This window comes from Sminthopsis crassicaudata, chromosome 3 (assembly GCF_048593235.1).
Source record: "Sminthopsis crassicaudata isolate SCR6 chromosome 3, ASM4859323v1, whole genome shotgun sequence".
Classification (NCBI taxonomy): Eukaryota; Metazoa; Chordata; class Mammalia; order Dasyuromorphia; family Dasyuridae; genus Sminthopsis; species Sminthopsis crassicaudata.
The window spans coordinates 594199666-594343021 of record NC_133619.1 but is presented as its reverse complement, the minus strand read 5'-3'; the positions used below and the strand labels follow the sequence as shown (position 1 = coordinate 594343021).

Below are 143356 nucleotides of genomic sequence, written 5' to 3'. Positions count from 1 at the left end.
CTTTCTACTAGTGCCATGGCAAAGTTGAGGGGGTTAGGAATGAAGAAAGGAGTAAACAGAGAGAGCAGTGGTTTGACCCCAAAGAGAAAGGTCCCCTTTCTTCCTTCTTGCCCTGCTCTCACAGTAGGATGCCACTTGCATGAAAGTCATTGGAAGAAAGTGATCCTTTCTGCTCTCTTCAGGCAGAATCCTTGGATGGGAATCTTTGCTTGGGAAGCTCCAAAAGGAGCTAGGACCTTGTGCTGGAGAAATAGTTGGACATCAGGGCCCAGATGGGATCTCTTTCTGCCACTATCGTCTCCTCCTGGGGATCACTCTCTCTTGGGGCTCAGGACCCCAAACTGACATCCACAAGAAAGGGGTGAGATGGGAAGCAGAAACAGGGGAGGGGATGTGATTGAGGGTGGGTTGATCCACAGAGTGTTTGCCTTTTTTGAAATAGAGGTAAGACTCCAGTATGAAAACGCATGTTCAATACTTCAATCAATAAGCAACTGTTTATTGTCTATTATGGACCAAGCATTGTATTAGGTTCAGAGGATTTATTATTCGGTTGTTTTTTAGCCGTATTTGACTCTTTATGATTATGATCCTATTTGGGGTTTTCTTCGCAAAGATGCTGGAGTTGCCATTTCCTTCTCCAGCTCCTCTTATAGATAAGGAAACTGAGGCAAATGGGATTAAGTGACTTGCCCAGAATCACACAGCTAATAAGTGTGTGACTAGATTTGAACTCCTGATCCCAGGCCCAGCACTCCTTGTACCTGGCTGCCCTGGTGCAGGAAGTACAAAGATAAAAACGGAAATAATCCCTGCTCTCAGGGATCCTATATTCCATGAGGAAAAAACTACATGTCCAGATAAATCCTTGCTTTTACCCCCTTCCTTCAATCCTCTCTGCCCATATTCTGGTACTCTCTCCTTTGAGGGACTAGGACTTGATACCCTGCTTATGAAATTAGCATTATGCAATTAATTATTACTGGGTCCTTATCTTTTCTCCCTCCTAGACTGAGAGCTTCCTGAGGTCAGAGTGCAAAGATCATAGGACTTGGGGGGTGTGGAGAACCAGAGCTAAATCTCTGCTATTATTACCTGTGTGACCTTCATCTCTCCAAGCCTTAGATTCCTCCCCTGAAAAATGAGAATATAATACCTGTTCTTCTCACCTGAAGGATTGTTGTGATAGTCAAATGGGAAAATGTTCACATTATTTCCTACAACCCAAAGTGCATTAAAAAATAGGAGCGATTGCTCCATTGTAGAAACTCTACAGCTGGGTTTGTCATCGGTGCTGCTCGTGTTTGGATCTGTTCCTATTCTTCTCCTTGAACACTCCTATCCCAAACTAGGGCTCTGACCCAATTTAGGGTATCTCTTGGCTAGAGAGTTGAAACTATATCCAGGATTATCTAGGTCAAGACAGGGGCTTGAATCTTGGAGGGATCCTAGAGTGATCCCAACCTGGAATGAATGGGTTGCTCAGGGAGATAGTGAGTTCTTCATTTCTGGAGGACTTTTCTAAAGGATGATGGAGACTATGAGAGGAAGTATCATAAAGCTTTGCCTGAGGCAGAGTGAAGTGTCTTCAATCATTGGGCCACATCAACTTGAAGTCACTTGAGGCCAGGTGAACCACTACAATGACAAAATGGTCATTTACATAGCCTCCAAGGTCTGCAAAGTGCTTTACACATACTATCCTTCCAATGACCCTGTTGATGGCATGATTCAAACCAGTTCCATGTGTTCAGTGATCAAGAGAGCCATCTACACCCAGAGAGAGAACCATAGGAACAGAGTGTGGGACCACAACATAGCATTCTCATCTCTCTGTTGTTGTTTGCTTGCATTTTGTTTTCCTTCTCAGTTTTTTTCTTCCTTCTCGATCTGATTTTTTCTTGCTCAGCAAGATAACTATATAAATATGTATACATATGTTGGATTTAACATATATTTTAACATATTGAACATGTATTGGACTATCTGCCAGCTAGGGGAGAGGGTGGGGGGAAGGAGGGGAAATTTGTAACAGAAAGTTTTGCAGGAGTCAGTGATGAAAAATTACCCATGCATATGTTCTGTAAATAAAAAAAAATGTTTTTTCTCCTTTTTCTGAGGCTGGGGTTAAGTGACTTGCCCAGGGTCACACAGCCAGGAAGTGTTAAGTGTCTGAGACCAGATTTGAACTCGGGTTCTCCTAAATTCAAGGCTGGTGCTCTATCCACTGCGCCACCTAGCTGCCCCCTAAATAAAAAGCTTTAATAAAAAATACTATTTGCAAAAAAAAAAAATCCTAATTATATTCTAAAAAAACTTCAACAATAACCCTGTTGTTATCATCCCTGTTTCATAGATGAAGAAATTGAGTTACAATGAAGTAAAGTGACTTGCCCAGGGTCCCAAAGCTAGTGTCTGAGGCTAAATTTGAGCTCTGATCTTTTTGAATCCAAATCAGGCGCTAGATATATGACAACACATTCTTACTGGGTTGTAGTGAGGGAGTGGGAGCAGGACGAAGACCAGCCTGACATCTGATAACTTCCTAAGCACTAAACTCGGAAGCACTGAGGAGGCTGGATCGGTCAGAGGATCTTGTATCAACTCCCAGCCATGGTTTGGAGTCCAGGTCTATAAGTGTGTGACCTTGATAGAACATGTACTTTAAAAACACTCACTAACCTCTCTGTGCCAGTTTCCTGTCTTGGAAAATGAGAAGGTTAGACTTGATGACTTCTAACGTTCCTAGTTCCACCCCTAAATCTATGACTGGAAATGCTGTCAGCACCCCCCTATTTTAGCACTTTGGATCAAAACTCCAATTGCCCTGCCTTAGTTATAGGTCTGGTTTTCAAGTAGAGTCTGGTCAATCAATTGAGAGTGTTGTAGAAAGTATTCTTGCTCGAGGAGGGGTTCAACTAGATGATTTTTGAGGTTTTTTCCAATCTGATTTAATGAGGCAATTACTGCCCCAGCTGGTGAAAGGCCAGAAGAGGAGGGCTCCTGTTCTAAGTAAGGTTTCCTCTTTCTCCACGCGCCATACTACCTTACAGGCGAATCACAACTTGGCCTAACAAACCTGAAAGGGTTTAGAGATCATTTTATCTAAGAACTGATACTCCATTTGATAATTGGATAAACTGAGGCACAGGGAAGGGCTGTGACTTTTCCTTGGTCATACAGTGGTTGGTGTAGCAGCCAAGTAGAGGATCAGAAAAGGGGTACCAAGGTCAGCAGAGAACCAAGGTGCCAGCTTCCTGTAATGAGCCCTAGAGTTTAGTCCTGAAATGTCTATGGGCTTTCTATGGAAGGAGAGACTTTCACTCTTTCCCCAAAATTTGCTTTCTCCTTTCGTGGACTCAGGACACGATCTAAGAGAGATACAGTTTCTCTGAATATCATCAGCCTAATAACAAGTTGATAGGAGTCTGGAAATATTGAGAATTACTTCTTTCCCATAATTAACATGAGCAGGTGAGAGAAGGGAGCTTGCCCCCTGCCCCTTACTGAGAACTCGCAGACTCCACTTGGTCCTGGCCCTGCCTCCATCTAGCCTAGCCTAGCCTATCCATCAATCAATATTTACAGAGTTGGTGCTAATTGGTGCTGAGTGACAGGCAGAATGTAGAGTATTAGAATCAGAAGGGAACCTTAGAAAATGGAGTGGCCTATGTTTAACCTATATCAGATGGCTTGCTGTCTAGGGAAAGGGAGAGGGAGGGAGGGAGAAAGATTTGGAACACAAGGTTTTGCAAGGATGAATATTGAAAACTATCTTTGCATGTATTTTGAAAAATAAGAAGCTATTTTTTAAAAAAGGAAAAAGATGGAGTTGCAGAATAGCACAGTGGATAAAATCAGCCTTTCAGCCAAGAAGACCTGAGTTGCATCCTGGCTGAGAGACATTAGTTAGGCAAGTCACCGAACCTTTTAGTGACCTGGGAAATTTCCTCTTTGGAAATTCTACCAATGAAACGACTCCTTGCTTTTCTGCCTCCAAGTTTCCCTGGCTTTCTTCAAGTCTCAGTTTAAATCCCACCTTCTATAGGAGCCCTTTCCTGGTCCCCCTAGTTGCTAATGCATCCCCTTTTCAGATCATCCCTATCTACTCATACATATCTTGTAGGTACGCAGTTATTGTTGCTGCTGTCCAGTTATTTGTCAGTTGTGTCTGACTTCATAACCCATTTGAGGTTTTCTTGCACATGCATTGGAAATGTTTGCCATTTTCTTCTCTAGCTTGCTCAAGAAACTGAGGCAAATAGGATAAAGTGACTTTGTCCAGGGTCAAACAGGTAGTAAGTGTCTGAGGTGGGATTTGAACTCAGGAAGATGAGCCTTCCTGACTCCAGCTGCAGCACTCTGCTCTATGCCATCACCTACTGGATCCGATAAGGGCCAATATTTATATGTACTGGGTATGTGCTAAGCACTTTGCAATTATTATCTTATTTGATCCTCACAACAAGCCTGAGAGGTAAGTGCTATTATTACCACAGCCCCATTTTACAGAGGAGGAAACTGAGGCAAACAGAGATAAGTGACTTGCCCAGGTTCACACAGCTAATACTTGTTTGAGGTTGGATTTGAACTCAGGAAGATGACTTCTAATGTTCCCAGCAGTCTGTGCATTTTAAAACCTAGCTGCCCAAGAATGTATTTAACATTATATTATCTCTCTGATTAGAAAGTATGCTCCTTGTGGACAGGACCTATATTATTTCCTTTATTTGTATATCCCAGAAATTAGCACACATAGTAAAACCTCAATAAACGCTTGTTGATTAACCAAAAAATGTGTCAAACACTGTACTAGGGGCCAGGGAGACATATACAAAAATGATCGTTTCTGCCCTCCAGGAACTTACATTTTGCAGGGGAGAAATACAACGTGCTCACAGATAATCAATCAACAAACATCTATTAAGTGCCTGCTATGTGCCAGGCATCTTGCTAAGATACCATAAGAGGCAAGGAGCTTACAATCTGGTGCAAAGAAATACATACAAAGCAAGCCATATATAGATAAATAAAGACAGTATATATTCCAGGGTTTAACCCAAGGCCTAGCATATAGCAAACATTTAATTGATCACTGACATAGACAGAGAAAAAAAAAAATAGACAAAGTCATTGAGAAGGGGAAAGTTAACAAGTGGAGGAATCAGGAAAAACTTCCTGTAGGAGGGGGTACTTAGGCTGAGTCTGGAAAGGAGCCCAGGATTCTAAGAGGAGTGAGAAAACTGCAGGCGTGAGGCACAGCCTGGGCAAAGGTGCACAGGCAGGAGATTGCATATGGTGCAAGAGAAAACAACAAATAAGCCTGTTTGGCTGTGTAGGGAGTGCATGCATGAGGGGCAACTTGGAAAAACAGGGTGAAACCATGTTGTGTTTTTAATATAATAATTAACAATAAATAATAACTAGCATTTATATGCCAAGTGAAAGTCAGGACGACCCAAGTTCAAAGCCAGCCTCAGATACTTACTAGTTGTGTGACCCTGGATAATTCACTGTAAAATGGGGACACTAATTTCACCTAATTCCCAAGGTTACTGTGAGGATCAAAGAAAATAATCGTGTTTGGCAAATAGTAAGCTATTACATAGTTGTAAACCTAGGCTATGGAGCTCCCTTAACAGAACATTAAGCTCCTGAGGGCAGACTGGGCTGCATGTTTTTGTCTACATCCTCAGCTCCCAGCACAAAATGTAACAGCATCTGCTGAGTGCTGAGTGAATGCTGAAAACTATCTTTACATGTATTTGGGGAAATAAAATACTATTGAGAGACAGCACATAGAGCAATAAATAGAACTTACAGAAACTTGCAGTCAGGAAAATGGCAGGTTCAAATCTCGTTATCAGACAGTTCATTCAATCTCATGAATTTCAGTCTTCAGTCTTCAGAATTCAGATTAAGATCTGTTAAATGGGAATGATGACATCAAAAGCTTGTTCATCTGAATTCTAGAAGGGACCCCTAGAGGCACCTATTCCAGATCTCCTCATGTGACAGAAGAGGATCCAAGAAAATTCAAGGATTGCTCAGGTCCCGTGACAAGCGGCCTCTGAACTCAGCTTCTCCAAATGCTTTTTCCACTGCCTGCTATAATACTTTCCTCACTGAGGTGCAAAGCTCAAATGATAGAATGTATGAGATAATGTATGTAAAACACTTTATAAGCTTGATTAGGGCAGTTAGGTGTCCAAGAGAAGTGTTTTGGCTCTTAAGTCAAAAAGAACTCAGTATAAACTTAGTCTTAAATATTTACTAGTGGTGTGAACCTGAGTAAGTCGCTTAACCTGTCTGCCTCAGTTTCCTCCTTTGTAAAGTGAGCTGCAGAAGGAAATGTCAAACCGCTCCATATCTCCGCCAAGAGAAGCCCAAATGGAGAGTCAGATACAATTGAAAAATGACTTTGTTTAGTCAATATTAATGTTATCCTTTAAAATAGTAGAATCTCAAGGCTTAAAGAGACATTTATGCCGAAGTAGTCATCTTTTCTACAATATTCCCAACAAGTGGTCACCCAAGACCATGAAGAGCTTCAGTGATGGGAGACCCAAGACACTGGGCCCATTCATTCTACTTTTGGAATGGGCTATTGTGAATTGCTGTATCATATTATATACATATATATATATATATATATATACACACATATGTGTTGCTTATATATACTTAACAGTAAATATTACACATGCATAATATATATGCAACATGTTATACATGTATTATAGATTTTATAATATACACATATTATTTTATATGACAGGTATGTAATATGTATGTACATGTATGTACACAGTTATATAATATGCACATATTATATATTTGTTACTGTATTATTATGATGTTAAATATAAATCGATATTAGGATTTCCCCCTTCTGTTGAAATGAAATCTTCCTCTATGGATTCCTCTTTGCTCAATCACCTTGACTCTTGTTTGCCCTCTGAAGCTAAGTAAAATAAGTCTTATCACTCAAATACTTGAAGGCAATTATCATGGTCCCTCCTAAATCTTGTCTTTTCCAGGCTTAACCCCTTTCCAATCTCTGCAAGGCTTGTTTTCCAGCCCTCTCTCATCACAGTCTCCTTCTCTCAACTATCAATGATCTCATTCATGCCCTTCCTAAAATATCCAGAACTGAACATGACACTCCAGGTGTGAGGACAGTGAGATGATGATAGCCTCCCCAACTTTGACCAGTGGGCCATACTAATAAAACCCAGGCTGCCATGGAGGATTGGCCAACTGGTGGTGTGTTCTGGATGTTAGAAGCGCTCAGTAAAGTACCAAGAAGGCATAGAGGGCCCAGAATCTACCTCTGTGGAGGAAACAGCCCGGATCAGTGAAATCTTTGATGCTTGAGGAATGGGGGCTGGTTAGTCTTCTGGAAGGCCGCTTGACTCATATTGAGCTCCTTGCTGACTCTCAGGTTCTGCCTCGATTAAAAATGAACATTAGAAACACACAATGTAGTAGTGTGCTGGTTGTGTGTCAGCCAAAAACAACAATAATTCCCAAACCAGTTTGATTTTAGATCATGGTAAAAACTACTGAGTCCAAAATCTGAGAGGTGAGAGCCCCACTGTGCTCAGTCCAGATCCCATCTAGAGCCACGTTCACTTCTGAGGATCTAATTTTAGGGAGGACATTGATAAGGAGGAGAATGGTTTCCATTCTTTTCAAATATCTGCTCCATCTTTCTCTTCATGCCTTTTTTTAAATAAGTAATTTCCTAAGTCCCAGCTTTTTAAATTGTGAATTTAACTGAATGTAGTAACTGAATGTAGGGGGGAGTCACAAAATTATGATTTATTATCAGTAAATGTTTGATTTGTATATCTATTTTATATATCTACATAGCCAAGATCATATAAAAATTTCTTGGGAGAAAAAGGGTCTTGAATGGAAAAAGTTTAAGTCTTTCTCTAAGCCTTAAACATACTAGGCAAGCAGTGTAGTGCAATGGAAAGAGCCCTACTCTAGAGTCATAGGTTCAAATCCTGACTCTGACACTAAGTAACAAGTCACAGTTTTCATGGGCCTGCTTCCTCATTGGTTAGACTTACATGGCGTCTGAGGTCCTCCCAGCCCAAAATCTATGATCCTATAATCCCTCCTCACCTCCTCACAGAATCCTTAGTTTCCTTCAAAAGCCAGCTCAGGTGCTGCCTCCTACAGAAAGACTTTTCTGATTGATTTCTTTTCCTTAATTCCCTTTGTCAATAAGCTTTTTATTTTTAATTTTAATTTTATTTTTTTTAACCGAGGAAACTGGGATCAAGTGACTTGCCCAGGGTCATACAACTAGGAAGAGTTAAGTGTCTGAGACCAGATTTGAACTGACTTTATGGCTAGTGCTCTATCCACTGCGCCACCTGGCTGCCCCAATATGCTTTTTATTTACTTATTACTGTTCATGTTTAATCCCCCCACCCCTACCCCAGCAGAAAGATAAGGACTTAAGGCAGAGGCTGTTCCCCCTCTAGCACCTAGCACAGTTCCTGGCACAGAGCAGGTCTTTTAATAATTGTTTATTAAATTGGATCATACAAGAATGGTGAAGAATTTGGCAATAACAACACCCTGTATAAAGATGACCTTAAAGAACTATGAATGTTTAGCCAGGAGAATAAAAGCCTTGATAACTGTCTTCCAGTTCTTGAAGGGCTGTCATATGGAAGAGGGATTAGGTCTGTTCTGTTTGGCCCCAGAGGAGAGAATTAGGAATAATGTGGGGCAAGAGGCAAATTTAGCCTCAGTATCAGGAAAAAGCAACTTCCTAATGATTAGAGGCATTCCAAAGTTGAATGAGCTGCCTTGGGAGGCAGTGAGCTTCCCCTCACTGGAGGTCTTCCTGAAGGCAGGAGCTGTGTGGCCCAAGTGCAAGACCAGAGGGGCTGCTTGCTCTGAAAAGGGGACATCTCTGACGATCTGGGACCGTTGGGAGGCTGCAGTTTCTGCCATATCTCTGTGCCTCAGCTAACAAGCCTAAGAAGGCATAAGGAGGCCCCAGCCCTGGCTTTTTCTCCAGCCCTGATCTATGGTGTTGTTATTATGTCTGTGAACTTGGGGAGATCGATCTGAACGTAATGGATAGAGTGCAGGCCGTTGGTTCAAATCTCAGCTCTGCCACTTAATACCTCTGTGACCCTGGTAAGCAATTCCCCCTCTTTGAATCTCTATAAAAAAGCAGGGGTTAGACTGCCTGAATGGGCTCTAAGGTGCCTCCCAGGCCTCAGGAACCATCAGTTTATGGTGAGAAAAGTGGCCTGAGTCCTACAGAAAGGTTTCCATTGCTCCTGGGCTGGGAGAGGGAGTCTAATTTCTTTTACCTGACATTCAAGGTCCTATCCCAATTAGTCCCAGACTCTCACCCTTATTTCCCATAATTTCCCCTCAGAAGCCATCCATTTACTCCAGTTAGTGTATTCCCTGTCCTGCTTTCCCTTTTCCTTTCTGCATTCCAGTCTTATTTACTCTGTTCTTCCTCTTTCTTCAAAGCTCACTTCCTTCGCTAGCTTTTTTTTTTTAACTCTCCAAAGCAAAAGATATTTAATCAACCATAGCAAATTAAATGACAAAAAACTTTCTCTCTTGGGTTACCATACCACCTGGCCAGAGAACGGGTAGAATATAGTCTCAGAGATTATGTACGAGCAGAGAACACATTCACTGAAGAGGGATATGTACACCAGAGGACCTCTCTGTGGGCCCAGGTCCTGCCTCTGTCCTAAGCACTCAACTGGCATCTTATTCTGATGACTGTGGAAACCTTTCTTTCCCTGCTTATCCTAGGGTCACAGTCTTTTTTCAACTATATTTTTATTTTCAGTTTCAGAGTGTATCTGAAACTCTCCATCCCATTGGCCCTTGAAGTCTGGACCACACCAAAGCCTGTTTCCTCTGCCCCCTCCAAGCGAGGATCTCTCTACTGGCATCTGGACAAATGAGGTCTGTAAGATGGACTCGTTGGTTCTGGATCACAGACATCCTGAAGGACCATGCAGAGCTTTGGCCCAAACTCCAAGAGTGATGGAATTAAAGCTCTGTACACAGACTCTCCTAGGGACTTTTTGAAGGGGCCCCATGGTGGGCCTGGGCCACTGGGTTGGGGAAGTTGATTTCTGTGCCAATGGAGATGTATTTATTGCTTCCAAATTAAGCACCAATTTACCCGTGTAATTGTCTGCTAATTGACACAAAATCCTAATGCAATTAGCAGGGACCCTTATCTCCCTTGGAGCTAGAAGAGAGGAAGAGTTATAAGAAGGGTATTCAGCTCTGGGAGGGAGGGTGAAAGACAGAGGAAATTCATTCCCTGCCCTCAGAGAGTTCCTGATTTGAGGAAAGAAGCCCATGAGTTGTGGAGGGTGGGGATACAATCAGGTAGTGGTCTCCTCCAACTAGATGGAGTCTCTGTCCATGTATTGATCTGACCCAATTTGCCTTCCTTTTCTGCTTGAAACTCAGGTCCCTGATCTCATTAGCCTCCTGTCAAGCCTTGCCCCCTTATCTTCTGCCATTCTGAGGGCCTTGAGAACATCCTGCTACAAATATATCTAGTGTCACCTCAGTAAGAACATCATGGTTGGACACCTCCTGGAATTATGCATTAAAACCTAGAATTTCAACCCACCAAGGAGGAGGACAGCAGAATTTGGAGTTAAGGAAACTAGGTTCAAGACTGGATTAATCCACTTGCAATCTACGTGACCTCAGGAAATTCATGTATCTTCTATAAAATCATGTTGTGCTAGCTGCCAAAGTACAAAGAGTGCCAGCTCTGGAGTCAGAGGACCTGAATTCAAATCCAGCTTCAGATTCTAGCTGTGTGATCCTGGCCAAGTCATTCAACTCTGGTTGCCTCAATTTCCTCATCTGTAAAATGGAGAGAAGGAAATGGCCAACTGCTCCAATATCTTTGACAAGAAAACCCCAGATAGGGTCATGGAGAATCAGACTTAAAGTACAGAAGAGCAACAAGTAGTAATAGTAATAGTAGTAGTAAGTAGTAGCCCCAGCAGCTGCAGTAGCAATTAACATTATACAGCGCCTTCTAAGTGCCAGGCACTAGGATAAATGGTTTACAATTATTATTTTATTTGATCTCACAACATCTCTGCAAGGTAAGTACTATTATTTTCCCCATTTCGGAAAAAATTGAGGCAACTTTACAATTATTATTTTATTTGATTTCACAACATCTCTAAAAGATAGGTGCTATTATTATCTCCAGTTTATAGAAAATTGGGGCAGACAGAGGTTGAGTGTCACACATTAAGCCCCATTTGAACTCAGATCTTCCTCACTTCAGACCTGATGCTCTATCTACTATACCATGTAGCTGCCCCATCTCTGAGGTCCCTCTAGATCTAAAACTCTGATCTTCCTCAAACCTCTGACTAGCTCCTGCTTCGGTTGCTCTCATTCTCAACTCTGATTTGGCTGCTCGCTCTCTCTCTTTTCCCCCAGGGTTTCTAAGGAAGAAGGCTTCTCTATTTTGATTCCCCTGTCTCTTTCAGAGCTCCCTTCTCTCTTCAATCTTTTCCATCACTTTCTTTCTGAACATGCTCAGGTCGCCTTTCAGCCCTCTCATTCCCTTAAGCTGTCTTTCCTTCTATAACAAAACACTTAAACAGAGTTACTACCTCCACCTACTGCCCCCACTTTCTTATCCCAGGTTTACTTCTTCTGCTCCAATCACTCTGCTCTCTCCAAGATCACCAATGACCTCTAATCCACAAATCCATTGTCTTCCTTTTGGCTCTGGGATCATAGAAACATAAGTATAGAAACTAAAAGGACCTCCATTTTTATGGGTCCATTCCCCTCATTTTATAGTTCATTAGGTAGATTTAGAATTAGAAAGGACCTTAGAGGGGATTAAGCCCAACTCTAAAATTTGACAGATGAGGAAACTGAGGCAGACAGTGCTGAATGACTTGTCCAGGGTCACACTCAAGTGACTAAGTGTCAAATTTAGGTCTCCTGACTCCGGGCCCACTCTAACCACTGTGCACATGACTTTAAACTGGCTCTTCCTCCCAATTTTCTTAGTTCTGTTCATGGTCCTCTCATCTTCCCAAGCACCCCAGCTTAAAACCTTGGAGTCATCTCTGATTCTTCCCCTCCTCCCCTCCTATTTCCAGTGAGATGCCATTATATTGTTGATTCTCCTTCCTCAAGGTCTCCAGCATCCTCTCCCCTCCCACTCCCACAGGCCCTCCCACAGCCTCCCACAGCCACTACCCTGACATAAGCCTTCCTCCCCACCCTCGGAGACAATTGTAACTGCACCTTCATGGTTCTTCTCACCTTTTTTTCTTTTCCCCTTCCAATCCATCCTTCACAGGCTGCTGGAATAAGCTTTCTTAAGTAGCTGTGGCCGTGACACTCTGCTGCTCAGAAATGTTCATTGTCCCCCTCCGGAGCCTCAGGCTTAAGTTCGAACTTTGGACGGATGGCAGCACCACAAAGCTCACGTCGCCTCTCAGTTTCATCTCAAGAAATCCTTCACCACACTCTCTTGTCCTTCAAGTCACTTCAATCGTATCTGCCTCTTTTTTACCCTTTTTGGGGTTTTCTGGGCAGATGCTGCAGTAGTTGGCCGTTTCCCTCTCCTGCTCATTTTACAGATGGGAAAACTGGGGTTTATGGACACAGCTAGTGAGTGTCTGAGGCCATTTAAATTCAGGAAGATTAGTCTTCTATCCCCTCTCTCCCCTGGGTCACTTAGCTGCCCACCACATACTCTTTGTATCAACCAAATTGGATTATTCTTTCCTAGCATACAGAAAGTGCTTGTTGATTGATTTCCCACTTCTTCCTCCCTTCTACCTTGCCCCTGAAATGGCCCTTTTATTTATGTGAATGTGCCCAGTGGGTTCAGCAGATCCTGAGCCCCTTTTTCAGGACATCAAAGGTCTTCTGACCTCCTGAGGCAGGGAAATGATTAAGCTGCTCTACCAGCCTGGGACCGGTGTCCGTAGTCCCAGATCTCTTTCTTGGAGGTGAGGTTCAAGGAGGGGATGCCCAGTGGTGGATATTACCCATCAACCCTTCCCTGCTCTTTCAACTGTTCCTCAAACCCACTCTCCCTGCCCCTGGTTATGGGCATACTCCAGGGATACTTCTCCTGTTAGCGCTTCCTGCTTAGGCCCTGGTCAGAAAGTGGCCTGGAAAGAGCCTCAGCCCAGGACTGTGGAGACCTGATAGCGCCTGTGGCCAGCTCTGCCATTTACTCATTGCTGGACCCTTTCCATCTCACTTTCCGCATCTCTACAATAAGGCAGTTAGATGGTGGGCAAGTGAGAAGGCTGCGTCTGGAATCAGGAAATTTCACCCCAAATCCTTACTAGTTCTGTAACTTTGGGCAAATTATTTAATTTCCTTTTGCCTCAGTTGCCTGAATTATAAAAAGGAGGTGATAGATAGGCATGGATCCTCTCCCCACTCCTTTCTAGGCCTGTTGTGAGAATCAAATGAGATAATATTTGTAAAGTGCTTAGCACAGTGCCTAGGACATAGTAGGTGCTATATAAATGCTAGCTGTTATTATTAGACAGGATGATTCTTTCTAGCTCCAACATTCTAATTTTATGTTGGAGCATTCCATGTGTTAAGATCCCTCAGATCTGACAGTTTATGTTTCTAAACCCCTTCTCATGCTGATATCCTGTGTTTGAAGGCTCCTCCAGCTCTGACATTCTGTATTCTAATGACTGTCTCAGCCCTGACATTGTATTCTAAAGATCACCCCAGCTCTGACATCCTATGTTTTAAGAGCCTTCTCAGCTCTGACATCCCGGGTTCTAAGGGCCCTCCCAGCTCTGAACTCCTGGGTTCTAAGGGCCCTCCCATCTCTGGCATCCTATGTTCTCAGAACCCCCTGGCTCGGCCATGCTATGATATAAAATCTCTCCTGTTCTGACAGTCACAGATTGAGAACTGGAATAAAATGCAGATTTGATCTTGTCCATCTCTCCCTTTAGCTCTGAGGCCATATAGTCCATGGAAGCCCAGTGTCTGCCCAAGTTCAGATGCTAAGAGGCAGAGCTGTCCCCCCCTGGACCACACTGTTCCCTGAGCTCTAACATGACCGCTGTTTCTGCCCCTGGGCCTCTTGCTTAGCCGGTGGGAATCCCCCGTGGGAAGTCCTTCCTGGGCTCTAGCCTGTGTCCCCAATGGTTTCTGCTGTGAGAAAGCATCCTGTGAGAGCCCCATTATAGAAGACGGATGACTCCCCGCCTCCTCCCCCCAGGAGACCCTGGGAGCGTGAAATGGGTTGTGCCCGATGGAGGGTGGCAGCTCCCTGCCTAACAGCCCATCCTCTCCGGCTGTTGGCTCCCCGAGTGCCCATTCGGGAGGGCAGGGAGGGGAGCGGGTGCAGCCGAGCGGAACCAGCCCTCACTTCTCAGCTTCCATGCCGGGTTTGACCTGGACACCTAGAGCCATCCCCTACTTCGCTTCTCTTGCCCAGATTCCAGACAGTCAGCCCCAAATCTCCCGCCATAGAGAAAAGAAGGGGCAGGGTGGGGCAGGGGTTAGTGCCAGGGTGGGGCTGGATCAGAGCCCGGGAACCTATAGATTAAGTCCCTCGCTTTCTACAGCCCTAAGGTCTGTCCATGGACCCCTAAGTCTAAGGGGAGAAAAACTCTCCCCTTCTTGACTCCCTCTGTCTCCCCGGGCCCCGGACCAGAGGATGGGCCCCACTTTTAGCCCAACAAGCTTGGGCAGGGCAGGGAGAGCTCCCGGCGGACCAGGCTGCTTTCCCATAGCCTTGGTGGGCCGCCGGGGGTGGGGGATGGGGAGACCGAGCTGTTCTTCCCCAAACACGCCACAGCTGCCTTTGAAATTCAAATTCTCCCTTTGCTCGCTGGGCCCGGTCCGCCTGCCTCGGCTCCCCAGCTGCTGGAGCCGGAATCACCACGTTTCATCCTGCCTAATTACCGCAGGCTGCCCAGATCGGAAATTAAAATTCATTCCAGGGGCGCCCTCTGGAAAGCAGCTCGGGAGGAGGGGCCCCCCCCGGAGGGCTGGCAGCCCCTGGGGTCCGCGGCCAGCTGTGGCCACGTGAGTCTGCCTGGGACCGCGGTCGGGCTCGAACCGGTCCTGGGCCCCGCGTGGCCGCGTCGGTGTCAGGCTCTGGGCGCGAGCCCTCACGCCTGCTGTCCGGTGCCACAGGTCCGGAAGGGCGCGCAACCCCAAGCCCGGGGTCTCTCCCGCTGCGTGACCTCGTGTCCCTCTCTGAAGGGGGGGGTCGGGAGCGGGGAGAATGGGAGAGCTGAGGTGGGGTTGGAGTGGGAGTGTGTGGGGGGAGGGAGGAGAGTTAGGAGTGAGTTTGGGAACAAAAGGGCAGGGACTCTATTCAATGACTCCCGGGAGAGGGAGACTGGGAGGGGAAGGAGGAGGGGGTCCTAGGATTAGGGGGGTGGAAGCCCTGGCTCTGCAGACGCACGTAGCCCCTCGGCAGGAACGTCGGGCAGAACCGGAGCATCAGACACGCAGATCAATCTGCCACAAACACTGTGAGCACACACACACACACACACACACACACACACACACACATACACACACACACACACACACACTGACGCACACACCCACACACTCTTGCCGGTGAGTTCAGTGCTCACCGCCCCCACGGCACAAGCGGGGAGCATGCTCCAGGTGCCCCAGACCGGGGGGCCCAGCCCCCTCACACTCCCTCCTGTCATCGCTGCACAGGCAGATCCCAGAGAGAGACCCTCCTCTGAACCCCTCCCTTTCGGGGACCCTTCGGGAAGGTTTGTGACTCTCCCCGCCCCCACTCTCGATCGCCCCATCTTTTGCAGACTATCTGCTCTGGCGGGCTGAGTTGGGGCATTCTATTCCAGGTGTCTGGGCTGCAGAGGTTGCTGGCTAGGACATTCCCACAACCGTCCAAACCCAAAGGCAGGCTCTTGGCCCCCCTTTTTTGGTGGAGGGTGGGGGTGGGTCCTGCCACCCTTGGAGCACTCATACCCATCCATGGTCAAACCCCTCCTCCATGATCATGTGTGTGTAGCGGGGACAAGATGGGTATTTTTCATTCTCTGCTTTGGAGAGGGAGCAGGAAAAAGCTGGAACCCTTTCTGAGGCAGAGGGAGAAATCTAAGGAGAAAAGGGAAAGCCTTTCAAGGTCTTCCTTAAGCTTTGTGGGGTTCGCCTGATTCAGCTCTCTAGGACCTGCTCTGGACCTGAAACATTTCTATCCTGTCCTTCCAGAACATTCATCCTCTCCCCCCCTGTGCTCCCCATCCTGTCCCCTGAACCCTCTCCTTCTTCCCCCAATTCCCTTATCTTCCCCTCAAATATCCCGACCCTCCAATCTCCCATTGGTACCCTACCTTATCAGCACCATCCCCTCTCCACTCTGCCCTAAGGCTTTAGACAAACGCTAAGAAGACCATTTTTAAGGGGATTAGGCCCCGGGGAAGAATGTGTAGGGGCAAGAAGCAGGTGTCTAGGGGAAGATTATCAGTAATCAGGAAAATAAATTGTTTTCTGCCGCTTCAGTGCAGACCCAGACCCTAGGGGGAGAGGGGGTGCTGGAGGAAGACAAGCTGGTAGGGGAGAGGATTGGGAAAGAGATGAAGAGAGGGGGGATCTAGGGGATGGGACCAGAGGAAGAATTGGGGAGGGGAAATGGGGAGATGGGTGAGCCTCCTCAGAGAGAGAAAACCTGGGGATCAAGGTTCAAAGTGGGAATTGGGGGATAGATGGAAATTATCAGGAGATGGAGATGTCCTAAAATTCTTCCCCCTTCCAATAGTATTTTATTTTTCCAAATGTTCCAAACATAAAAATAGTTTCCAACATTCATTTTTGCAAGCTTTTGGGTTCAATTTTTTCCTCTCTCTTATCTGAACCCTCCCTAAGACAGCAAGGAATCTGATATAGATTAAACATGTAAAATCCTTTTAAACATATTTCCATATTTGTCATGTTGTGCAAGAAAAATCAGACCAAAAGGGGAAAATCCATGAGAAAGAAAAAGCAAGAAAACAAACAAAAAAGGTGAAAATACTATGCTTCAATCCATGTTCAATCTTCATAATTCTCTTTTTAGATGTGGATGGAATTTTCCATCCCAAATCTTGGAATTGTTTTGGATCACTACGTTGCTGAGAAGAACCAAATCCATCACATCTTGTTGTTGTGTACAATATTCTCTTGGTTCTGCTCACTTCACTCAGCATCAGTTTATGTAAGTTTTCCCAGGTTTTTCTGAATTCTGCATGCTCATCATTTCTTATTCCATAACTTATTCAGCCATTCCCTAGCTGATGGGCATCCATCCCAATTTCCAATTCCTTGCCAGAACAAAAAGGGCTGCCGCAAACATTTTTGCACATGAGGGTCCTTTCCCCTTTTTTTATGATCTCTTTGGGATACAATGAGACTCTTGGATCAGAGGGTACACAGTTTGATAGTCCTTTGGACATAGTTCCAAATTGCTCTTCAGAATGGTTAGATCAGTTCACAACTCCACCAACTATGTATTAGCATCCCGGGTTTCCCGCATTCCCTTCTTAGGGTTTTTTTTGGTGGAGTCTCAGACACTGAAGGAATTCCTAGAATCTGAAGCAGTGATTCCAAAAGTTGGAGGAATGGAAATTTCAATTGACTAGCTGGAGAAGGTGTGTGTGGGCTTATTGGGGGGCTAGATCATTTAAGGCCGGGGATTGACTGAGAAGACCTGCCTTGAGTGGTGGAGGGAAGCAGGAATGGGTTTTCCTGATATCTTGGAGTCTGGTGGTGGCCAGAGCAGTAAAATGGATATGATGAAGTTTGGCTGGCTGGACCTATTCCTATATCGTCCTTCACTCAACCCTGAATGTCTACTTTCAGCTTCCACAGAATCTCAGAACCTCACATTTGGAAGGGAACTCAGAAACAATCCCTTCCAACCAATTCCTTAGTGTGGATCTCTGGGTACAACATCCCTAAGGAATGAATGAATAAAAGAAAGAACATTAACTCATTTATTATGAATCAGACTCTATGCTAAATGACTGGAAATATAAAGATTAAAAAGGGAGATGGTCTCTGCCCTCAAGGAGCTTACATTCTAATAAGGGCAGAAAACATGTAAGAGAGAAGGGAACCAGAGAAGGGAGCTTTGTTCTGGGGAGATGAAGGAAGAAGGGATATGGATCCAAATGGACGCCAGAGTGACAGGCAGATGATGAATGGGCGTGGGTGCCATGTGGGGGTGGGGCACAAAGTTGAAGCATTATAGGGTTAAGTCCGAGGATGGGAGTTCCCAAAATGGGTGGATGCACTTTCCCAAGCACTGGATCAAGACCCGGTGCCGAGGTGCAGGTATCAGTTTCTGTGTACAGTAAGTATGCTGGGGATCTCACTGCCTTCTAGAGATTATTCCACGTTTGGCCGAAGCGTGGCTTGGAACTCACTGTTGTGCAGCAGAGATCTCTCCCCTTGTCACTTGGTAGCTCCTAGGCTGCCTTCTGAGGCCAAGCAGAGCAAATCTAATCCCTTTTTCACATGGCAGTTTTTCAAGTGCTTTAAGACAGCTGTCATTTTCTCTTTCCCTTTTCTTTTCTCCTGGCTAAATATTGATAATATCTTTTATTTCCATTTTCTCTCTTCCCCTCTTCATACCTGCCTGTTCTCCCTCAACCCTCAATCTAGGGAATAAAGATCCCCCATTGCAGCTCCAGCTTGGCTGGCTGGCTGCCTGCCTGGGGAGGGATCCAGGTGGCCCAGAGCCCAGGGGAGGCAGCCTCACTGCCCGCTAAGCCCCAGCTCCCCCGAGGGATTCCCCTTCAGCCGGCATTGGCTACTCAGCTGGAAGGTAGGACTCCAGGGTCCTGCTCTCCCCAGCTGCCTCCTCCCCCCGCTTCCCCAACAAGAGAGGATCCAGATAGGGAGGGACACAAGGGTCTTGTGTCTGTTAGCCCGAGTGTCATGTTCCTGAATTGGTTTGTGGGACTCTGCGTGTTATGTGTCAATGTCTCTGTGTGTATTTGTTTCATACAAACAGTGAGAGAAGAGGAGCAATATACACAGAGACAGAGACAGACAGAGAGAAAGAGAAACAGAGAAAGAGAGGGAAAGAAGAGAGAGAGAGAGAGAGAGAGAACACGTTGAAGATGAGCCAGAAACAGGGAAATAGATCCAAATTCAATTTCTCTGCACGGAGACACACAGATGCACAAATACAAGCACAGGGACACACACACACACACACACACACAAACACACACACACACACACACACACACACACACACACACACACACACACCTAGATCTTACATGTAAACCCCAGTATCCTCCAAGGGTCTTCCTAGTCACTCTCCTGCCTCCCTCAGCCCTGTCTGGGGTGGGGGGAGGGGTGTCTCAGGTTTTGGAGCCCAGAGGGACTTCCCCAGATGCCCCTCATCCCCTAAGCCCAACACAGGGAATAGGGGAGATAGGTAAAGTAGATTTTGTCAGACATCTTCTCTTCTCCAGTGACCAAGCGTCTCACACACTCTACGAGTGCCCTTCACGCCCTCCCCTGCAATAGGAGAAACTGAGGGTAAACTAAGGGAAAGACTTTCTATCTGACAAGGTCTGCAAGGAACGTTTTCCAGAAAAATTCCAAGGGAAGGCAGCATCCCCGCAGGGGGATGGATGAAATGACCCTGGTCAGGGAGAGGGTGAGGAGGTGGGTTGCAGACAACAGGGAGCTGGACAAGACAAAGACAAGGAGCTTGGCTGAAGGTAAGCTCTTTCATTTACCCCCTCCTGCCAACCCAGGTCCCGGTGGAAGGAATCTGCCTAGGCCCTAGGCCCAATAAATAATGGGAAAGAAAATGAGAGTACTTTCTAATCTGTTTAAAGGGCAATGAAGCATGATAGAGACCTCCTCCACAGGGAAGGCGGCCAGCCTAGGCCAGGTCAGGGGCTTCAGGGAAGGAGCTTAGCAGAGGGTAAAAGGAAGGGAGGGTCCAGGAAAGCCAGCTTCTGGGCCTTCAGTCCTTGGGGGCAAATTCACTCCTTTCCTTTCCTAGCCTTCTTCCATGACTTATTGATTCATTCTCTCCTTTTTCTCCCTTTTCTCCCTTTCTCTTCTGCCCACCTATGTAACACACATTTGTGTCAGGCAAAAGCCAGTGGGAACCAATGGCTCTCCCTTACCCCAATTGGGGTTAGGTAGTAAGAAACTAGGGAAATTGTTCCTTGGGCATCTTCTTTGGTGCCCTTTTACCTATGGGGCCAGAGAGCTGGGGCCAACTCATTTAGTACCCAGGGAGCCAAAAACTTTGGGATAAAGACCTACTAGCAGAGCCCTCCTCCCTCCCATTCTGTTCTAGGTCCAGGGTTCCTGGTCCCCATTTGGATGTCCTTCCTTCGGCCCTAATTCTGCATCCCCTTCTCTCTTCTCTCCCTCCATTCTTTCTCCTCCCCCATGGGCCATTAGAAAAGTCAATTTGGCCTCAATCAGCTGCGTTTGAATATGGAAATGATTTTTAATTACTTCGAGTCATCCAGGGTGGTTTTATCATCCAAATGGCTTTGAAGATTCCCCGGGGAGGGGACTTGAGAAGAGGTGGTGGGGGTTGCAGGAGAACTTCCCTCCTAAGAAAGGCCCTCCTGAGGTCTGATCAAAGCTCTTCAAGATGCTTGCCAGGAGCTCCTAAGATCCTTCCCACCCCTCAGACCTCAAGATAACTGCCCCTCTCCCCAAAAGAGAGTCTTGAGATAGCTAGATGCCCAGGCAAGAGCAAGAGTGTCTGTTCAGGAAGAGCATTTCCCCTGGGGAGGGGCCTGAGAATGATCAGTCAGGCCTGGGGATTAGGGGGAGTATGGGTGGGGCAACAGGGGAAGAAGAGGGAAAAATGAGAGAGTACAGATAAGCCAGCTCCCTCCACCTGTAGCAGATTTTCTTGAGGGAAGAAATGGGTCAGGAGCCAGCTGTGGTGCATCTGGAGTATGGTACTTCTCCCTGTCCCAGTTTCTGGCTTTCACCAGTCATTCACTCATTCATTTACTTATTTATTCATTCAACCATTTATTCAGCATCTAGTGGGTCCAAGGCCTTGGAGTCTGCTTTGTTACCATTGTTTATTCTTTATTCTCTAAGACAAAATGACATTAGGGAAGTGATGCAAGTGAATGGGATTTCAGGGAGGGAGGAAGGGCTGTACAAAATCACCTGCCTCACTTTCTCCTCTGGAACCATCTGGCAGATATAGATCAGGAAGACTAAAGTTGGCCGTGGGTACAGTGGGAGACCTTGGCATTTGTAAGTGAAGGTCTTTAACAGATCTCAGTTAGATTTTGGCAACAGCCCATTCTGTGATTAAGGTTAGGTTACAGTTGAAGCAAAGAAAGGTCCTGTTTTACCTAATCAAAAAAAGAAAAAGAAAAAAAGAAAGAAAGAAAACGAAATCTGGGAGGGGAAGACCCTCAGGGTTTTTGGTTAAAACAGAAATGATTGCTATTTACATTCACTGGCAGGCAATCAGAGCCCAAACAATGATTAAATGGGACTTGGTTTAGGACCTCTGGTTGGCCAATCCCAGAGGGGCAGAGTGTTTTGGATTTAAATCAGGGTCTTTAAGAAAGAAATCTATCCTGAGAACCCCAAGGTATTTTGAAAGATTTCAGTGATCAAAATTTATATTCCTTTGGGCAAAGCACCTGAAGGAAGGGAAAGAAAAGGAAGGAAAGAGGGAAGGAAAGAGAGAAAGGGAGGAAAGGGGAAAAAAGGTAGGAGGGGGAGAGAGAGGGAGTGAGGGAGGAAGGAAGGAAGGAGGGAAGAAAGGAGGGAGGGAGGGAAGAAAGGGAGAAGGGGAGAAAGAAGGGAAGGAAGGAAAGAAGGGAGGGAAGGAGGGAGGAAGGGAGGGAAGGAGGGAGAAAAGGAAGAAGGGAGAGAGGGAGGGAAGGGGGAGGAAAGGAAGAAAAGGAGAGGGGGAGGAAGGAGGGAAGAAAGGAAGAAAAAAAAAAAAGTGTTGCCCAGTCCTCTCTGGGACAGCTTCTACTACAGAGGTTGTTATCTGTCCTTTGTTCTGGAAGACAACCATGACAATAGGGAGGTGACACTACAACATGCAAATGAATTGGATTGAAGTGAGGGAAAACTGTGCAAAGACACCAGCCTCACTTTCTCCTCCAGAGCCTTCTGGGTCCAGTGGCCAGATACAGATCAGGGTTACTGGAGATAGCTCTGGATGCAATGGGAGATTTTTTTTCCCCCCTGGGTTCTGCCATTGTGTAGAGGAAGACACCACAAGCTCTGATCTCAGGAAGCTTATTTTGGTGGGAGAAGGAGATAGGGGTAAGGAGGGAGGATCTCTTCCAGAATTTCTCTGGTCAGAGTGCTTCATTTGTTTATTTATTCAGTTCATTCAACTACCATTTAATAAACACTGTCTGTGTGCTGAGTCCTTTGTTCAGTCTGAAGGGAGACACCAAGCTATATAAAACAGCATCCCAGTGACTCAGAGCTGGGAATTTAGGGGAGATAGGGATAGACCCCAGCCTCTGAGTATATCCTCATCTGTAGGTCTCTCCTTATCCCAGGGTATCTCTCGGTAAAAACCTGATAGGGTCTCTCTTAGTCTCTTCCTATCTTCATGTTTATTAATCTTTATGAATATTTATGAAGAGTTGATGGCCTCCCTCTGGTAGCTACTGGCCCCATTTTTATTCTATGTATAAAAATACACACATACATATTGGGAGGGGGAGGTAGGAGTTGTCAGTACCTGTGTATGTGGAAGGGCAGATGCAGAGATCACTTTCAGGGCCCTCCCCAGTAGAAATGTTGTATGGGAGGGATATACGCTGGGAGTATCTTGGCTCTGGATGTGTAAGGTAAACAAGAGTTGGTCTGCCCTCCTTCCTCAGCCTTCAAACTAGCCTTCAGGGCTTGCTTACACATTGTCTTGAGGGCAGAACTTTGGCCAAGATTCCTACTTTCTGTTTCCTCTAGGAGTTCCTAAAGTGAGGAGGGGGGAGATTAAAAGGTCAGAATCGAAGGGTGGGAGCAGAGGTAATCAGGACTCAAGCTCCAATGACAGATGGAGGCAGGATAAGGATGCTTCCATTCTTTGTCCATCTTGGACGGGGAAGATTCTCTTCTCTCTGTCTGATCCCCTCATTGGCTGGCTTTCTGATCCCACCCACTGTGTCCAGAAAAGAGGATCTTCAGAAACTTGCCCTCCCAGGATGCTACAGAGGTATAGAATGTCAGAGACAGAAGGACCCTCAGAACTAATCTCATTCCTTAATTTTAGCCTAGGGAAGGGATTGCCCAGGGATTTTGCAATAGAGTTGGGATTCTACTCTTGGTTTCCTGACTCTCCATCTAGACTGGACTATTTGGGACAGGCAGAGGGAAGTATAATCTGAGAATTAATCAGTTTACTCCCCCCCCCCAGCCTTCTCTTTGTAGACCCCAAAGTGCCTCATTGACTTCCTGCAAAACCAGGAGGGAGTGGGATTGGGAGAGTTCAGAAAACAGATCTCAAGATCTCCCACAATACCTTTCAGACACAAGATGTGAGTGGAAAGGAATCTTGGGCTACCTATTTCCCAAGATCAAGTGTGGGACACAAAGTTCTGTTGGGCACCTGCCTGGGCAAAGAAGTTGGGTCTCCCCTCCCCCTCACTCAGCTTCATAATTTTTTTTTTGTTTGTTTTGTTTTGTTTTTTTTCCTGAGGCTGGGGTTAAGTGACTTGCCCAGGGTCACACAGCTAGGAAGTGTTAAGTGTCTGAGATCTGATTTGAACTCGGGGCCTCCTGAATTCAGGGCTGGTGCTCTATCCACTGCGCCACCTAGCTGCCACCTAACTCTGCCCCCTATAATTTTTTAAAGGTGATAGATGAGGGTCCTTTTCTATTAAGGTTGATATCTCTTCCTATCTCAAAGAACACATTTCACCCTCAAGGGACAGTGCCGAGAGAAAAAGGGGGAGGGTCTCCTGAGAAAGTGGTTGTCTCTGCTGTTCTAGGGAAGACCCAGGCTTGGGAGTTCAGGTCCCCTGGAGTTGGGAGATGGCCCAGGGACTATTGTAGGGAAATTGTCATTTCCTGTCCTAGGAATGGGAGAACCTCCCGGTGGCTCACTGGCTCTCCCTTCCCCCGGGCTGGTTCTTTTCTCTGGATCGGGATTGAAGAGGTAGAGCTGAAGGGTCCTCTCCCTGCTCCGGGGCTGATGGGAGTAGAGGCCAGTGGGTTCCAATGTGTGGGGGATGGAGGAGCACCATCCAAACGAGACCTCGCAGGGGGGGGTGGCAGAGGCACATCGGGGAGATTTTTGCTCCCGCGGGAAGACTTCCCTCCGCTCTGGGTCAGTGGTCGCCTCTTCACAGCCTCACCCCAAACCACTGTGCTGCAGCCATCACTCCCACGGGGACAGTGATGCCCAAAGCCTTCCCACTTCCCAGACCACAGCTTCCTCCGCTCACATCCATCTGATTAACCTACTTGTCTCTGGCCCCGCTGGCTGGCCTGGCCGCAGCGGTGAGCCCCCCCCCCCCCCCTCAGGCCGGCCTCCCCTGGCCCACTGCCTGCTGCCCACACCACAAACCGCCAGGATGGCAGCCACTGAGTGATGGTCCCCCTGGGGGTGGGGGCTGGGCTTTGAGCGGCTCTCGGAGCATCAGCCTTTCCGGCTCCGGACGGAGCACCTTGGCACTGCCCCCCTCCCCCATGGAAGCATGATGCCCACGGTGTTTCCTGTTCTCTAGGGACTCCAACTTCTTCCCGCAACGGGGCACACCCGTGCAAACACGCCCGCCTGAGCACCCGCATGGAGCCCGCACGCTCCCGGGGAGCGGAGTGGGGAGACCACCCAGAGGACCATCCCTCGGACGTATGACACATGCCAACACATGCTTAGTGTTGGGGGCGAGGAGGGCGTACCCCCGAGGCTATTGATCACACTCTTGGAAGAGCACCCCAGGGTCACCTTAAACCTTGCGGTGCAGGGGCGTGATGTGGAGGGGAGGGGGGAGACAGAGAGCCTCCCGGGGCAGTGCGCCCCCACCCCCCAGTAGAGGGGGGCCCGCAGGCGGGTGCGCGCGCCCCAGAGGCCTGCTTCCCCCTTAAGAGGAGGCGGTGCGCGCCTCCCAGCCCCCTCCCCTCCCCCTTCCCAGCGGAGCCGAGCGCCCGCGAAGCCGCTGGCCCCCTCCTGCCCGAGTGTCGCGCAGAGCTGTCACTCAGGCGGGGCACGCACCGCCCCTGCCCCCTCTCCTAAGGCTTCCCCCCTCCCATCCCCCCCAGTTCCCAGCCCCTCCATCTTCTCCTCCCCCGTCTCCGGGTCTCGCGCAGCCGCGTGGTCCCGCCCCGCGCTGTCACTCAGCCCCGGCGCGCGCTGCGGGCAGCGGAGCCCGGGCACAGGCAGCGGCGGCGGCAGCGGCGGCCACCCCCGGCTCTAGGGCCCGGGCGCAAGGAGGAGGAAGAGAAGAAGAAGGCGGCGGAGGATGAGACGGAGGCTCCGTGGACCCCGCGCGGCCGCCAGCGGATGAGGCGCGGGGCCGGGGGCGCGGGCAGGGGGCCGAGTCATGCCAGCGCGCGGCGGGCGGGCGGGCTCCGAGCTCGGGGCTCCGGGCGGTGGCGGCGGCGGCGGCGGCGGCGGCAGCAGGAGGAGGGGGCAGGAGGCGGCGGCGGCGGTGCCCGCAGCCTGCCCGGCACTAGTTGCTCTCGCCCGCGGCGGCAGCTGCTCCTCCGGCTGCTCCCGGGCCCGGCTGCACCTCCCGAGCTTTTAAACCCGGGGCGAGGTTGCGCTTCTTTTTGCCTTTGACGAGCTTTGCATCTTTTCTTTAATCAAAAAGAACATTTTACGTTTGCTTTCGGCGTCACCTCCTGCCCCCGAGCGGGCGCCCCGGCCACCCCCGGGACCGGCCCCGCGCCTCCCCAGCCTCAGCCTCCCCGGCCTGATGGCAAAGTTGCGCCGTGGGGCCGCCCCCGACTCCTACTGACGGCGACCAGGTGAGTGCCTGCGGGCTGGGCCTCGCGGCTCAGATCCCCGGCCGGAGTTCTCCCCTCCCCTCCCCTTTCCCGGGGCTCCGGGGCTGCCCCTCCCCCAGGGATCCCTTCCTCTCCCTCTCCATCCAGGACTGGAGAGGGGACCACAGCACCCCTCCCCCCAACCTGCTGGCCTCTGCCCCGCAGGCAGCGCTTTCTGCTGCCCGGGGCCGCGGCCGGGGCTCCAGGGACTGGGGGTGGGGGATGTGGCGGGGGATCCGGGGCCCGGGTCCGGGGATGCCGGGCCGAGTGGTCCAGGGATGCTCAGCCAGCAGCGGGGCGGGGGCGCTCTCCGCAGTTCTCCGCGCTGTGCATGGAGCTGGGGGGGGGGGGGGTTGGTGGCGGCGGGGGATGCCTGTCAAAGCCTCCTTTGAGCGCGGCACCCAGACGGGGTGGGCCTGGGGTTCGGGGGCTGGGTGCTGGCCTAGCCTGGTTCCCCACGGGGGCCGGCTGGGAACTTTGGCCGGGGAGCCGGGAGAGAACAAGTGCTGAGAGCTCCCGAGGCCGCCCCGGGTCTCGGCGGGGGCTGCTCTCTGGTGTCCCCTACCGGTGGCCCGAGCGGCGGTGGTCCCGGTCCCCAGCGCCGCCAGGGCCCCCTCCCTCCTTGTCCCTTTCCTTTCGGGAGCCCCGGGGCTCCTTCCTCGAACTCGACCCTGGCACGGGAGTGAGGATCAGGTTTGGCACTGAGCGTGCCCGCAGAGGCTCCTGGCCTACTGTGAGAGCCTGTGGGCATCAGCGGGTGGAGGGGCCCACGTGGGCCGAGGGCAGCAATCGTCCTTCTCCCCCCATCCGGGAGGGACTCGGAGGTGTCACAGTGGGCACAGGCTCCCGAGTGCCAAGGCCTAACTCGAATGGGCCTCAGGCGGGGGAAGGGACAGCCTTGGTGCGGAATGAGCTGCCAGGACCTTCGAGAGGGGCTCTCAGGTGGGGGGAAGCTCCCAGCCCCTCCCAGGCCTCCCCTGTCTGGGTAGGGATGGAACCACCTGCAGTGTGGGTCTAATTGGCACAGTGTCTTCCCATGCTCCCCCTAGGCACTTTTAGGCCAGTGGGCAGAAATGCCCTCCAGAGAGTAGCTACATCTGATGCCAGCAAGAGGTGGGGAGAGTTCCTGAGGCATTAGGAATGAACTTGGGGGTCTGGGAGACATTCAGGTAGGTCCTGCCAGACTGGGGAGAGTGAGGCAGTGCACCCCAAGGCCAGCCCCCTCCTCTCCAAGCCAGAGACAGAGTGTTCCTGGCAGGAAGGGGAAGGGGGGAGGGGTGGCCCTGGGGAGGGAGCCAGCCATTGGCAGGGCCTTTTCCTCATTCATCATTGCCCAGCCCTGGAAGGGGGGAAGGGAAACGAGGCTCAGGGGGAGAGAGTCAGGGACCCTTCACTAGATTTCCTGTCCTTTCCTCCCCCGGTCTTTTAGGTGGGGGAGGGTTTGGAAGGAGAAGCGTGAGGTTGACGACAGGGGAGGTGATATACCAGCTGGGCATTCCCCCTAAAGAGGGCCTTGTCTGGTGTCTGGAATCTTGTCTGTCTAGTCTGGTTTTACAGCAGAGACAAGACCCCCTTGCTGCCTTTGAGAGCCGTCTCAGAACTCGTCCCCATTCTCAGAGCATTTATCCTACCTTTTTTGATAGTTCTAGGTTAAGCTTTGGGTGGGGCTGGTGGGGGGGCAGTGAGGAGCCCCTTCGAGGGGCAGCCCTTTCTCCCCACCCAGGTGCATCTGGGAGCTCTGAGACCCTTTCTTGCTCCTGGTAGGAATGGTCCCACAACCTTGAACTTGATCTGTTCGTAGCCTCTGGATGTGATGTGATGGGGAGGGATGGCAATTTGGGCTGAGTGCTTGGAGCTCTTATGATCAAAGTTGCGATAAGAGAACTCTTTCCCGAGGCATTCCTCTCTTTAAGTATGTGGCTGGTCATTGCGGAGCTGCTGGGGGTGGGGATGGGGGGGACCCGAGCCTTGGATGGTGTGTCAGTGGCTGGGATCCGTGTTGCTCCAGTGATCACTCTGCCTGGAGGGGGGGGAGGGGGACTGCCACCAGAAGAAGCTGATGCCCAGGAGGGACTCCTAAAGAACCTGGCAGGGGTGGAGAGGACGCCTGCTGTTTTGGAATAGCGATGACTGATGGGAGCCGAGCAGCAGGAGCCATGAATGGCCGGCTGAGGGTGGGTGGAAATGCCCACATGGCTTCCTGGGGATCGAGGATGGGAGGAGGAGGACGAACGAACCTGAGAACTCACCGGAAGGGACAGGTGTTGGAACAACCCAACTGGTGTCAGAGACTACTGTAGAATAGTGCAGAATTTGAACCCTTGCCAACCCTCTGAGGACTCTGGGGAATGACTGTCCCTGCTAGGCCCAGGGCAAGAATGGGGGCTGTTGTGTCCTCCCAACCGGGCCCCGAGGGGGGTAGAGGTCTGGATCAGGTGACTGAGGCCTTGCGGCCTCTAGCCTGAGGGGGGCCCTGCTAACCGCCTTGGCCGGAGGGAAGCTGGACTACGAGAGTGGGCTGGGGGGTGTGGGGATCCAAGCTAAGGAAGCCAGTTTTTTAGCCCCTCCCACCCCCCAAGGCTAGAGGAACAAAAGGTTTCTTCTCATTTGTTCAGTAGCAACAACGGCTGTTGCAAAGTTCTGGGGAGATGGGTGGGCTGGGCTGAGTCACCGCCCCCCTTCCCCTGCCTCCTCCAGGCTGGCTCAGTACTCAGGCACCACCTGGTGCCCCTGATGATGCGCTGGTCCCTGGATGAGAATCCCTTTCTCCCTTTTCCTCCTTCTGTTCCTCGGGCTTGCATGTATGTGGGGAAGATAAAAGCCAGATTCTTCTCCCTCTTCTTCTTTCTCTGCCAGGCACCAGAGGTAGGAGGAGAGCTTGTGAGCCTCCCCCACCCCCAAACACATACCCAGGATGCTGGAGGAGGGGGGAGGAAGGCAGAAGTGCTTCCGGCTAGGGCAGTGCCCAAATCACAGATGGGTTAATCTTGTGCCTCACAATGGCACTGCCCTGGGTCTGTGTGGGCCGGTTCCCACAGAGACTGGTTGGGGGGTTCACAAAGGAGTCCAAAGAGAGCTGAGGGGGGACTGGGGAGGGTGTCCTTGTGCCTGGGCCCTGCCCCAGAGGAGAGGCGGTCTGCTCCTGTCTTCTACCTGAGAACGACCACTTTATTCCCTGGTTCCTGGGCAGTTGTATAAGAAGGGGTTTTTAAGATCCCTTAGCCCCCTCATTTTATACACGGGGAACCTGAGACCTAGAGAGGGCGAGGCCATACAACGTGTCAAGGCAGAACCCAGGAACAGGTCCAGGGCCTTGTGACTCCAGAACATTTTCCCCATACCACCTGGTTCCCTGTCTCTAAGAATATAGTCCGATGGGAAGCTGCTAACAGAGAACAGGAAGAGAGATTGGACTCCCAAAATGAACTGGTCATTCAGAGCTGTTTGGGGGAAGGGAAAGGGCCGTGTTCTTGGCTTCCTTCCAGGCTCCAAACCCTCTGGGGCTGGGGGGCTGTCAGGGGGTGTGGGTAGGGCAGGGGGCTGCTGCAGGGCTCCCTGGGGGCTGTGGGCAGTAAAAAGCTGGCAATGGGGCAGGCCCAGGTCCCAGCCCACCAGGCACACCCAGGCCCAGCCAGGTGGGAAGCCCCTCCTTTTAATGGACTGTTTGGGAGGCCGAGCTTGAGTGACGGCTGGGCAAATTAGAACTGCCAGGTTGGTAAACGGTGTGGACGTTCTTCCCGCTGCGTCTCCCTTCATATCCTCCGTCAGGCCCTGGCAGAGCCTTCTCGGCCCACCCAGCACTTTATCCACACTCCCATCCCCTCCAGTCCAGGCATGCAGGAAGGGCTACCCGCTTAGCCAGCCCCACGGGGGATCTGGGGCACACTGCCCTTTCTGCCCTCACCCAGCCCAAATGGTCAGGAACCACCCTGCTTCCTTTGCTCACAGGCCCCAGCATCTCCTATTCCTTGCAGAGATCTAGCACGATTGCCTTTCATTTCCAGTTTGCTACTGGGGTTCAAGAAAATAGAGTTCTAAGGGTGGAATTCCAGGGCAGCCTCTGAGGCCTTGGCCATGGGGGGAGAAGGAGAAGCTGGTTGTTGTGGGGATGAGGAGGGGGCCCTGGCTAATGGTTCCTGGCCCTCTGGGGCTGCTTGTGACATGGCAGGGGGCTTTAGGGATGGCGCAATCTGCTCCCCTCTTTTTACAGGGAGGGCACATCTCCAGTGTCTAGCACAAGAAGACCATAGCTGGAAGAAAATTGAGGCTCAGAAGGATTAGAACAGGGAGACAACATGCTTTTTACCTCCTCTCTTTAACTGGGAGGCTGAGGGAGCGGGGTGGGGGGGGATTAGGGCCCCTCAGGAGAGGGGGTGATTCTGTGTGTGTGTGTGTGTGTGTGTGTGTGTGTGTGTGTGTGTATATGTGTGAGACAGTTTTTGACCATGGTAGTGTTTGACTGCCAGGTTTTGACTACTGAGATAGGGGCCCTCACTGAGACCTACAAGCTGTGTTTCAGGGAGCCCAACATGGCTCCCTATTGGCCTTGGGCATAAAATACACCTTCCTCAGTTTGACATTTTAAACCTTTCACAATCAGACCTCAGTCTATCTTTCTAGCTTATTTCCTGCCAGTCCTTTCAGCTGCTCTATATTCCAGCTTCATCTGGCTGCCTGTTCCTCCCCAAACTCATCATGGTTTTTCCTAGGTGCCTGTGAGGGAGTCCTTCCTTCTTCACCTTTATCTCCTAAATTCCTTGGCTCCATTCAATGCTCAATCCAAGTTTCTACTGCAGTAAACTTTCCCCAATTTTACTCATTAAAAAAATTTATATTGTTCATTTTTTTTACATCACCATCATTTCAAAAAAGTATCTCTTTCTTTCCCCTCCCCAGGCAGCCATCCTTTATAACAAAGAATAAAAAGGAAACAAATTAGCCCAGCAAAACTAATGTGGCTCTCCACCAAGTCTGCTAGAACTCACGGTATTCCACAATGATCGCCTCCTACTAACTTTTCAAAGAAGGAAGAGCCTTTTTTGTAAATCTTCTCTTCCTGCCCAATAGAATGTACCTTTCTCAAGGGCAGATTTTTTTCCTTTCATCTTTGTACTCTGTCTCAACACAGTGCCTGGCCAAGAGCAGAAGCTTCAGTGCTCCTTAGATGGGCCTGCACCCTCTCCAGAAGGGAGGGACTCATGTTCCACCTGCCCAACAGCACTACCTTGAACACTTTCATTGAGGCTCAAAACAGTAGGGACGCCCACAGTGAAACCACACAGTGGTTCACTGTGTGAGCTCACACAGTGAGCATGTAAGGTGGGCGACCCATGACCCGGCTGGGAGAGGATGCGATCACCATCATCTCCTCTTAGACCTCCCCCTCTGCCAAAGTACTCTGATGGGAATCCCCAGCCTCCTGGCTGTTCCATGAACAATACACTCCGTCCTTCAGCTCCAGCTCTGGCCATTCTCTCTGGCTGTCCCCAGTGCCCGGAAAGCTCTTTCTTTTCTTCTCTACCTACTGACCTCCCTTATTTCCTTTAACTACCAACTACAATTCAGTCTTCTCCAGGAAGCCTTCTCCAGCCTCTCTTAATTCTAGTACCTTCCTGCTTATCCTCTGGTGACTTGTCCGTTACCAGGAGCTTCTTGAGGACAGGGACTGGCTTTTGCCTTGATTTTATCCCTAGTGTCTGGGACATAGTGGGCAATTTAATCGGTATTTGTTGCCTGGACAATGCCCCCATGCTGGGACCATTCTGACCTTTGTACAAAGCCTGTGGTCTCATCTGAGAAGCTTGCTCTATACCCACTTCCAAGCTGGGACATTCCCTGTCTCATTACAGTGGAGAGAATTCTGGGCTTCTTGTCAGGAGACCCAGGATTTCAGACCCAGCTCTGCCAGTACCAGCGATGTAAGCTTGGGAAATTTCCTTCTCTGCTTCAGCCTCAATTTCCCCTTCTGTAGAATGAGAGAACAAGGCAAAATGATCTTGGAAGTCTTTCTGCATCTATTGACATAATCATATGATTTCTGACAGTTTGGTCATTGATATGGTCAATTATGCTGATAGTTTTCTTGCTATTGAACCAGTTCTGCATTCCTAATATAAATCCTACTTGGTCATAGTGTATTATCCTGATGATCTTCGAAGTCTTTCTCATACTTCTAGAGTGCTTGAGGGTTTATAATTATTCTCTGCCACCCATGAGCCGGTAAATTTTGGTAATGCAGTTAAATGTCTCCATTTTATAGAGGGAGGACTGAGGATTAGAAGGGATAGGTAGATTCTTCTTTGTAGTGTGATGGGTACATTATACCTGGAGAGGCTTTTAGGGAAGTGATGGCCTTGGGGGAGGGAGTCAGGGAGACTGAAGTGGATTTGGAGAGTGTATAGCAGAGAAGAATGGAGAAATGGGCAGGGGGAGCAGAGGAGGAAAAGATGGAGGTGGAGATTTGAACAGATAGGGGATTCAGAGGTCAGCCTCTGAAGAGAGCCAGGAGAGCAGAGCACCAGGGCAAGCAGCTTCTGATGGCCAGTCCAGGGGCCACCCTCCAGTCTTGGAGGGTAGAGAGACCTGCATGTTGGTGGGAAGTTACTGGGGGTAACTAGCTGCCTCTTGGCTAGGGGAGTGATATTCTAGCAATTGCAAGGGCACTCACAAACCTTAATGTTCCAGCCCCTTTCATTTTACAGACGAAGAAACAGATCCATACCAGTTCAGCAAGGTCCCAGATAGCAGGGGTTTGAAGGTAGCTCAAATCAGTGTTCTTTCCATCAGGAACCTGGTTCCTGCTAAGAACTGATGGTGCACCCTAGGGTGAAGGGCATTGAAGGAGACTGACTGGCATGTTTGTCTGGCCCTCCTCACACCAGCCTGCCCAGGATGATCTGTGGGGGCCAAGGTCCATAGTGGGGATGGACACATTCTCCAACAGGGCTGATAGCAGGGAATCTTGTCCTCAGGTTGGGGATTGATTTCTCAAAGGTATCAGAATTCCCACCCCGGCTGCCTCATAGTTACCTACCTCTTTTGGAGGGCATTCCATCACAAAGAAGCACGTCATGCTTATTAATGCTGTTGATGACCTCTGGCCTGGACCTCTTTTCTCTCTTTGTTCACCTCCGGTAGGTTTAGTTGTCATTTCCATCAAGATGACTCTAGGATGGACATATACAGGCCTAGTTGCCCTCCTGGACTCTAGCCCTGCAGTCCTCATTACCTCTTAGACATTTCCAAATGGATGTCTCATTGGTAACCCAAACTCAGGGTGCCCGAACCAGAACTCAGTGATTCTTCCGAGCATCCTTATTTCTGTCAAGTGTACCATCAGCCTCCCGGTCCCCTGGGTTCTCAGCCCCCTTTGTGTCCTTGGTGCCTCACTTTTGCTACCCCCCCCTCCATTGCAAGACAATCACCAGAGCTCAGTACCTATGGTGTCTTATGCATCTTTTTCCAGTTCAGGTGCTCATCACCTGGACCATCTCCTGATTAGTCTCTCTTCACTTCAACCCATTTTCCCAATCAGGCATCAGAATGATTTTCCTAAAGTACAGTTCTGCTAATGTCACCTAACCCTACCCTCACCTCGGTTGACTCCAGTGGCTCTTCCCTATGTCCAGAATAAAATTTAAATAACTTTTTAAAGCCTTTTAAAACCTGAACCTGTTATAAATTACGCAGCTAGGTAGTATTGTGGATAGAACACTTAACTTGGAGTCAGGAAGACCTGAATTCAAATCCTAACCCAAGCACTCCCTCTAGCTCTGTGACTACAAGTCACTTAACCTGTTTGCCTCAGTTTCCTCAACTGTAAAATGGGGGAAATAATAGCACCCACTTTTGGTTTGCCTCAGTTTTCTCAACTATAAGATGGGAACAATAACAGGATTGTTATGAGGATCAAGTTCAACATTGTATCTTATTTCTACATATACATGCACATGCTGTCTCTCTTTAGAGTGTAAGCCACCTGAAGGAGGGACTACTTTTGCTTTTTCTTTGTGTCGATTGATCTTACTGAAGGTCCTAGCCCTGCTCCCTAGCAAGGACTCAGTGAAACGAAATGGGTTTATGCTATAGTAAGAGGAATTGAGGCTAGATGCCAGGAAGAACTCACATAGAGGTGTGGGTCTCACCTATCTGGCCAGAGCAGAATTATGAGTAGAATCAAATTTAAGTCTTTTCTGCCCCAGGCTTTAAAAATCTGGAAGCTCCTGAAGGCACTTTGTTCAGTTAGTCTCTCGTTTAAAAGGGGGGGGGTGAGCAAGGGTGGGAATAGAGAAACTTCTCCCCTTCCCCCTCCAATAGGTTGACTGGCTGGTTGTGGGGGCTGCCTGATGCGCCGGGAACCTCCTGCGGCCCACAAGAAAAAGCATGGCTAATGAGAGCTTGCAGGGCTGATCAATTATCCATCATTGGCCCATGCCCTCCCTAGCTCAGCTCCGGCTGCCTGCCCCCCATAGGAGCACATGGGAGGGAGAAATGAATCTGATTCAGGGCCCCAAACCTCTCCTGCCTGCTCAGTTTCTACTCGGCATCCCCCAGAAGCCTGAAGGGAGCCCGTGTGTGGATAAGGATATCTGCGTCTGTAGGCACCAGGCACATATGCATGTACATGTGTGAGTTGGGGAGTTAGGAGATGGGGTGGGGGAAGCTTCTCCTGCTTCTCAGTGGGGGGTGGGGAGATCCTGTCATAATGCTGCCTCCCCCAGTCTTCCCTCCCTCCTTCCCTTCCGCCCTCCCTTTCTCCCTCTCTCTCTCCTTCCCTCCTTTCCTCCCCCCTTCTCTGTCTCTCTTTTCCTCTGCTGAGCCTGGAAGCCGCAGCCTGAATTTTGCAACCTGCTTAAAAATAATTGGGGGCAGTGGGGGGATCGGACGTCACTCATCAGCTATTTACCCAGTGCCTGACTGCAAGCCTGGCACCTCGGGAGGGCTGGGCTAGGCTGGGGCTGGAGAAACTTAGGAGTTGGGGAGGGCGCAAGGGAGCAGGTCCAGGCCCCTCCCTGGCGACTGAGCCCGGCTCTCAATATGAAAAGCATTGCGAGAGTCATCAATATGAGGGGACCGGCCCTCCTCTTTCTCTGTGTCGATGAGGGGCTTTGCAGAATCACTAGGTTTCCTTTGCCCAAGGGCACAAGTTGGTGAGCCGGCTGGGCTGGAAGGGTGCCATATGGCAGACTTACCTTTCCACAGAACTGAGATTGGATTTAGAGATTAGACGGGATCTGGGGTTTGGGGGACGATCAATGAGAGCCCAGGGGGTGGTAGTGGAGGAGTGCATCCGTGGCTGGGTTATGGCTGGCTTTGGGTGCAGGGCATGGTATAGTCCGTGGGTAAAGTGGCAAGAATGGGAATTCTCTTAGGTGGAAAGGACCTCCGAGTCTCCACCCATCAAATGTAAAATGGGTAATCTAGTAAAAGGTAGGATTGGGAGTATAATTTGGAGGCAGAGGTTCAGAGTGTGGGGGTTAGGGTATAGTTTGTGGGATTGGCTTACGCAGGGATATGGGAATTTCTATTCCAAATGGATTTGGGATTGGGGGATTTGGAGTTTGGGGTGAAGTATGGGACTAAGAGAATATTTTGGGGTTTGGGAGTTAAGGATCCAGCCTGTGAGTTTAGGAGAAATCTGTGACTCTGGGTCAGAGGGCACTTCATTTTTGATACTATGGGGGATCCCTCCCCGGCCTAGTGCCTGCAGGCCTTGGCTCTTTGATCAGCCCGAGCCAAATATATGGAAAAAGTGGGCATCTCGGACAGAAACTCTGGAGAAAAGAACAATTAGCTGGTACCTCAACCACCCTTCTATTTACACTTCAATTTCCGAAGCTAATTGTCAGTTTGCTTAAGGCTGGTATCCTGCAGGGATCCAAGGTGTGAGCACATCTGCCTGTAGTCTTTAGCCAAGCTGCAAATGGGAGGCTTGAGAAATCCAGACCTACTGAGTAGCCAAACACAGATTCATTTATTAATGAGAGTGGCTTATAGTTAAGCCCCCCAGCCACAAGCTTATGTGGGTGCTGTGGGAAGAGTTGGGGCTTATGAATTCAAATCATTATAGACGTTTAGAGCTGGAAGGGGCTTTAAGGATAATTGAGTCCAAACCCCCCTCATTTTACTGACAGAGAAACGGGGACTCAGGAAGAAGTCCCAGAGCTAATAAAGAGCAGGATCAATAAAAGCTCATCTCTTGGCTCCCCGAGTCTCATGCTCTCTTTTTGGACCAAACTATGACATTGCCCCTTAGAATATTTTTCCCTGCTTTGGGCATTGTCCCACGAGGACACTATAGAGTGTGGTAAAAAGGGTCTTGGCGGTCCAGGAAGTTTTCAGGGCTCTTAACAATCTCAGGAGTCCTGGATGAGCCAAAGTTTCAGACTAGTTGGAGCTTGACTTCCCCCTCCATGGAGGTTTTCAGGTGGTCTGTAAGGGTGTCAGGATGTAAGGTATCAGGATGGCTCCTGAGCTCTCTTCCAACTGAGAAATTCAGTGATTCCGTGGCCTGGGTTCAAGCCATGCTTCAGATGCTTGGCCTTGGACAAATGGCTTAATGTCCTTGCTCCTCCTGGATCATCTGTAAAATCTGTAATCCAGAGTCTGAGCCAGAACCTGAGGCCTAGGGGAGGCACCTGTCCTCAGTCACTCAGCCCAGACGGCAGGGGGCCTCCCCTGGCTTCCCACTGAGCCCACTGGGAGGACAGAGAGGTGGGGAGCCACCTGGGAAGGGAGCCTGCCCCAGCCTGACCTGCTTTCCTTCCGGATCTCGGCCTCCTGAAGCTATTCTTTGTTCTTCTCCAGCTTCAGGTTTTCTGTTCTTTTGCCATTCAAAGTTGGATGTGGGTACCAATCAGCTCTGCCCTCCCAGCCAGAGACTGCCGGTAATCAATCGATTGATGGGTGCTTGAGTACCTACTATGCGAGTAACTGGGTGCTCGATACTTCAGGGCTACAGAAACAGAGGACATGGTCCCTGGTCTCACGATCTATTTGGGGAGAGGAGACTCACGCATAAAGCAATTACAGAGTAGTACAAGACAGTCTATAATTAAGTGGTAAATTGTGTGGTGCAGGCTACAAATGCTGTAGGGATCAGCTGGGGGTGGAAGGGGCAACCAGGGAAGGTTGTTGATGTCAGGAACAGCTTCCCCGGGGAGGCTGGACCTGTGCTGGGCCTGGAAGGATGGATATTCTTGGATGGACAGAGGCTGTTTCTAGGCCAGAGGAGGATGGGGGGCGGGGGAAATAGTGAGGCCTTGTGACTGCTGAAAAAATGCTGGATTTGGAGTGAGGAGAGATTTGAGTTGGAATCCTAATTTGCATGCCTCCTAGCAAATCAAATTCTTTGAGCCTCCTTTGTTCCTTCATCTGTAAAATGGGGACCCTGCCTACCTTCTGGGTTATTGTGAATCTCTAATAACATAATGCACATAATAGAAAAATAATATCTAAAACTTATGTAAGGTTTGCAAAGAGCTATTTCATTGAGATAAGTGGCTTTTATTACCCCCATTTTACAGAGGAGGAAACTGAGGCAGATGGCTATTAAGTGATTTGTTTTCTCCTGCCTACAGGCCCAGCACTCTAGCTAGTTAGCTACCTGCAGTAAAGTTCAAAAGCAGAGGAAGGATTCTGTTCCACCAATTTTTCATAAAGTCACAGGGCCATGTACAGAGCCTGGTCTCCGGGGAGGTCTGGGGTTAAAGAAGACATCATCCCCGCCTTCACGGTACTCACAGTGCAATAGTGAAACGAGACTGCAGCCCCAGTGCCACAATACTCCCTGATACAGAACCTGAAAGGGTCAAGCAGAGAGCCAAGGGCAGGGGGGGAGAAGGTTGTTCCTGATAGGGAGGATCAAAGCAGAAAGCTTCTCTGAGAAAGTGTCAGCGAAGGGGCCTTTTCAGGGATGCAGAGAGATGAAGGATGACATCAAAGCAATTTAGGAGTAGAAAAAGGAAATGGGTTGGCTGCGTGATGAGGGTGAGGGCTGATTGGTGGGCAGACCGTGGGCCGCCTGGCTCTCCCCTTAATGTCAAGACGAGTCAAGGAACCCTTTCTGCTTCTGCAGCCTTCTGAGAATCCCATGGGATAGGCAGCCATGCACACACACATAATGCACATATTTGTATACACACTTATGTAATCTGTATGGAGGGATACCCACCGACATGAGAACACTAGACCATCCTAGCTCAGTCTATTTTATTTAGTTACCTGCTCACAGGTTGTTTTCTCCTTCTAGTAATAATGCTAGCTTTTATGTAGCACTTATGTGCCAGGCATTGTGCTAAGAGCTTCACCATTATTTCATGGGGTGCTCACAATAGTCCAATCCAACAAGCACTTATTAAGTGCCTGCTGCGTACCAAGCACTGTACTTAGTGCTTTACAAATATCATATTTGGTCTTCACAGTAATCCAATCCCATAAACACTTATTAGTGTCTACTATGCACTAGGTACTGTGCTAAAACTCTTTACAGTTATCTCATTTGATTGTCTAAACAGCCCTGGAGATAATAAGAAGTTTTATTATTATCTCTATTTTACAAATGAGGAAAGGACTGCATAGCTAAGTCTCTGAAGCAAAATCTGAACTAAGGCACTTTACTGGGCCACGTAACTATAAGTCCCTTGAGGGCAAGAACCCTTTTTTATTTTTATATTTCCAGTTCCTAGAACTATGCCTGGCACATAGACTTAGAGCTAGACAGCCCCTAAGAGGGGGGTCTGACAGGGTGACCAAGGCCAGATGCCTTCTCCTTCCCAGGGATTAATTCTGATTTATACAATAGGGATAAACATTGGTTCTCAGTATCATAAAAAGGAAGCTGGAAGGGACCTTTGAAGTTTGTCCCTTTTATTCTACAGATGAAGCAACTGAGGACTGGGAAGGTCAGCCCACCCTCCAATCCCCACGTTTTATAGGCAGAGGTTAAGTGATTTTTCTTAATTTAAGGAACAAAGGGGCAGGACCAGGATTCCCACTCAGATCCTGGAATTGCCTCCCTAATAATGGATCGCACCTCGTGAGGTTTTTATAATGTCCTTTACTCCCAACAGACCTGTGAGGTAGACAGTGCAGTATTATTATTACCCTGATTTACAGATATAGAAAAAGTGAGGTTTGAGAAGGAAATTGCTTTAGCTACAGCCGTTTGATTCTGAAGTGCTAAAGCTTTGGTGATTAATAAATGCTTGTTGATGTAAATTGAAGGACTCTCCACTCTGCAAGGAATTCTGAGCAAAGACCAGCGAGCAGTCAGGTTTGTTGAGAACGGGGGACACGCACAAGGAGGAGCATGACAACGATCAGGCAGAGGCTTTGCACAGTAGGGAGCCACTGAGGATTTTTGAGGGGAGACGTGGCGTGACCACTTCTGAGAAAGACTTTTGGCAGCTGGGTGGGTGTTGTGGGCTTGCTCTGGCCTAGGCCCTGTGCTGACCTGTACCCCCCCAGCTGCCAAAATATAACATGTATTGGATTGCTTGCCATCTGGGAAGGGGGTGGGAAAGGAGGGGAAAATTTGGAGCATGAGGTTTTGCAGGGGCCAGTGTTGAAAAATTATCTGTGCATATGTTTTGAAAATAAAAAGCTTTAATAAAAAAATTATATATGTGTATAAAAGGAAATGATGCTGACCCTCTAACCTCCACTCTCTTGCAGGGCAAGTGACATAGGATGACCCCGGCCTGTCCCCTCTTACTGTCTGCGATTCTGTCCCTGCGCCTGACCGCGGCCTTCGACCCTGCCCCCAGCGCCTGCTCGGCCCTGGCCTCGGGAGTCCTGTACGGGGCCTTCTCACTTCAGGACCTCTTCCCCACCATCGCCTCGGGCTGCTCCTGGACCCTGGAGAACCCGGACCCCACCAAGTACTCCCTCTACTTGCGCTTCAACCGCCAGGACCAGGTGTGTGCCCACTTCTCGCCCAGGCTGCTGCCCCTGGACCACTACCTGGCCAACTTCACCTGCCTCCGCCAGGCGCCGGAGCAGGAGCCGGAGCCGGAGCCGGAGCCACAGCGGGAGCAGGAGCAGGAGCAGGCGGCGCCCGCGGCCCAGGCCGGACTGCGGCAGGAGGAGGAGGAGGTGGGGGGCGGCCTGGAGCTGTGCCAGGGCTCCAACCCCTACACCTTCCTTCACTTTGACAAGAATTTTGTGCAGCTCTGCCTGACGGCCGAGCCCTGGGAGGCGCCCCGCCTGCTGGCCCCCTCGGCCCTGGAGTTCCGCTTCGTGGAGGTGCTGCTTATCAATAACAACAATTCGAGCCAGTTCACCTGTGGGGTGCTGTGCCGCTGGGGCCAGGAGTGCGGGCGGGCCGCGGGCCGGGCCTGTGGCATCTCCCAGCCGGGCTGCAGCTGCCAGGGGGAGGAGGCTGTGCCCCCAGGCCCCCCCGCCACTGCCGCCACCCCGCCTCTGAGTCAGACCCTCTCCAATGCCCTGGTGCCGGGGAGCCCGCCGGGGGAGGCTGACCTGCACGTGGGCAGCAGCAATGACCTCTTCCCGCCCGAGATAAGATATGGTAAGTGGGCCTCCAGCCCCTGGCCGAGGGCATGGGCTGGCAGCTGTGCCAGGCTCCAAGTGGGTGGGCACTGGGGTCAGGCGGACCCTCCCTGCTGGCCTTAGAGTAACAGGTAACCCTGCTGACTCCTGCCTGGGGTGACAAGGAAGGTGAAACCAGAGAAGGAATTAGAGAGAAACTGAGGCAGGTAAAGAGAAGGGCATGCGGAGGGGCTGAGGGAGGAGAAATTGGCACTCAGAGAAGGTCAGAGGAGACTGGGGAGGGAAAATGGAGACCAGGGCAGAGGCAGAGAAGAAGGGGTAGACTAGGACAAAGAGGAGCAGAAAGACCGAGGAGGAAGAGAGGAGCAGGAGAATAATGGGACATGAGGAGAAGGAGGCCTGAGAGCAGAGGAAGAGAGCTGGACAGACACAGGGGAAACTGAGGCAGAGCTGGAGGAAGGAGGCGGGGAGCGTCAAGCCACAGGAAGGAGAGAAATCCCTGAAGCCTGATTAGTGAAGGGGGAGGCAGTGGGACAGGGTGAGAAACACAGAGGGGAAAGGACTGGAGAGAACTGAAGAGAGGGAAGGAGAAAGAGAAAGAGAGAGATAGACAGAGAAAGATAGAGTCAGAGACAGACAGACAGGGAGACAGAAAAAGACAGAGACAGATGCAGATGCAGAGAGAGGCAAGAGATGAGGGGGAGAGAAAGAGATAGAAATAAAGACGGGCAGAAAGATACAGAAACAGAGAGACAGACAGACAGAAACACAGAAACAGAGACACCACCCCTCCGAAGGTCAGAGACAAGGGCAGCAGAGACAATGGGCCGGAGTCCTGGGTCCCAGCTGGGCCCTGGGGAGTGGAGCTGAGTGCAGGCCCGTGAGTCCCAGGCCATCAGCGCTGTGGTTCTGGCTGGGTTGGGGTGCGGGGCAGGCCCCTCTCTGCTTTTTGCTGACTGGCAGCAGCACCTCCGGCCCTCAGTGTCCTGCTCCCTGCCCCCAGAGGTTTCTGCTGACTCCTTTATTCCGAGCTTCCCAAACTCCTCAGCCGGGACTGAGAACAGAGCCCTCGGCTGGTGAGGGTCCTGGCCTGGGGAGTCAGTCACACTGTCACCCCACCCGCAGGCCTGTCTCTGGGCTGACATTGGAGGGATGGGAGGAGGAGGAGGCAAGCTCAGCATTCCCGGGTACGTGATTCCCATTCTGAGAGCCCCGGGAGCTGCCCAGGACCTCCCCAAGTCCCAGTCTCAGTCCTCTTCCCCAGCCCCAGCTCTGGGGCTGCTGTACCCCTGGGGACCCCCTCACCTCCATGGGCACGGGGCATCCTGCTCTCACAGGGCCCGTAGCAGCCGCCCCCTCTGCCTTGCTGAGTCAGGCTTTCGCTGCAGGCACCCCCTCTCCTCCCCTCCCTTCCCTTTCTTTCTCTGCTCCTGTGAATTGTTCCCAGTCCCCGAGTCAGCCTTGACTAAGCCTTTTAGGAGGGCTAAGCAGGAAGCGAAGGGAGGAGAGCAGAAGCCGTTGGTGTGCAGAGCATGTTCCTGTCTCTGTTTCCTGCCCAAGACCCTGGGCTCCCCCCAAACCTTTGTGAACCGGTGCTCTCTCCTCCTCCCTCCCAGGACCCTCGGGTCCAGGCGGGCCGGGAGACGCCTTCCTGCACCTTCTCCCCTGTATCCTGGCGGAGAGAGCCTGGGCGCGGCCCCCAGTCCTGTTCACAGGACCTTCGGCACTTCCCATGTTTTCTGGTCTTAAGTGTGGGGGGGATTAGACAATGGCCTTTGTGATCCCATCCAAAGCCCAGACTGTACGAACCTCACTCCCCCCTCTGTCTAAGTGAGAAAATACCAGTGCTCGGGAGCACATCCATGAAACTTATATGTGAGAATGCCCCGGCATGGCAGGGGGCAGAGGGATTGTGGCGAAAACCACCTTCTCCAACCCAGGCCTGGGAGGGCTTCCGGGGTTTCCAGTTCTGTCTCCCTGTCACAGAGGAAGTTTGGGGGCCCCTTATTGTTCTCAGGTTCTGGGTCATGGGATCCCCCAGATGGGGACAGGGCTTGGTGAAGCCGGACCCTAGAATTACTGATAAAGCCTTCCAGTGCCAGGTCCTCTGGGTCCTGATCTGGGAGGCGGGGGCAGCACCAGGCAGGTTATGGATGCTTCCTGTGAGCAGGAACCCTGGGGGGGAGGGGGTTGGGAGCTCAGATTTAGGGCCTTCAAGAGAAAATTGAATTTTGTTTCTTTGTTGAACATAGCCGAGGAGAGTGGGGCCATATATCCAGTGGTTTTATTATTCTCTCTGTTCTCCTCCAGGGCACATAGCAAGGTGCACTTGGCTTTGGGGAAAGCAGCACAGAGCTGGGTGGGCAGAAACCCCCCTCCTCAGTTTCCCTTCCACTTGAAGGGAAAGATATTCCTGTCTGGCTTTCCCCTCAGTCTGCAGAGTGGTCAGAGAGGGAGGCTCTGCCCACACAGGCGGGCACCATCCAGGCACTGTGCCATCCAGGGCACCGTGCCAGGGGATGGCGGGTTGTTGTGAAGCCGGAAGCAGGATTTGGTCCGTCGCCCTGGTGACTTTGAGAGCCAGGAAACACTGGGGGCTGGGCTGGGGTGGTCTGGTGAGGGAACGGAGCACCCTGGAAATCCCGGCTCCAGAGAGCCAAAGGTGGTCGGCTTGGGGGCTTTGAGGGCTGGGTACGTGGAGGCTACAGCTTCAAGGCCAGGACCCCAGGCCAGGCGAGGAGACCTGATGCTAATAGGATCTTTCACCTGCCAATCATCTCTGACAGTTAAAATCATGAGGCTGTATATCTTGTGGCACGGTGGGGATAATCCTCCCTGCCCTTGGCATCTCCTACCCCGGGCCTGCTACAAATCATTCCTCATCCGCTGGCACTTCTGAGAGACTGGTGCCTGGGAAGGCGAGCCTCCGGGACAAGTGCAGGTGGCTGTTATCGTAAGCGGGCACAGGGAGAGGGGCGGGCAGCCTTGTGCTCCAGGAGGGCATGCCAGGCGCTGTCACACACCGAGGCCCGCGGGCGCAGGGGAGGCGGCCTTCCCTTCTGCTGCCTCCGGCGCTGCCCAGGCCCATCATTGGACAGATTAGTGCCAATTAGCAGCGAGAACGGGCGCTCGGTGCAGTTTGTTCTCCAAGGTGGGAGTCTCTCTGGGGCCGGGGCCACTGCCAGGGCCCAGAGGGGCCCGTGCTGACATGGCATTGCCATTTGTGCCAAGTGTTTGGCCTCCCCCACCCCTTCCCCCACCCCTGTGCCAGGCCAGCTGGATGGCTGTATCGGCAGCAGGGAGATGGGCTGGCATTCTGCAGCGGACAGATTGCGATCAGGAATACGCGGGGATGGGAGAGAAGGCGGGCGGGGAGCGGAGAGCCAACTTCAATTTCCTATGCTTGGCCCGCGAGCTGGGAGGACGCGGGAGGAGAGAGAGACCCTGACCCTTTCCCCTGACCTCCAGCACTCTGCTGTTCCCCCTGGGTCACCTGGGCTCTGGGGTAGGGAACAAGACCCTCCCTGCCAGGAGAGATGGAAGGGAGGAGGGAAAAGGAAGAGCAGGACTTTCCGGACCCCCAGAACTCAGGATGGGGGCTGGGAGTCAGTGGCACATGGGAGATCCTTACTGTGATACCTGAGTCGTGTGTGTGTGTGTGTGTGTGTGTGTGTGTGTGTGTGTGTGTGAGATGGACCACACTTATTCCAGTACCGACTGTCTGGGAACCAGCTTCCTGGCAACGGCTCCATCTCCTGATGCTCTGGCCGGTGGATGCCTGGTAAGGGCAGCTGGGAGTCTGGTCACAGGGACTGGAGGAGCTGGAGCTGGAAAACGGACCGTAAAGATTCATTCCCCAGCCCTGCCCCCCCGGATGACACATGTCCCTTTTGGAAACTGAGGCTCAGAGGGTCCGAGTTACTTCCCGATGTCAGTCACAGGGCTGCCTGTGGGCAGAGGTCTTGTGGATTCAGTGGTCCTTGTTACCCTAACCCAGAGCTGCCCCCTGAACTGGCCAGTGGTGGCAGGCTAGAGTTCATCCCAACTGCCCCTCCTGGCAGAGCTTTGGCATCTCCCAGCCGGCCTGATGTCATCCTGGGAATCCGTGGGCCCCCCCTGGCCCCCAATCACCCTGCCAAGCATCCCGAGGCTGCACTGAATGGTCTGCACTTGGGCAGGCAGGGACGAGGCTGGAGGGAGGAGCCGGGAAGCCAGAGGGAAGGGAGGAGAGAACTGCCAGGGAGAAGAGAAATGGCATGGAAAGCAGTGGCAGGAGAGGGGGGCAGGGCGGGGGACTTGAGGTCGGGGGAGAGGGATGGGAAGCTGGTGGGGGAGAGGGGCATCAGTGCCTGGGCCCGCCTCAGCGCTGAGCCCGAGCTTGACAAGAGGGTCTGGGCGCCTGTTAATTTCACGCAAACTGCTTTTGATAGATCTCTTGTTATTTTTGGTGAGTTGAGCTATAAATTTGTACCATCTTGCTGCTGCAATCTGTTAAGTGGGGGGGGGGTACAGGGTGAGGAGGGAACGGGAAGGAGGAGGGGGCGGAGGCAGCATCCTGTGCAGGCTTGGGCGCTCTGGGTGGGGCGTTTTCTTGGGCCCCAGGACAGCCGGAGGGGGCGTGTGGGGAGGCAAGTCCAGCCCTGACAGCGGCAGCAGGAAGCCGGCAGCCCCAGCTGGGGACCCATTGCCTGGTAGGGAGCGGAGCCCATAGTTCTTGTCTTCCGACCTTTAGTTACTGGGAATTGGCTCCTGGTGCCAGCTGTGAAGAGCCTGAGAAGGTGGCACGCCGGTGCCTGGGGCAGGAGAGCGCTGCCTCCCCCTCCTCGTTCACAATTCCCTTTCCCCATCTCCCCTCCCTCCGTGTTTCTTACTGGCACTGGCAGCCGGGGGAGGGAAAGGGGGAAGACCCCGTGTGGACCACTTTGAGGAAAGAAGATAGGAAAGGGCTTTGTGGACAAGGATGGAGAGCATCTGCATGGCTGAATGAGAAGGGAGAGCATTCTAGGAATGGGAGAATGAAGGCATGGCGGTGGGGGAGAGCAGGCCAAATTTGGGGAGCTGTGAGTCATTCGGTTTGGCTGGAGCAGCAGGTACAGGAAGGAGAGAGTAACACCTTCCCCGCACCCGTCCTCTGCGAAGGGTGCTGCAAACTGATTTCCATCTTATAAATGAGAACAGCGATTTAAGTTAGTGACTTACCTACCCTCCAGCAGCAAATGATGTCAGAACTGGCACGATGGGACAGGGCGACCGTTCCCTCCTTTGCTTGCCTAGACTTAGACTTCTACTAATATAGTCCAAGATCATGTTATATATATTTTAAATTTAGCAACTGCACCACACTGTTGTTCCATATGGAGCTGGTGGGTCAGCTGAGACCTTTTTTCAGATGTCCTTGGATCCTCTTCCCAACTTGTGCAATAGATTTTTTGAACCTAAATGTAGTTACTTTACCTTTGCAATTGATTTTTTGAACCTAAATGTGGTTACTTTACCTTTGCAATTGATTTTTTGAACCTAAATGTGGTTACTTTACCTTTGCAATTGATTTTTTGAACCTAAATGTGGTTACTTTACCTTTGCTCATCCTCTCTCCCAGAATTTTCTGGGAGTTACTTCTTTTGTTTTTCTGCCAAAGGAATAGGAACCAAAGCTTATATTTCTCTTCATGGTTGTATCAGATTCTTTGAGATTCTTGTGTGATTCTGGGCAACTCACTTAATCCTGATCACTTCCCAAAAAAACAATAAAAAAATCCCAACAACCACCAAAGATTCTCTGAATTCTGGGGAGGAATCTAGCAGCTTTGTTATGTAGGAAAAGTGGGAAAAGGAACGAGCATTTATTATCAGCTCGGTTCTAGGTACTGTATTATATGCTTTATAAATATTATCTCTTTTAATACAGTCTTCTTGCTGTGCCTTGAACCCTGTTCTCCTGAATTTCAACACTGATGCTCTTTCTCCTATAGCAGCAGGCAGAAGATTCCTGAAAATGAAACTAGAACTAGTCAAAACTAAACTAGTCTAGAAGCTGAAATCTTAACCATTTCTGCCACTGGCCCTTTGAACTTGAGCAGACACCTTCCCCTCTCCCAACCCTTCTGTAAAATGGGGATAATATTGGTCTGCCTCCCCTAGCAGGGATCTTATGAGAGAAGACATGTAAGAATAATGACATGGGAAAAGCTTTGGAAAAGCCGGCACTTATCAGCCTGAGATCCTGATATGGATTTGAGGCTTTGCTTATGTAGGTTAGTTCCTCTGGAATTCCAGCTCTTTTCTGCCATTGACCCAGAGACTCTTGTCTTTGACTCCTGGTCTTTTATCTTTCCTTACTTTTAAATTAATTTTTTTCAATTAACAAAAACTCATTTTTTTCTTCTAATCTCCTTTTCTCCTTGAACAAAAGAAAGAAAATCATCATAATAATTATGCATAGTAAAGTAAAATAGATTTTAATACTGACCATGTCCAAAAAATGTATGTGTCACTTTTGACCTTAAGTCCATTGCTTCAGTGACAGGAGGTAGGTGATGTAACTCAACTTTGATTATTTTGAAATTATGATTTGTCACTGCATTGATCAGGGTTCTCTTGCCTTTCAAAGATATTTTTCTTTATGATGATGTTATCATATAAATTGCTCTCTTAATTCTGCTCACTTCACTCCGCATCAGTTCATGCAGGTCTTCCTAGTTTTTTCAAAAATTATCCATTTCATCATTTCTAATGGTGCATTCAGTAGCATTCCATTATGTCCATGTACCATAATTTGTTTCACTATTTCCCAAAAGATGGGCACTCTTGGTCTCCAATTTTTTATTACCAAAAGAGTTGCTATAAATAATAGCATGGTGAGGAGTAACCCTGGGTCAAAGGGTATGCATAATTTAGTGTTTTTAACTTTAATTTGGAGGGGGATAGTTCCAAATTGGATAAAATGAAATAAAATATTTAAAAAGTGCATTACAAATCTTAAAGCATTATATAAATACTATTATTGTTTTTTTTATTAACTGCTTTCCAGAAGTTCAACATCAGCTCTACCACCAATGTATCAATGTTCCTTTTTCTTACAGTTTGTCTACTGTTATTTTCATTTTCGTCATCTTTGTCAGTCAGAGAGGTAGAAGGTGGAAATTCAGAGTTGATTTAATTTGCATTTCTTTCATTATTAATGAGTTGACCATTCCCTTCTTTCAAAGGCTGCTCAGACCTCTTCCTGACTTTCCTTTCCCCTGAGACCTCTTAGCTCCTAATCTCAGAGACCTTCCTGGAGCCAATCCCTAATTACCCAGCTCTCCTTTCTGCTGCTGACATTACCATAAAGGAATCTCAGAATGCTCTTCCATGAGGTTCCTCTTTATATTCTTCTTACTATCTTTGCATGCATTTTCTATGGTCTATTTACAGGGAGAAAAAAAAACCTGCACATTCAGAAAGAATATATTTTAAAGGAATTAAATTATATCAGTCCCAAACTGTAGAATACAGAACTTGAAGGCAGAAGGTGTATCTTCAGTGCTTGGCACATAGTGGACACTTGTTGAGATGAATTTATTCAAATCTCCAATTTAATAAAGAACATAAAAGTCAGAAATAAAAACAAAACAAAAACAAATCTGTGAAACGAGGGGAGAGGACCAGATGTTCTTCTATGTCCTTCCATGTTCTGATATTCTACGATTCCCTGGGAAAGCTCCTTAAAGTGCCAGTGTTGCCCTTGGTAGCCCTTCTCATAGCACATTGCATCTGGGGTCCCTGGGTCTTCTGGTTTAAGCACCAAGAACAAAAACCTTTCATCCCCTAAGGAAAGGCAGCTGGGTTAATTTTTTTAAATGGCTTTTCTGGGGAATTCAAAGCAAGATAAGAACCCAGCTTATGGCAGTCACGTTTGCAAATGTGGAGAGACATTCTCTCATTTACCCCTCTGTGATCTTGTCCCACTGGGACTAGAGGAAGACAGGATTTCATTTCTCACTAAGGCCAGGAGAGGCATGGGGGATTTGGGGAGCTCAGGAGTCTGGGAAGGGGTGGCAGAGAGCACAGACAGCAATGGGCCATCAGTTTAGCAAAGAGGAAAACCTTCCAGAAAGGATTCGAAGGATCCAGGCTAGGACTTTAAGCCTCATTAAACTGGGTCAACTTCCCCCTGTTTTAGCTCCTCCTTGGAGTTGTTCCAAGAGAACTTTGACTTCAGAGCTTTCAATTCTCCCGACTTTCTAAGCCTGCTGGGAGCCCCCTGAGCTCGCTTGGTCCCTGGACTTGGAGCACTGCCACCCCGATCCCTAATTAACTTCTTTCTTCTCTGGCCCCTGTCATCCTCACTGGATACCTGAGTCTGGCCTTTACTCTTGCTGTCCCTTCAGTCCTCATCTTTAGTTATGACCGATGACTACAGCCGATTTTCTAGGGTTTGTCTTTGAGGGCAATAAAAATACACTAATTCAGAAATAAAACGCCAAGGTGAGGTCATTAGAAGTATAAATAAGTCCCAGTCTAGATGTCTCTAAATTTCTAGTCTAATCCAGTCTATTGACCTCAGAACTCAGGCTTAGTCCAGAAGGAAGGGAGGAAAGAAGAAAGGAATAGTAACAATACTAATTAGTGTTTATAAAGCACCTACTATGTGCTAGGCACTTTTTATCAATATTATTAATATTATATATTTTAATAATGTTTTATAATATTATCAATCTGATTCTCACAAAATTCATTACATGATTTAGGAAACTGAGGCAGACAGCAGTTAAGTGACTTGCCCAGGATTAAACCCCAATAACTAGTAAAGATCTGAGGTGGGAGTCTGCCTACAGTCTATCATGTTCCTGTATAGGTATGTACAGAAGATAAGCAAAAGGTACAGCCTGAGCTGAATTTTTAATTCAGTTCAATTAAATTTTTCTAGATCTAAACAGGAGGCACCTCAGAGGCCCTTTAGTGTCCCTTCTCTATTTTATAGATGAGGAAGAGGAGGCCAGTGCTCCTCCCATCTCAAGCAGGAAAATGCCAGATTGTATATGAAAGTGGGGCCCCAGACCCTAAAGCCTGGACCACACTACTCCCCTTGCTCCACAGGCTGCCCTCGGAGCGAAGGGCAAGCGTTGGTCCCTCTTCCATAGAAACTTGAAGACATCAATTATGGAAAGGATGATGGCTTTGCTTTCAGAGGACCCAGGTGAAAATTCCCTCTCTATTAGTCATCTGTGTGACTTTAAGCAAATTACTTCCCTTCTTCCAGCCTTATTTTCCTCATCTATAAAACAAGAAGATTCGAACAGATGATTTCTGAGATCCTAATTTCTCCACTGAGCTTTCTCTCCTCCAGCTTAAACATTCCCAGTTCATTCATTTGGTCTTTGCTGAGTGAATCAAGCACCTTGAGGGCAGAAACTGGTTTTGCCTTTCTTCACATCACATGCTTAGCATACAGTAGAGATTTAATAAATACTTGTTGACTGATGGACCCATCCTGCTTTCAGCTGCCATAATGATCTTCCTAAAGCCCAGCTCCAACTACATCACACTCCTGTTCAATCAGTAATCATTTATTAATTATTGACTATCATTTTTTATTATCCAATCAATTCCAATGGCTTCTTATAACCTCCAAGCTTAAATATAAAATTCTCTAGTTGACTTTTTTTGTTTTGTTTTGTTTTGGAGGGAGGCAATTGGGGTTAAGGGACATACTCAGGGTCTCACCGCTAGTATGTATTAAGTGTCTGAGACCAGATTTGAATCCAGGTCCTCCTGACTTCAGGGCTGGCGTTCTAATCACTGTGTTATTTAGCTGCTTCTCTCTGGTTGACTTTTAAAGCCCTTCATAATAAATTGTCCCTTCCTGCTTTTCCAGTCTTTTTTTTAACTTTAATTTAATTTTAAAAATACACATTGCTTTATGACTCATGTTGGGAGGGAAAAATCATAACAAAAAGGAAAAACCACAGGAGAGAAAAAACAAAAAACAAAAAAAGTGAACATAGCATGTGTTGATTTACATTCAATCTCCATAGCTTTTTTTTTTTTTTTTTCTGGATGGAGATGGCATTTTCTATCAAAAGTTTGTTAGGATTGCCTTGGACTTTCCAATCTTTTTACATCTTATTCCCACTTTTGTACTCTAAGGTCCATTGATATGGGCCTCCCTGCTGTAGCTAGACCCCGATGTTCCATCACCCATCTCCAGGTTCTGACTCTCCCCTCCATGCCTGGGATCTCCCTTCTCATTTCCTCTCTCCTAGCTTCTTTGGTTTCCTCTTAGTCCCAACCTCCTATAAAAAGCCTTTCCCAGTCCTCCTTAACTTATTGTCTTTGTAATATCCAGTTTATCCTGTTTATATCATGTTTGTACATAGCTATTGGGCAGGCAGGTGGTATAATGGATAGAGTAGAGTGCTAAGAATTTGGAAGATATTGTCATGAATTCAAATCCAGCCCCAGACACTTATTGGCTGTGTGACCCTGGGCAAGGCACTTAATTAACGCTGTCTGCCATAGTTTCCTCATCTGTAAAAATGAGCTGACAAAGGAAATGGCAAACCACTGCAGTATCTTTGCTAAGAAAACCCTAAATAGGGTCAAGAAGAATGAAAATGACTGAAAAACATCTGAACAATATAGTTGTTTTCCTCTTATCTTTCTCTTAATACTGTGATCTCCTTGAGAGCAGGGACAGGGTTTTTTTTTTTTAAACTTTCCTTTGTATCTTTAGCACATAGTAGGTATTAATAAACGCTTTTTGACTTGCTTAACAATGGGATCCTCACCTTCCCTGATGCAGCTCTTATGCTTGTGTGAACAGCCCAAGGTCACACTTGCATTTCTGTCTGCTGCTTCATGCTGTTGACTCACACTGTTTGCCACGTGGCAGGACCTTGCAGGAGGGCCTGGGAAATGGGTTTCTAGGCAGGTTTGGTAAGTGAGCGAGCTCTCCTGCTATTGCATTGGGCAGATTATTTCATCACACTCTGAGTAGGCTTGTCCCTTGTTATAGCTGTAAATTATAACTTTATTCTTCTCTTGTAAATAAAGTCCTTCCTACGCAGGCGCTCTGTTAGGTTGGAAGGAGGAAAAGAAGGAGGAGGAGGAGGAGGAAGAAGAAGAATAAGGGGGTCTGGAAGGGGAAGGAGCAGCTTGCAGTTCTGGATTAGGGATGAGAGTATGAGAGGTGTTTTGGTGACATATGGCTCAGAGAGTTTGGCCTGGGGCTAGGTTATAGATCTAGGAAACAGGCTGGTCCAGCCAGGTTGTGGAAACCCAGAGAGATTGAGTCATCATAATGGTTTCTCTGGCTTTTCATGCCCAAAGGATTGATAGACTGAATGACCAGTGAAAACCAGTGTTGCATGCAGTGGGAGCCCCTCGGGTAGCCCATTTAACTGATAAAGGAATGGGGGGAATGGGGGGAGTAGGGGTGAGCCCAGGATCAGACCAGAGATGGGATTGTCTTTAGAGAATGTAGGGCTTTGGGGCTTTGGGGCCATCCATAAGAGGTCTGGGGGTCCTAGAGCCCACACTGGACTGTGAGAGAAATAGAGTGTTGTCCCCAGAATGCACAGGGGTTTGAGCTGATTTTGGAAAGAAGAGGTTGTCAGATAAATTGTGTCTTTCTCGTTTCCGCCCCAGTGAGTTTATCCAGTTGATTTCAACCTTCAAAGGGAAAGGATATGGGATAACCTGGCTGCCAACACAGAAGAGCTGCTCTTCCTGTCCCTGGCACTTGCTTTGTTTTATCAGTGCCCAGGGCTGGGCAGATAATGGGCTGATGGCACGAATCTCCTCCAGCATTGTAACATCCACCAGCAGAACCCAGTGACCCTGGCTACTTCCCATCACTGCCCTCTTATGAACACTTCCCCACCCCCGACTCCTGTATAGAATGGAAGCTTTTGCACAGCTGCGTGTGTGCCTCTGTTAAAATGTAAGCTCCTTGAGGCCAGGAGCTGTTTTTGCTTTTCCTTATATCCTCAGCTCTTAAAAAAAGCCTGGCCTATAGTAGGGACTTAATAAGTGCTTGTTTTTTATTTATTATATATTATAGAAAATTATATTTTCTGTGTAATGTTTATCTATCCCTGTTTTAACATGATGTCTTGTACATAATCAGAATTTACTGTAGTAGAAAGAATGACTGAATGAACTCAGCATGAGATTCCTGGCTTTCTCCATTACGCACAGAAGGCAACACAGGCCAGGGAACAGCTTGACCTATTGTTTTAGGATGGGTAGCTGTTGTTCAGGCATTTTTCAGTCATATCTGATCCCATATGGGTCTTTCTTGGCAAAGATATTGGAGCAGTTTTCCACTTCCTTCTCCAGAGCATTGTACAGATGAGGAAACTGAAGTAGAGGGGGTTAGGTGACTTATCCAGGGTCACACTGATAGTTAGTGTCCAAAGCTGGATTTGAATTCAGGTTTCTCTGACACCCGGTCTGGCATTCTATCCACTTAGCCAACTCGCTGCCCTGTGAGTAAAGTGATACAAGCCCGCTAAGGAGAGCAAGCTGAACTATTCTACTCACATTTTGTTTCTGTTTTCCCAACAAGGAGAACAGCTTTCAGATGGAAAAGGGGAGAACAAACATCATTCAGAGGGAACTGCAGCCTGAGATTCGTGATGAGATAGGAAGGGAGCATTTAACTGTTCTAAATGAGTTCGCGCCTCCAGACCCAGACAAATTATGTCCCAGGGTGCTGAAGGAATTTGCTGATGTGATCTCACACCCACTATCTGTGATCTCAGGGAAACAGTGGAAAACAGCAAGGGTGGCAGAAGACGAGACGGATAAATGTCGTCCTTCTCATTGAAGAGAGAAAAGGGGGCTCTCCAGAAAATTGAGCCAAATAAACTCAGTCTTTAGCAAAACGATGAGATCCAGTCCTCGAACAGGTGGTTATGGACATTTAGGAAAGAACACGGTGATCCTCACAAACTAATGTTTATTCACCAGGAACAAATCATGTCCAGACGCCCTTATTTATTTGGGGAGATGGAAATAATAGGTAAGCCCTTCAAGGAAATGTCATAGACTTAGTCTATCTTGACTGCATTAAGCATTTGACAAAGTTGCCCAGAATGTGGGTGATGATCCTATTAGGTGGATTCTCAGCTGGCTGCATAATTGTGCCCAATTTAGCTTTAGAGAAGCAGTGTGATGCATTAGATTCTTAACAGGAGATCCCTGGGCCCTGAAACTCCAGGAATCCAAACAACTGGGTTCCTTTATCTAGGGTTTTTCATCTGTAAATTGGGATTATAATCCCTGCCTTGCCTCCCTCACAAAGTTGTTGTCAGTGAAATAACATTTATTAAATGATTTCTGGGTGTCAGACACTGTGCTAGTGCTGAGGATACAAAGAAAGAAAACCAGCAGGTTCTGCCCTTCAAGAGCTTATAGTCTAATGGGAGAACTATGTGCAAACTGGATATAAACAAGATAAATTGGGAATCATCTCAGAAGGAAGGCACTCAAATTAAGGGGGATTGGGCCAGGCTTCTTTTAGAAGGTGGGGAAGCTAGGAAGCTCCTTGGGCATGGGGAGAATCTGTGAGAACCCTCAGTCAAGAGATGGGATAGTGTGTGCAAGGAAAAGCAAGGAAGGCCCTCTCACTGCCCCACAGAATGCATGGTTAGAAGGGAGCTGCAAAGACAGGAAGAGACTGGGTTATAAAGGACTTTAAAAAGCCAAACAGAGGATTTTCTATTTGATCCCGGAGGTGAGAGGAAGCCACTGGAGTTTATTGAATTTGGGGATGACGTGGACAGATCGGCTTGTTAAGATCAATTCAAAAGCTGAATGGAGGATGGATTGGAATGAGGAGAAACTGGAGGCAGGCAGACTCATCAGTAGGCTAGCAAGAGAAGCCAGGTCTGGAGGGGTGAGGGCCTGCTCTAGGTTGGCAGCCCTGCAGAGGAGAAAAGGGGGTGTAGATGAGAGATGTTACAAAGGGAAAAATGACAGGTCTTGACAATTGATTGGATAAGGGGGAGGAGCTGAGAGAGACAGGAGTGAAGGATGACACTTCAGTGGGGCTGGGGTGACTGAGAGGATGGAGATACCCCATACAGTAATAGGGAAATTAGCAAGAAGGATTCTGGGGAAAAGAAAATGAGTTCACCTTTGGACCTGTCAAGTTTAAGATGCAGATGTTCAATAAGTGGCTGAAGGTGTGAGACTGGAGGCTGGAAGAAAGGTTAGAGCTGGTCTGGAGTTGAACCCACAGGAGATGATGAAGTCATAGTGAAATCATAGAGATGGAGAAGAGAAAAGGACCCAAGACGGGGCCTTAAAAGACACTCACAGTTAGCAGATATGATCTGGAAGAATATCCGGCAAAAGAAATGGGGAGGGAGCACCCAGACAGGCAGGAGAACAGCCAAGGAGGGCAGTAACCTAGAGAGAAGGGGGTCTCAAGGAGAAAAGGTGATGGCTGGACAATGACAGAGGCTTCAGAAGAGTTGAGAAGGAGTAGGACTGAGGAAAGGGCATTGGACTGGGCAATTAAGGAAGCACTGCTAATTTGGAGAAAGCAGTTACTTTCAGTGGGATAATGAGGTTGGAAGCCAGACAGTAAAGCGTTAAGAACTAGGTGAAAAGGAACAAGTAGAGACACCTATTGCAGATGGCCTTCTGGAGGAGTTTAGTGTGTGACAGATAGAATATAATCCGGTAGCTAAGAGGGATGGGCAGAGCTTTTAAGGCTTGGGAGAAATATGGGTATATTTCAGGCTGCTTGGAAGGAGCCAGGAAACATTGGGGAGAGAGTAGGGATGACAGAGGGGACAATCAGCTGGAGAAGATGGGCTGGAATGGGATCACACAGAGAGGGATTTGCTTTGGTAAGAGAAAGGCCATCTCTTCATGGGAGACAGAGATGAAGGAAGCAACGGTGGCAGGAAGCATCTGAGAGACAGGAGAAGGGGAGGGGGAGAGGATGGAGCTCTCCACAAATGGCCTCAATTTTTTTTCCTGTACAGTATGAGGCAAGGTTCTCAGCCGAGGAGGTGGGGGGAGGAAGAAGCTTGAGAGGCTTGAGAAGGGATGAAAAGGTTTGGTAGAGCTGCTGTGGAGAGTGGGAGAGTGAGTTAATTAGGGAGGTGTTAGAAGGATCGCCTGAGGGCCCAGTTGAGGTTATGTAATATAAATTGTAGTGGACCCAATCAGCTTGATTTCATGATTTTCTCCATCTCCAGCAGCATGTAAGTGGGAACAAAAACTGCGGATGGTGGGAATGAGTCAAACCTGAGATCCTTAGAAGGATGAGATCTTTAATAGGGTAAAGAGAACAGGGACAAGAGTTAAACCGGCTCATCAAGGGGTCAAGATGGTAGAAGGAGAGGCTAGGGCAGGAGTGATGGCCTGGGAAGGAGCAGAGAAATGGGGGAAGGGCTGAGAGGAGGACGAAGAGCAGGATTAGGGGCTGCAAGGAAGAGGGAGAGATGGAAGGTCGATAGATTGTGATCAAAGTTCTTGAACAGGGTTGGGAATACTAGTGGGTAGGAGCATATGGCTGAGGTGGGGGGAGCAGGGGCTCTCTGAGTAAGCTGAGGAAGTGATAGGTTAAGATGTTTGAGCTTTAGGCAGCTAGAGAGCTTTATGAGAATCAGATGCAATGAATGCTGGGAGTGGCAGTGCCAGCCTGGAGGTGTCCCTCATGAGGTGCCACAGAACTTAGTCCTTGAGTTTAAAAGACTGGAGGAAAAAAAAGACTTAGAAGGGATGGAAACGGCAGGACAGGTAATCCTTCTTCAACTATTCAAAGGGCTGCCATGCAAAATAGAAGCCTGGTTCTTCCAAAAACCCAAAGCATAGAAAGGAAAGGTTCAGATTGCAGCTTACTCTCAGGAAAAAAACAAAACAAAAAAAAAAAAAAAACAACTTCATCATTGACAGAACTGGCCAAAAGTGGAATAGGTTGCTTCAGGGAGGAAGGAGTTTCCCATTGTTGTAGGTTATCAAAGAAGAATAAGGAGTCTTTTCTTTCTCTAATTCAGGTGTCCTCAACCTTTTTTTGTGCATATGTACTGGACCCCTTTGGCAGTCTTGAAGTCTGTGGATCCCTTCCCAGAATAACGTTTTTAAATGCATAACACAGCACCTAGGCCTTCACAGTAAATCAATTATATTGAAATAGCTAATAAAATTTTGAACAGGAGCAAATTCATGAACCCCAAGTAAAAGACCCATGTTCTAATCCATCTTCTTCACAGCTGTCAAACTGATTCTTAAAATACAAATCTGACCATGTTGCTCCTCTCCTTTAGAAGCTTCAGTGGCTCCCTATTGCCTCTATGTTAAAAATCCAAATGTCTCTCTTTAGTATTTAAAACCTTTACAATCTGGCTTTAGCCTATCTTGATGGACTTAATTCATATTATTCTCCCTCACTCATTCCACATTCAAGTGTAACAACTGACCTATTTGATGTTCTCTTTATCTGAGATTACATCTCCTACTTCCATGTCTTTTCAGGCTGTCTTCCTAGCCTCCAGACATCCTTCCAATTTTCACATTCACAATCTTGTTATCATCTTTAGCTACTCACTCTGTTTCTTTATTTTTATTTTTTGTATTTATATTTATATTTTTATTAGTTTGTCCTTCCCACACCCTCTCCCCATTAAATAAATCTTTAAAAACCCCAAAACTCCCCAAATCGTTCTATGCTTATATATTTTGGTAAAACCAATCCACATTAACTGTGTCTGGAGAAAAATGTCACTTTCTATATTTTAAGTTAATCAGGAAGTGATTATTTATCCTTTTGAACTTTTGGTTTTATTATTGCATTGCTTAGAGTTCTAGCATCTTTCAAAGTTGTTTTTCCTTACAATGCTGTTATCATTGAGTAAAATGCTCTCCGACTCTGTATCCGTTTAGAAAAGTCTTCCCACCTTCCTCTGAAGTTGACCATTTCATCCTATCTCATGCCTACATTCACACACAATCTGTTCAGCCATGATCCTATAGGACACTAGTCACAGCCTACCAGTGACAGAGCTGTGTGAAAGATTGTGCACGGCCAGTTGGGTCATTTTCTGGTCACAGCTATCCACTTTCATTCCCCTTATGCATCCAGTCCATTGTCAAAACTTGTTCCTTCACAATGTCTCTTGTATTTCTCTCCTTCTCTTCATTCACACAGCCATCACCCTTGGCCCACATCACCTTTCTCTCCTGGGCTACTGCAGTTGTCTCCTAATTAGCACAATCCATCTTCCCTATAGCTGCCAAAATGATTTTCCTGTGTCGTGTGAAAGTAAGCAAAGAAAGAGGAAAAGGATCTAAATATACAAAAATATTTATAGAAACTCTTTTTGTGGTAGCCCAAAACGGGAAATTAAGAGGATGTCCTATTGGGGAATGGCTAAACAAATTACGGTATATGAATATGGCAGCATGTTTCTGGGCAATAAGAAATGATGGAAATTCTGTCAGGTGTGGGTTGTGCTGATAAATGTTTTACAACCAACTCTTGGGCAGGAGAAAAGAATGTATGTATGACTCACTTTTAAGTTTAATCTACATTAACCTTTTTCCATCACTTTCTTAAGTCTAGGCAATTAACAAAACAATAAATCAAATCCTGATTTGTAGAGCTAGCCAATTCTTGGCTATGAATAAATATTCACATTGAATTTTTTTTTTTGGTGGGGTGGCAATAGGGGTTAAGTGACTTGCCCAGGATCATACAGCTAGTAAATGTCAAATATCAGTTCATATTTGAACCCAGGTCCTCATGATTTTAGGGTTAATGCTCTATGCACTGTACCACGTAACTGCCCCCCTCATAGTGAAATTTAATAATATTTCTCCTAAGAAGGTCAGAACTGCCTCCAGCACACCCATATGCAGATCTTGCTCTTTAAACTCAGTGGCTCCCTGTTACCTCTAGGACCCAACGTAAACTCCCTTGGTTGATAATTTAAAACCTTTCACAGCCTGCTTTCCAGCCTTGACTTCCCTTATATGTATATACAGTCCAAACAAATTGATTTTGCTTTTCCTTGTATGGGATATTCCTCCAAATTGCTCAATGGTTATTTAGTATCCATTTCATATCTGCTTATATAATGTTAATGTTTTCTCCTTGATAGATTGTAAACTCCTTAGTCTAAGGATGGTTCTGTTATTGTATCCATACTTTCTAGCACAGCATAGGGCACAGAATAGGTGCCCACTGAAACAATCAGCATTTATACAGCACCTGCTACTCATTGCTTAGCTGCTTGGAATGGAATCCTCTTCCCCTCTACTTCCCACAATCCTGAGAATCCTTTCAGGCTCCCTCAGGCATTTGCATTTTAACATAGCCATTGAAGCTTCTTGAGGAGGAGAGTTTCACAGTCAGAGTTGTGTTTTAAGAATTTGGTAGATAGAGCATCAGCCCTGAAGTCTTGAGTTTGAATTTGACCTCAGATACTTAACATTCCTTAGCTGTGTGACCCTGGGCAAGTCACTTAACCCCAATTGCCTCAGGGAAAAAAAGAATCAGCAGCTGGGCAGAAGAAGACAAACCTTCCTGACTACACCTCCTTCCTCCCCAGCCCAAATTATTTTTATTCACTTAGTATATTTTGTCTATAAAACGTGCATAAACAGAGGGGCAGTGTAATACAGGGGATGACAGACTCACAGAATTAGAAGCTAGGAAGGGGAGATTCAGTGCAGTCTCTTACACATACTAGTTGTGTGACCATGGACAAATTAATGAGTGCTCTGAACAGGGCATCATAAGCTTTTTACACTCGTGACTCCTTCTGGCCTGAGAAATTTTTATGTGACCCCAGGTCTATAAATGCTTATTTGCTGATAATAAATCATAATTTCATGACCCCACATTCAGTTACAAGATCCCAAATGGGGTGGTGACCCACAGTTTAAGAAGCTGGTTTCTAGAAAACCTTCTAAGAGATTGGTTTTCAAAGCAGAGTCGACGAACTTTTGGGAAATTCTCAAAACTCTTGAAAGGAGTTCATGAGGTAAAAACTTATTATCCTACTATATATTTGTTATATATCATATTATTATTTTCATAATGATATTAAGATGCTATTTGCCTAATAAAATACTCCTTCTTCCCTTTCCAACTATTTATCTGTGTGAGGCTGAGTTTTTTTTTTCATATATTTCAAAGTCAAAATAACCTAATTTAACAGTCTAATTTCAGAAGGAGATAAGAGAATGCAGTTGTCTTAAGCTAGACATTGAAGAGATTTGCAAAAATATATAAAACAACAATACTCTTCTCACTAATTTTATTTTGGAAAAGTTATTTTTCATAAAATATTATTTATGTTTACATGTAATGGATTATGATTATTGAATTTGAATATTGAGTTATTGAATTTCAAGTATAGGGAATAATGACAGATATAACTCACCAAAACAAAAATATTCTGGGGTCCAATTTTTAAGACTATAAAGGGGTCCTGAGACCAGAAAGTTTGAGAACTACTGTTCCAAAACTAGAAAAGGCTTCAAGGAAAGTGTGGGACTTTTCTTTCCTCGGAGTTTCCTATCCCCATCAAATCACAGGTTCAGAGTTCAGTCTTTTTGTTGTTGTTTGTTTGTTTTGTATTTATTTGTCCATGTTCATGTGCCTTTCCTTCAAACTGGGAATCTGTGTTGATTTCGGACAGGGACTTTTTTGCTTTTGATAACATCTTGTATATAGGGTACTTAATTCACATATTTCTGTGTGTTCAGTCTATTTTTTTTAAACAGTTGTTCTTGACTCTCTGACCCCATTTGGGGGTTTTCTTGGCAAGGAGATTGTAGTGGCTTTGCCATTTCCTTCTCCAACTTATTTTATAGATGAGGAAACTGAGACAAACAAGGTTAAGTGACTTGTCCAGGGTCACACAGCTAAGCAGTGTCTGAAGACGAGTCTTCCTGACTCTATCTACTGTGCCACTCAGCTGCCCCATTCACATATGAGTTGGGCTCCTAAAGCCCTTTGAGAAATCTTTCAAATCTGGGACCCTGAGATTCTGAAATGCTGCATTTAATTCTGTGGATCTGCCTTTGTCTCAGAAAAATTGGGATGGGAAATGTGGGAGAAATCTGGGAAGACTTCCTGTAGGAGCAGCACTTGCTTTGAAAAATAGATAAGGGGTAGCTAGATGATATAGTGAATAGAGCACTGGGCCTAGAGTCAGGATCCTGGCTTAGTTACTAGCTATGTGACCCTGGATTGCTTCCAGGGGAAAAAACCCAAACAAACCAGATATGTATCAGGAACAATGGGTGGTATGTGAACAAAGATGGTGTGTGTGTATGTGTGTGTGTGTGTGTGTGTGTGTGTGTGTGTGTGTGTGTGTGTGTGTGTGTGTCCCTATCTCTACTGCCAATGATTTGCAAACATTAAATAACAACCTCTCTGGGGGGAAAGAAGCATGACTGAAACATTTTTAGGTTTAATCTTCATTATTAATTTTCTTACATCTAGACAATTCATTTTTGAGCTATAAAAACGCTGAAAATTTAAAAGTTGGCTGCCCTCGGATATACCAAAAGCGCAAACTCTGCTCTTTGAAGGTCACAGATTTAGGGCTGGGAAGTCTCCTCTAGTCCAATCACTTCATTTTTACAGGTTAAGGGAACTGAGGCTTAGAGAATTGAGGGACTTGCCCAAAGTCACTTTACTGGGAAAGCCTGGATCTCTCATTCTAAATCCAGCCCTCTTCATACCCACCACTTCCACAGAATTGTTTAGGTTTCTAAGTCGTTTCTTTCTACCAAACCTTCAAGGCTCAGAGGGGGCAAGAGTCTTGCTAAGGTCACATGCCAGAGTCGATGTGGGACCAGAGGGTCATAGAGCTGGAAAAGGCATTAGCCTGTACCCTTACAAAACAACCTTTTTTTTCAGATGAGGAAACTGGTTCAGGGAGTTGTGCTTGACCAAAATAACAGACAGATTTTTTATTGCCAATCCTCTGCCTTTCAGTTCCACCATTTTGTAAAGTTGTGTTGTTGGGGGCTTTGGGAAAAGGCCCTCATCCCTAAATGCATATACATGCTGTCCTAAACACCATCAGCCTCCTAGACAGTCTGATTTTTTAGCTCCCTCAGATTCATGCCTTAATTTCTCCTTTGGGGGAAATTTTGTGGCTGCCCATTTCCTTAGGCTACTGAGATAGGACCCAGGATGAGGTGATGTCTGTGAGGTCCCCCAACTGCCTCTTAGTTTAATTCCAGGATGAGGGCTGGTTTTTAATCAATCAGCATTATTGTCCTGTAATGTGAGCATTAACAGAATACCCGGTTATATTCCCTGCATTGGGTGGGAGCTAGACATCCTTGATCTGGGCCCCGGGACCTCTGGCTTCTTAGGGTTGAAGAGTAGGAGCTTTCTATCTTTGAGATGACCTTAGCAGACAGTGGCCATCTTTCCCCTTGACTCACAGCCTGGGTACCATAGGTGGACATTCTTCACTATAGTAAGAGTGCATAGAAAATATACTTTTTTCCTACCAACACTGAAGTGTCTGAGGAAGGTGGAGGGAACTGCTGGGCAGCTGAGGGCTTTTTCAGGGAGCCAGATTAAACCACTGAGTGTGGGGGGAGAGGGGCTGGGATCATCAAGGTTTCCACAGCTGAGCTAAAGGGTTGGCATCAATCAATGAGTTCTAAGTTGGTGGTGGAAACTTTCCCAGGATAGAATACCATGCCCTAGAGACAATGACTTTCAAGGAAAAGGCTCCTCCTGGACTAGAGAGAACCTATTACAAATGAGAAAACTGAAAACAGGTTCTAGTATCCAAGGACAGTGAAAGATAGTGAAAAACAGTGATTGAACTTGAATCTAGAACTCCTAAGAAAGTTTTCACTACTAATTCAATATTCATTGTGTTCTAAGGCTCCTCCCAGCTCTGACCTCCTGTGTTCTAAGGGCCCTCCCAGCTCTGACATCCAGGGTTCTAAGGGCCCTCCAAGCTCTGGCATCCTGTATTCTAAGGTCACTTCCAGGTCTGACCTCCTGTGTTCTAATATAATGTGGCCATTTTTTTACTTTAAATCTCCCTCGGTCCCAGCCTTTCCTTTCCAGACTGTCTTAATCATAGGTTTTGCATGTTCTCTGGAGACCGTGTGAATGGCCCCATATTTGAGAGGATGGGGGAGGGAGGAGAGGGGATTTCTCTTCTCCCTTGGCCCCCATCTCCTGCCCCAGCTGAGGGCATCTCCATGTTGCAGGTGAGGAGCCGGAAGAAGAGCCGAAGGTGAAAACCCAGTGGCCCAGGTCAGCAGACGAGCCCGGAGTGTACATGGCGCAGACAGGTAACCAAGTCTGTCTGAGTCTGCCGGCCTGTGATGTGTCAGCCCATGTGCTTATTAGTGCATTGGGGTGTGTGCTTAGCATGTTGGGGGGTTTGTGCTTGTTTCTATGTGTCTGCAGCCTGTGCTAGGGCTTTCCTTCTCCCCAGCCCTTTGGGGAGAACAGAGGGATTGGAGTAAGAGGAGTCTGGGGACATTCTGGGAATGGGGACTTGCACTGGGGAGGGATCCTTCCTCCATGCTGAGAACTGCGGGCCAACAAGGGGGGTAGTTGGAGCAAGTTTGAGGTCTAGGGATAGTAGCTATGTAGCTGGTGGGAAGGAGAGTCTAGCCACAGGAAGGAAGAGGGGAGCCCGAGGCCTGGAATTGGACCAAGCCCCTGTATCTGGAGTCCTGCCATTGCCAGACATTGCAAACAGTCCTTTGAGAACAGAAAGATCAGCTCAGGGTCTCGGTAACCAACCCTAGATCATCCCCGCCCAGTTCATGCCTTCCATGGTATGGGAATATTTGGTTTCCATGCAGTAGAGTCTTGATGACCCTGGTGACTTTATAGTCACATTATTGAACAGTCTGGTGACCTTACTATCTGCTCAGACCTTCCTGGGACCCTGAAGTCCCTGCTCAGACCTTCCTGGGACCCTGGTGTCTCTGTTCAGATCTTCCTGGGACCCTGGAATCTCTGCTCAGAGAAGCTCAGTAGCCCCACAGTCACAGAATAAAGTAGCTCAGTGACCCTATAACTGCTGTTCAGAACAACCTGGTGACCCCACGGTCTCAGCGCAGAGTAGCCCTTGCAGAGCAGCCTGGTGGGCCTGCCCTGGGTGACATCTCTCGTCCTGCCACGCCCCAACATGCCATGTCCCTTTCTCCTAGGAGACCCAGCAGCTGAGGAGTGGTCTCAGTGGAGCGTGTGCTCTCTGACGTGTGGGCAGGGCCTTCAGGTTCGGACTCGCTCCTGCGTCTCCTCCCCGTATGGGACGTTGTGTAGTGGGCCACTGCGGGAGACTCGGACCTGCAACAACACAGACACCTGTCCAGGTACGGCCCTTGGGGCCGCCCATCCCCTAAATACGCCAGAACACTGGGTCACCAAGGGAGGGGCACTGCCCCCCACCCAGCCGCCAGGGCTTCTCTAGTCGAGAGGAGATGTTCTCTGGGAAAGGGGAGGGTCTCTAAGTGGAGACCTGCTGGCCCCTCATTTGAGGGGCTGTCCTGTGGTAGGATGGGGAGAGGCACTGGTAGTGTGGAAAGGAAACCGGATCAGCAATCAAAATATTTGCCTGTTACTTATTGCCCGGGTGATGTGGCAACCTTGGACAAGCGGGCCTCTCGGGTCTCTGTTCTGTGAAGTGAAAGGCTGTCCTCCAGGCCTGAATCCTGGTCAGGGGAGGGCCCAGGCCAACAAGGATGTCCCCGCACCCAACGCTAGGGCTGATTTCTTCGTGCTTGGGGGGAATGACCTCGCACCAGCTTTACTCAGCAGGTTACCAGACACTTGAAGGTCAGCTTCTGGTTCTTTGAGCAGGCAGGGACACATGGTATTCTCTTGTCTTCAAGGTTTAGGGGGGAAGAGGAAAGTCCCCTTCCAGCCGGGATGCCTAGGACTGGGCCTGGCTAGCTGTGTGCTAGGAGGGAGTGCTGAACCCTCGCAAAGGGCTGGGGACAGGGTGGCCCTGCGGATGGCCTTGGGGCCTGTAGGAAGGCTCCTGTCTGTGTGTGTGTCCTTGTCCTCCTGTATGTCTCTGCTGGGCCCCTTTCCTTCCTGTACCCTCCACACACGTAGCTCCTTCTCCAGCCCCTGTCTTTGGATTGGCCCCTCTCTCCGTTGGGGGAGATAGCTTCTGGCCCTGGTACCTTTGGGCCTTGGCGCAGGGCACGGTGACTACAAAGGACATAGGGCTTTCCCATTTCACCTAAATTCAGACCCCAGCCTTGCCACTTAAGGCCTGTGTGAGCTTGGGCTAGTAATTTCCACTCTCTGAGCCTCAGTTCCCTCATCTGTAAAGTGAGAGAGTAGCAGAGATGAACCCTCCACTCAATGTCTGAGCTCACCCTTCTGCACCCATCCACTTGCTCTCTCCTGCCTGATAGTGGAGAGGGTGTCTTGTAGCTTTCCGGGGGGGAGGGGGCAGACGGCATTCCTGCCCTCCCGCCTGAGGCGCACCGGGGTGACAGCACTGGCCCCTGGCCTCCTCCAGGGTCAGAATCTGGACAAAGGGCTGATGGTTTCTGTGGCGTAGTGGAGGGAGCTCTGCTTCTGAGGCGGGGCTCGAGGCTTGTCTGCTCCCCGTGTGTTGTGACTGTCAGCTGATGCTTTCTGCCCCCTGGACCTCGGTCCTTCCTATAGAAAGGAAGGGGTCGGACCAGGTGCTCTTGTGAAGTCCTTTCTTCCTCTGTCATTGTAGGGGGGCTTTCCGCTTGCTGGGAGGAGGCAGTCCTAGGATCCTGGCTGGGGCCGGGGGTCCTGGCCTTCCCCGGGGTGTGTTAAGCCTGGAAGCGGTGGTGGGTGGGGAGAGGTGACTTGGGTGGCGTGCTTCCTTACAGTTCCTGGCCTGTGGGAGGAGTGGGGGCCCTGGAGCCTGTGTTCCCGCACCTGCGGGCGGGGGTCCCGGAGCCGGACGCGGAGCTGTGTGCCCCCCCAGCACGGTGGGAAGACCTGCGAAGGTCCCGAGCTGCAGACTAAGCTCTGCAACCTGGCTGCCTGTCCGGGTCAGTAGCGCCCACCCCTTCCCTCCTCTCCTATGCTCCCCTTTCCCCTTCCTCACCATCCCCCGTCCTGATCACCCCTTACCTTCCTTTGCCAGGGCGCTGGCGTCACCTACTGAGTCTCTTGGGTGAAAAGCAGCCCAAGATATGGGCTGGGCGGGAGTTGGAGTTTGCTGGGGCTGGGGAGGGCCATTGGAGTGGGAAGGGGCCAGATGGGGAGACCCGTCTTGGATTTTATACTGTGTCCTGGCTGCTGGGGTTCAAAGGGGTAGCCCTGAGGTTTGGGTAGGGGGTCTTTCCAGTGCCTGCTTTACCATGGGCCCCCAAGAGAACCGAGGGGAAAGACCCCCTGACTCCATTCTCTAAGGGCAGTTGGATTTCTAGAGGTGGGTTTGTGAGGGTCTGGGGGCAGACATCTGGTTACTTCCTGATCCTTGGAGTCCAAAGTGCCCCAGAACCCTGGCCTTGGCCACGGGGAGGCCCAGCACTGGACAGCAGCCTGGTGAAGCACTAACCTGATGACTTGGCCTGTCTGGACCTCAGTTCTGTTCTGTAATACAAAGGAGCACATGTGTATGACGGTGACAGGAGCAATAATGGGGGAGACTCCCTAGAGGGAGACTTAACCAGCCCAGATCTTCAGAAAGAGCCCGGGTTCCCAGAAGTAGAAGTTTGGAGTGGGGGGCTGTGTTGCTGACATGCTTTCTCTTCTTCCTGGTGACCCCAAAGTGAGGAGGAGGGGTCCCTGGGCCTGGGGGCATACTCAGTGCCTTCGTTTTGGGTCAGGGGCATTAAGAGGCTTGGGGTCCTGAGGCAGATTACGGAGACCCTTCCCTTGGAGCCTCCTCTGGGCCTCTGATGGCTCCAGTTCTCACAGGCTCGTGGTGTACCCCAGCCCTGGCTCGTGGTGCCTGTAGTGGGGTGAGCCTGGGGACAGGAGACATGCAGTAGGCTTTCCCTCCCTTGTTCTCTAGCATACTCCTGGGGGCTTAGAGTGGGCTCACTCCTATGGGCCAACTCTATATTCAAGAACAGATACCCCTCGGACATGCACCCAGCCAGCATGGCACAGTGGAAATGCCCCAGATGTGTATTTGGAGGTGGAGAATGTGGGTGAGAAATCAGCCCCAAGACCACCTTTGAGTGCCTGCGACAGGCCTCTGTTTCCCTGTTGGTACAGCTAGGGGGGCTAGGTGGTCCCTGTCATCCCTGCCCCTTCTAAACCCCGTGCCCTTTGCTGCTGCCCCCTTCTCCTTAGCTCACCATCCGGCATCCTCTCTGTTTCTGTCTCCCTGGGGCAGTGGAAGGTCAGTGGCTGGAGTGGGGCCCCTGGAGCCGCTGCTCCGTGTCCTGTGCCAATGGGACCCAGCAGCGCAGCCGCCGGTGTAGTGTGACGGCCCACGGCTGGGGCGAGTGCCGGGGTGCCCACGCCGATGCCCGAGAGTGCAGCAACCCGGAGTGCCCAGGTGAGCTGTGGTGGGGAGTGACCCGAGCTCACTGTCAAGGACGGCGGGGCCAAAAGAGCCCTGGGCTTGGGCGTCTGGGAACATGGCTTCAAATCCTAGCTCTGCTGCTTTCCACACATGCTGGGCAAGCCTGCTCTCTGGGTTCTGGTTTCCTTAGCCATAGAATAAGAGGGATCTTTTCCAGTTCTACAGTCTCTCGTCTTCAAGCAGGATCCCCCCATGTCCCCTGCCCCCACTTGTCCCCTTGGGTAGGGTGTCCGAGAGCTAGAGGGCCTGGAGGGAAATGGGCACAAATGGGGAATTGTGAGTGGGTGCCCGCCTGGGCCTCTGCCCCCATGCCTTATGGGTGCCCTCCTCCAAGCAGCTGATGGCAAGTGGGGCCCGTGGAATCCTTGGAGCCTGTGCTCCAAGACCTGTGACACAGGCTGGCAGCGACGCTTCCGCATGTGCCAGGGGACAGGGGTGCAGGGATACCCCTGTGAGGGCAGCGGTGAGGAGGTGAAGACATGCAATGAAAAGAAGTGTCCAGGTACCTCCCCGCCGGGGGCCCGGCTGCTGCCAGCAGGGGCAGGACGGGAGGGAGAAGGACGGAGAGTGCTCAGGCTCGTTTAGCCAGAGGAATGCCAGGGGCAAGGAAGGGGGCCCCGACCCGGGGCACGGCTAGAGTGGAGGAAACCTCCCGTGGTCACCAAGGGGAGATTGCTCAGAGCTGGGAGGTCTCCTGGAGAGGGCGGAGCTCCCTCCGTCCTCCTGGAAGGCTTTGGGATCTCGAGATCACCTGGGAGACAGCTGGCAGAGGGTGCTGTGGGCGCGGGTCCCCCGGCTCAAGCTCAGCTGCTCCCCTCCTTAGCCCTCCATGAGATGTGCAGGGACGAGTACGTCATGCTGATGACCTGGAAGAAGACAGCCGCGGGAGAAATCATCTACAACAAGTGCCCGCCCAACGCCACAGGTAGGGCCGCCGTCACCCACACCCCCTTCCCACTGGCCACCTCTGCTCCTTCCCCATGCTGGATGCTCTTCTCTGTTCTAGGGTCTGCCAGCCGCCGCTGCCTGCTCAGCGCCCAGGGGGTGGCCTACTGGGGCCTGCCCAGCTTCGCCCGGTGCATCTCGCACGAGTACCGCTACCTGCACCTTTCGGTAGGGGAAGCCCGGGACCCTCCTCTCCCCACCGGCTGGGGTGCAGAGAAGTGGGTGGGTGGGCAGAGCGGCCAGGATTCTGGCCCCCACTGTCTCAGGATTTGCACGCAGGTGTGGCCGGCTCTAGCCTGCGCCTGCGGGTCTGCTGTGTGTCCTGCTTCTTTGGTCCCCACCTGCCCTCCCAGGTGTCTCTGTCTGTCCCTCCCTGTCTCTCTCGTGGTATCCCTGCCTTTCCTCTCTCCTTGTCTCTCTTGCTGTTACTGTCTCTCTCCTGTCTCTGTCTCTGTCCCTCTCTCTGTCTGTTCCTCTCTGTCTCTCTCTCTCTGTCTTTGACTCCCCCCACCCCATTTCTCTGTCTCTGGCTGTGATTGGCTGGGGGGGGCTAGAACTGACCCCCCTCCTTCTTGCCCCCCTAGCTGCGGGAACACCTGGCCAAAGGCCAGCGGATGCTGGCTGGTGAGGGCATGTCTCAGGTGGTCCGAAGCCTGCTGGAGCTCCTAGCCCGGCGCACCTACTATAGCGGGGACCTGCTCTTCTCTGTGGATATCCTGAGGAACGTCACCGACACCTTCAAGAGAGCCACCTACGTGCCCTCAGCGGATGATGTCCAGGTGGCAGGGCTGGGCGCTTAGTACTGGGCAGCTGCCAACCCCAGGGGTCAGCGGGCCTGGCCCCCTCACTGTATATGGATGTGGGGGATAGGCTGGCCACATGGCCACTCCCTGGGGGATCTGCAGGAGTCCATCCTTCCAAGAGTGCCCCGAGAGCTCCCTTATAGACATGGCCCCAGACTCCTGCAGTGACCACCATCCAGAGGGAGCCTGCCCCGGGGGCCATGGGGGGTAGAGGAGGAAGGGGTGCCCCACCACCTTTGGCAAGACATGGCTTCTGGGAGCTCTCCATGTGGGCTCAGGGGCACAGTGCCAGGACCCGGCACAACCCTGGCACCCACCTAAGCTCTCCCTCCCCCTACAGCGTTTCTTTCAGGTTGTCAGCTACATGGTGGATGCAGAGAACAAGGAAAAGTGGGATGATGCTCAACAGGTAAGGGGCCTGGGCAGCCCCAGGGAGGGCACAAGGCCTCGAGTTGTGGGTGGGGGCTTGGGGGCTTGAGGAGAGCCAGCGGGGGGCCCTCTCCCCAGGCCCTGGGCCTACAGGCTGGCTCCTCATACTTCCTGTGGCTTCCAGGTGTCCCCAGGCTCCGTGCACCTGCTGAGGGTGGTGGAGGATTTCATCCACCTGGTGGGGGACGCGCTCAAGGCTTTTCAGAGTTCCCTCATCGTCACCGACAATCTGGGTATGGGCCCAGCTGTGCTCCCTTGGGGGGGAGGGGCCGGGGGGCTGGGCTGGGAGCACAGCAGAGCTGGGCAGTACCCTGGGGAGACGGTACTGATTCGCCCTGCCTCGCTCCTTCCCCTCCCCTATCTCTGCCTTTGGTGCCCTCGTCTCTCGGGGTCTGTCGGCGCCTCCCGGCCTCCCTGGGTCCGGCCCCTGCAGTGATCAGCATCCAGAGGGAGCCGGTGTCTGCCGTCTCCAGCGACATCACCTTTCCCATGCGGGGCCGCCGGGGCATGAAGGACTGGGCCCGGCACTCAGAGGACCGGCTCTTCTTGCCCAAGGAGGTGCTGAGCCTCCCATCTTCCGGTAAGAACTATCCTGTGCTGGGCCCAGGGGGCCGGGCTGGGCCACGTACTCGTGGCCCCCTCAACCTGCATCTCCCTTCCCCCCAGAAACTGACGAATCCTCCTACTTTGTGATCGGAGCTGTGCTGTACCGGACTCTGGGCCTCATCTTGCCGGCCCCCAGGTAAGGGCCAATCTGGGGACCCTCAGGTGAACCCCCCACAGCCCTCGCTGTCCCAAGTCCTCACCCCGCTCCCTTGTCCACAGGCCCCCGCTGGCAGTTAGTTCCAGGGTCCTGACGGTCACAGTACGGCCGCCCACCAGGCCGACAGAGCCCCTCATTACTGTGGAGCTGTCCCACGTCATCAATGTGAGTGATGTCAGGGGATGCCTGGGCCCAGGTCCCTGGGGTGGGAGTATGGAGACCCTGGTTTCTCTGCCATCTCCGCCACGGCACCCCCTCTCTCTGCCCCAGTGTCCCACGGCTGCCCTTGTTTTGGTCCTCCGCCCTCACACTTTTGCAGGGCTGGGCGGGGGGAAGGAGAGCGGCCTGGAGGCTAGGCTGACTGCTCCTGACCTGGCATTTCTCTGTCCCACAGGGTACCTCAGATCCCCACTGTGCCACATGGGATTACTCTAGAGCGTGAGTACATGGGGGCCCAGAGGCGACTAGACTGGCCGTGGACCCGGGCCCCGGAGCCCAGCCTGGCCTGGCCGTGGACCCGGGCCCCGGAGCCCAGCCTGGCCTGGCCGTGGACCCGGGCCCCGGAGCCCAGCCTGGCCTGGCCGTGGACCCGGGCCCCGGAGCCCAGCCTGGCCTGGGGCAGAGCTGCTCAGGGCAGTGGGAGGACCCGGCTAGGCCACTGACTGACTCGCCCTCACTGTTCCGCTCCCCCTGGGCATCCCTCTGTTGGGGGCGCCACCCTCCAGACCCCAGGCACTCAGACCGGCCCCAGGCCATGGACCAGAGGCAGGGCCTCCTCAAGGCCCCTCTGCCTTCATAACCAGGCTGCTTCCCCATCTGTAGGGATGCCAGCTCCGGGGAATGGGACACGGACAGCTGCCAGACCCTGGAGACCCAGCCTGCCCACACGCGTTGCCAGTGCCAGCAGCTGTCTACTTTCGCCGTCCTTGCCCAGCTACCCAAGGACCTGGTGAGGGGGTGTGTGCAGTGTGTGAAAGAGAGAGCCACTCTGGAGTTTCGTGTGTGTGTGTGTGTGTGTGTGTGTGTCTGTGGACATCACCACGAGGCACCGTAGGGACTAGTCTCCCACTCCCGCCTTTGCCCCTCCCCCCCGGGTGGCTTTGCCATGGAGAGCTGCGGAGGAATCTCTGCTCGCATGGCCCGTCCCCATTCTGAGGCTCAGTTTCCCCATCTGTAAAACCAGAGAGATAGGCTGGGTAACATTTAAGGCCCTTCTTCACTGATCTCCCGGGTTCTAAGGGCCCTCCCAGCTCTGACATCCTATGTTCTAAGGGTCCTCCTATCTCTGACCTCCTGTGTTCTAAGGCCCTCCCAGCTCTGACATCCCGGGTTCTAGGGGCCCTTATCTTTTTACATTCTGTATTCTAAGTTTCCTTTCATCTCTAACATTCCATATTCTAAAATTCTTAGCTCTGATCTTCTGGGTTCTAGTGTCTCTGTCCCCTCCAATATTCTGTATTCTCTGTTCCTTCTCCCTCTGACCTCCTGGGTTCCGAGGCCCCTCCTAGCCCGGACCGCCTGTGTATAATCCCTGTGACCCAAGCAGGAGTCCCCAGCATGGACAGTCCCAGCCTGGCCCCCATACAGAATCCCTGGGGGAGCAAGCGCTCCCAGCTACCTCTCTCCTGAGGCCCTCCATCTGCTGCTCCCTGACTCCCCCTCTCTCTGGCCTAGAGTCTGGAGCTCTCAGGTGCCCCCTCCGTGCCCCTCATGATCGGCTGCGCTGTCTCCTGCATGGCCCTGCTCACCCTTCTTGCCATCTATGCTGCCTTTTGGAGGTGGGTGCACGCATGTGAGGGCCAAGAGGTGGTGGTGGAGGGAGGGAGGCAGCTGGGAGGCCGGTGAAAGAACCTGGAATTCAGAGCCTAGAACCCAGGTTCAGGATGCTCATCCTGCCCTCTGTCAGCTGTGTGGCCTTAGACAAGTCCCTGGCCTGGGCACAGACGGGCCCTTTGTGAGCGCTCTGGGACACGTGTGACCACCCCTGCCCCCCAGCCCCTCCGCAGTGAGTGTCTCTCCCCATGCCCTTTCTGCCCCCCAGATTCATCAAGTCCGAGCGCTCCATCATTCTCCTGAACTTCTGCGTCTCTATCCTGGCCTCCAACGTGCTCATCCTGGTGGGGCAGTCCCAGATCCTGAGCAAGGCAGGTGCCGGGGAGGCGGGGGCTGTCTGGGGCCCCTGGGGGCCGTGGGGGGCACTCACACCCCTCTGCCTGTGGCAGCGCCGGCTCGGCGTCTGCGTCTGTCCCTGAGCTGCGTCTGAGCGTGGGTGGGCTCCCGCCTCTCCTGGCTGCCTGAGCATGTCACCGGGCCTGTGTCGTGCTGTATGTGGGCGCTGGAAGGGGGGGCTCTGGGAGCCTCTGACACGCTGAGAAGGGGGAGGGGGCCCGGCGCCCTCCTGCTCCACAGGAGCCTAAAGCGGTGCCAGCTACCGTGCCCGACCCGTTGGAGAGCCAGCAGGGGTGCCCCCAAAGCCAAGGTCGGGCAGCATGAGCGTGTGAAAGGGCCTCCTTTTGGAGTCAGGGGGCCCAAGTTCAGATTTTGCCCACTCCTTGTGAGCTCCGGAGCACTCCCTCTAGTGGCGAGAGTTCTGCACCCCCAACACAGACCTGTCTTTAGTGTCAGTTTCCCAGGTGGTGAATGGGGAGAATCGGCTTGCAGGGGTCTCAGGTTCCTGGGGGTAAAATTTGTTGGCCATCGGGGGGCGGGGCCATAGAGAGGGGGCAGCTGGGGAACGAGCTCCCTCCCGTTCCAGGGCGTCTGCACCATGACGGCGGCGTTCCTTCACTTCTTCTTCCTCTCCTCCTTCTGCTGGGTGCTCACGGAGGCCTGGCAGTCCTACCTGTCCGTCATCGGCCGCATCCGCACGCGCCTGGTCCGCAAGCGCTTCCTGTGCCTGGGATGGGGTGAGTGGGAGAGCGGCAGAGGAGACCCTGGGTGGGGCTCCAGACCCACTTCCCAGCTCAGAAACAAGGGCTGGATCCGGCCCCTCCAGGGCCCCTGGGCCCGCTCTGCGGCCCTGGGGTCTCCAAGGGGAGCCTGGGCTGGGCGGGAACTGGCCCACAAACAGACCGGGGGAGAGGCTCCTGGCCCGGAATGAGGAGTGGTGCCCTCGGAGGCCCCCGAGCGTCTGCCTCCGCTGGGAGGGAGGGAAGGATGTCCCAGCCCCTGCTCAGTGCGGTCCAAAGTCATCGTGTGATGGGGCCTGGGGGAGCAGGGCTGCCTCCTCCCGGTCTGAGACCCCGTTCAAATCCTAGTTCTGTTACCAATTCATCATTATCACCTTTGGGGCCTCAGTTTTCCTATCTGTAAAATGAGCTTCAAGTCTCAGCCTGGGCTGCACCAACACATGATGGCCAGTATGCTGGGTCTCCATCTGGCCGGAGGCAGGAAGAAGATCCTGGCCTCCCCAGTCTGGCCTCCCTCCCTCCCTCTGCCAGCCTCCCCAGGCTCCTGCCTCCTGACTGCCCTCTCTCCCCAGGCTTGCCCGCTCTGGTGGTGGCTGTGTCAGTCGGCTTCACCCGAACGAAAGGTTACGGCACGGCCAGCTAGTACGTGAGGCGCTCAGAATGGGGGGGGAGGGCTGGGGAGGGGGATGGTGTGAGGGTCTTTGGGGGAGGGGGCTAGGACACAGAGGGGCTTCCTCGGGGTGGTTTGGCTGAGTGAGGGCCAGAATGGGACTGGGGCGAGGGTGCAGAGAGCGCTGCCTCAGCTTACCCCTCTGTGAAACGAGGAGGTCTGGGTGTTGGGATTGGGGGTCCTCTGTCTGACAGCCTTGTTCTTGTCCCAGCTGCTGGCTCTCCCTGGAGGGGGGGCTTCTCTACGCCTTCGTGGGCCCCGCGGCGGTCATCGTTCTGGTAGGTGCTCCTTGCCTCGGGTCCTTGGGCACACTGGGTGGCGGGTCCCGCGGGGGTCAGCCGGACCATCCCCCTGCCTCCAGGCCAGGTGGCCGGGCTCCCTGTCATGGCTCACTTCACGCCCTGGTGGGGGGGACTCTCTGTGGCACCCTGTGACCCCCCCCACTTTTTCTCAGGTGAACATGCTCATTGGAATCATCGTGTTCAACAAGCTCATGACCCGTGACGGGATCTCCGACAAGTCTAAGAAGCAGCGCGCTGCGTAAGCTAGACCCGGTCCCGGGCCCTGCCTCTGCCGCCCACCCTGGGGGGCCCCGGCCCTGGCATCAGGGGCGTCCAGGGTGTCCCTAAGTCCCCCCGGAGGGCCTGCGGCTGCCGACACCCCCACCGAGAGGGCAGGAGGGCAGGAGGGCAGGAGGGGAGCAGTCTTCCCTGAGAGTCATGGAAGGAGCACCAGACTCGAGAGCAGGACACTGGGCTGAGATCCAAGGTCCCAAAGCTTTGAGCCAGGAGACAAGCGGCCTCCCTTCTTCTGGCCTCAGTTTCCTCATCTGTGAAATGGGGCTAATGACACTGACCCGTCTCCCTCCTAGGGCTTCTTCCAGCCAAGTGCTTCTGCCCACTTTGGGCGGTCTAAGAGTAGGCAGCTGCGGTGGCGAGCAGGGCCGCGGCCTGGCCCACACTAACCGGGCTCTCTCTTTCTCTCGTCTGCCCTTCCCTCCCCCCCGCTCCGGGGCTGGCTCTGCCTCCGTCTCTCCCTGGTTTTCCGTCCGTCCCTCTCCTCCCCCGTGTCTGTGCCCCCCAAGCCCGCAGCGGCTCCCCTGTGCCAGCCTCCTCCTCCTCCCCTGCTCGGCCTGTGGAATGGTCCCCAGCCCCCTGCTCAGCTCGGTCACAGCCAGGAACGCCATGTTAGTCCTGCCCCATGGGCGGGGCGGGGTGGGTGGGGAAGGGGGGCTGGGCGGAGGGGGAGGGGGGCTGGCGCTGGGGGAGCTCAGGGACCTTCCTGGAGAAGGGGACCCAGGGGATGGGCAGCCCGGCCTGCTCTGTCTCCTTGCTTGAGAACCCGAGGATCAAAGACTCTTGGGCAGCCATTAGTGTCCCGAGGAATCCCAGCGCAATTCACGTCCCTTCCCCCTCATCTCGGTTTTCTTACCCTTAAAAAAGAAAAAGAGGGGGAGAGTTGGTCCCATGGATCTCTCTGGTCCCTTCTGACCCTCAGTCCTTTGGGAACCTTGGGAGGAGGGCAGCCTCTAAAGCTGCCCACTTGCAGCAGCTTTGGCAAAGAAGTGGTCAGTTCCATCTCTGCTTGGAGCTCTCTGGTGACGGAGAACTCACTACCTCCCAGGAGGGAGCCCATTCTCCTCTGAGACAGAATCAGTCTTCTCCGCACCTTCTGCTCTGCCTCCTGGGGCCAAACGGAGCAAGGATCTGAGCTCTTCCTTATGACAGCCCTGCAGATACTTAAAAGCCTGGTGCAACTCTACCCCCTCCCTCCCATTAACCCCCACTTTTCTTACCTAAACTAAATAGTTCTTTCCATTGATCTCGGGACGAGGGCTCCAGGGCCCTCAACAGCTTCCAGCTTGTTAGTGTCTCACTTGTGATGCCGTGAGCCCGGACAGGCCCTTTAGTCTGACCCTTGCCATCCTCACGGGCACTAGGGCCAGGGGGAGGCGCCAAGTATGAGGAGGGTCTTGCCAGCCATTCTCCTTCCCTCAGGCATAGGAAAACCTCAGTCCTCCTCCTCCCCCCTCAGCTCCGGAGGGACGTCAGGGCAGGGACAAAAATCAGACGGGGCCTCTGAACGAGGGCTGCCAATGATGTCGTTGGGCCTTCTGGCACGCAGGCCCAGCTCCCTGCCTCCAGGCTGCAGAGGGAGGAGTGTGGGCTTGGGGGAGACTCCTCCCCAGCCCCTTTCAATCACTCCTCACCCTCTTATTCCCCTCTCTTCATCTTGTCTCTGCCACTCTTTCAGTCTCAGAGCTTCTATCTCTCTTGGCCTCTCTCTGTTTTTCTGTTTCTCTCTGTCTCTCTCCTCTGTCTTTCTCTGTTTCTCTATCTCTTGTCTGTGTCTCTGTCTGTCTCTGTTTATGTCTCTCTTTGTCTCTCTGTCTCTATTTGTGTCTGTCTCTCTCACACACACAACCCCCTTCTGTCTCTCTTTGTCTCTGTCTCTCTGTCTGTCTTGTCTGTCTCCCTGTCTCTGTCTCTCTTTGCCTTTGTCTCTGTCTCTGTCTGTCTGTTTATGTCTCTCTTTGTCTCTCTGTCTCTATTTGTGTCTGTCTCTCTCACATATACAACCCCCTTCTGTCTCTCTCTGTCCCTGTCTCTCTGTCTGTCTTGTCTGTCTCCCTGTCTCTCTGTCTCTCTTTGCCTTTGTCTCTGTCTCTGTCTGTTTATGTCTCTCTCTGTCTCTATTTGTGTCTGTCTCTCTCACATATACAACCCCCTTCTGTCTCTCTCTGTCCCTGTCTCTCTGTCTCTGTCTCTTTGTCTCCGTCTCTCACACCCCCCCACTTCTGTATCTGTCTCACAACGGTTCCCCCTTCTCTGCATTTGTCCCTCCCCTGCGTGCCCCTTGGTGGGCACAGACCTCCACTTGTTTCTCTTCGGGGTCTCCTCTGGGAGGCTGCACAGCATGGCAAGAAAGGGATGCTCTGAAACCCAAACCTGTGTTCCAGGCTTGCCTCTGGTGCTTACTGCCTGTGACTTTGGGCAGGTCACTCACCTTCCTGGTGCTGCCTCAGTTTCCCATCCTGTAAAACGAGACCACGTGAGGTCTTTGAGCTGTCATCCTGTGGTCTGTCTGTCTCTGAATCTCAGTTTTGGTCTCTCTGCTCTCCTCTGTCTCTCTCTGACTGGGCCTGACTCTCCTGCGTGCAGAGCTCATCTCTGGGTCCTTTCTCCTCGATTACCTTGGAGGTCCCTGCAGCTCCAGCCCAGACGTCCCAGCCTGGCCCCTGGGGATCGTGGGTGCGCCCGAGAGCCGACGTGCCCACCTGTCGTCTGTCTGCTCCCTGCAGGGCCTCGCTCTGGAGCTCCTGCGTGGTGCTGCCGCTGCTCGCGCTCACCTGGATGTCCGCTGTCCTGGCCATGACGGACAGGCGCTCCATCCTCTTCCAGGTCCTCTTCGCCATCTTCAACTCTGTCCAGGGCTTTGTCATCATCGCCGTGCACTGCTTTCTGCGAAGAGAGGTGGGAACCCGACCCCGTCCCCCGGCCCTGACTCTGGGGGCTCTGTCCCCTGGCAGTGCAGAGGGAGAGGGTGAGGACTGGAGAAGGGCCTGATCCTGAGCTCACAGAGTGCTGGTCACAGGGACCATCCCCCCGGCCAGGCTCAGTGCCCTCAGTGGGGCCATCACTGACCAAGGCTCCTGGGAGGCTCAGGCACAAGTGGGGGAGAGCAGAGACCCCTCTGAGGGTCAGCAGCTCTGTCCCTGGTCTGGTGGTAGAGGAAGGGCAGCTAGGTGACGCAAGGATAGAGAATCCAGTCTCAGGCACTTCCTAGCAGGGTGACCCTCTGTTTGCCTCAGTTTCCTTATCTGAAAATGAGCTGGAGAAATAAATGGCAAACTTCTCCAGTATCTTTGTCAGGAAAACCCCAGATGAGGTCACAGGGAGTCAGAATTTAGGTCTCCTTGCCAAGAGAACAGCTTTGTTCTGCCAGTGTTCCCCAATCCTGGACAGCCAATGCTCCTCCAAGGAGGATCCACCCCATGAGCTCCCAACTTGGGTCTTTCTGGGCTTCTCCAGGGGCTGTCTCTCTCTCTCTCTGTCTCTCTCTCTGTCTCTCTCTCTGTCTCTCTCTCTCTCTCTCTCTGTCTCTCTCTCTGTCTCTGTCTCTGTCTCTGTCTCTCTCTGTCTCTGTCTCTGTCTCTCTGTCTCTCTCTGTCTCTCTCTGTCTCTCTCTGTCTCTCTCTCTCTCTCTCTGTCTCTCTCTCTCTCTCTCTCTCTCTCTCTCTCTCTCTCTCTCTCTCTCTCTCTCTGTCTCTGACTCTGTTTCTGTCTCTACATCTCTTCTCTTTCCCTCTCTCTCTCTTTGTCTTTGTCTCCTCTCTTTTTTCTCTCTGTCTCTGTCTCTGTTTCTCTGTCTCTCTCTCTTTAAATCTCTCCTCTCTGTGTCTCTCTTTCTGTCTCTTCTCTCTGTTTCTGTCTCTTTTTTGTTTCTATATTTGTCTCTCTCTGTCTCTGTCTTTCTCTCTTTCTCCATCTCTCCATCTCTCCCATCTCACCTTGCCCTTTCTCACCTAGCTTCTGGATGTCTCCTGGCCCCCAGATGCCCATCTCTCCCCAATTCCAGTCTCTCCCCAGTCCTCGTCTCCTCACTTTGTTCCTGCCCTCCTCCATCTCTGCACAGCCTTCCATCTCTTCCTCCTCTATCTCATCCCTGCTCTCTCTGTCTCAGGATGGGAGGATCTGGCTTTATTTTTTCGGGTGTAGGCAGGACAAGCCCAGGGGTGCATGAGGAGGGAGTCAGGCTGGGTGGGAAGGATTGGGGATAGTGAGTAGCTGTGTCTGGGAGGATTGAAGAGCTGAGTTGGACCCGAGAGCCTGGGCAGCTCCCAGCCTTCCCGGCAGGGGGGGGGGAGGAGCTGGATAGGTGGAGTCATAGGTTAGGACCCTACCAGGGTCCGGCTTTTCTGCCGGGTCCAGGACCCAGTGATGCCTCTTGCCTGGCTTAGGTCCAAGATGTGGTGAAATGCCAGATTGGGGTTTGCAAGAGCCAGGATAACGAGAACTCGCCCGGATCCTGTAAGAATGGGCAGATCCAGGTCATGGTGAGTGATGTGGGCAGGGCAGGGCAGGGCAGGGCAGGTGGACACCCCTGGAGCAACTGGGGCCCTCTTCAGCATGTCCTCTTAGCCCACATCATGTCACCCCAAGGGTTAACCTTGAGGAGGACTGAGACTATGCAGACAGAGCTAGCCCCCTACTTGTAGGGTTGGGAGAAAGGATGGGGGAAAGGGCTTGGGCCCCTGGCACATAAGAGCACCATCATGGTGCAAGAGGCTGAGTCCTGCATGGTCAGGAGAGCTGGCATCTTGTCTCGCCCTTGCCACCAATTCACTGGGAAACTTTGGGCAAGACCTGTCTCTTTCCTGGGCCTCAGTTTCCCCATCTGTAAAAAGAAGAGTTAAATCTGATCTCTAAGGTGCCTTCCGCCTCAAGCTTCTCTATTTTAGGGCGGCTTTCTAGCTCGATTTCGCTTCCTCCCACCAAGCTTCAAGGAAGGGAAGAAGGGAAGGTCTAGGGCAGAGGAGGAGAGCCTCTTCCTTCCAGTGCCCCTTTTATCCTTTTTTTTCCCTTCTTTCCGACCCCCTTCCCCTCTCTGCCTATAGACAGATTTTGAAAAGGATGTGGACTTGGCGTGTCAGACAGGTGAGGTGTGAACGCTTGGGAGTGGTGAGACCCCAGCTGGGGAGGGCAGGGGGGAGAGGGAGCCCAAGTGGGAAAGGGAAAAGGGAACACCATTGCTAAGAACCTGCATGTGGAAGAGTCCCCTTACTGGGCCACGAGGCGTTGGGGGCTCAGGTAATCTGCCCAGGAATCATTCAAGGTACCAGCCCTGGCCAGAAAGAGGGGCTTTGGGCAGGAGGCATGTATATGTAATGTAGAGGGGAAAGGAGGGGACGGAGGAGCACGTATGTGGGGGCTCGAGGGCAGAGAATAGCATTCGTGGCCCTGAATTACTCTGTGACTCCTCTCTGGCTTCAGAGCGGGTGACCTGTAAGGGTCCTTGCTGTGATAGGCTGTGAGTCTGGGGTCCCTCTCCGGGATCTGAGACCCCGATCCAGGACCAGTCAGGCAAGGCTTCACCCATGCTTTAGAGGGATGGAGATGGAAGCTCGTTCATCTGGGTCCGGGTCTGTCCTGGGAATGGGCTTTGCGGCAGGGCTCGGAGGCAGGCACGGTGCCCATCAGTGTTCCTGAGTCCCCTCCTTCTGCCCTTCCCCCAGTTCTGTTCAAGGAAGTCAATACCTGCAACCCCTCCACCATCACGGCCACCCTGTCCCGCCTGTCGCTGGATGAGGATGAGGACTCCAAGCCCTGCCTCATGGGCACAGAGAGCGGGCTGAACTTCTCCCCACTGCCAGGCAACATTTTGGTGCCCATGCCAGTGCCCTCTCCTGGCGTGGGCGAGGCCTCCCATGCGCACGACAGCAACCCCGTGTACATGTGTGGGGAGAGCAGCCTCAGGCAGCTGGACTACACCTGGCTGCGGTCCGGGGACCCCGGGGGCGAGGGGGAGTACACGGTGCTGCCCCGGAGGACTCTGAGCCTCCAGCCTGGTGCCCGCGAGGAGACCAAGCGGGCCAGGCCTGAGGGCACCCCTCGGCGCGGGGGGAAGGGGTTGGCCCAGACGGAGGCCTACCCCAGCTTCCTGTCCGTGGACCATGTGGGCCTGGGTCTGGGCCCGGCCTATGGAACTCTGCAGAACCCCTATGGGGTGCCCTTCCAGCCCCCGCCCCCGGCCCCATCAGGCGCTCGCCAGGGCCCCACCCCCGAGCCGGGCGAACGCAGCCGCACCATGCCCCGAACTGTGCCCGGCTCCACCATGAAGCTGGGCTCTCTGGAGGTGAGCAGGCTGGCGGGGAGGAGGAAGGGCAGGAGCGGCCCAGGCCCGGGGCTGCAGCCGGGCTCTGTCTCTGGCACCTTTGGGGAGAGCCGCCAGGCTCGAGGCCGCTTCCCTTTGCCTTTTGGGCTTAGAGCTTTCCTTGTTCATCCTCCCGAGCCTTCAGTTTGACTCAGTAACTCTCCCATGTGTGGAGGACCAAATTCTGGGTGGGGGAATAGGAAGTTCAGGAGAGACCCAGGGCCTTCCCCTGTGGAACTTGGGGATCTATGGCCAGATAATAGGGGGAATGGGACCAGCAAAGCAGAACCCAAGGAGCTTGGTGCAGTCACAGGGGAGATGGAAGGATGGGGGAGGTCAGGGGAGGCTTCCTGGAGGAGGCAGCATTTGAATTGAGCTTTAAGAAGACAGCTAAGAACTCAGAAGGCAAACAGGCCCTCGGACCAGCGCGAGCCCACGGAGTCACAAGAACGTAGGCGGGGAAGAGGGTGGAGGTGGGGAGGTCTAATGGGGGGCTGTCCCAGGAGTCCCGGAGGCTGGAGAATGAGGGCCTCTGATGTATAGAGGGGGAGTGGAGATGAGGAGAGGGTTCTGGAGAGAAGGCAAAGGATGCGAGGGGGGAAGTCGGCCTGGTAAGTGGTGACAGGAATTTGAGAGAGAAAATAAGTTTAAGGGAGAACTTTCTGGCAGCCCCCAAACTTAGAGGGCGACCTCCCTGAGCCTTTTCTGTCTGTCATCAAAGCTTGGTTTCTCCCTGAAACTGGGGGACTTGATATGAGAAGGTCAACAGGGTTCGCGAACTTATTAGTTGCTCTTCTCTAGCTCAGACTGTCTCTTGGATGATGTTGGGATGATTCTTTCCTGTCCCATTTCTAGTCTGCTCCTGAAGTGTCCACAGAGGTGGGATGATGAAGGCCTTTCTTAGAAAGGCTGAATTAGAGAGGGCTCAGGGAGGCTGTCCGAATGGTTTAAGTAGATGGGCTCAAGGTCCGGATCTGGGGGAGGGCTTTGAGAGTGGAGGGGGCCAGACAGAGAAGAGAAGGAGAAAATGGTGATAGGGAGTGGCTGGTGGGGTAGGACGGGAAGTCCAGAGGTGACAGTAAGCCTTAAGCAACTACTGATCCAGTTGGGAGGAGGAGCAAGTCCATGAGAGGGATGGAACCTCTTGGCCCAGATGTCATGGAGTCCGAATGTCCATGGGGGACTAGGAGTGTGGGAATCACTTGCAAGAATCACGGAAGCCATGAGAGTGAATGAAATGGTCAAGGGAGAGAGGAGAGAAAGGGAAGAGCTGACCCAGGCAGAGCTCTGGGGGGGGGGGGGGGGTAGAAGGAAGAATAGCTAGAGAGAAGCAAGGTTGGGCAGCTGGGAGGTGGTCTCATGGAAGGCGAGAGAGTCTCCCTGCAGACTGATGGCATGGGACAGGACGAAGAATTGAGGAAAGGCCGCAGGACTGGGGAACCAGGAGGTCACTAACGGCCTTGAAGTTTTTTCAGCCATGTGGGAGGGGCTAGAACGTAGGCAGATTAGAAAAGTGAAGGGGGAATTGGGAGGCCTGGATGCTCTTCCTGGAGCTGACTCGCCCTGTGACATTGGCTAAGTCTCTTCCTCTGTAAGAATGAGGAGTTGGACTAGGTGACTTCTGAAGTTCCTGCAAGTTCTGAGATTTAGTGACTTTGGGATCTGGATGCAGGGAAAATGGGGGGGGTATCCCAGCCCAACCCAGGCCAGTGAGCGACTGGTTCTCAGTTTTAGGCAAGGGGATTGTGGGAGGGGGGGGAGAGAGAGAGAGAGAGAGAGAGAGAGAGAGAGAGAGAGAGAGAGAGAGAGAGACAGAGACAGAGAGAGAGAGAGAGAGACAGAGAGAGAAAGAGACAGAGAGAGACAGAGAGAGAGACAGAGAGAGACAGAGAGAGACAGAGAGATAAAAATAACAAAGAGACAGAGACACACACACAGAGAAACAGAAAGGGACAGAGAGAGGAAGAAGGAGAAATAGAGAGACACAGAGAGATAATAGACAGAAAAGACACACACACACACAAAGACAAAAAGAGACAGAGAGACACACACACAGGACAGAGATGGAGAGACAGAAGGACAGAGAGACAAAGAAAGAGACAGAGATGGAGAGAGACAAAGAGAGACTGAGTCAGAGAGAGAGACAGAGAAAGATGGAGAGAGAGAAGAAGGAGGAGGAGGAAGAGGAAAGAAGGGGAGAAAGACAGAGATAGAGATTCAGACACTCAGGGAGCAGAGAGACCGACAGAGCACCTCATGGTAGGAGCTAGGATTTTAAGATTGAGAAACAGAAGAAATCTTTGCTGTTCATTTCAGTCCGACAGGACTGACCCTATTGGGGATGTTCTTGGAAGAGAGATCGGCGTGGTCTGCCATTTCCTTCTCCACCTTATTTTACAGATGAGGAAACAGAGGCACACGGGGTTAAGTGCCTTGCCCAGAATCATGTAGCTAGGACTTACTGAGGCCAGATTTGAGCTCAGATGTTCCTGCTTCCAGGCCCGGTGCTCTCTCTCCCAGCTCCCCTAGAAGCAATCTCAGAGCTGCTCTCCTCTAACCCCTTCCACTGGGCAGATCCTGGCCACGCCTAGGACTCGTCCGAGCCTTCGTAGGTGGGAAGCAGCAGAGCCAAGGTTCACCCCCAGGGCCTCTGACTTCAGATCCTTTGTCCATTTTGGTCCATCCAATCCAGTCCAACGGTCAGTCTCTGTAAAGAGCTTGCTGTGTACAGTCCCACACTGAGTTCTGGAGATGCGCGAGGAAAGAGTGTAAATAGTCTCTGCGCTGAGGGAGCAAACATGCAAATGGGGGCGGGGTGGGATGCCCTAGCCCCCAGAGAATCCCCTGACTCCCTGCTGTCTGTCCTTTGGGCCCAGTGACCCGTCTCAGCATGTCACACACTCACACACTAGCTAGAAGCAGCCTTAGTGGGGATGGCACCAGCAGCTGGGAGAACAAAGACTTCCTACAGAAGCCGACTCTTGAGTTGAGTCTAAAAGAAACCTAGAGCTTCTAAGGGGCATTTATGGAGCACCTTCTGTATGCTCAACACCATTATGGGTCCTTGGTTACAGGATCTTTCAGGAACTGTTTGTCTCCAAGAGAAGGTGCGATGCCCTAGGGTGTTTATGGACCGGGGAGAGGAAGAGATGGGGAACGGAGCAGGGAGAAGTGTGGGCAGTGGGGAATGGTCATTGAGTCCGTCCTTGGCCGAGAGTGGGGACGGTTCTCCCTTGGAGGCTTGCAGAGGAAGAGGAGGCTCTGGGAGCCCTCTGGATGAGGGGAGCTGGTCTCTGGGGGAGCACGTGGGCCTCTTGTCGCCTCTCCATCTGCGTGTGTATACCCGTGCTCTCGTGTCCCTTTGCGTGCCCATGGGTGTCCCGGGAGCTGGGGGAGCTCGGTCGGCCTGAAGGCCTTAGGAGGAGTTGAGTCTGAATTATGCCCATGGAGAAGCCCTTGTAATCTTTGCCCCTGCCACCCCTCTGGCTCCATTATTCTACCAGGGTCTTCTGTAAGCTTGGACGGGTCAGCCCCCTGACCCGGGGAAAGTCCCCATGGTTCCTCCATAGTAGAAGGACAAGGTAGACCGAAGGTGCCCTTGGCTTTCTGACACCAGATCTCACCCCAGAAAAGTCCTTTTACCATCACTCCCAGTCATGCACTAAAGCAGTTTTTTCTCCCTTCCCTCCCAATATCCCACCCCCAACAACCTCAGCGGAAAAAGCTACGCTATTCAGACCTGGATTTTGAGGTAAGGGTACGTGGGGAGAATCTCCTTATGCTCCATGGTTTGGTCCCTCGGCCCCCCCCCCTTGCCCCGGTCCTGGAGAAAAAGGAATTAGGACACTTTAGAACCCGGGCTCCAGGTACTAGAGGGCACCATTTTGGTAGGATCGCTCAAAAATCAGCATTTTTATTCAAGACCTTTCTTTGGTGAGAGGGGAATAGGGAGAGGCTAGATCTCTCCCAGGAAGCAGTGGGAAGGGGGTGACCCATTCTCTCAGTCCCCAGTCGGACCAGCTGAGGTGACTCCAGGGCTACATCTGGAGCCATTGCCCACTAGGATCTGAAGCTGAGCAGCATTCAGGGGATGAGAAGACAGGTGGCTCTGGGGGCGTGCCTAGAGGGCAAAGGGACCATCTTAGGGGAAGGGCCTGGGGAGGGGGAGGAACTCTTCTTCCTGAGCCTCCCCATCCCCTCAGAAGGTGATGCACACACGGAAGAGACACTCGGAGCTCTACCACGAGCTGAACCAGAAGTTCCACACCTTCGATCGCTACCGGGGCCCGACCTCAGGCAAGGTGAGAAGAAACCAGATATATCTTTTCCTTTTTTTTTTTTTTTTTTTTTTCACTGAGACAGTTGGGGTTAAGTGACTTGCTCAGGGTCCCACAGCTAGTAAGTGTTAAGTGTCTGAGGTAAGATTTGAACTCAGGTCCTCCTGACTTCAGGGCTGGAGCTTTAACCACTGCACCACCCAAACTAGCTGTATCTTACAGCACCATGCAATGGCACTGATTTTAGTGTCAGAGGATCCAGGTTCAAAAATCTCTTCCCATCCCCTAGGTCTCTGTTCTCCCTGTTTAGGATGCTTTGGCTCACTCTGGGGCCCCTGCATTTTTCCTGGTCCCCCATGGCATGACAGAGGGTGACCCAGCTGGGCATTCTGTGGGCACGGGTGGCTGGGAGGGTAGAAGCCCTGACACTTGACTCCCTTCCTCCCTCTGCAGAGAGAAAAGCGCTGGAGTGTGTCATCAGGCGGGGCTGAACGCAGCGTTTCCACTGTAAGTGATGGTCCTGGGGTCAGGGTGGGTCTCGGGAGGATCCGGGTCAGTGGCCGAGATGGAGTCCCCCATCCCCCGGAGCACCTGAGGGATTCACGATCTCGCTGCCCTTGGCTGAGACCCGCATGGGCAGAGTGCGGGACTGCATTAGTGTGCAAGGGGGTGGGGAGGACTCTTCCCTTGCTCATCCTTTTCCCTCCTAAATCCCTTAGAACTGCATTTTCTGGGCAGGCAGGCCTGGGGCTTCATTGGACGCAGTTTGGAGGGAGGATGAGACCCCAGCACACCGGCTGTTCAGGCTGAGTGGGAGATAGAGCAGCCGTCCTCGCCCCGGGCCCCAATATGTACTGGAAGGCGACATCCTGGCAGTGTCAGTGGTGGGGGAAGAGCCGGGACCCGGGGCTGGGGAAGCCAGCTTCTGGCTCCTGCTTCTGGCTCCTGCTTCGGGGAGGAGGCCCAGAGCGTCCTCCAGCCAGCCGGGGCAAACGAGACCTCTGGGGGTCCCATGTGCCCTGACGCTACTCGGGGCTGTGCAGAATGTAGCCACTGGTCCTGGCCTAGTGCAGAAAGGCCGCAGAGGTTAGAACAACGTGGCTCCGTCGTCTCACTACCCGGGACCTGGCCGGACTCCCCTCCCTTCCTCCTCAGGGCCCCGTTCTGTCGGGGGCCGCCTGAGTCACCGTGGGAGGGCTGTTTGTCTCTGCGTGCCTCAGTTTCCTCCTCTGTAAAACGACAGGGAAAGGAGTCTGACTTGGGACCCAGGTCCTTTCTGGCTCAGGCTGTTTGTGGGGGAGAAAAGAGCTGGCAGGGAAAGAGCACAGTGACTAAGTAGGAGAGCAGCTGGAATCCCAGCCCAGGTCTCGGAGGCTCCCCCAAACCTCAGTTCTGATGCTCTTGCTTTGACCTTCTGAGCTCGAGGGCCCCATTCTGGTTCTGACATTTGAAGTTCTACGAGCTCCTTGGGTTCTGTTCCATGTTCTAAGACTCCTCCGACTCGGTTACTTCAGGTCTCTTTTTGCTACGACGTTCAGTTTTCCGGGCCCCTCTCCCGCTCTGACATTGCCCTCTAAGTCTGACACTCGGGTTCTAAGGCTCCTCTCAGCTTTGATGGGGCGCTCTAAAGTTCCTCCCAAAGTTCTCTACTTGAAATCCTAGCCTAGAGATCTAAGAACTGTAAAGGATCACTAAAGGGAGAGCGGGCAAATGCACTCAGAGTGAACTGGAGTCAGCAAGGGTGAAAGCTGTTTAACTTTTTCACCTAGCAGGTAAATTTTCAGGGGAAGACAGGTGAGAATGCTCCCTGGAGGCATGAAGGGAGAGTGGCTTGGGCAGCCGTTGGGGTCACTCTCTCTCCCCACTAGCAGCGGCTAAGTGGTGCTGAACACAGAGCGCCAGACCTGGAGCCACGGATTCCTGACTTCAAATGTAGCCTCAGATAACTAGTGTGACCCTGAACAAGAAACTTACCCACTTTCTGCCTCAGTTTCCTCAGCTGTAAAATGGCAACAACAATAGCACCTACCTCCCAGAATTGTGTAAATGAGATAATATTTGTGTAAAGAGCTTAACATAATGCTGAGCATACAGTGGGTGCTTAATAAATGCTTTTTTTCTACCTGTTTTTCTTTCTCCCTGTCTAGGAGAAGATTAGCCCAGGAGAGAGACCCCCTTCTCAGCAACAGCAGCAGCAGCAGCAGCAGCAACAGCAGCAACGACATCAGAGTTGGAGCACCTTCAAGGCAATGACACTGGGCTCGCTGCCCCCCAAACCCCGCGAGCGGATGGGGCTGCACCGGACACCCCGCTGGGAATCGGCAGGCCTGGGTCTGGATGCATCTGACGGTGACTTCCAGACAGAAGTGTGAGCCCTGGCCAGTGTCCAGGCATCTATAAATATATATATATATCTCTATTTTCACACTCCAATTTGGAAAAAAACCAAGGAGCCAGGGACCCCCCTTTTCTCTTCTCGTGTGCGGTCTTGGCCCTTGGAGGGAGACACAGCCGGACTCTGGCTCCAGACAAGGTGGAGACCCTGGAGACGAGAGGGGTGGGCTGGACTCCAGAGACCTGCTTCTGGCCCGGGGAGGAGGCACGAGAAGGGGCCCCCTCCTCATTTTTCAGAGCCTATAGCCCCAGGCCACCATGTCTCCTGCCCCCAAGCCTGTCCGTGCGTTTGTCTGTCCCACCCGGGGCTGGGGGAGATCTTTGTTGGGAATAAAGTTCGCTCTGTGGATTTGCCTGCCAAGTGACCTTCTAGATTGGGGGAGGGATCATGGGGTAGTGAGAGGATGGGCTGCGTTTCACTCAGGGCCTGGCTAACCCCTTCCCCATTTTCTTGACTCTCAGCCCAGCCAGAGTTCTTGTAAAGGAGCTTGGGCCGCAGAGTGTGTCTAGTGGGGACCCTAAGGAGCTCAAGGGTCTGTCCCAGTCTTGGGACTTCCATGCTGGAAAGCCAGCAGAGCCTTCCCACGCTGAAAGCGTTCTAGTTTCACTTAAGCACCCAGGACGCCGAGACTCAGTCCTGCCTGCCAGGGCCCCTCGCCCCCGACCCCCAAAGTGTCCGGATTCTTCTCCCCCCCCATTGGAAACAGGTCAGAGATCCCACAGAGATCGGGGCGATCCCTGTTCCATTGTCACTTTGGGATTTGGCTGGGGGTACCCTCTCAGGAGAATCTTATACCAGTGGAAATTCTCTCTCTCAGGCTTTGAGGACCCTCATCATCTCTGACTAGGAAATAGGCCAGCTGGACTTGGGGGTGAAGAGGTAGGAGGAATTGAGGGCGCCAGGGTCAACGAATAAGTTAGAGGTGGAGGGCCTGAGTTCAGGAAACACATCTGAAGATCCCTCTCCAGAGCGTAGGGGAGGGGCCCCTCTCTGCTCGTCAGCCGGAGATTCTGTTGTGCTTCCTTCTCCCTGTACATTCAGAGCCAGCAGGAGTCTCAGAACCGGTCAGGTCCACCCCCTCTCATTCTTACAATTGAGAAAACTGGCCCTGAAGGTTAAGGGCCCCTCTCTGCCCCGCCTGCCCTGGCACTTGACAGGGGCAAAGCAAAACATGCCCATGGAACTGGGTGGGGGAGAAAGTTGCTTCAAGAGGAGGAGACGGAGCCGGCCCTTAACCCGCTTGGACCCTGTCCCGCCTTCACGAGATGGCAAATCAGGAGCTGGAAGGGGCCTGGGATGTCCGGGTCTAGTCTTCCCATCTTATAGATGAAGAAACTTAGAGTCCTATGAAAGGACGCTGCTCCAAGTGACCCGGGCAGAGAAGGGGCCAACTTGGGCCTGCTGGCCCTATCTGACCGGGCTCACTGGGTCTGAGCCCCGCCTCTGAACCTGCCCTGGCTGTCTCACAGACTCCCCCACACACATGTAGAGTGTACCCAACATAAAAGCGTGCTATACTCATACATGTGCACACTCACCCCCTGTCCAGTTCTGACCTTTGAGCCAGCCCTGTCCCTGTCTTAGCCCATGTGACTCTCAAACACTCCCCTGTCTCACCCAGATTCTCCCAGCCCCCACAGGCCGGCCCAGACCCGTGTATCCCATTGCAAACTAAAGTGAGTGAGGTTGGAAATCATACCCCCTCAGGGAAGATGCTTGGTCTCAGCCCCATCCCCTGAGACTGGAGCAGCGGGCAATGTCCTTAGGTCAGGGGTAACGAGTGAGGGGCAGGAGGGCCTCCCTGTCCCTTACCTCCCCTCCCTTCCCTGCCTCTGGCCTTCGGCAGGAGGTGGGAATGGCAGAGAAGTGGGCTCTGCTCCCAGCCTGGGATCCCAGGCAGCCGTGGAAGACTTTGGGAGCCAACATCGGGACTGGGTGGGCACCAGGGTCACTGGTTGAAGCAGCCCCTGGCCCACGAGCAGCACAGGGCTGGGACACAACCCTGGTACTTCGCCCCTGCAGGTGGCCAGAAGGGCCTAGTTCTCCTCTACCCCCGCTTTGGGCCTAAATTAGCAACTGGAATCACCAAGTGGAAGCTGGACAAGGGTGGTTTGATTGGAGCTGGGAATGATGTTAGCCCTCAGGTCCTGCTTCCATATGTCCGTCTGAAGAAAGGGGAAATGATTAGCCAAAAGATTCCAGGCTGGTACTGCCAGGCCTGGGCCCTTTCTGCTGGGCCAGCTTAGACTTGGGCTATCAGCCCCCCTACACAGGTTCACCCATCCACCTCCATGCCCTTTCCCAGGGGACCCCCATGGTGGCTCCCAAAGGCCCTTTCCCAGGGACCCCCATGGTGGCTTCCAAAGGTCCTTTCCCAGGGGACCACCATGGTGGCTCTCAAAGCCCCTTTCCCAGGGGATTGCTATGGTGCCTCCCAAAGGCCTGCAGATACCATAGCCCAGGTCCGTGACTTTGGCCCTGGGGACTGTCCCCAGTATGGGGAGAGCCAGATTGGGGGGTCTTCTCCCTGCTGCTCTGCATCCCCCCGTAGTCTCCTGCTGTTCCTTCTCTGCTAGAACAGCTCTTCCCTCCCCCCTGTAGAGAAGAAATTGGAGAACACAGCCTTGCCCCCTTGATTCTCCACCCCCGCTTCTCCTCTCCCTCGATGACAAACAGCCGCTGCAGCTGCCAGCAGAGGCCCCTCAGAGACGATCAGAACACGAAGCTCCTTTCCCCGGGGGAGGACAAGAGTGTCCTTGGGGAGCATTTCCTACCAAAAAGTTTAAAGGAAGATTGCATACAGTAGCAATGGTTTCTGGGACTCCAAAGAAGGGAAGAATTATTATTAATAATAACAATAAATAATATTTTCAGAGTGTTTGCAGAACACTTTATAATCATTTATAATTTATTTATACTTTATTAATTAGGATCATTTTATTCTCATGCCAACTCAATTGTGGAAGGGATGGGGAGTGAGATATGTGCTATTATTATTTCCATTTTTACAGATGAATAGACTGAGGCAGACAAAAATTAAGTCACTTTTTAGGTCTAGGCTGACTTGGAAATCAGGATTTCCCATCTCCAGGGTCGGCAGTCTATTTACTGCACCCACATTTTCCAGCTGCCTCCTTTCTTGGCTTGGTCTCCATCATGCATCCTGGAGTCATTGCACTGACTGTGGGTGGCAGTAATCCTTGACTGGGATAATCACCTAAGCCCAGGAATGGGGGAATTGAGACTGCAGAAGCTGTCTGATCCTTCTCTAGCAAAAAAGGTTTAAAACCCTAACCTGCACCTTGACATCAATCTATTTAAATACCACCCTCCAATCACCTTTCTTTAATTCTTTGTTCTCCTATAATGATTACATATGAGGGCAGGGCTTTTTATCCCTTCTTGTGTCATGGTCTTCTCTGATAGTCTGATAAACTCTGGACCTGTTCTCAGAGCAATGTTTTTAAATGTACAAAATAAATAGTCTGACTAAGAAAAGCTAGTGAAAATACAGTTATTTGGGATCCAACGTAAAGAACCCTATTCTTCTACAACGTTAATGTTTATGAGGGAAATAAAATAGAAGGGATGTCATTTGTGAATTTGGGATGACCTGTGCTATTTTAGAGTTTATATTCCTATCAACCTTTCCCTTTCTAGTATCATAGAATATTAGGGCCTGCAAAGAACCTTAAAAATTATAGGATCTCTAAGATTTATAGCTGGAAGGGAATTTTGGGACTATCTAACCTAACCTCCTGATGGAGAAACTGAGTTCCAGAGAGGTTGACACAGGCTAGAATCACATAGCTGGTAAGAGTGTAATAGTTTGAACTCAGGTGTTTTCACTTGAAGTCTTAGACTCCATCCACTATGCCAGAATACTTGGCCCCCACTTTAATTTTCCCCCCTTCATCAGGAGGAGTTTGCCAGTGAGAAGGTATACTATGAGGAGAACTTCAAAACAAAGCTTCCTGATTAGCTGAGAAGGACCCTGGGATTGTGGTTAATGAGTTTGGACAGATTCCAAATTATGGTTTTCTAGGGTGGAGGAAAATCATTCTGGGGGGGCCTCTATGGAGCCACGTGTCATGTCAGAGAATTTCCTAATTAAGAAAAGATGTTGGGCCAAACCAGGTCCAAGGAACCTTTGCCAGCGAGTTTGCTAGAATGCCTTAGAAAAGCTATATGCTGCAGTTTCAGACAGAATATTTTTTCCTTTTATGTGTACTTCAAATGACCTTCCCTCTCTTATATACTTCTCTTTCTCTTTCTTTGAAAACAAGCCCTAGGAAAGAACTACTTTAGTCTGGAACATGTCAGGGTAGGAAGGAAAAGGGGAAAAGGAGCAAATACCAGGCTTGTTTGCCATGAGGTTAGATTTAAAATAAAAAAAAAGTATTTAAAGTTTTCAGTTCCAAATTCTATCCCTCCCTCCTCCCCCCCCTTAAGTGAGATGGTAAGTAGATATAGGTTATAAATATTCAATTATGTAAAACATTTCCATATTAGTCATTTAGAAGACTCAAATAACAGAAGAAGAATGAAAGAAAGAAAGGTGAAAATAGCATGCTTTTGTCTGCATTCAATCAATCAATATCAATTCTCTCTCTGGAGGCGGATACTATCTTTCATCGAGACTCCTTTGGGATAGTCTTGGATCATTGTGTTGTTGACAATAGCTAAGTCATTCATAGTTCTTCATTAAACAATATTACTGGTAACGTGTACAATGTTCTCCTGGTTCTGATCATTTCCCTTTGCATCAATTTATGAGTCTTTCCAGGTTTTGCTGAGATCATCCTGCTTCTCATTTCTTAGCAGAAAAATATTCCATCACAATCTTATTCAGCCATTCCCCAGTTTCTGGGCATCCCTTTGATCTCCATTTCTTAGCCAGATGGAGTAGAATTGAGAGGGACCCTAGAGTTTATTCAATTCAACTCATTTTACAAGGGAGAAAACTGAAGACTAGAGATAGGACCAAGATCACAAGTGGGGGAACTGAGCTTTGACCTCAAATCCACATTTCTTTCCATTACATAGAAAGAAAGAAAGAAAGGAAGGAAGGAAGGAAGGAAGGAAGGAAGGAAGGAAGGAAGGAAGAAAGAAAGAAAGAAAGAAAGAAAGAAAGAAAGAAAGAAAGAAAGAAAGAAAGAAAGAAAGAAAGAAAGAAAGAAAGAAAGAAAGAAAGAAAGAAAGAAAGAAAGAAAGAAAGAAAGAAAGAAAGAAGGAAAGAAAGAAAGAAGGAAAGAAAGAAAGAAGGAAAGAAAGAAGGAAAGAAAGAAAGAAAGAAAGAAAGAGATAGAGAGAGAGAAAGGAAGGAAGAAAGGAAGGAAGGGAAAAAGAAAGAAAGAGAGAAAGGAAGGAAGGGAAGAAAGAAAGAAAGGAAGGAAGGAAGGGAAAAAGAAAGAAAGAGAGAAAGGAAGAAAGGAAGAAAGAAAGAAAGAAAGAGAAAGAAAGAAAGAAAGAAAGAAAGAAAGAAAGAAAGAAAGAAAGAAAGAAAGAAAGAAAGAAAGAAAGAAAGAAAGAAAGAAAGAAAGAAAGAAAGAAAGAAAGAAAGAAAGAAAGAAAGAAAGAAAGAAAAGAAAAAAAGGAAGGAAGGAAGGAAGGAAGGAAGGAAGGAAGGAAGGAAGGAAGGAAGGAAGGAAGGAAGGAAGGAAGGAAGGAAGGAAGGAAGGAGGGAAGGAGGGAAGGAGGGAAGGAGGGAAGGAGGGAAGGAAGGAAGGAGGGAAGGAGGGAAGGAGGGAAGGAAGGAAGGAAGAAAGAAAACAAAGTAGTGGAAAGGATATAGAAGTACTGGGACTAAAGGCAAAGGCCATTGGATTTATTGTAAGATGAGTCATGATCAGTACAACCTCAGGATTACCAGAACCAGATCTTTCACATGAAGCCTTAAGTGAGTGATCAAACTCAACTTCATCTCTATTAAAGTCCTTGCTAGTGACCTTGGAACTTTGGTTCCTTTCCAGGCAACCTTGATCATGGGTACTCTCATACTTTTGCATATGGTGCACCCTTATAGGTAGAAAGATACCTTGAGTTTATCTATTTGGACCAAATCCCATACTCCAGACAGAAAGGAAGACATTATATACATTTGTGTGTGTGTGTGTGCACACAGAGACATACAACACACATACCTATAACATACATGTATGAGTATATGTGTGTCTGTAGTATCTCTCTCTCTCTCTCTCTCTCTCTCTCTCTCTCTCTCTCTCTCACACACACACACACACACACACACACAGAGCTAGAATGATGATGACTCCATGAGTGCAGCCTCAAAGAAATAACCCAGACCTCTGAGCTTATTCTCATCTGAACCATGCATGACTGGAAATGTGCAAAGGTACCTAGGGTCTGTTTGCCTTAGACTGGTGTATTCAGAGATTCCAACTTCCTTTGAATCCTTCAGTATAAAACCACACAGCTCCTAACAGTTTCAGGGCTCACTGAACCAGGATATAATCTGGATAGAGCAGAGTGCTTGGGTTGTAGTGATGTGTGTGAATTAGAAAAAGATGGGGACCCAGGGATGGTACTAAGGAGGAATCACACATGTCTCCCTGTGTCATTGTTGAGTTTTCCACTAGTAGTTTGTATGTTATCAATGCAAGGATTTATAGGCTACAAGTGGATGTGACTGTTTCTGTCCATGAAGGTTCAGAATCAAACTAACAATCCTTAAGTCTTATCTTAATCTTATCTGTTCCCGGATTATGCTCCCATCCACCCTTCACGGAGCTAGCAAAGGGTGATTTAAGAGAGGAAATGATGGTGGGCCATTGTTTAAATCGTAGATAGAGAAGGGCATAGAGAAAGACAGAATACAAAATTGTGAATTCAAATGATGGACCCAGTATCAAGGAAAAGAGCAGAAGAGGGAACTGGGCAGAATGATGGCACACAACAGGTCCAGGAGAATCCTCTGGCCTTAGAGGCTCTGCCTGTGAGGTTGCCTTACATTTTCAGAGCTTTCCCTTCACGAGTCTTACCATTAGAAGGCCATAAGTGGAGGTTGATAGATTTCTGTCTTTTTCCTCCCTCTAACAAATACACTGGTGAATACACACTGACACTGGGACTAAAGCCAGTGCTCAGAGCATTTTTTCCACTCTCTAAGTATCAGTTTTCCATTTGGAAAATGAGGGTGATGTATTTAACTTTTTTTATTGCTCTTTTGTTTTTCCATCACCTTTATTTCTGAATATATCCCTTCTCCCTACCAAGTGAGCCATTCTTTGTAACGAGAGAGAAAGAGAAGGAGGGAGAGAGAAAGGGAGAGAAGGAGGAAGACAGAGAGAGAGAGAGAGAGAGAGAGAGAGAGAGAGAGAGAGAGAGAGAGAGAGAGAGAGAGAGAGAGAGAGACAGAGAGAGACAGAGAGAGACAGAGACACAGAGAGACAGAGCCAGAGAGACAGAGACAGAGAGAGAGAGAGAGAGAGGAGAGAGAAAGAGGAGAGGAGAGAGAGATCAACCCACTCTGAAAGAATATGCAATATTTGACACTCATAATTCCCATCTCAATGAAGAAGGGAAGGCTATCTATTTTCTCAACTTTTATCCAGGGACAAGATTCTTGGTCATAATTATGTTGTGTTCAGTTCTGTTTCCTTCTTCTTTCCATTTACGTTGTTGCAGTCATTTTTCTGATTCTGTTGATTTCACTATACATAAGTTCAAAGAAAATTTCCCCTGCTTCTCTGAACTCTTTGTGTTTATTTCTTACACTACATTGATATTCCATGGCATCCTTTGTACCTCAACTTGTTCAACCATGCCCCAATTGACGGACGTCTACTTTGTTTTGATTTTTTTGCAGCTTCCAAAAGTATTGCTATGGACAATGTGTTTTATAACCTTCCTCTTTGTTTTTCATCTCGTGGACTATGCTTTTTAAGAGGGTCCCTAAATCAGAGAGGATAATGATCATAGCAATATCTACCACACGCTTGTGGTGAGGAAATCACTTTGTAAACTGTAAAGTTTAAGAAAAGGAAATGTGTTATTAACATTATTTCTATATCTGCAAAATTAAGGGTAATCTAGAATTGAAGAAGGAACTTTCTAACAATTAAAGCTGCCCCAAAGTGGAATGGACTGCCTTGGGAGATAGCTCCCTAGCATTGCAATGGTGTACTAGACCTGAGAGACCCATTCATATCTTCTCGTCATCCATGTCCTTGAAGTCCTCCAAAGGAGAGTTCAGCTGAACTTCTGGGGCCTTTCTACTTTTCTCAACCTTAAAAAAATTATTGAAGTGCATGGCTTGTCCATCAATCATCCTTTGTTCTCACATGACCAGACAACACTCTTAGGGTTGTACATCCCTCTCATGGCATGCTTCATGACTGTTCTGTCACACAACTCTTCATCATTGTTATGTTGCAGCTTATTCAAATCCACACACTACCTCTCCATTGCCCTTCGGGTAACATAAAGCTTTATTTTCCTCTCATAAATTGTAGTATTCTGTGAATTGCATCCATATCATATCTCTGGAAGAATATTGTTCTTTGCTTCAGGGTGAAGCTAGTCCTTCTTAATAGCACTACATCACTTCCCAAAGGCTATATTTCTTTTTTTAATTAAAGCTTTTTACTTTCAAAACATATGTATGGATAATTTTTCAACATTGACCCTTGCAAAATCTTGTGTTCCAATTTTCTTTCCCTGTCCCCTATTCCTCCCGTAGATGGCAGATAGCCCCATGCATGTTAAACATGGTAAAAATATATGTTAAATCAAATATATGCATACATATTTATACAATTCTCTTGCTGCACAAGAAAAATCAAATCAAAAAAGAAAAAAATGAGAAAGAAAATAAAATGCAAGCAAAACAACAACAAAAAGAGTAAGAATGTTATATCGTGATCCACACTCAGTTCTCACAGTCCTCTCTCTGGGTGCAGATGGCTCTCTCCATCATCACAAGACCATTGGAACTAGTCTGAATCATCTCATTGTGGAAGAGAGCCATTTCCATCAGAATTGATTGTCATATACTCTTGCTGTTACTGTGTACAATGATCTCCTGGTTCTGCTCACTTCACTCAGTATCAGTTCATATAAGTCTCTCCAGGCCTCTCTGTATTCATCCTGCTGATGTTTTTTTTTTTTTTTGTTTTGTTTTTTACAGAACAATAATATTCCATAGCATTCATATACCACAATTCATTCAGCCATTGTCCAACTGATGGGCATTCACTCAACTTCCAGGTTCTTGCTACTATGAAAAGGGCTGCCACAAATATTTTTGTACATGTGGGTCCCTTCCCCTCCTTTAAGATCTTTTGGGATATGAGCCCAGTAGTAACACTGCTGGGTCAAAGGGTATGCACAGTTTGATAACTTTTTGGGCATAATTCCAGATTGCTCTCCAGAATGGTTGGATTCTTTCACAGCTCCACCACAATGCATCAGTGTCCCAGTTTTCCCACATCCCCTCCAACATTCATCATTATTTGTTCTTGTCATCTTAGCCGATCTGACAGGTGTGTAGTGGTATCTCACAGTTGTCTTAATTTGTATTTCTCTGATCAATGGTGATTTAGAGCATGTTTTCATATGACTGGAAATAGTTTCAGTTTCTTCATTTGAAAATATTTTCAGATAATGAAATTGAAACTATTTCCACTCATATGAAAGAACACCTGTCAGATTGGCTAAGATGACAGGAACAAATAATGATGAATGTTGGAGGGGATGTAGGAAAATTGGGACACTGATGCATTGTTGGTGGAGTTGTGAAAGAATCTAACCATTCTGGAGAGCAATCTGGAACTATGCCCAAAAAGTTATCAAACTGTGCATATCCTTTGATCCAGCAGTGCTACTACTGGGCTTATATCCCAAAGAAATACTAAAGAAGGGAAAGGGACCTGTATGTGCCAAAATGTTTGTGGCAGCCCTTTTTTGTAGTGGTTAGAAACTGGAAAATGAATGGATGCTCATCAATTGGAGAATGGTTGGGTAAATTATGGTATATGAATGTTAAGGAATATTATTGTTCTGTAAGAAATGACCAGCAGGAGGAATACAGAGAGGCCTGGAGAGACTTACATCAACTGATGCTGAGTGAAATGAGCAGAATCAGGAGATCATGATGCACTTCAACAACAATACTATATGAGGATGTATTCTGATTGAAGTGGATATCTTCAACACAGTGAAGATCTAATCAGTTCCAATTGATCAATGATGGACAGAATCAGCTACACCCAGAGAAGGAACACTGGGAAATGAGTGTAAACTGTTCTCATTTTTTGTTTTTTTTCCCAGGTTATTTTTACCTTCCGAATCTAATTCTTCCTTTGCCACAATAACAACAACAACAACAAAATTCGGTTCTGCACATATATATTGTATCTAGGATATGCTATAACATATTTAATATGTATGGGAATGCCTGCCATCTAAGGGAGGGGGTGGGGAGAAGGAGGGGAAAATTTGGAACAGAAGGGAGTACAAGGGATAATGTTGCAAAAAATTACCTATGTATATGTACTGTCAAAAAAGGTTATAATTATAAAATTAATTAAAAAATTTTAAAAAACAAAATTGTTCACATCCTTTGACCATTTATAAATTGGAGAATGGCTTGAATTCTTATAAATTTGAGTCAATTCTCTATTTTAAAAATGAGAGCTTTATCAGAACCCTAAAGGTTATATTTCTCAGTCTGTTTTCTTTCTATATAATTCTGAGCCCAGCTAGGTATCTAAGCACAGTGTCTTGTTTAATACATGTGCAGTAATGGAAGAGTTCTATGGATCATCCATGCATTTGCCCCTAAAAATCTGAAGAGCAGATATTCTTCATACACTTGGTTTGTGAAGGATTAGCCTGATTTTTTTTCCTGAGGCAATTGGGGTTAAGTGACTTGCCCAGGGTCATGCAGCTAGCAAGTGTTAAGTGTCTGAGATCAAATTTGAACTCAGGTCCTCCTGACTTCAGGGCTGGTGCTCTACCCACTGCACCACCTAGCTGTCCCAGTTTGAACTTTTAAAAAATTATGCAACAAATGGGATTTGATTGTGTGCAAATCACTAACACTGTGAAGGCTATAAAGAAAATAATTAAATGCAGTCTCCTTCCTCAGGGTGCTTATAATGCAGGTGGAGTGAAAAGACAACTATATTTAGAAATGAGACAAAAATGAATGAAAGAACAGTGTAAAACTAATATAAAGAGGTATAATTGTACATGATAGGTGCTGAAGCAATGCTGAAGTCAGTAAGTGCCATGGTAAGTTGTACTCTTTTTAGTGACTATGATTCTCATTTAGGAAGCTCTACAATAATTCAAGGCTTGAAGCAATCATTACAGTATCACCTACAGCCAGGAGCACTTACCTAGAGGATCTCACCGTGTACACTGAATCTTTCTTCAATTTGGAATCTGCACAAGGGAGTCACCATGACAGTGACAAATACAATTTTGAGAGAATCAATTTTCAGAGAAACTCAAAGAGAGAAGGACATCAAAAGCTTAGAAAAAAAATCCCAGACCTTATTTTTACCTCCCTAAAGACAACTGAGAATATATCAATAATTACCAACCCATATGCTCATTTTCCCACATCTACAAAATTTTTATGAGAATAAACTGCATATAAATCAAGGGTATCCTTAGGTAAAGATATGGGGAAAAGATAGAGAGACTTTTGCAAATGATATTCTAGAGCAGAATACATTTTTAGTCATATGATTAGCTAAAAAGCAACATACAGCATAAAGTTAAACTATTTATTGGAAGGAAGCTGACAATTTTTTTTTTCAAAAGCATTTGATTTAGTAGAGCAAAATGTTGTCTTAAAGGTTTTCCTTCAACAAGTTATTTCCTGGGTATGTGTTGAAATGATGAAATATTGTTTAAAAGAGATGATTTTTGGTGACTCTGAGATCATAGAAACTGGAATGGATATCAAAGGCCATCTAAACCAGCTCTCTCATTTTAGAGATAAGGAAACTGGGATCCAAGAAAGTCAAGGACTGGCCTAAAGTCACAGGTAGAATTTGAACTCAGGCCCTCTGACTGCAGAGCCAGGGTTCTTTCCACTAAACCATGCTTTTTTTTTTTTTTTGAGCCATTAATATCCAGGGAATTATGAATTAGGAGATATGTTCTCCCCACCAAACACCAAAGATATTTTCTACCATCTTAATCATGGATGACTTCAAAAGGAAGCTGGATGTTATAGAAGGATAACTTCACAGGAAGGAGCTTGCCTTCTGGGATCCTTTTCAAATTTCTTTAAAATATCATTTATTTATTTTTAACATTCTTAAAAAATTTTTTTTGCATCCCAAACTCTCTCCCTCCCACCCTCCCACCCTCCCTGATCCACTGAGATGGCAAGCAATATGATATTAATTATACATGTGAAATCATACAAAATTGATTTCCATATTAATCACAAAAGCAAGAAAAATAAAGTGAGAATATTATACTTCAATCTGAACTCGGAGTTCATCATTTCTCTCTCTGCAAACAAATGGCATTTTTTATCAATTAGTTCTTTGGAACTATCTTGGACCAGAATTGATCATTGTGCATTATTGCTGCCATTGTGTACAATGATCTGGCTCTGCTCACTTCATTTTGCTTCAGTTCATATAGTTCTTGCCATGTTTTTCTGAAACCATCCCCTTTATCATTAGTTATAGCACAATAGTATTCCATCATAATCATATTCCACAACATGTTCAGCCATTACCCTATTGATGACCATCTCTCTAATTTCTAATTCTTTAACATCACAAAAAGAGCTGCTATATAGCTATTCCTTCCTCATTGTGAATCTCCCCATTGAGGCTTCAATATATTGTGGGTCTGCATTAAAAATTAAATGGGAATTTGGGGGGAGTTTTGCAAAGCCACAGATAACATGCAAAGGTAATACAGGAAAAGTTTGGAAATTCAGAAATGCATAAAATATATGTATAGTATTGTGTAATGTGATCTATACTTTCCAATAAGGTACAATAAACACCCCATAAAAGAAAAAAATCAGACTTCTCTGGTATGAAGGGAGGGTCAAAAATTTTTATCCAGATTTTCTAAATCACAGGGCACTGTATCTCTATTCTCTGTGATGTGAAAGGGATAACTGTACATATTTTTGTACATATCTACCTTTTACATTTTCTTTGATCTCTTCGAATTCCTACTAGTGCTATTGCTAAGTTAAAGGGTGTACTTAATTTTATAGTCTTAGGGCATCATTCCAAATTCTTCTTAATGGTTGGACCAATTCACAATTCCATCAGTTGTAGTTGTGTCTCAAGCTTTCCACATCCCCTTCAATATTTCTCATTTTCTTTTTCTCTCTTGTCAACCAATCTAATAGGTGATATCTCAGAGCTGTTTTAATCTGCATTTCTCTAAGCACTAGTGATTTAGAATATTTTTTCATATGGCATCAGATCAATTTGATTTTTTTCTTCTGAAAACTGCCCATATACATTCCTTTGATCATTTATCAAATAGGGAATGACCCTTGGATTTATAAATTGGACTCATTTCCCTATATATATTTGAAAAATGAGATCTTTATAAGAGAAATTTGTTAGAGAAAGGTTGATATTATTTAATTTTCTATGGTACCTTTTAGCAAAATGTGATTTCTCTGCTTTTCTTTTTTAATTTGGTCAATTTTTGCTTTTGCTTTTTCTGAGATCATGATTGCTACCCTGAACTTTTTTTTACTTCAGCCAAAGCATAACAGATTTTGCTCCAGCCCTTTATTTTAACTTTGTATTTTTCTTTATGTTTTAAGTATGTCTCTTAGAAACAACGTATCAGTGGATTCTGGTTTCTAATACACTCTGCTATTCACTTCCATTTTATAGAGAGCTCATCCCATTCCCATTCACAACTATAATTACCAACTGTGTATTTCCCTCTATTCTATTTTCTCTCTCTTTACCCCAAAGTCTTTTTGTTTCTGATCATTGTATCCCTTAATCTGTCTTCCCTTTATGATCTCCCCTTACTTTCTCTTATCCCCTTTCTCTCCTATTTCCCTCCGGGGTAAGATAAATTTCTCTACTCAACTGAATGTGTATATATCTATTTCCCTCTTTGAACTAATTCCAATGAAAGTGAGATTCAAACATTCAAACATTGTGGACCATTTCCCTCATTTTCCCTTCTATTGTAAAAGCTCTTCCTTGAATACCTCTTTTATGTGAGAAAATTCCTTCCACTCTACCTCTTCCTTCCCTTTTTCTTTCCCCAGTGTATTCTTTTTTTTTTATCATCCCTTCAATTTTTTTTGAGATTATCCCAGAATAACCAATTTTCATTCATGACCTCTATATTCACTACTTCCAAGTGTGCTAATGATGATAAATTTCTTAGGAGTTACATATATCATCTTTCCATTTGGAAACATAAACAGTTTAACTTTCTTGAGCCCTTTATGATTTCTCATTCAAATTTACCTTTTTTATGCTTCTCTTGAGTTTTGTGTTTGAAAGTCAAATTTTCTATTCAACTTTGGCCTTTTTATCAGGACTGCTTGAAATTTCTCATTTCATTAAATGTCTATATTTCCCTTGGAAAGATTATGCTAACTTTTACTGGATAGGTCATTCTTGGTTGTAATCCTAGTTTCTTTGTCTTTTGGAATATCATAATTTCCATGGAAAATACTAAATCATGTGTTATCTTGACTGTGGCACCATAATGTTTGAATTGTTTCTTTCTGACTGCTTGTAATATTTTTCCCTTGACTCAGGAGCTCTGGAATTTGGCTATAATATTACTGGGAGCTTTCATTTTGGGATTTATTTCAGGAAGTGATCAATAATTTTTTTTTCAATTTTCATTTTACCTTCTGGATCTAAGATTTCAGGACAGTTGTCCTTGATAATTTCTTAAAATATGATTGTCTAGAGTCATTTTTTTTAATGATAGATTTTAAGTAGTCCAGTAATTTTAAAATTGTCTCTCCTTAATCTATATTCTGGGTCAGTTGTTTTTTCCATGAGCTATTTAATATTTTCTTCATTTTTTCCATTGTTTTGTTTTTGTTTTATTGCTTCTTGACATTTCATGAATCATTAGTTTCCAGTTGCATAACTGTGATTGTTAAGGACTTATTTTCTTCAGTGAGTTATTGTGCCTTTTTTTTTTTTTTGCAATTGAGATTAAGTGATTTATTCAGGGTTACACAGCTAGTAAATATTTGAGGCCAAATTTGAAGTCAAGTGCTCCAGACTCTAGGGTCAATGGTTTATCCATTACACCATCCAGTTGCACCTGTACCTTTTTTTTTTTTTCATTTGGCCAATTCTGCTTTTTAAAGAGTTCTTTTCTTTAATATTTTTTACCTCTTTTAACCAACCTTTAAATTATCTTCTCACAATTTTCTTGCATCACTCTCATTTCTTTCCTCATATTTTCCTCTACCACTCTTTGTGCGGTCTTTAATTCTTCCAGGATTTCTTGTTGGTTTTTTGTCCAATTTGCATTTTTCTTTGAGGCTTTGATTATAACTGTTTCGACACTGTTGTTTTCTGAGTTTATATCTTTGTCTTCCTTGCCTCTGTAGTAGCTTATTATTGTCAAGTTCTTTTGCTGTTGCTGTTATTTGCTAATTTTCCAGCCTGTTTATTTGACTTTAAAATTTATGTTAAAGTTGTACTCTTAGGAAAGGGGCACTGTTCCAAACTTCATGGTGTTTGTGTTTCTATTTTCACAGTTACTTTTTGGGGGGGGGTTTGTAAGTTTTCAGTGCTTCCAAGGTGGTATGCTCTAAGGAGATGTGTAGTTACTGCTCTCATTGTCTGTACTCTAGTCTTTACGTAGGAAGGGTTCTTGCATCCCTGTACCTGCAAATACCAGGATTCTTCTTGGCCCTGAAACTATGACCAGGTTCCCTGCTCTTCTGTGTCCACTAGTGCTAGTATTCTTCTCTGCTGTGAAATTGCAGACAGGTCTCAGTACCTGATGACTCCCTTTCAATTGTGAGACTCAGCCATTCTGTCTTTTCTAAGGTCCTTTCCCATTCTGAAGTTCTCTAGTTCTATGGAGTACTGGGTAATTTGGAAAAGGTGTCATTGTTTATAATGTGAATCCTTGAGGAAGGCAGGTTGAGGATAGACAGACTGACTAATTAATTTCATCAATCATGCAGCTATTTCAAGCTTTGACTGATACTATCTCCCTCTACTATCTCCCTCAGCCTCTTCTCTCCTCTGGAGGGTGGATTACAAAATTCCTCCAAATGCCTTCCTTTATAGAGGGCAGAAACTGGACTTTGGGGCTCACTCCACTTTGCACCTGCTGCTTTGCCTAGACAAATGTCCCTGGGCAGGGTTCCCCCCCTTCTCCATTCCCCACTTTACCTTCCACTTTCCCATAGTCTTTTATCAGTTGTCTCTTCCCCACTACATTGTAAATGCTTTGAGGACAGAGACTGTCTATCTTTTTATTCATTATATACCCAGCACTTAGGACAATGCCTGGTTATAGTTGGTGCTTAATACATGTTTATTGGATGGGATTGTCCCTTCATTGTTATTTTAGCTTCTCCTTCACTCTTTGGGCAGTGCTGTGCTGAGCTTGGTCTGGCAGCTATCCAAGGTGCTGACACAGTCACAGTATTAGGCTCAGCCTTTGCCCTGCCCCAAGGGAATGCATTGTCTTTACTTACAGATAGGGGCTGGAAGCCTAAAGATTCATAATTCATACCAAACAATATATCCCCTATGACTATATTCTGTCAAAATCAGCTGGCAATAGAGTCTCTGACCATCTTTACACAAGAATCAGAATCAAGTGTTTGACATGGTTTGAAGGTTAAAACATATTTTTTTCAGTTGCAGTTGAACCCAATTCCTCACCCTGGATCTGATGAGAATGTGGTGGAAAGAGCCCCAAAGTTAGTCACCAGTCGCATGGCCTTAGTCCCAGCAACTACTTGACATATGCTTGCCTGCCCAACCCCTCTGGTATTTGAGCCCTTCCTTCTAATGTGGTGCTTCACTGCCTGGATCTTTGACATGTGTTAGACAGGCACCATCCTGTCTATGAATCCTCCCCCAATCCTTCCCAAAGCTGTGCTCTTAAATTGTGGATTTATTTTCAATTAAATTGGGATTTATTCTACAGCCAGAACTCAGTCCATATTCAAACCATGTGATAGAGAGTGATAGTCAAGTAGCATTTATTAAGTACCTACTATATGTCAGACACTCTACTAAATACTGGAAATAAAAAGAAAGGAAAATAAAAGTTCCTGTTCTCAAGAGACTTACAATCTATTGGGGAGGTAAATAAACAATATAAAATAGTTATAGACGAGAAAGATTTTATATAAACACATATATATGTATTGTGAATGTATGTATGTGTGTATATATATATATATATATATCATCAGAGATAATAACAGAGAAAAGACTTCTTGCAGAAGACTGGACTTTAACTGAGACTTGAAAGAAAGTGAAGAAATTAGGAGGAGATGAGAAGGGAGAGCATTCTGGGCAGGAGATGATGGGGGTGGGGTGGTCAGTGAAATTGTCTGAAATCAGAAAATAGAGTGTCATCTGTGAAGAGCAGAAGTAGAGTACATGGATGGGGATAATAAGATGCAAGAAAAATAGAAAGGTAGGAATAAGCCACTTTATAAAGGACTTTATTTCCTATTTCAATCTGGAGGTAATGGGGAATCATTGAATTGGATTAAATTGGATTGAATAAGGGAGTTGCACTTTTCAGTTTGACAACTGAATAGAAGATGGACTGAAGTAAGGAGAGATGAGATGAGGGGACCAGCCAGCAGGCTATGTTTAAAATTAATTGATTAATTAATTTACAAAGCATGGGTAATTTTTCCAACATTGTCCCTTGCAAAACCTTTTGTTCTAAATTTTCCTCACCTTCCCATATACCCTCCCCTAGCTGGCAGGTAGTCCAATACATGTTAAATATGTTAAAATACATGTTAAATCCAATATGTGTGTACATATTTATATGGTGTATACAGTTGTCTTGCTGCACAAGAAAAATCAGATCAAGAAGGAAGAAAAAGAAAAACTGAGAAAGAAAACAAAATGCAAGCAAATAACAGATAGAGAATGCTATGTTGTGTTCCATACTCTGTTCCCATGGTTCTCTTTCTGGGTGTAGATGGCTCTCTTCATCACTGAACAAGTGGAATTGATTAGAATCATCTCATTGTGGAAGAGACCCACTTCCATCAGAATTGATCATCGGATAGTCTTGTTATTGCTGTGTATAATGATCTCCTTGTTCTGCTCATTTCATTCAGCATCAGTTCATGTAAGTCTCTCAAGGCCTTTCTGAAATCATCCTGCTGGTCATTTCTTACAGAACAATAATATTCCATAACATTCATATACCACAATTTATTCAGCCATTCTCCAGCTCATGGGCAGTTTCCAGTTTCTAGCCACTACAGAGAGGGCTGCTACAAACATTTTTGCACATGTAGGTCCCTTTCTAATAGGTATAATCTTAATGAAGATTCAATAAAGAAGGAGTGGCCATACAGGTAGGAGAAGAACCAGAAGAGACCGGTGCCATGAAAATCTCGAGAGAGGGATTATCTTTTGCTGAGGCCTCTGATATTATTTTATTGAAGCTTTTTATTTTCAAAACATATGCAAGGATAATTTTTCACCAGTGACCCTTGCAAAACTTGTGTTTCAATTTCCCCTCCTTCCCCCCACCCTCTCTCCTAGATGGCAAATAATTTAATATATGTTAAACATGTTAAAATATATGTAAATTCAATATAGGCATACATATTTATACAATTATCTTGCTGCACAAAAAGAATCAGATCAAAATGGGGGAAAAAGTGAGAAAACAAAATGCAAGTGAACAACAACAAAAGAAGTGAAAATGCTATGTTGTGATCCATATTCAGTTCCCACTGTCTTTTCTCTAGAGGTACATGGTTCTCATCATCCCAAGATTATTGGAACTGGCCTGAATTGTCTCATTGTTGAAAAGAGCCAAGCGAGAGGATCCAAATCAATGTTGAAAAATTAGCCATACATATGTCTTGTATATAAAAAGCTATAATTTTTTTTAAAAAAAGAGCCATGCCCATCAGAATTGGTCATTGTATAATCCTCCCATTGCTATGTACAATGAAATCCTGGTTCTGCTCATTTCACTTAGCATCAATTCATGTAACAAGAGAGGAATTATCAAGGAGAACTTTGTGATTGAAGTGTTAAATACTGCAGAGAACTCAAGAAGAATGAGGGTGGAGGAAGAAGCATTGAGATTTGGTGGATTGATATAGGGACCAGAGTTGTGATTTCCTTCTTATAGGGTACTCCCTGGTAAAGAAGGTTCCTCGACCAAGGTATGGCAACTTCTCTTCCTCTTAGAGTTTTTTAGAGTTGCTTAGATCAGAGCTTCTTAAGCTTTTTCCACTCTTAAAAGGTTTGCCCAAGAAATTTTTACACAAACCCAAGTGCATGGGTATGTAAAATAGGTATACATATCAAACATTTACTGATAATAACTCATAATTTTGTGATATTCAATATTCAATTATGGGACCCCATATGGGGTGGGAAGAAATGCTGAAAAGTTGGGTTTCCATGGTGTTGCAAGCTTTGAGGTAGTGTGGGATAGTGGGTACCACTGACCAAGAGATTTTCAGAATGTGAGAGGTTAAGGATTCACAGAACAATCAAGCGATCAATAGAAATCTTGAGCAAACAAGGAATTGAAGGGCTAGGGAGGCATAGAGGGATTCAGCCAATCAGGAAGTCTTGTGGTTTCCAGAAAACCACAAATTTAAGATACTAGCCCATACAGCTCAAACTAGTTGGGGTCAATGACAGGACTTGACCAAATCACTACAGCGCCTGCTTAATAGGCTAATTGAATATTAAACAACATACTCCAGAGGAGGAGTTTTCCGCCATTTTTGATCATGGGATGTATGATGGGAGGGGGCATGTTTTATATATATTAAGGGGAAACATGTAATGCCCTTATCAGAAAGATTGTAACCTGGAAGAAATGAACCAATCCATTCTCTGAAGGGAGGGGCTGCACCACATTAGCAAGTATGAAAGTTCTCTCACTTATGTGCTCAATGCTCCCTCTTCCTGAAGAGGAGTGGAGCTCCCCTTAGGCCAGGAATGTTAAGATTCCTTAAGATTTTTCTTTCATAAATGTTCCTGATATCTGATTTTCAGTATCAAGAGTGTATTTCTAACAAAGAAAGAAACTGGGAACTAGAGTACTGTGTCTGATATAATTGAAAACCAGCTGAAATAGGTTAATTAATTTCCCCCAGGTCTCGTAGATGGGATGTATCATAATCAAGATTTGAACACAGATCTTCCTAACTTTGACACTATTACACCATGATGCTTCATCACGGGAGTGAGAGCATGGGGTTTATTATTATGTATCCTCTACTACAGGGTAAAGAGGTTAGTCTATTTGCCTAGAATGCAGAGGATGTGAAGATGAATATCATATTTTGTTGTTTAGTCATTATGTCCAACTCTTTGTGGCTTCTTTTGGGATTTTCTTGGCAAAGATATTAGTTTGCCATTTTCTTCTCCAGCTTGCTTTCCAAATGAGGAAACTGGCAAACAACTTGCCCCGGGGTCACATAGCTAGTATGTGTCTGATATCAGATTTGAACTTAGGAAGATGAACCTTCTCCAGGCTCTTTGCTTTATCCACTGTGCCACCTAGCTACCCTGTCATAATATAGGGCTACAAATAGCCTGGTACCAAGATGTGAAGAGCCTTAAATGACAGGATAACCCAGATTGAATTTCATCTTATAGGCAATGAGGAACCATGAGAGATATCTGATCTAGGAAGTTAGGTAGTTAGAAGTGAACTTTGTGAAGGAGATGTGAAAATTGGATTGGAGAGGGGGGAAAGACTTAGCTAGGGAGATTAGATAGGAGGCTAATAATTATCCAGGAAATGTAGGATGTGGTCCTGGGATGGAAGCAATGAGAGAGAAGGAACCAGATGTTATGAAGGGAGAATCACCATGGCTTGTCAAGTAATCACTTGAATATGCAGAGAGAACTGAGAGGGAGGAAGGATCAAGGGTAACACTAAGGCTTGGTAACTTCATTGGAAATAGGAAAAATTGGGGGCAGTGAAGTGCTGCAATGGATCAAGCACCAGCCCTGGGATCAGGAGGACCTGAGTTCAAATGTGATCTCAGATTTGACAGTTCCTAGCTGTGTGACCCTGGGCAAGTCACTTAACCCCGATTGCCTTACCCCCCCCCCAAAAAAAAAAAAGAATGGAAATTTGGAAGAGCTTTTTGGGAAGACAATAAATGTGGTTGGGGTAAAACATCATCTCGGAGTGGAAAGAACACGAGATTTAAGAGTTAGGAGACTGTGATTTAAGTATAGGTTTCATCACTTGCTGTTTACATACCTGAGCAGGTCACTTTCCCCACTTTGGGCCTCATTTGCAAAGTGGGGAATAATAATATCTTCACTGCATAAGCCTATTTTGAGGAATAAAAGAGATAAATATACATAAAGACATATGCTATAGAAATCCAAAGGAAGGGTAAGTAAGATGCCAGGATGAAAGTCCTCTGGGGAATTCGGCTCAGAAGAGGTGGGAAACTCTTCAAGAATAAAAGCACAAAGAGAAACAATTCTGATGAGTGGAAGAAAGGCTAGTTGTCTGAACCCCCCTCCCTATGTGGTTGTGCGGGGAACTCAGCAGCAAACGCATCTTTTTAAAAGCTGTCTTTGGAAGATGGAGACAAGGACAGATAATGGAGGCCGAATATAAAAGGAATCATGCTGCTATCAGGATAGTGTCAAGAACGCTGGAATGAGCCAAGGTTGACTAGGAAGGCTAAGCGCCACAGAAAATCTCCCCCAACCGGGAGGCCAACGTCCCCATGCTCACTTCCTCCTGGAGGTGCGAGTGAACCCAATGGGAAAGACAGCCAGCCAGCCTTCCGGAGAAGTCACTGTAATTCACGTGGGAGCTCTGGGGGTCCGCTCCCGGTGCCACTGCTTTTTCACTCCCGGCTCTGTCTCCATCCTAACTCTGTCCCCATGGTGCTCCTAAGCTGGGTTCTGATCTCTCCCTGGGACTCGCTGGCTGCAAGTCTACAGTGACACCATTCCCAGGACCCAAGGGATAAAGATCAAGCCACACAACCTATGGGACACACTTTGGAATCAGGAGGCTCTGCCTTCAGAACCCGCCTCCCACACTTAGAGGGGTGACTTTGGGCAAGTCACTTTGTAATGATTCAGCCTTTTGCAATCAAGTCTAACTCTTCATAACCCCCCATTGGGATTTTCTTGGCAAAGATATGGAGTGGTTCGCCATATCCTTCTCTAGCCCATTTTACAGATGAGGAAACTGAGGCAAACAGGATCACACAGCTATTAAGAGTCTAAGGATCGGAACTCAGAAAGATGAGTCTTCCCCCGACTTCAGACCCGGTGTTCCACTGTGCACTATGGCAGCCCCTAGCTAGCTTTTGACAAGTCACTAATACTACCTCCACCCCCCCCCCCGCTTTTAAATCTTAGTTTCTTCAACTATAAAAACAAGAAGATCAAACTTAACCTCTCGGGTCTTGTGCATCTGTACATCTATGATCCTGGGAGCAGAGGGACCTCCGTGTGAGGTGGTCTGTGATCTTGTCTTCCGTGACCCCCTCTTTTACCTGCTTCTCTCTTCTCTGGATTTAGTCAGCCATATACAACTAGAAAACTTAGCTTGCTTTTAGCCTAGGGGGGCAATACAATGACCTTTAGGTCCCCGGCCCTTTTATCTGCTATTTTATGGTGTTTACATCAGATGAAAAGTTACTAATACAATCACAATAGCTCAGAGTCCCTCTCAGCACTGAAATGCCACTTTTCAAAAGTACAATCCGGCTTGCTCCTGTCATCATTTCCCATGTAGCTCCTTCTATTCTTTTCATCTCCTTTTTTTTTTCTCAGCTTTTGAGACGGAGCCAAGCATAAGCACAGGGCCAATGGTTCACCAGATAGGGGCATGGATAGAAACCCAGCTGCATTTTGGCTTAGTTTTCTCGGCCAAGAAGAATAACCTCTGGACTGGAAAATAGAGCTAATAGGAAATGGATATTCAAGATCAGTAAGAGAGCACCTAAACTGCCTTTAAGGAACTCAAGTCTGCAGGCTCAGATGAATCATATCCTTAAGCACTAAAAGAATTAGTAAATGAGTCTCTTGAACCATTGGCAGCAACGACTGAAAGATATTGGCGAACAGGAGACATCACAGGTGGAAAGAGAACAAGCACACGTTTGCTTTGCTTTCTTTCTTTGTTGGAGGCCATCAGGATTAAATGACTTGCCCGGGGTCTCACAGCTAATACATTTCTAAGGTCATATTCAAACTCAGGGCCTGGTGCTCTGTCTGCTGCACCAAGTAGCTGACCCATACTTTTGCTCTTCAAGAAAAAGAGAATAAAACCCTGCAAATTCCAGGTCCATGAACTTGACTGATTCCTAGCAAAAATCTGAATTGTATTATCATTTGACCGATTTTTTTTTTTACAAAGCCATTTGTTTTCCATCATACTTTTATTTTCAAATTTTGAGACTGTATATGTCTTGCACATAATAAGCACCTAATCCTTCTAATAGTAGGCACTTAAATGCTCACTCCCTTCTCCCTTCTTTATCTTGCCCGGGCTCAATATGCAGTGGCTGCTTACAGGTCTGATCTTGATACTGATCTGCCCAGAATCTTTTACCTAATCTGTTTCTGACCCGGTCTGGCTCGTCCCTCCTTTGGCAGTCTGGTGGCCCTCTCCTTCCTGGGGGATTCACCATATTGGTGTGAGACTTAGTGAGGAAACATGATCAGCCTTAGTCCTATTGCAGTCCAAAGCTCATGAGCTCCAAGGATCCAGTGGCTTCAGCCTTCCCCGGTAGCCAGAATTACTGCCACTAAGCCCAGACGCACTAATTTCTGAATGAATATGCATTGTCTGCCTCTCTTACTCAGCCAGCCTTCCTTGGTGGTGATTAAAAAAAGAAACAGAAAAAAAAAGCATTTCAGCAAAACCAACAAACATATCAATCAAGCCTGATAGTATAAGCAATGGGCCCCATCCATTGTTTCCTGACTTCTGCATTGAAGGAGAGAGATTCATTTTTTCTACTCTTCTCTGGATTCATGCTTGCTCATCATAATTACAGAGTTTTGTCTCATTTGCTTGTTTTGTCTTTTTTACATTGTTATAATCATTATGGATAGTGGTTTCCTAGCTTTCTTCTTCATTCATCTAAGACTTCCTACATTTCTCTGAATTCTTCACATTCGTTGATTCTGATGGCATCGGACTACTCCTTTACATTCTTATACCAAATTTTGTCCAGATATCCCCAGAGCAATGGACACCTATCTTCCAGTGTCCAGTTCAAGATTGCTGCAAAGAATGATGTTATAAATATTTTGCCATTCCTGTATTTGATCTCTGGGATATATAAGCAGTAAGGAGAGAACTGGCTCAAAGGATAAAAAATAGCGGTGGATATGCAATATTTTTCCCCTCGGTGGTATTTTATTTTTCCAAATTCATATAAAGATAATTTTCAACATTCGTTTTTGTAAGACTTTGTGTTCCAAGTTTTCCTCTCTCCCTTCTATATCTTCCCCTTCCCAAGACAGCAAGCAATATGATATAGGTTAAACATGTACAATCCTTTTAAATATACTTCAATATTTGTCATATTGTACAAGAAAAAAATCAGACCAAAAAGGAAAAAAAAACAAAAACAAAAACAAAAACATGAGAAACAAACAAATAAAAAAGGTGAAAATAGTATGGTTTGATCCACATTCAGTCTCCATAGTTGTTTCTCTGCATGTGGATGGCCCCTTCCATCCTGAATCTATTGGAATTGTCTTGAATCACTACATTGTTGAGAAGAGCCAAGTCTATCATAGTTGATCATCACATAATCTTGTTGTTGCTGTGTACCCAAATCTCTTGGGTCTGCTCACTTCACTCAGCATCCTTTCATGTAAGTCTCTCCAAACTTTTTTGAAATCAGCCTGCTTATTATTTTGAAATCATAGCACAATAATATCCTATAACATTCACATAACTTATTCAGCCATTTCCCAGTTGATGGACATCTACTTGATTTCCAATTCCCTGCCACTACAAAAAGAGCTGCTACAAACATTTTTTGCAGAATGTACAATATTTTATCTAGATTTTAGAAAAGCATTTGACAAAATCTCATTTACTATTCTCCTTGAAAAAATGCAGAGATTTGGGTCAGATAACTACATAAGGTAGATTCAGAAACGGTTCAATGATCTGAATCAAAAACTCCAATTCAGCTTGGAAGTAGGTCTCAGAAATCATTTGGTACTGTGCCATTTAATATTTTTAATTATGACTTGGATAGAGGCAGAGATGGCTTTCTTAATAAACTCGAAGTTATGCAACATTGAGAAATATCTCTAACCCATCGAATGGACAGAGGCAGGATCTGAGAAGCTCTCGATAGACTCAGAAATGGGGCCAAATTGAATAAGAGGAAATTTAATAGCAATAAATATAATCTTATGCTTAGGTTAAAAAAAAACCCAATGTGAGAAGTGAAGATGGGGAAGTGTGGCTATACTGCAGGTTGTCTGAAAAAAAGATCTGGAAAATTATAGGATTGTAAGTTCAAAGCAGCTGTGGGATACAGCAGCCAAAAAAGTTAAAGTGATTTTCTGCTTCATTAGGAGAAACACAGCTAGGTACAATTATTGGGGCAGCTAGTACACAGAGTGCTGGAGTTGGGAAGGCTCATCTACCCCAGTTCAAATCTGGCCTCAGACACTCATTAGCTGGGTGATTCTGGGCAAGTCACATACTCTCTTTGCCTCAGTTTCCTTATCTGTAAAATGAGCTGGAGAAGGAAATGGCAAACCACTCAAATATCTCGGCCCCAAATGGGGTCACAAAAAGTTAGATATGAGTGAAAGGACTGAATGACAATAAGGTGGGACTGGCTATTTCCACTCTGGGGCTTTTCTGGCATTGGTTAGATGATCACTACCCAGATGTGTCACCAAGGGGATGCTAATTCAGGTGTGGGTGGGTCTGTAATGAGGGTCTAAGGTATGGAGCCCTTCTTGCTTGAGGGGCTGCTAGAACCCCATTGGGAGAGAACTTCCATTAGGTAGAAAACCCAGGGCTCAGCAAAGCCTTGTTGGGGGGCTCAGGCTGCAGGGACTCTGAGGTGGGGGTGGAGGAAGACCAGGGATTCATCAGGAGGCATCTCCCCCCTCAGCCTGCCTCTCTACCCCCCTTCCTCTGTCAGCCGCACAGCCCCGAGGGAGAAGCCGGGTCAAGGCCGCTGTGTCTCTGGCAGACACATTAAAACTCAATTGGGGCTTAATTCGCATCTATTAGATGCTGATTAAAAGAAAATTAAGTGTTGTTGTGTGGGCATGGAGGGCCAGCCTATCCCCCTTTCCCTTCCCTCCCTCTCTTTACTCAATTCCTGAGTCTTCTCCATCCTTCCAATTCCTCTCTGCAAACTTCTCCCTTCAGGCTCATGAGGATCATGGCAAAAGCCTAGAGCTCCCCTGGCTGCCCTCCCCAAAGCTCCATTCCCATCTCCTACCCCCCAATTCCCCTTCATGAGTCCCCCAGTCCCCTCAGGGTCACCCCACACTCTCCATATTTGACCTTGAATTATATTTAGAGATGGAGAGCACCTTTGAGGTCACATATATCAACCTCCCTGTTTTATGAGCAGCTGGAGCAGTGGATAGAAAACCAGACTTGGAATCTGGAAGGCTCATCTTCCCAAGTTCAAATCTTGCCCCAGACATATGATCCTGGGCAAGTCACTTAATCCTATTTACCTCAGTTTCCTTATCTGTGAGATGAGGATCTTTGCCGAGAAAACCCCAAATGGAGTCGTGAAGAATTGGACCCGACTGAATAACAACTGAACAATAACTAGTTTTACAATTGAGAAAACATGTCCAGAGACTTTAAATTATTTGTCCAAGGTCACAACTGATAGAGTCAGAATTTGAATTCAGGTCCTCTGATTCTAAATTCCCCCATGAGTCTTCCTAATTCCAAGCCTAGTGCTTCATCAACTGTGCCACCTAGCTCTCCCATAATTCCCTCTATATGGCCCCAGGTCACCTTCCCCTCCCATCTTTGTACATACAAACATGCACATACACTCTTAGACACAAATATACACACAAACACACAGAGATACATATACACACATAGACACCCACAGAGCCCCTAACCCTTTCCTGAAGCCCTGCCTCCCACTCCAGCATGGCCCTGGCCCTTTCTCCCTCACTCATTACAAAATTTCTGAATTCCTAATGATATGGACAAACTCTGAGAGCAACCTATACCAGAATGTCAGAGAGCTAAAAGCTACTGCTTCCTAGACCCAGGAATTCATATACTTTCAAGGATTTTAATTTCAGGTGTTTTAATTTCAGGTGAAAGTGCTGGGACTATATCCTGAGGAGCAATCAATAAGTCTTTATTAAAAGCTTATTGTGTCCCACAAGCATTGGGGATACAAAGCAAAAGCCTGGATAGCTCTCGACCACAAAGTGTTTACATCCTAAGAGGGGAAATGACATATAAAGATCAAAATATTCAAGAGAAACAGATCTGGGAATTATCTACATAGATAATCGAGTCCAGGATGTTGTTGTTTTTGATCATACCTGACTCTCTGTGATCCCATATGGGATTTTCTTGGCAAAGATTCTGGAGTGCTTTTCCATTTCCTTTTCCAACTTATTTTGTAGATGAGGAAATTGAGGCAGACAGGGTAAAGTAAGTGATTTGCCCAGAACCACAGTTGGTAAATTTCTGAGAATGTGTTTGAACTCAGATCTTCCTGCTCTATGCACTGTACCACCTAGCTGCTCATTTGAGCCCATGGATGTTGATCAAATCATCAAATAAGCATGGAGAGGAAAGAGAAGAAAACCCAGGATGTAACTTGGGGAATACCTGAGGAAGATTCCCGAAGAGAAACAAAGGAGTAAAAAAGGAGGTCCGACAGTGAGCAGAGTGTGAAAACAGAGAGTTAAGTATCAGGGGAAGTGTCTGGGTGTTTGGCAGTAACAAATGTTGCAGAAAGGTCAGAAAGATGAAGATGGAATAGGGAACATTAGATCTGATGATGACGAGATTATTGGTAATTTTGAAGGGGACTGCTTCAGCTGAATGATGAGGTCATGATGAATTACAAGAATCAAGACTGCAGGGAGTTTGAGAGGAGGGAAAGCGGCCAGACGCATTGTGATGGAAGCTTCCATTGTGGGTGACATTTCGAGGAATTCAGCTGAGAAACAGAGGAAAGGTAGAGGACAATGGCTAGCAGCGGTGGTCAGACCAAGAAAATGCTTTGGTTAAGGATGGGGGAAGGCATGAGTGTGCTTCCAAGGCGAAACAGAGATTTGTTGAAGATCAGAGAAGAGTGGGGGATGGATCATGGTGGCAATGGGGAGTCAGTGAAGGTTTCTGAGCAGGGGAGGCACTTGGTCAGAGCAAGACTTTAGTGATAACAACAGCAACAATGATGATAAGCGCTCACATTTTTAGATGTATTTTGCAGCTTAAAAAGCCCTTTTTTCCAGTAGCCCTGGGAGGTGGGTGATAAGCATCTCATCTACCTTTTCTAAGTTTCTTAGTCAGTCTTGGTCTTTCCGTCTTGAATTAACTTTTTAGTCTTCATAAATATTGTATTTCCCAATAGAATGTAAGTTCCTGGAGGACAGGGGTGGCTAGCTGTTGTGTATGTTTTGTCTTTGAATCACCAGCATTCAGCACGGTGTCTGGCACATAGAAGGTGCTTATTAACTGTTTGCAGAGCTAAACAATGTGGAGAATAAATCAAGAGAGGCTGGAAGCAAGATGGATAGCTTTTCCAGTAGTCCAGGTGTCTGACCCACAGAGGGAACCTTGTCAGGAAGGGAAGGAGATGGAGTCGGGAAGATTCTAAGGGCCTAAAATGATCGGGAATTGGTGACTGATTAGATGTAGGAACTAAAAGAGTTCTACAGTGAGTGACAAGAAATAATAAAGTTAGAAGAAAGAGCAGGTTTAGGGCTGGGGTGGAGAAGATTAGTCCCATTTTTTTTTTGGTTACATGAAATTCAAAATACCCAGGAGGATATCTAAGTGGAGATAAATAAATGAATGAAAAGGCATTTAGTAAGCTCTTACTATGTACCAAGTGCTAGAGTTGCAAATTGAGATAGAAAACACATTCTCCTCTCAGGGAGATCACACTCTAATTTCAGTTGCAAGAAAGTTTGCAGGGATTTCGATTCCTTAGAGCATCTGCCCTGGCACAGCCTGGAAGGGATTGGCCATCAACACTAGAAGCAAGAAGTGGGCTTAATTAAGGGCCCTTTTTGACCTGTCAAGATGAGGAAAAAATATGGCATTGGTGGAAAGGTTGAAGGTAGACTCTAGCATTTATATAAGCAGTTTAAAGTTTACAAAGCATACAACATATATAATTCCTCATAACAACCTCATGACAGGTATTTTTATTGTCATTATCATCTCCATTTTACAGATGGGGGAACTGAGGCTGAGATATTAAATGTCACACAGCTAGGAAGTATCTGAGTCGAAATTTTGAACTCAGGTCTTCCTGACTCTAAGCTCAGAACTCTATCTATTATTCCAACTCTGAGAGACTGATTCTATAAGCCTAGAGTGACAACGAAGAGGAACAGGAGATAGGAAGGAATAGCATCAAGAGAGCAGCAGGGCTGAGGGGGGCTCACCCCTCTTCTGGTCTCTGGACCCCTTGCTCGGGTCTAAGGGGCTATTCCTGGTTTGGTCTGGTGTTTGAAGACTACAAGACATTGGCAAAAACTTCTTTGGGAGTCAGGCTCTGATCCTCCCCCAGCGCAAGTCCCAGCACTGCTCCTCAGTGGCTCAGAAGAGAGCTGCCCCCACCGAATGTCACAGCTGAAAGAACCTTAGGAGGGACCCACTCTCTCTTCTCTGACATTTTACAGATCAGGAAGCAGGCTCAGAGAGGTTAAGTAGTGAATTAATGTCAAGACCGGGGCTCCAGATCAGATTTTTTTCCTTCTAGGCCAGGGAATATTTTTGTAGACCAAACAACCTCCCTTGAGGGGCTTTCAGTCTGAATGGACAAGCCACATCTCCCTTTATATCCCCCTCTCTTCCAGCTCCCCACCCCCAACCCCAGTCACACAGACATCCATCATCCGTCACAGGCAGTCCCCAGATACAAAAAGAAAGTCAATATTTCATTTGGGCAGCTGGGAAGTGCATCGATTTCCCCCTCTCCAGCAGGGGAGGTTGGGCTCACAGAGGGCCGTGAGGCTTCATCCCAGAAGGAGCCAGAACCTGAAAGAAAGAATAGTTTGGTGACCAGCTCCCTATCCTCCTCCCCATAATACCAACAGAAGTTGTGAAAGGACTTAAACTTGCTTTTCTGAGAACCATCTACAAAGAAGAATGAGCCCCATCATCATCCTCCATCCCCAGATAGAGATACAGAGACGCAAGTAAATCAAGAGACAGAAAGAGGCAGAAACCAAAAAACTGAAACAGAGTCACAATAATCACAGCTCACATATCCATAACCATTTGTGGTTTATAAATGCCTTCCATATTTTGGCCCAGAGTACATTATCCCCATTTTACAGAGGGGCAACATCGAGTCCCACGGAGGTAAAATCACTCATCTGTGGTTACATATTTTGCAAATAGTCATTGTCAGGATGTGAATCTGGGTTTTCTCAGGCCAAGCCCCTAAATTCAATCTGTCGCATAGAACTACCTCTCAGAGGGGGAAAATGAAGAGGATAGAGTCAAAATGAGACAAAAAGATAGAATTCAACCTACCAGCTGGGTGATTCTGGCCAACCCCCTTATCAAGACCTTTCCAAAGTCTTGACATTTGCTGGTTAGAGAGAATAGAGTTGTTAAAACAGAGGAAACTCAACAGTAGAGGCATCCAGGAATTCATAGGTGACAAAATCTAGGAAAGGAGCCAATGAAAAAAATCTATGGTCTCAGATATCCACTCACACATCTACCAAAATGGGTAAGAGGCAAGGTGAGCTAGAGATCTCTATGTAAGGCAGAAAATCTGATCTTCTGTTTCACCAATTTGCTGATGGGAACCCATGACTGGAATCTGGATCTGGACAGGTAAAAAGAAGCAAGATAAAATTTTTAAAAGGAGAAGGAGGAGTAGCATGGTAAATTAAAAATACGTTTGCATAAGGAAATACCAAAGATGAGAGAGCATTTGGGTAACAATCACGGTAGAGAGAAAGCTCATTGTTGTAATTAGACCACCTGGACAGAAAGAGACAAGAGATGAGTTCAGGAAACAGCAATTTTATGCAAGGCTCTGAGAGGCAAGTTAGCATCAAAGAGTCAAAGAATTTTAGCTCTACAAAGGACCTCAGTGTCCATGTAACTCAACCTTGATATCAAAAAGGATTCTCTGCACAAGGTTCTTAAAAGATTACCCAGCTTTTGCCCCTATGTCTTACTTCATCATGAAACAAAGCTTCAACATTGAGACAGCTTTAAATACGGCATCAAACTAAAATTTGCCTTTTTTTAGCTTCTAGACCATCTAAGTAGAAGTTCTACCCCAGTTCCACTTTCGGGGACGCAGCAAAACAGGTTTGATCACTTTCATAGAACAGCCTCTAGGACACCTCAAGAGAGCTATCATAACCTTCCATCGCTTTATCTTCCCAGTCAAGCATCCCATCATTTCTTAAATGATTCATACATGTTGGCAAGAACTCAAGGCCATTCCACAATCTTCCATCTTGGTTAATCTCCCTTGGCTTATCAGCTCATCATTGTCTTTCCTAAAGCAGTAAGAATTGGCCAAGTTTGCTGTGGCAAGGAGGCTAACTAAAATTCTGATTTTGTTGCTGGGAGGTAAGTATGATAAAGAAAGAAATGTGGAACAAAAGATCCAATAAGGCTGATAGCCTTGAGGACTTCACCTGGGCCTTTGTTTTTGTTCCCAAGTTAATTTGCATGATGGGAGAGCATCATGGGAGTTGGGTGAAGTTGAAATGCTTTAGCATCCCATTCTCCCTCTCCTAGATGCTATTCAGCTTGTTGGGTGGAGTCTCTAAAATGGTTTAAGGGAATCCATTCTAATAGTCAAGAATGTGACAAGCATTCAACAAAATTTTCTAACCTTAAGTCAAACAGTTGGCTGGAGTCAAGAACTTTGTAGGACCATAGGTCCTAAGACTAGAAGAAAATAAATGGCAGAGGGTCAAAAGAATAGACATCTAATCTAATTAGCTTTCCTGACTATCTGGGTAGAAGCAATTGTCGTAGTCTCTGGAGCTATAACATGAAAAGGTTTTTGCTCTGCTTTGCAAGGGAAGGGGCTCATTAGCTGGTAGAACTTCAGCAAATGGTAACAGGGAACATCAATAAGAGGCCAAACCACTGAAGATAAGGGGATTACAGTAAAAAGCAACACAAAGACCATCCAAACTAGAGACTAGCAGAAAATTCCAGCGGGATAACATAATACACAGCAGGACTCGGAGACATGGTACCCAGCAATGAACAGCAGAGAGCAGCAGCGGTAGCTTTGCAATGTCAGGATTCTTGTGGCCACAAGTATGTGCTGCCCATAGGTGTGTCCACCCCATAAGTGGTTCCTGAGGGTATACTACCCATGGATTCCTTAAATGTGCCTTCTCCATGTATGTTTCCTAGCTACATCATTTTCCACTTAGCTCCTTTCCTAGATTGCACAATCTCTAGGAATTCATCATTCTGCAAGATGAAATCAGCTCTAAAACTCACTCCTCAGCATCCCCTGCCCCCGGGGTCTCTTCCCTCTCTGGGACTGCAGAAGGTAGAGGACATTCATTGGAAAACTTTTCTCTCAAGGGTGACTCTCTGAGAATATACATCACCACATGTTATTCCCCTTTCCTAAAGCTCCAGAAACACATCATTTTGAAGATGAAATCCATTCTGAAATTCTCACCTCCTCAGACCATCTCCCTGCAGAACTTCATCTTGTCTCCCTGTATCAGGAAACGGTCCCTTTCCCTCCCTTCCAGCTTTTCCTTTTTTTTTTTTTTCTGTGTTTTCTCTCCTTTTAGACTGAACTCCTTGAGGACAGGAACTGTCTTTTTTTGTTGTTGTTGTTGTTTGTTTGTTTTTTGTTTTTTGTTTTTTGTATCCCCAACACCTAGCACAGTGCCTGTGCACATAGTAGGCACTTACTGAATGTTTAATTCTGACACACATTACCTCATTTGCAAGAAAATATGCCCCATTTGCATATAAAGGGAAGGGATAAGAAATCTTTCCTTGTCAATTAATTTGTCATGCAGTCTGATTAAATGTCTTTTGTTTTGGACTAATATATTCTTTCTGGTTGACTTAGTAAAAAATAAATCCATCGTTTGGGGTTTTAAGAGCTAAGATTTGAGTGGATGCTGATTCACCAAGAATCTCCAACCTGGGATAGCTCTGGGGCCAGGTAGGGTCCATGTGTGAGGAGAGCCCCAGGTGCTATACTAGCATTTTCCTCGCAGGACTGAGTGTGATGCTCCAGATGTGATCTGACTAGGAAGGAGGAAACCCTTCCTGGAGACTGTACCTCTCTTATGCAGCTGAATATTGAATCAGTTTTCCTGGCTGTCATGTCATAGTGAGGTGGGACTTCAATTATCCAGACATCTGTTCTTCTTCTCTCTCTCTGCCAAGAGCAGGGCAGCTAATGATTTCTTGGCTTGCCTTGATGATAATTACATTCTTCAAAAGTTGGAGGAACTGATGAGGGGAAAGTCTATTCTAGACCAGATTCTCAACAGAAGGAACTGAAGGAGAAATTATGGGTACCTTGGGAAGAAGTGACCACTCCATCTTTGAATTTGTTATAAAGGAAGGAAAATGGAACCTAATCTGATTGGGAACTAGGGTTCTGAGAGAACCCATTTAAAAGGGTTCAGGAAAAGGAGAGGTGGAATCCCACGGGCTAAAAATTCTATAGGGGTAAGGCAGGTTTCAAGAATGACATTTGGAAAATGTGGAGAAACCATTCCAAGGGAGGGAAAAGGTGGGGAGTTGCTTGAAGAGACTAATGTGGATTCACAGTGGGCTCATCACTTAGATTTTTTAAGAGGCATGTACACTATTGAAGATGGAAACGAGTAAAGATAATAGAGGACGAGTACAAAAGTGTGGCTTGTTTTCTTAATAATTGTGTCGGGAGTGATAAATTTCAGAATGCATTAAGCTTAGTGAGAAAAGCTAAGAAACAGAAACAGAATATTTTAAAAAACTATATCGGGAGAAAGAGAATCATGGAAGGGACAGATAGATGCTCAGGATGGATGAGAGGATGATAATGGATGACAGGAAGAAGGAAGAATTACTCAATTCTTATTTTGCTTTTGTTTCCTCTGCCAAGGAGAAGGATCTCTGAACTGGAAAGGACAGAACAGATATAGCTAACGGGAAGTTGATACTCCAGGTCAGACAGGAAGGCTCCTGTTTGTCCTTGATGGATTTAAGTCATCTATCCCAGATGGACTACATCCATAAGGCACTAAAAAAAACTGGCTGATGTGATTGTTGAACCATTTTCCGAGATCTCTGAGAGATGAAAGGGACTAGGTAAAAGACTAGGGGAAGGGAAATATCTCGATTTTTTAAATGCAGAGAGGATTCTGTAAACTCTAGACTAACAAGTTTGACTTTAATTCCTTGCCAAATTCTAGAATGTATTATTTTTTAATTTTCCATTTATGGAATAAAACAAGCATTTCCATAATATGGTATAATAAAAAAGATGATTGCATATGAAACTACAAATCTACTATGCACACAGAATGTATTATTGAAAGGAAGGTTAATGGATTGCTAGAAAAGGCAGCAGGAAGACAGCTTGACTTCATCAAGAATGGGTCATGCTAGACTGAGGTCATTTACCTTTTGGATGGAATTAACTCGGGTAATAGGAGGCACTCTCCATGTAGAAAAGGCTGGGGAGCCTGCTTCCCCAAAAGTATGATGACACATCATAAGAAGTACCCTGCTGCCCAATTTAAAGCATGCACAGACATTCTGCAACTGGTTCTGGATAACTGTGTGATGAAAAAAAATGAATTGTTGCTTAGCTATCTAGCTTAAACTGGGATACATTCAAAATCAGAGCAGGGGGTGAGAGAGTCAGAGAATTAGACGACAAAGCCCTTGGTGGGGAGAGAGCCATTATAGCCCAGGAGTACATGGATCTCTTGCTTCTTTCTGTATTTTGTCTATTCTTCCCTGCTTGGAGGTAGAGATTCGACATAACTATCACCTTAGGAGCTCAGGATGGTTAGGAGAGCAAGCTGCCGGAAGTCCAGAGGCAGAATCTATAGTAGGATATGCCAGAAGCCGGTCAGTAAAGTCCCAGGTAACCTACCTGGTCCAGTCCAACAGTAGTAGAGAAAGGGATTCAGCCAGCCAGGGACCATACCATACTTGCGAGTCAATTTGATGGGGTGAATGCCTCCTAGAAAATACATTAAATCTGATCAGTAATCTCCAAAATCCCCCATGGCCCCATGGTTTGCGGGTTGTGACATGACCACCATGGAACATGTGATCAATCAACTCCCAACTAATATAACTACATTACCTCCTTAAACACTCCCCTCCTGCATTCTTCCCATCCTTCTTTAGCTTTCTGAAGTAGCATGAGATGTGAGCTGCTGATTCCTCCCAGACATTCACAGGCAAAATTCCTGGTGGTCCCCCCAATCTCTGTGTTACATAGATGAAGTCATGCAAAACATATTTCCCTATTGTCTAATGTCCTCTTTAAATGGAAATTCTGGGAGGACCCTTACAATGAGAGGGAAAGGCAGAAGTGTGGATTGTGAGTTGCAGAGCTGTAAATATATTAAATACTAATATATTTAAATATAAATATATTAAATTCCTAGAAAATATATTAAAGTACATGCCAAAGTATGGGGGGAGGGTGTTTCTAACTTTTGTTCTTGCTAACTCTTCATGGTAATAATTCTTTTGTAAAAGTGAATCGGTGTTAATTGGTTAAAAGAAACTGGGGCACTAATCACTGATCGTTAAGGTAGAAGGAACAACCAGAATGGGGACATTAGAGAAGAGACATCTGAGGGGGACACAGAGCCAGCCTGGTTTTGGAAGACTGAGTTCAGAGTCTCACTTTCTTAGGCTGGCAAATTAGATGAATGCTGTTGGTATAGCTACCTAGATTTCCACAAAGCTTTTTGCAGACTCTCTTATGTTATTCTGTAGGAAAGATGGAGAAATGTGGTCTAGATCAGTAATTTCCAAAATCCCCCATGGCCCCATGGTCCCCTGGGGGGCTGTGACATGACCACCATGGAACATTACAATCAATTCCCAACTAACACAACTACCTACATCACCTCCTTAAACACTCCCCCCCCCCCTACATTCTTCCCATCCTTCTCTAGCTTTCTGAAGTAGCATGAGATGTGAGCTGCTGATTCCTCCCAGACATTCCACAGGCAAAATTCCTGGTGGTCTTCCCAATCTCTGTATTCCCTCATCTGCTCTCCTTCACCTTGTGCTTACAGCTGGCACCCCTCAATGGTGGACTCTGCACTCTGAGCAGTGGCTAATGAGGAAATGATTCCCTCCACCTCAAACACACACTTGTCATTTTTCAGGGGGAAGTTGCAGATAGCCAAGGACAAATGGGCTGTGACTACATCCAATTCCCCTCCAAACCTGCTTCTCTTCTGAATTTCCCTATTTCTGACAAAGGGTACCACCATCCTTCTATCACCCGGTCTTGCTGTCATCCATGAACTTTCCTTTTCACATACTGCATACATCCAGTTACCAAGTCTCTTCAATTCTGTATTCCCATGTCTCCATTCCTCCAGCTCCCACTGTGTTCAGTGGTTCAATCTATTATCACCTCTTACCCAGACCATTACACTAGTTTATCTTCCCACTGGTTTGCGAGCTCCAGGAGGACAGAACCTCATTTCATTTCAACTCTGTTGTCTTTCTCAGCACTAAATACAATGTCCAGTATCAGGAAGGTGCTTTTATAAATGCTTGGTTAATTAATAAATGCTATCAAGGCGAATGAATAACACAACAAAGTCTCATCTGATTCTTTTGCCGTCTCCCCTCTACACACTCAACTCACTGTCTAATAAATTATTTAGGGAACACTGACTGATCCAAAGACTTTTATTTCCTCTTTTTATTTCCTTTCCTTTTATTTCATCCCTGTAAGTAGCCTCAAAGTGGGAGAGAAATGGATACCATCTCAAGGGCATTGGAGGCAGTTGTTGTCTTCCTGTCCTCACAGCTCAGCAGCCCTGATTCTGACTCAGTAAAAAAAACTGAGGAACAGGGTACAGGGGTTGGAAATTGTAAGGGGTGAAGGAGGCTGGAGATAATTTTAAGGGGTATACCAAAGCCTGCTCATACCAAAAAACTGTTAAAATTTCAATGTGAGCATTCATACCTTGAAAATCAGAAAATATTACAAAATCAGGACTTGATTTATTGTTTTGTTAATTGTTTCTACTTGAGTGAGAAAATGATAATAATGCAGATTAAACTTAAAAGTGTGTCTAGTTGACAATTCCTACTCCTTCCCCAGAGAGCAGGTAGTTAAACATTTACTAGCATACCCCTGGAGAAAAATTCCCTCTCAGATATTGCAAGAGTACTGAACATTGCTTGACATCATTTCTTGACTGATGGTGAAGGAAGGAAGCAAGCGAATTAGTCAGCCCCAACTCAGATCCAACTAGAAGCAGATACCCACATATACAAGGATGAGAAATATCATGAGGGCATGCCTTTGCAAACTTGTGTATATTATCCATGCACATGTGACAGTTTATGTGTGCTCCATCAAAATCAACAAGCATTTATTAAGTGATTACTGTTTGCCATGTACCATGTTAAGCACAAGCAAAAAAGAATCCTTGTCCTTCAAGGAGCTTACTTTATTTTTAGTTCTTAATAGTACTTTATTTTTTCCCCCAATTGCATGTAAAGATAGTTTTCAACCTTTATTTTTTTTTTTGAGTTTCAAATTTTTCTTCTTCCTTCCCTTCCCTCCCCCACTTCCCAAGACACCAAGCTAATATAGGCTACACATAATCAATCATATTGAATGTATTTCTACATTTGTCATGTTGTGAAAGAAGAATCAGAACAAAAGGGAAAACCACAATAAAGAAAAAAACAAAAAAAACAAAAAAAGATGAATATATTATGCTCCGATTTGCATTTAGACTCCGAAGTTCTTTCTCTGGAGGTAGATAGCATTTTCCACTCTGAGTGTTTTGGAGTTGTCTTGGATCATTGCATTGCTGAGCTAAGTCTGTCACAGCTGATCATGGCACAGTGTTGCTGTTACTATGTACAACATTCTCTTGATTCTACACACTCCAGTCAGCTTCAGTTCATATAAATCTTTCCAGGATTTTCTGAAATCCATCTGCTCATCATTTCTTAAAGTATCCATTACAACCATTTACTGCATCTTGTTCAGCCATTCCCCAATTGATGGGCATCCCCTTAATTTCCAATTCTTTGCCATCACAAAAAAGAGCTGCTATAAATATTTTTGTACACATGGGCCCTTTTTCCTTTTTATGATATCTTTGGGATACAGACCTAGTAGTGGTATTACTGGATTAGACCAGTTTTATAGCCCTTTGGGCAGAGTTTCAAATTGCTCTAGGAGCTTACCTTCTAATAAAGACAACACATAAAAGGAAGTTGGAATATGGGATATGATAGAGAAATTCAGAGGAATATAGCCTATTGGGACATGGAGAGATGGCTGGCTGCGGTGCACTCTTTATTTATTTTTTGGTTTTTCTCCACTTTTGGTGTGTTTTATTTATTTAGTATTGATTTAAAACAATTTTTGAATTCTAAATTCTTTTCTTCCCTCTAGCTCCTCCTCACCCATTGAGAAGGCAAGCAATATGATGTCAGTTACATATGTGAAGTCATGCAAAACATATTTCCCTGTTGTCTAATGTCTTCTTTAAATGGAAATTCTGGGAGTACCCTTACAATGAGAGGGAAAGGCAAAAGTGTTTCCAGGGTGTGGATCTGTGAGTTGCAGAGCGGAAAGATCTTCCAAGAAAAAGAGCTCTCCTTATTTCCTTTCCTCCGTGCCTCAGTTCCTTTTCTATAAAACAAAGAGGTTGGGTTAGATGGTCCCTAAGGTCCTTCAGGTTCTGAGGTTCTGATTCTCTGCTGGATGCCTTCCTCTGGGGTAAAGGAAGAGAGCTTCCCCCTCCACTCCAAGTGGAGGGATCAAGGACCAGGAAGAGTAGACAATCCTGAGCCAGCCCCAGTCCAGCTCTAGAACCCAGATCTCTTCTTGCCCTTCCTGACTCTGCAATAAGCAGAAGGAATGAAGGAATGGGAAGGATTTTATTCTCTTTATCCCCTCCCCACCCAGGCAATTCCCAAGTATTCCACTAGATGGAGATGCAATCTTGGGAGCCCCCAGACCATCTTCCTGGGGAACCCACCCCAGCCCAGCAACTTCTCTGTTCCTGTAGAAAAGGGAATAGGAGGTTGAAAAGGGGATCTGGGATATGGGATGCTTAGATTCCCCTCCTGGGTCTGCTTGAGAAGCCTTCTGGGGGTGGAGTGGTAAGAGGTCTTTATAGTTCCTCCCACCCCAAACCTGCCCTTCGGAATTAATTCTATGCTTCCTCCATTCTCCCAGTCACAATCTATGAGTGCAAGAAACTTTGGACCTTGGGAACCTTACCTCATGGGACGTGGAAGAGCTTGGGGGTGGGAGTGGGATCACTGCCACTCTAAAAGTGGTGAAAGCAGCCACCCTTTATTCAGGTGGGCTGGCTCTTCTCTCAGCAAAACGGAGAGCAGGGGCACCTTGCTTCTGACTACCAGCACGCCCTCTCTGTGCCATTCTCTGAGCCCCTTCTGGGGCCAACATGCCTTCTTGTGCCAGCATGCCATCCCTCTAGACCCTCTTCATGCTAGGGAGCCTCTCTGTGCTAGGATGGAGGCCCTGGGTCATTTCACCTGTGCTTATAATCCCAAAGCCCAGAAACACCTAACAGAAAAGAGCTACAATTGGAGGTAGCTAATGAATGTATTATATAATTAATATGATAGGATGTGATATGACATGATATATAATGATATGCTCAGGTTGTTCAGTCCCCAACTTGAGGCCTCAGCTCCTGCTTGGGTTGATGTACCCACATCTGGCCAGGATAAGGGGTAGAGACAGGACCAAGCGCCTCTGCAGGGAGGGTGGCTTGTTTACTTAATTCATTAACAGGATCATTAACTGGAATGGATCTTAAGAGTCATTGAATCCAGTGTCTTCATTTTACAAATGAGGAAACTGTAGATTGAGTGATTTCACCAAGACCACAAATTTAAGTGGAAGGATTTCAAGTCTTTCTGAATCCAAGTCTTCACTTTGCTGCCTCACCATTCCATCCATCCATCCATTCTCATTCCTAGTCATTCCTACACTCACTGACACACTCACAAGTCACACTGACACATCCTCACACACATTCTCCTAGACACGTCAGTCATACTCAGTGATACACCGTTGATCAGCTCAGTCATTAGCACTCCCTCCCTCACACATTTAGTCAGTCACTCCCATACTGCTTCACTCATTTACTCACTTGGGCATTATAATCACCTGCAAACAGATTCAGTCACATACAGACACACATCTTCACACACTATCAATCATCAATACATTCTCTGGCCCACAAGAACTCACACTCTGACCCAACCAGTCACTCCTACTCATAGCTCTTCCACTCACTCATCCTTACATACACGTACCATTTACACAGACACACACACACTCACCTGCTCATGCAATAAATCCTTTAATTTACATACTCACATTCTCCTAGTCACCCAATAATTCAGTTATTCACACATATATATTCACTCAGTAATTCCTTTATTCATACACTTATATTTAACTGCTCATTCAGTAATTCAGTTATTCACACACCACACACACACACACACACACACACACCTGCTCACTCAATAAATCCTTAATTTACACACTCACATTCTCCTAGTCACCCAATAATTCAGTTATTCACACATATATTCACTTGCTTACTCAGTAATTCTTTTATTCACACACTCACACTCATCAGTCATTCAGTTATTGATACAATCATCCCTTTGCTCCCTCACAGACTTACTGTCACAAATAATTAGTTTTTCATCTGAGTCAGTCACACGAGTCATGTGGTCTTCCCTCCTCAGTGCACACTTATCAACCCCTCTGGAAAGCTCTTTAAACATTTCTGGAGCAGGCAAGTCATGAGGTCTCTGAGGAAAGAGCCCAAGTCACGGAAGCATGGATGGAGGCTGTTCCATTGGCCAACAACCTGCCCTTCTCCACTTCTGGGACTCCCACTCCTCCTCAGCACACACTTAGCCTTGGTATCAGATTCTGAGAAAGCCAAGCAGGGCTGGCCCTAGGACAGCTGGGATGGGGAAGAAGTCTAGCCATGGTCAAACAAGAGGGTAGATGGGCTTTTGATTCTCCACCATGACATCACTTCCCCTTCCAAGAGGCTTCTTTCATTTCCCGTTTCTGAGGCTGGACACTGCTTTTTTCCCAGTGACTCCCTCTATGCCCCAATCATGTGCTCCCAGGACACAGGCAGACATATCAGGGGATGGGGAGACAGACACTATGTTCTGGTTGGGCTAAACGGGGGGTGGGCAGGGAGCAGGACTGCCCCACGACACAATAAAGATTTATGGTTTTTAGAGTAAATGGGATCCTGGAAGGTTGTGGGGAAGGATGGAAAAGAGTCAGGTGCCTCCTTTTCATTTATCAGCCCAACTCTAGTGCCAAGTGAGTAGGGGGTAGAGGGTCTTCAGAGGCTGGAAGAGTTATCCAAAGTGACTGCCTGAGTTCAGGCTTCTGTAAACCTCAGTCTAGACTTAAATAGTTCCTACTCAAAGTCAATCAATCAATAGACCTTTATTTTTATTTATTATTAAGCACCTACTCTGTGCCAGGTATTGTGCTGGCAAGCAAATATAAAGAATGAGGCAATAAATATAAAGGAGACATAAATAAATAAAATGTGGCATCCTCTACTTGAGAGGAATTTAACATAATTGTGATGAGACAAACAGTAGGCACATATGTAAGTTAATACAAAATAGCCAGAAAGAATAATGACAAATAATTATAAAGTAGTTAAATATAGGGATGTTTCAAGTGGAGAGCAATAGCAGTGGGTTGAGTCATCAACAAGCATTTATTAAGCACCCACTGTGTGGCAGCTATTGTACTAAGCACTAGGAATACAAAGAAAGGTAAAAATCATACTTGCAAATGATGAACAAGCCATAGATAGAATAAATTGGAGATAATCTCAGAGAGAAGATAGAAATGTGAAAAAAAACCTAGGAAAGCTTTGAATAGAAAAGTGGAATTTTAGCTGGAATATGAAGGAAGCCGAGGAAACCAGAAGCAGAGATGAGGAGGAAGAGCATTCCAAGCATGGGCCAGAGTAAATAGCCAGGCCTGAGAGGGAGAGTCTTGTTCCAGGAACAGCCAGGAGGCCAGTATCACTGGACTGAAGAATCCATATCAAAGAGTTAGGTGTAATAAGACTGGAGCAGTAAGACAGCTAGGTTGCAAAAGGCTACGAACACTAGACAGAACGTTTTGTATTTAATTCTGGAAGCAACAGGAAACCACTGGGGTTTATTGAGTAGGGGAGAGGGAGGTTGACATGATGGACCTTCACTTTAGGAAAGTCCCTCTGGTGGCTGAATGGGAGAGATCTGAAGCAGGTTAACTCATGAGCATCTGTTGCAATAGCCCAGATTTCAGGGGCTGTGGACCTGTTCACCAGAGCGAGGGCAGTCAGAGGCCAGACAGGCGTATTGGAGAAATATTGGAAAGATAACCTTGACAAATGTTGGCAACAGGTCGGATAGTGTTGGCCGAGAGGCAGGAGTCCAGGATGATTCCTATAGGTTGGGAGCCTGAAGGACTGGGATGATGGTGGTCAGGATCAGGAAAAACTCCATGTGGAGGTCATCCTTCCACTGGATCTCAAAAGAAGGGGTTTTGTGAGGTAGCAGTATGGAGGGAAAGCGTTCTGTGCATGGGGGACAGCTAGTGCAAAGAGAAATGGAGTGTTGTCTGTGAGGAACAAAGAGAAAGCCAATTTGGCTGGATCTGGGATTATGGGAGGGGGAAGAGTGCACTGGAAAAAACCACTGATCTGGGGATCAGAAAACTTGGCTTTGGATATTAGAGCACAACTTCTGGGCAACTCCCTTTCTCTCTCCCTCTAAGCCTCAGTTTCCTGTTCTGTAAACAGGGCTGCTTGCAATGAAAGGCTTTGAAAATTTTCACTCTGCTCGGAAAATGGATGATGAAGGAGAGCCCCTGTGACTGCCCCAGCTCTGTCCCAGAACCTTGGGATTTCTCCATCATGACCGTCATCAGCCTCCTCCCTCCTGTTCTGGTCATGGGATGGGTCCTGTTAGGGGGTGAGGGTGGAGCAGTAGATGGTATTCCCACCCCACCCTTCCCCTTGGGCCCCAGTGGTGATGCAGGGGGCAATGGAGGGGAGCCAGCCCTTAAGTGAGTAGCACTAACTGTCCTAGGAGGAATTCACACCCTTCGTGCCCTGGGCTCTGTAGCATCAGGGCATTCCTAACCCTTTCCTGACCCCAGCCCATTCTGGCTCCCCAAGGCTCCCCCCCCCCCATCTGCCTTTCCCTATTCCCAGGGAAATGCATGGGGGCCAGATGGACGGCCCTGGCTCTGGCCCAGTGGGACACTTCATCCTTAGAACTGTTGTTATGTGTTAACAGTCTGTCTCCTGGCTCTGCTTCATAGAGAACTCTTTTCCCCAGGGAATGGCTTGGGGCAGAGCCCTCCCAGGCCTGGCTGTGGCCCTCTGTCCCTTAGATCAATAGGAACGTCAGGTCAGAGCCACAGGGATGGGGGCAGATGTCTATCCCTCTAGCCTCTTATCCCTAACTCATCCCATCTCTCCAATCTAAGCCTATTCCCCATAGAATAAGGTCCCCGGGACCCCAAGCACTGAATTTGGGGTCAAGAACCAGATTCAAATCCAAGTCCTGACACTTTCCATGGGCGAGTTTCTTCTAACTCTAGGTCTATTACCTCTCCTGTATGAAGAGATTATGCTAGGTGGTCTCTAAGGTCCATTCTACCTTCAAATTCTGTAATATTTTAACTCATCCCCAAGCCAACTCTAATGGTTTCCTTCCTTGCATTTCCCAGCTTCCCTCCCACCATTCTCATTGTCCTGAGCAGATGCTCTCCTGGGATGAAGGAAGGCCTGGAGAACCATCTGGGAATGTGAATGTGAGTGTTTAATGAGGGAGGGATTGTCTCGAGATGGAGACGGGGCCTTTAATGATCCCCGGCCAGCTCTGGCAGTCCCTGTCCTTTCCCCGGGCCAGGAAGGATCAGACTTTTTCCCTCTGATTCCCTCCAGGCCCAAAAGAAGAGGCTAAAAATAGGTGTGAGCTGTTTTATGAATTAGGGCAATGTCTGCAGGCCAGAACTTGGGGGACGAAGAGGGGAACGGGCAAATGAAGTGCCCCCTGTCCTGGGGATGGAGCTTCTCTCCCACTGAGAGACAGGGTTTTAGCCCTCCCTTGTAATCCTAGTTTGGAGCAGTGAGAAGATTTCCCTCCCCTGGCCTGGAGCTGCCAGGAGGGGGGCAGATGCAGACAGGGGGAGCTCCGAGAGAGTGAGGAGTTTCCACCCCCAGATTTATTTGGTTGTTTTTGTGTGTCTGACAGGAGCTGGGAGGCCCAAGGGACAAAACGCCAGCACCTGCCCCAATACCCCCCCACTCCCTTACCCCAGCAGCCTCTCCCCATCCCCAAAGGCAGGCGGCTGAGCCTAGACTCAGGCACAATCGGCCCCTTGTTAGTGGCTGGCCTGGGCTCCCGTGTCTGTGCCCAGTAAGTAGTCCCAGACTCCACCCTGGCCTGGTCCAGCCAAGCTGCCTCTCCTTCCAACAGTGGGAGGCCGGCCTTCCACAGACTCAGAAGCTCAGGGTGGAAGGAAGGCTCTGGTGGACACAGAATCCGCCTATACGTGAACCTCCTGCCCCACGTGGACCATCCGCCTCCACTTGCCACCAGCCGAGTGCCCTGCATCTGTGAAATGGAGGGGCGGCCTCGGCAGGCTGGAAGAGCCTTTCTGGGCACCTAGGAGGGCCGGCCTGGGGTCAGGGAGACCTAGACACTCCCTGGCCGTGGGAGCCCGGCAAGTCACAAAGCCAGTGTGCCCCAACTGTGGGATGAGCCGGAGGAGCAAGTGGCAAATAGCTCAGCCCCTTTGCTAAGAAAACCCACCAAGAGGCAGCCTTGTGAAAGAGATCCTTTCCAGTTCTAATGCCAGGAGCGGATGAATACCCCACAGAGGAGGAACTCACCTTACCAGAAGCGCCCGAGCCGTCATTGTCCCACTTTATTGGGAGGTTTTCTTTACATTGAGCTGTTTCCTGTGACTGCAGCCTCAGTTTGGCCCTTCAGGCCAATCTAACCAAATCTAGCCCCCTTTTTCCTTATACTCAATCAATCTACAAAGCATTTATTGAACATCGCCTATGTCCTAGGCAGCTGGGTGGTTCAACAACTAGCACCTGGTCTTGAGTCAGAAGAACTGAGATCAATCCAGCCTTAGACACTTAGTAGCCTGTATAATTGGACAAATCATTAAACCTCAGTTTTCTCATCTATAAAATGGAGATAACATGACCTACCCAACAGGATTGTATGAAGATCAAAGGAGATAATAACTATAAAAATTTTAGCACAATGCCTGATGCATAATGGGTACTAAATACATCATTATTATGATTATTATCTAATTAGTAACACCAGCTAAGTGGCGCTGCTGTGCATGGAGCACTGGACCTGAAGCCAGTTGCTGTGTGACCCTGTGTGACTCCCTTAATCCACTGGAGAAGGAAATTGCAAACCACCCTATTATCTTTGCCAAGAAAACCACATAGAGAAGTCACAGCGAGCTGAATACAACTGAACAACAATGTGCCAGATACCATGCTGGGCACTGGAGAAATGAAGACGAGAGAAATAATCCCCCCCTTCAAGAAAATTACTTTCTTTGGGGGCCGAGGGAGCGAACGTGTATTCCTTCATATCTATGTTTAAGCAGCTGAGTGGCTAAACTTAGAGTCAGGAAGGCTGAGTTCAGCTTCTACCTCAGACACTTACTAGCTGTGTGATTCTGGACAAATCAGCAGATCTTTCTCTCTCAGACTTAATTTTCTCATCCATAGAATGAGAATAATAAAAGCACCTCTCACCCAGGATTGTTGGGAGGATTAAATGAGATGATAACTATAAAGTGCTTTGCAAACCTGAACATGCTATTTATATTGTCATTTAAAACATGTCATTTACGGAGCATGTTCAGGTTTGCAAAGCACTTTAGAAAGTGTGAAATAATATTTGTAAGACCTTAGAAGTTCTAAATGTCAGCTATTCTTACATTATGGTCACACTTGAAGTCAATATAAGGGAGCTGAAGAGGGCCCCTAAAAGTAGGGAGTGTTAAGAAAGGCAACGAGTGGACTGCAGTGCTTGAGCTGAGCTTTATGGGAAATAATGAGGGGTTGTAAGAGGGGGAAGGGAAGAAGGGCACTCCCGGCATGGGGGATTGTTCATGCAAAGAAGCACGGAGATGGGAGTGGCGCTCAGGAGACAGACTGGGGCTGGATTTACAGATTCGAGAATCATCAGTGTAGAGATGCTCTTTGAACTGATGAGAAGACCAAGTAGGAGAATGTAGACAGAGAAGAAAAGTGAACCCAGAACAGAGCTTGGGGGTTAGAGAGCCGTGCCATGGATAATAACCCAGCAAAGAGGTCGAGGAGACGTCAGAGAAATGGCAGAGGAATCAAGATATCTATAAGGAGAGAGAATCCAGGGGAAGAAAGTGGGCAACAAGACCAAAGTTTTCAGAGAGGTCAAGAAGGCTGAGGATTGAAAAGGGAAAGGCTGTCCGATTGAGCAGATTTAGAGATCCCTGGGAATCGAAGGGTTTCAGCTGAGTGGTGGAGTTGGGAAGGAGCCAGTGTGCAAGGAGCTGAGAGAAGAGGAATTAGGAACTAGTGTCAACGCTTCTTCTCAGCTTTTGGCTGGGAAAGACATGACAATAGCTGGAGGGAATCATAGGGTCAAGTGAGGGTTTTTAAGGATATTTTTAAGGATGAGCTGAGAGCATTGCAGAAAGTGGGGAGTCGTTGGGTAGAGAGAGACTGGACAGTAGAGGTGGGGGATGATTATGGGGTCAGTTTGTGAAGGAGATGGGACTAAGGATATGAATCCTAATTTAACTCATTCCAAGGGTGCAGGTAGCTTCTAGTACTTGGGAGAGTTAAAGCAGAGGTCAGAGGACTCTTAGTAAAGATGCTGTTTCAAGAGATCCTAGGACAGAGTGGGGAACTGGATCACAGGGCCTCCAGGGTTCTTTTCTTATGATTCTAAATTTCTGAGATTCTGAAGTTTCCAAGGCTCTGAAGTTCTGGATGATCTGTTTCCAAGCTGTGAAATCTTCTCATGTTTCCAGATTCTAAGTTTCAGCAAAGAGTACCGGACTTGTATTCAAGAAAAGAACTTGCTGAGTGACCCTGGATGAGTAAACCACATGGCCTCTAAGAGCCTCTCTTTTCTCATCTGGAAAGTGGGCATAAAAATTCCTGCACCTCCTTTCCCTTTTTACTCTCCCCTTCCTATAGAGGATTGGGGGAGGTTCCAGAATTTGTTAGTCCCAGCCCCAGATGCCCCAGGGAGAGGTGAAAAGGAACACCTGGCTCAGCCCTGAGTGCTCCATCATGAGTCAGAAAACTTGTGTTTGAATATTGACTATGATCCTTATTCACTGTCTTCTCTGTAAAATGACTGGTTTGGTCTGAATGATCTCCCAGTTCTATTCATCTACTTGTCCTGCAACCCTACCCGATAAACTCCCAGCCCAACACCCTTGCTTTCTGATCTTAATCCTCAAGGGTCCGATGAGGGGAAGAAGTGCCCCAATGGGCAGGGATGGCATTGCCCCAAGGCTAGGGCCGAGTCTTGGAAAATTTAGGGTGTGTGGCTATAGAAAAACACACACAAATATATATGCTGCCCACTTGTCTGAGTCTTTGAGTGTTTAGGACATGTAGTTTTATATGTGTGTAAACCCACACATGTATAATACACATACATATGCATACCCATACATCCATACATATGTGTGCACATGTACATATACACATATAATCCATATACATTTACAGATCCATATATATTTAACACAAACATGCAAATACAGACCACAAAACACACAACACACATATACAGATCGTATATACATGACACAGACACGCAAACACATGTGCCACATACATACATGCAGCCTCCATCCTCTGATAGGAATGAGTTTTGCGATTCTAGGCAAGTGATTTGCCCTCTCTGGGTCTCAGTTCTTCAACCACAAAAGGAGACTAATGTTACTTGTTTACTTCTCATACATGGTTTATTTGGAGGAAAGCGTTCTGTAAAGTCTTTAAGTACAGCATGATTACGAATTATTTTTGTCATGGTTACTATAATTCTGCATTTCTGTGTCTCAGGGACATTGCACACATGTACATACACACATATGTTACACACTTCCCACAAATGCATGGCCTGCGTGTCCATATATACACACCACACAAACATGCTATACACACATGTTACACAGACATTGTATACATCACACAATGATATGCAGCTATTATACTCACATTATAAGATACTACATATCTATATATGTGTGATAAGCACACAACAGGTAAAGGTCAGCAGAAAATACAGAAAAAGTTTAGATACTCAGAAATATATAAAATAGGTAAATATGCGATATCAATCTATTTTATCTTTTAATACTGTAATAATTCAGCCTTTTTCTGGCCAAAGGGAGGTCCACAAAAATTTATGCAGAATTTCCAGATGCTGAGGGTAGAGATAAACCTTTAATTCCCATGATGTGGGCAGGATAACTGTATACATACATATCCATATACATGCACATGCACATATAAGTCTATATAAAATATGTGTGTGTGATTGTGTCTGTGTGTGTGTGTGAGTGTGCACAGTTCCATGCACAGCCTCCACTCCTCACTCTCCAGCCATCTTAGAACAGCCTGGGTGCAGATGACCTGGTTCTCTGTTCTCCTTTTGCTTCCCCTGCTCTCCTTCAGTCTCTGTTCCTTTCTCAAGCAAGGGCTGGAGGCCGGGTCCTCCAGACATAAGACTGGGGGGGGAGGGAAGAGTACCTCAGGGGCCATGCTGTCCTAGGAATCCTGACGCTTTGGCAAGTCTTTCCCCAGCCCCAGGGGACCTTGGCAGCCCCAGCTGTGGGCATTCTTAGGGCAGCTGGTGGTGATTAGCAGCTCTGATCACCTCGTGGAGATGCCATCTGGGGTAAGGGCACAGAGCCCAGTGCCAGGGAAAGTTAAGCCTGCAGCTGGCCCCCATCCTGACTGATCCTCCCAGGGATTCCCCAAGGGTACTAGGGGCAAGAAACAGAGAGCTGGGGCTGAGATTAAACTGGGGGGGAGCTGTGTGGAAGGGGGAAGGATGTTTGTAATAGATTATGTATTGACAAATAATAATGGAGACACTCCACTCGGAGTCAGTTTTCTAGAGGTCCCTGTTCTCTTGGCCCATACTTCTACTCTGCCAGACCCCAAGGATTCCACCAAAGGAAGGGTCCTCCCCAAAATGAATTCAGATTAAGGGATCCAGTGAGTCTGACTGTCGAACAACCTCTCCCGAAGAGAAAGAAAATGAGAAAGTTCTAAAGCAAAGCTCTGGGACACAGGGATAAATAAGACTGAAGTTCTCCAGAGAATCGGTGTCTGTCATGATTCATTTCATCCAACTCATACTTAGCCAAGAATTCCCTCTATGCTCATGAAGGCTCCACCTGAAGAGTTCTCATCTGACTCCAAGACAGCCTGTTCTACTTCTGGGTGGCTTGAATTTGTCAAGAGAGAATTCCTGATATTAAAGCAAAATTTGCCTCTTTCTATCTTCAATTATAGTAAACATTTATTAAGTGCCTACTATGTGCCAGGTGCTCTGTTAGGCACTGGGGAATTGAAGTAAAAAAAAAAAAAAAAGCTCCTGTCCCAGGGAGCCACCTTGCACATAAAATGTCTACAAATACGCGAAGGTAGCTGTTGTGGCCCCAGCAATGGTAGTGCATTTAGAAGGTGTTTTAAGGTTTACAAATATTATCCTTACAACAACCTTGTGTGGTTATTGCTCCCATTTTACAGATTGAAAATGAGATAGACAAAGGCTAAATGACTCTCCCAGATAACTAATAAATGTCTCAGGTAAGATTTGAACTTGAATCTTTATATTTTCAAGACCAGTCCCTATCTATTTCAGGTTAAGGCTTTCCATCCCAGACAAATATGCCCAGTTCTTCTAACTCTATATGGTTTGGTCCCCAAGCTCATTTATAAAATGTGCCTGAAGAACTGGATCTGGTGTGATCAGGGCGGAGGAAAGTAGAATGATTCACTCTATCATTAAAGATTCTTAGCTTTAAATGAAGTGAGCAGAACCAGGAAATCATTGTGATGCATCAATTCTGATTGGCATGGCTCTCTTCAACAATGAGATGATTCAGGCCAGTTCCAATGATGCTGTGATGATGAGAGCCATCTGCACCCAGAGAGAAGACTGTGGGGACTGAGTGTGGACCACAACATAGCATTTTTCACTCTTTATGTTGTGGTTTCTTTGAATTTTATTTTCTTTCTCTTTTTTTTACTTTTTGATCTGATTTTTCTTGTGCAGTAAGATAATTGTATCAATATGTATGCCTATTTTGGACTATACACACACACACACACACACACACACACACACACATATATATATATATATATATATATATATATATATATATATATATATATATATATATATATATATATATATATATATATATATATATATATATATATATATATATATTTACCATTTTTAACATATATGCTCTAGAGGAGAGCATAAGGGGAAGGGAGAAAATTGAAACACAAGGTTTTTCAAGGGTCAGTGTTGAAAAGATTATTCTTGCATATGTTTTGAAAATAAAAAACTTCAATAAAAAAATAAAAATTAAATTAAAAAAAGATTCTTGGCTTTCAACCCAGGCAGTCTTTGGGTCTAGATGCCCAGCTGTGGAATGGCCAACTGCCTCCCAATCTAATTTCTTGCTTCTGCTTTGTAGTCAGCCTCCACAGACTAAGATGAGCTACTTCCCTGAGTCTTCCATCTCCTGCTGGACACAGGGTGTCCCTTGAGGAAAGACTGCTAGAAGATGGGTCCAGTGGTCTTCCTCTTCCATCTGCACCTGCATTTTCTACTTCCTGCTACCATTTCAACCATCCAACTGGGACATGGCGCAAAGAACAACACTCCCTTTAAGGTTACAAAGGCTCACCAAGCTGATCAGGGAATAATCCCCTATATTCTTATCTATCAACATTTTCCAGTGAAGCCCAAATCAAATTAAAATAATTTAGAAATATTAAACAAAATTAATAGAAAACATAATAATTAACCATCATAAAATATAATAAAATGTAGAAAATATTATATTTTAAAACTAAGTCAATATGTGGCCCCCATTTCTATTTGACTTTGGTGCCAATGGGCTAGGAAAGAGAGATTAGGACTTGTAGTCCAACCTCCTCATTCTGTAGATAAGGAAGCTAAAACTCCAATAGATGATTCAATACGCCCCAAATCACACACAATTAAGTGGTAGAACAGCATCACCAATAATGTGTTCTGATTCAAAATCCAGCGAGGTACTGGTCCATCATTGCATGCTAGTACTATGCTGGTACTTGTCCATTTTTACATAAGTCAGTGGAGTATGGCAGGCAAGAATGATCATTCCTGATGATAAGATGAGGTTATCCTCTGTTCATTGTGGTGAGCCTTTATAATCTTTGCTTTTCTATTTCCCTCCCAATGGAAGGTATGGACACATCCACTGGCCCCTTAAGAGGACAAAAAAATAACACCCAGTCCAATCTCAATGGCTGCGGCTGCCCCTGAGGTTAGATAAGAGCTATCTTGTTTGTTTAGATAAGAGTGGGCTCTCAGCATTTCCAAGAGTTGGGTTTCAGTGACTGGGAGGCCATTAAGACGATTTGGAGGTCTCATAATACAGTGGAAAACTGGGTCTAAAGTCAGAGAATGAAGGTTTAAATTCTCCTGACATTTAAAGAGTCTACCTATGTGAACTTGGGATAGTTATTTATCCTTACTGAGCCTCAGTTGTCTTATGTGTAATATAAAAGGATTGGACTCGATAAGGGTCTCTGAGGTCCCTGTTCTAGTTTTATAATTCTGATTCTTGGAAGAAAAGACTGCAGGAAGGAGCCACCTTAGGCTTGATACAACAGGCCTTCTCAGCCCTTTCTGGACTCATTTTATTTTTTATTTCATAGCTTTCTTTTGCACCCTGATGAAGGGTATGTGTAAGGAAATGGGTGGAGGACAGTAAGGAACCATGGCCACAATATGGGGAAGCAGAAGAGACTGGTGTGTAACCAGATCTAATCAGACATTGTAGGTAATAGAGGAAAGGGGTTTGCTTTCCAAAGGGTGTGCAAACCATGGAGTAGTGCTGGGTTAGAAGGATTTTAGGACTCTGGTGGAAAAGTAGGACCCACTAGAAAGGGAGAAAAACCCTCTTGATTATTTGTGGGCTATTCTAACTCCTTTTCTGTGTTTTCTACATTTATTTGCTAAATGCTTTGATTCATTTGTGTCCTTTACTCTTTCGTGGAATAGAATATAAGCTGTCCTATCCCTGATATACATTTGTTATCTTGAGTGCTTATTATAAACATTGTCCACATTTGGGGAAACTTAACTGTTCTTTAATTATAAACTCTTGGCAGGGACTGTGAGCCAAAAGAGATATTGATCTGAAGGACCTCTGGAAAATTTTAAGCTTATAAGAAAACGGAGATCTGGAAAGATAAATTGACTAGAAAGAGTTTAAGACCTAAATCCAGCTCTCCCAAAGAGTACTGAACTAGGAGTTTTAACTCTCAGCTCTTACACTAGCTCACTGTGTGCCCTGCAAGTTAATTCCCTCCCCCAGGGACCCTGGGCCTTGGTTTTCCTATACACAAAGTGAAGGGGATGAACTAGAAAGTCTCTGAGGACCTTGTAAACTCTAACAAGCTATGAATCTATAAATCTGGAGCTCCAGGGACTAGCCTAGTCCGTTTTTGATTCTGCCGTAGCTTTGTCACACTTTTGCATGTCAAAATTGAATAGGCCCATTTCATAATTCTCAGTTTCCTGAACATGAGCTCTCTGCCTTATTTTACTCCATCATTTTGTTACCCCTAAGGACCTGGGGCTACAGAATTGGGGAAATAAGACATCTGGGCTCCCGCACACATTGCTACTCTTGCATGTTATCACCCTCCCTCTTTTTCCCTTGCCTTCCGGGCTGGTTGTTTCTGCTGAAGTCAGCACTTTCCTATAACTGTGGCTGGGAATTGGTTCCTGAGGGCTGCCCTGAGGAACGTGGAGGTTGGTTTCCACTGACTCAGCTCCCTCTAAGCTACCGCTTTAGGGTCCTCGTCACCCAAGACTATGCCTTTCTTTTTCCCCATGTGGACTTAGCCAGAGCCTCAACCACACAGTGAAGCCCCAGGATTCCAAGTTACTGCTTCCTTCCCAGTGTCACAGAAGCTGCCTTCCCCTCGGGGGATGGGAGATGGGCTGGAGGATCCCATCATGGCTCTTGGAGTCCCCTTCCTCTTGCATGCAAATTCAGACAGATTGGTGTGTTGAGAACTGCTCAGTGGTGGTTCCTCTGGGAAGATCTGGACCTGAGAGTCCACAACATGCGTCCTCTGGAGGGAAGAGCTCCTGGATCCAGATTTGGTTTGAATCCTACCTTAGTCACTTCATAGCTATCAGCCAATTATTTTTCTGAGATTAGATTTTCTCACCTGCAAAATGGGGCTAAAACACAGTTACCTACCCTAGGAGGCTATTGTGGAGATGGCTTTGTAAGCCGCAAAGTAATACAGAAGTAAAAGCATTTTATTATTATCACTACCTCCCCCTTTCTAGCATCCACATGGCCAACACTCTACTTAGAATCCTCATCACCTATAACATAAACTATTGCAATAGTGTCTTGAATGGTCTCTCTCTATTTTACTCCATCTCCCACACCGCCGCCAAAATGATTTTCCTTATGTATGGATCTGACCTTGTCATTCTCTACTCATAAAATTTCTATCGCCTCTGCATATATAAACTCCTTTGAATCCTTTATAGTCTGGCCCCAGACAACTTTTGTTGTTCAGTTATTTTTCATTAGTATGCATCTCTTTGTGACCCTATTTGGGATTTTCTAGGCAAACACACTGGCATGATTTACCATTTCCCTCTCCAGTTCATTTTACAGATAAGGAAACTGAGGCACACTGGGTGAAGTGACTTGGCCAGGGTCACACAGCGAGTAAGTATCTGAGGATGGATTTGAACTCAGGAACCTAATTCTGGCATTTTCTCCATCCACTTCACCCTCTAGCTGCCCCCAGACAATCTTTATAGCTTTGTCATCCATTATTTCCATTCTTGAACTCATCAATCCCCCCAAACTGGCTTCTCTGTTTCTCCCACCCTGTGTTCCATCCCCCATTTCCAAGCCTTTGTTCTGGCTATTCCCCAGACATGGAATGCACTCCCTTCTTAGCTTTGCCTCAGAGAATCTCCCATTTCCTTTAAGACTCAGCTTAGCTCTTAAATTTCAGAGCTTCCCATGATGCCTTTTCTGTTCACCCCAGCTTCTAGTGTGCTCCCTCCCTACTTTGCATTCATATTCATTCCATGTCTTTGAATCCTTTGCACAGTTCCAGAGACCAACCAATGCTTCATTTTGAGCCTTAGAGCTTTTTGATTCACGGGGGCTATGTGATTTTGGCCAAGACCCTTCCCTCTTTGAAGCTCAATTTTTCTTTGTCTGAAAAGTAAAGTTTGGACTAGGGGATCTCAGAGGTTCCTCTCCGGTCTCAATCTGTGATCTTATGATTTCTTTCTCCCTTCTGATTGGGGGGGAGTGTGTGGTATAACAGACAGATGGATGAGTGGGAACTGACTTGGGAGCCTTCAGGGAAAGAGTTTGTGGTTGGGATGCTGAGGTTGGAAAAACGCAGACTGTGGAGGGCCAATGGCCACGTCATGGTGGGGGTGGGGGGAGTCATAGAGCTTGGAATGGGGGAGGGACTGGGGGGGGTCTTCCCTGGAGACTGTCTTCTCAGACCCTGGCCAGAGCAAGGGGGCAATCCTGGGAGCTGGTAGGAAGGAGGCGGAGAAAGAAAAGAGGGACACTGAGGATGACTGTTGAAGTTTTCTTCCCAAGTTCTTAAAAAGCCAGCACTCCTGCTTCCCTTGTAGGGGGAGGCGGGGTGCCCTTCCTGTGACGCTGTCTCTGTGCAATGTGAGACATGCCTAGAAGTGTGGACAGGGGATTTACCTGGCAGAGAAAGGGGAAGATGGGGGTGGGGGTAGGCAGGAGGAAAGACAGCTTAGCCCAGCCCCTTCAAACTCCCAGCTTAACTTAGCCGGCCCCAGAGCCCCCCTCCTCGGCGGGCGGCCCCGCCACAGCTGGCTCCCATTAGCTGAAGGCTTGGCGAGGGGCCAGCCTCCACCCGCCTAGTCTCCCCCTCTCAACCGTGGGCCCGGCAAGCCCGCCAGTCTTGGACTCGCTCTAGAAGGGGACACAGCAAGAGCAGCACGAGCGAGTTGGGAACCCCACGTCCCAAGATATTGTGGGGGGACCCCCTCCTGGTCCCCAAAGCCCAGGCAGCCAGACTCTTGGCCCCACACCTTCTCCCCACACCCGGCCTGGAAGCGGGTGCTGAGGCATCCGTCAGGCCTCAGGCAGGTAAGTGGGGGACCCCTGGTCCCCAATCTCTTCCCCCTCCCAGCCCAAAGCAGCCAGATTCTCAGCTCTTTCTCAAGTTTTTTTTCCCATGATTGCTCTAGAGCTGGTGTTCAGGCAGGAATGAGCCAGAGAATCAGTGAGTAAAGGGGGAGGATCCTCTCTTTCCTAGCTCCGCA

At 47.6% G+C, this 143356-nt stretch overlaps 2 protein-coding genes across 2 annotated transcripts in view; both read left to right on the top strand.

The window, feature by feature from the left end:
- The first annotated feature begins 25639 nt into the window (after positions 1 to 25639).
- ADGRB2 (adhesion G protein-coupled receptor B2) lies at positions 25640 to 87412 on the top strand. The gene is given in 32 exon segments (XM_074305320.1): positions 25640 to 25989; positions 39682 to 40534; positions 62718 to 62801; positions 63675 to 63839; positions 65346 to 65510; positions 66809 to 66973; positions 67338 to 67502; positions 67824 to 67925; positions 68007 to 68113; positions 68530 to 68724; positions 69089 to 69157; positions 69302 to 69410; positions 69611 to 69760; positions 69763 to 69919; positions 70003 to 70105; positions 70335 to 70378; positions 70763 to 70889; positions 71615 to 71718; positions 71982 to 72084; positions 72696 to 72846; positions 73422 to 73491; positions 73731 to 73797; positions 73974 to 74059; positions 74604 to 74705; positions 76821 to 76992; positions 78480 to 78575; positions 79137 to 79176; positions 79755 to 80374; positions 84108 to 84143; positions 84595 to 84693; positions 85123 to 85176; positions 86817 to 87412. Coding segments are annotated over 31 exon segments (4770 nt in total). The 5' UTR covers positions 25640 to 25989; positions 39682 to 39696; the 3' UTR covers positions 87042 to 87412.
- Positions 87413 to 142898: 55486 nt separating this feature from the next.
- Positions 142899 to 143356, top strand: part of COL16A1 (collagen type XVI alpha 1 chain) — a 68820-nt gene continuing 68362 nt past the window's right edge. The window contains 1 exon segment of the mRNA XM_074305319.1: positions 142899 to 143180. The gene's annotated coding sequence lies outside the window, so the exon portion shown is untranslated.